Source organism: Chrysemys picta, chromosome 7 (assembly GCF_011386835.1).
Source record: "Chrysemys picta bellii isolate R12L10 chromosome 7, ASM1138683v2, whole genome shotgun sequence".
Classification (NCBI taxonomy): Eukaryota; Metazoa; Chordata; order Testudines; family Emydidae; genus Chrysemys; species Chrysemys picta.
This window is the reverse complement of record NC_088797.1, coordinates 87704671-87831216: the sequence shown is the minus strand read 5'-3', so window position 1 is coordinate 87831216 and position 126546 is coordinate 87704671. Positions and strand designations below refer to the sequence as shown.

The following is a 126546-nucleotide window of genomic DNA, read 5'->3' as shown; positions in this document are numbered from 1 at the left end:
ACAAAAACTATTAATATGAGACTTGAATTTAAATGTATAGCCATTACCGCTTCAGCCACATTTAGATTAATTGTTGACCAGTAAAGCTATTATTTGGTTATGGTGAAGCCAGCACTTTTGAGAGGAGAGTAGTTGGATGGTTCTCTTGGTAAAAACCAAATTATATACTGAACTCTGCAAAACACAAATCAATCAAAATACTTGCTGGGGTCCTGAGCTGGCAGGGAAAGCAGGAGCAGAGGTAGTCTTGGCACAATGGGTGGCAGCTCTCAAGATGGTTTCTATGATCCAACCCGTCACAAGGTCTCAAACTGGGGGTCGGGACCCTCAGGGGGTCGCGAGGTTATTACATGAGGGGATTGCAAGCTGTCAACCTTCACCCCAAACCCCGCTTTGCCTCCAGCATTTATAATGGCATTAAAGCTGAAGTTGCATATCTTAGGTCGATTCCTCCACCCAGTGTAGACCAGGCCTTATTCATCTCTTTTCCAAGATGAAAAGTTCCAGTCTTTAAGCATGGGCATACCAGGGATTTATATACTGTCTTACTATATACACCAGTAGATTGCTCTGCCGTCGACTCCTGTACTCCACCATGGCGAGTACAAGTACTATAGTGCAATCTCTTTATCGTGAAAGTTGCATTTACAAATGTAGAGTTATGTACAAAAAATAACTGCATTCAAAAATAAAATAATGTAAAACTTTAGAGCCTACAAGTCACTCAGTCCTACTTCTTGTTCAGCCAATTGCTCAGACAAACAAGTTTGTTTATGTTTGCAGGAGATAATGCTGCTCACTTCTTGTTTACAATGTCACCTGAAAGTGAGAACAGGTGTTCGCATGGCACGGTTGTAGCCGGTGTCGCAAGATATTTACATGCCAGATGTGTTAAAGATTCATATGTCCCTTCATGCTTCAACCACCATTCCAGAGGACCTGCGTCCATGCTGATGACAGGTTCTGCTCGATAACGATCCAAAGCACTGCAGACCAATACATGTTCATCTTCATCAGCTGAATCAGATGTCACCAGCAGAAGGCTGATTTTCTTTTATGTTGGTTTCGGTTCTGTAGTTTCCGGATCAGAGTGTTGCTCTTTTAAGACTTCTGAAAGCATGTGCCACACCTCGTCCCTCCAAGTTTTGGACGCCACTTCAGATTCTTAAACCTTGGGTCGAGTGCTGTAGCTATCTTTAGAAATCTCACATTGGCACCTTCTTTGTGTTTTGTCAAATCTGCAGTGAAAGTGTTCTTAAAACGAACAACATGTGCTGGGTCATCATCTGAGACTGCAATAACATGAAATATATGGCAGAATGCAGGTAAAACACAGAGCAGGAGACATAGAATTCTACCCCAAGAGATCAATCACAAATTTAATTAATGCATTATTTTTTTAATGAGCATCAGCATGGAAGCATGTCCTCTGGAATGGTGGCCAAAGCATGAAGGGGCATATGAATATTTAGCATATCTGGCACATAAATACCTTGCAATGCTGGCTACAGAAGTGCTATGCGAACGTTCATTCTCACTTTCAGGTGACATTGTAAATAAGAAGCGGGCAGCATTATCTTCTGTAAATGTAAACAAACTTGTTTCTCTTAGCGATTGGCTGAACAAGAAGTAGGACTGAGTGGACTTGTAGGCTCTAAAGTTTTATATCGTTTTGTTTTTGAGTGCAGTTATGTAAAAAAAATCTACATTTGTAAGTTGCGCTTTCACGATAAAGAGATTGCACTACAGTACTTGTATGAGGTGAATTGAAAAATACTATTCCTTTTATCATTTTTATAGTGCAAAAATTTGTATTAAAATCATATAAAGTGAGCACTGTACACTTTGTATTCTGTGTTGTCACTGAAATCAATATATTTGAAAATGTAGAAAAACATCAAAATATTTAATAAATTTCAATTGGTAATCTATTGTTGAACAGTGCGATTAAAACGGTGATTAATCGTGATTAATTTTTTTGAGTTAATCGAATATTCATGGCAACCCTTATGAATAGGATTATATCTTTTGTATTTATTTATTTGTTATAGATCTCTAATACATGAGACACCAGCTGAGGTGCACCAGCAGGACTGTAAGCCATTAGTGGGCCTCTGTTCTAGATGGATCTAGACATCACCTGTGCTGTAATCATATGGTGCCAGATTCCTGATGGGATATTTACAGTGAACATACATGATGAGTGAAGCCTCTTTTCTGTATTAGAATTTGTTGAAATCCTGTTTAACTTTAAGGGGAATATTTGTTCTGGCTTAGTCATGCAAAGATTTAATGGAAGTAATGCACTTACTACTTCTCTACGATCTCTGTTACGCTACTTCTTTCCCCTTCTTTTCCTACTTTCTCTTCTTGCCCAGAAGAGTTTGTGAATAAGCCATGAGAAAGCTAGGTCTGATTGTCTGATAGTTTCTGCTAGTTCATGGTGTTTATATTTCTAAGCTCTTTGTCCTTCTCATTCTTGTTTGACAAGGAATAGTGGAACTTTTTTTCCTATTTCTACCCACGCTAAACTGATAAGAATGACAATTTATGTTAAAGTTCTAATCACAAATTAAAGTTTATAAAGCAAAACAACAAAGCAAAAAGCTATCTCCGTAAATCTTATTCTTAAACAGCCACTGATGCATTGTAGGCAATTTATGCACCGATGTAGTTAGAAGCCATTCTGCTAGTGTCGTTTGTATTTCTCTTCTCTCATTTTTATCACTAGTGATAAAGTTAGGTATATGGGAACTGAGGTCCTTTTGATAACTTCCATTTCTGCTGCATACCTCTCACCTGAAGACAGAATTGTCCATTCAGTGGATGTGGAAATAATCAGATGAAAGATGTCTTATGGCTTCAGGTGGGGAATATGCAGCAGGAGGTGTAATTTGAAGAAACAAGATCCTAGTCTTATGCAAATGTCCCTAATAATAAAAAAGAGGGAATTATGAAAAATAAACACAACTGTTTCTAAACAAAATCTTTTTCAAAGTTTTTCCTGAGGCATAAGCTGCTCTTTAAGGGATTCAAATAATTTGGTTTGGCCTAGCCCATTGGGCTTATTTGATCAGGATCCACCTTTGGTCTGACACAATTTTGCCAGAATGGACTAATGTGCACAGACCAGTATCAAAATGAAATTAAATTGTAAATGATTTTAAAAGGCAGTTGTGAAGAATCACAATGATGGGGCTTCGACTTCTGTGTCTTTGTTTAGAGTGTTATGCATTCTTAGTGTGCGGCATTCTCTCTCTGCACCATATATGGAAATATATATCAATAATATTTGCATTTCTGCATCTCTTTTCATACAGGCTGAATCAAAAGCACTTCACAAAGTAAAGAGTTAGATGCTGGCAAAGCACCAACTGAATAGGCAAACAGATCAGTCCTTACGCACTTCACCTACATGCTTTTCTATTGCAATCCAAATGGTGCCAATGCTCACAAAGCTTCTGTGATATTTTTTTTTCTATAAAAGGCCCATTGAACTCAAGGGGGCTGCTCACATACTTAAAGTTAAGCATGTACTTAGGTGCATTGCTGTATCGGGACCTTAAATTTTGCTTTGCATTTTTCTAATTCTTTTATCAATTTTGCCATTTTTCTTTGGGTTCTCATTCAATTTTCAAGTATAATGTAATGATTAGTGCAAAAGGCACTTGCACCAATAGATGGTGCTATATCTTAGTGTTAAATTGTGTTATGTTGTTGTATTTGATTGTGTGTGTGTGTGTGTGGGGGAGAGGTTAGCAGGAAGTTCCATCCTCTCTGTGTGTGCTGGAGATGGTACTTGCAGTGTTTCAATAAATCGCTTTGATTGTATAAGCGAGTATTACACTATCATATCAGCAAAACTTTGTTTTGGCTAAAATGTGGACTGGCAACCATAGGAAAGAAAAAATACTTTTGTCCGAGGTGGGAGGTCTGTTTTGTGTTAAAGTGAGTGGGGGCCTGATTTCCAGAGCAGCTGTCCAATTAGTGGCCATTTAATGAAATCTGGCTTCCAGAACTCAGTGCATCAGATGAGGGATTTTCCTTGCTGGCCTCAGTGCATCCCTCTACAGAGCCTCCTGGCATAGAAGAAAAAAGGGAAACAGTTGCCATTGCCTAGCTTCAGTATAGATGAAGACCCAAAGTCAGGGTGGAAAACCAGAAGTAGCTCACCAGATCCACACCTTGAGCTTCCAGATGGACACCCCTTTTTCTCAATCCCTCATAGAATTATAGAAATTTAGGGCTGAAAGGGACCTTGAGAAGTCATTGAGTCCAACCTCCTGTGCTGAAGCAGGACCAAGTAAACCTAGATCATCCCTGACAGGTGTTTGTCCAACCGGTTCTTAAAATCCTCCAATGATGGGGATTCCACAACCGCCCTTGGAAACCTGTTCCAGAGCTTAACTATCCTTGTAGTTAGAAAGCTTTTCCTAATATTTAACCTCAATCTCCCTTGCTGCAGATTAAATCCATTACTTCTTGTCCTACCCTCAGTGGACATGAAGAACAATTGATCACCGTCCTATTTGTAACAGCCCTTAACAGATTTGAAGATTGTTATGAGGCTTCCCCTCAGTCTTCTTTTCTCAAGACTAAACTTGTCGAGTTTTTTTAACCTTTCTTCATAGGTCAGGTTTTCTAAAGTTTTTATCATTGCTTCTCTCCTCTGGATTGTCTCCAATTTGTCCACATCTTTCCTAAAATGTGGCACCCAGAATTGGACACAGTAATCTATCTGAGGCCTCACCAGTTCTCAATAGAGTGGGACAATAACCTCCCGTATCTTACCTGTGACACTGGTGTTAATACATCCTAAAATGACATTAGCCTTTTTGCAACTCCATCACATTATTGACTCACCACCTAGCCAATTATTACCCATTTTGTAGTTGTGCATTTGGTTTTTCTTTCCTAAGTGTAGCACTTTGCACTTGTCTTTATTGAATTTCATTTTGTTGATTTCTGTCCAATTTGTCAAGGTCATTTTAAATTCTAATCCTGTCTTCCAAAATGCTTGCAGTCCTTCCCAGTTTGGTGATATCTGTAAATTTTATAAGCATGCTCTTCACTCCCATTATCCAAGTCAGTAATGAAAACAGTACCAGATCCAGGACAGACCTCCGTGGAACCCACTAAAAATGCCCTCCCAATTTCACAGGGAACCATTGATAATTACTCCTAAATCGAGTATGGTCTTTCTTTCAGCCAGTTGCATAGGCTCCTTATAGCAATTTAATCTAGACCACATTTCCCTACTTTGCTTATGAGAATATTATGTGGGACTGGGTCCAAAGCATTACTAAAATCAAGATATATCATGTCTACTGCCTTCCCCATCTACTAGTCCAGTAAACCTGTCATGGGCTGGGGGTGCTTGTAGCTGCATAATAATGGTTGGCTAGCAGGATCTGAATGTCCCTGCCTGTACATCCGGTACTTATAATGGGCTCCAAGAATTACTGGGTACCATGGACTTTCCTTAGTCTGTAACAAAGCTGTAGGACTAGCACAGCATTTTCAGGTACACTGAGAAAGCCAGGGACCTGCCTCCCAGCCGCTTGTTTCTGCTGAAGACCTTGTACCTTTGGCTGCCCCAGTAACAGGGACCCACCAACAAGACCGCTGTTTCAGGGCTGCAAAATGCGGTCACAATCCATGTCGTGGAGCAGAGGGGCAGGTCTTCGCTCGCAAGAGAAGGAGAGCAGCAGCCTGCTAACAGCCCTAATGTGGGACTCCCCAAGGTCTCCATCTGCACTCTGCCTGCAAATGGCAGCTGTAGCAATGCTGAAAGCGCCACGTGCAAGGGACCTCCCCTCCGCGCCTGTCTGTGCCTCCCCCAGGAGAGGCCCTCGCTGCCCCCCCACCTCCCCAGGACTCCGCAGCCGGCCTGACACTCACACGCCGGCGTCACTGCGCGGACCCCCCAGCTGGCACCAGCGTTGCACCGAGCAGCGGCGGCGACGGCAGCAGCCTCCCGGGCTCCCTCCCAGGCAGCGTCTCCTCCCTCCTCCCCACTTTGCGTTGCCAGATGCATGGGGGCTTGTCCAACTTGTGCACAGTGCGGCGGGGACCAGCAGGACCGGCTCCTGCTCTGCGTGCGCCTCTGACAGTCTGCAGCACTCCAAGAGGAGGGCGCATTGCTGAGCTCACCAGATCCCGTTTCGCCGCCCGGCTTCCCGCAGGAAGCCGAGGGGAAGAAACTTCGTTCCATCTCCCTTTGGAGAGCTGCTCCCTTGTGCGCTTGTTTTCGGAGAGAGCCCCCAGAAAACGCTTCGCTAGCACCAAATGGATTATCTCTGTGTGATGCTGTCTTGCTTGTTTCCTCTCAACTACTGGTTCGCTACAGCGAGGGCAGCAAAACCCGAAGGTAGGAGAGTTCATGGATTGAGTTGCTTTTTCTTTTTAACCTAAAGCATTCAGACATCACTTAAATCAGTGAGATCGGAAAGAGAAAGGGAGATTCACAGGAGCAATGCCAACAGGGCTGCAAGGGGCGCTCACAGAAGGGAGTTGAACAGAGAGGAAAACTAGTGTAATATTAAGAGTTTAATTTCCTTTACTTTTCTCCTGGCTCCTGTGTGAATCTCTATCTCTCTGTGTTCATCCGTCCATCCATCCATCCATCTTCCCTTCCTTTTAACTGTTTTTAGGTTTTCAGTAATTTAAACTGGTGGGAATTTAGCATTTTTCCATATTGCCAGTCAGTGCAGAAAAATACTTTCTTAACATAACCCCCCACCCCTTACCTAAGTCTCATTTGCACTCTCACGATGGGATGGGGGCTGGGAGTGGAAATCAAAGGCTCAAACTGAAATCAGCACGCTTGGTAGTACAAGTGCCGGGCCTTCTGTCAGATTTGCAAAGTAATTTTAATTGGCATTTAAGTGTGCATGGGAAAAAACATAATTGCCTAAAAAGTTAGAGTGCGGGATTTGCATTCAGTCATCAGTCTCATTGAAAGCACAGGCTACCTTTCCAATGTCCCATGTTATTTTTGTCATGCTAAATTTACTTAGTGTGGGTGTGTGGTGTATCAAATCTGTGCAATAACATGCCAATTAAAAAGATACATTACTATATTTGACTTGAAAATGTTAGACTCATTGTATGCTTGTAATTTCTATTTGTCTGCATGTCTGGCTGGGTATTTTTTGCCTTCTCTGATTTAGGCAGTAGGAGTGTTTTAGGCTGTTTTGACAGGTGTATTTTTATATAACTGGCTGGAACTGTGCTGTGTTGATTGTGATAGGAAATTGCAATAAGGAGGTATGTATCCTACTGGGCGTCCATTGCAAACACTTCTAAATTGATGCTGATATAGCTTTATTTTAATGGGATCCCTTATTTTTGAGAAGTAATGTTAGATGGAAGTTGAACAATAAATAGTTTGCATGCTTGGTGTTAGTTGGGTATGCTAGAGGCATAACTGTATGTCAGGATGAGTTTATTCTGCTACATTTGATATGCCTGCTGATTTAAAAATACAAAGTAGACACAGAATAAACAGGAGTTTATAGGAGGGGGAGAAAGTTTATTGGCTTAAACATGTTTATTGGCTTAAACATGTTTATCTAATTTAACAAGAAAATGCAGTGTCGAAATGGCTACGAAATTCCTGATGCATGTGGAAAGTAACGTACAGTACTGTGGAGGAAACACTTTTCATAACACATTTACGAAGGATTGCTCTTTGGTTTGAATGTATTGAAGTCTTTCTATCTGTATTTATTTCCACTAGAGCACCTCCTGTCTGGAAAGCTAAGTGAGTATGGTGTGATTGTGCCCTTCAGTACAGATTGCCAGGGACGGTTCCTCTCACACATGGTATCTGGCTCAGTGGCGCCTGGAAGTGCTGAAGCCAGCCATCCTTCCACCCCACCCTCTGCTCGGCACAGGGTGGCCCGCAGCACCCTGGATGAGCCACTGCACCAAGGCAGAGCTGGAAATCGCTTGTTATACTTCAATGTCACGGTCTTTGGGAAAGAACTGCATCTCCGCCTGAAGCCCAACCGTCGACTTGTGCCACCTGGAGCCTCTGCCGAATGGCAGGAAGATTTTCAAGAGCTATTCCGAGAGCCGCTCCAGCAGGAGTGTCTCTTCACCGGGGACGTCTCAGGCATGCCGGGTGCCGCTGTGGCTATCAGCAACTGTGATGGACTGGTAAGCAGAAGGCAGATCACCCTTTTTCAGGACAAATGTTCCCCCTTTCTCTTCTGCCTAATTATTTAACCTTTGCTGTCTTTCTATGATTGGTTATTTAATTTTGGCTTTGTATCGAAGCAACTCGCATCAGAGCTTCCAGTACCTCTTTGCTGGCAACCCAAGGAATGAGCAGAGAGGCCTATGGCAAATTTGACGGGATTGGTTTGTTGCTAAAATTAAACCTTCCATCTAAAAGTATAACAGGAAGATGCTGGTTGCTTATTTGCAATTCCCTTCTCCTGCCCTGGAGATCCTGTCTGCTCCCAATGTGCCCTCAGTGCTCCTCCTGCTGCCAAAAATACATGACCAGGTCTATAATGTGAGGTTATTTCTAGTACAGAAGGAAACGTAAAAGCCAAGGAGACATTTTACCATGTACGTTAACCCCGCTTGTTCTTCTCTTCCAGCACACAGAAGTGCCAGGCTTTCCTAGAAACTTGCTCTCCACTTTAGAATGTTGAGGGCAGGAACCTTCTGGCCAACTCTGCGTGTCTCATTAGATTTTGAATTGTAGTGCCCTGTGTGTGGTACTCTTGAGAGATGAACTACAGATCCAATTAACTATGTTATCTGGTAGTAGGTTGTCCACCTGCAGCATGCAGCAGGTTGTCATTCATTGGCTCATTGCCACAGATTAGCTTTCCCTTAGTTGGCCTACAGTATATTGTCTATTATTTCCCTCAAAAGGGTTCTGCCCTGAGGATATCTATTTCCCCTGCCTTTCACCTTCATCTCTCACTGCCTAGGTCCTCTTATTTTTGTTTTCCTGCATCAGTCTTCTGGGCAAGGAGTGTAGGATTAGAGACTCTTTAGAACCAATCAGCATTGTTTAATTGGCTGACAGGTCAATGTTGGTGCAACGTGTCTCTTCTCCTATCTTATGCCCTGAAGCATGAGGTTTGTCAGAGAGCCTTTGTTATCATTGTCTTAGTCGGTGTAACAGCAGAGGCACCATTTTTGTTCATATAATTTTAGAATCTTACAAAGTTAATGTAATAATGATGTCTTACATTGAGATAATGTAAGTGTAAACCCCCATAGCGGTTTACAAAATATATATGTATACCTGTGTATTTAAACAATGTATAATCATCTCACCCACCACTAGTTTGCAACCAAGTTGGGAGTGGAGGAGTTTTGATATCTTGTATCAGGGAGTTTCACAACTTGATAGTAAATTGCACATGAAATATTTTCTTTGAGTTTTGTTTTCTTCTGTTAACTTTTAATTTTATTGAATGACCCCTTTCCTTTAATAATGAGAAAGGGCAAAAAGGACTACTTACAAAACATTCTCCACTACCCGGTATTTTCTATACCTCTATGATATTTCCTCATACTATTCTTTTCCCAAATGAAGTACTGCTAAATGTTTTGATAATTTCTTACTCTAAATCATCCATATGTCTCTAATAGTTTTAGTTGCTCTTCTCTATGGATGAGCATTAGCTTTGGCTAGGAAATCCACTCCAAACCCAGTGGCTGTCCCGGGGTATTTGCCTTGTAGGATTGCTGCTCCCCAACTCTGCTGCAGTTCTGGTTGACAGCATTCCTGGATGATTATAAGGAGATGCCTACTGCACGTTGTTAGTAAGAGGAGACTTCTATGAGCTTGGGGGCAGGAGAGTGTTCTGTGTTGCCCCAGTCTGCTCCTTCTGTGCTTCCAGGCCCGAGCTGTGGTCCCTTCTCCTTATGATGTGCAATGGAGGGGAAGCAGTCTTCCCTCAAAATGGTCTCAAAACTTGAGTAACCTTAATTGTGTTCATTTTGTTTATAGCAAACTCTGCCACCTCAAGATTCACCCGCTTGTCCAGATTGCTAATAAATGCTGTATATTGAACCATGCCAGTCTTGATTCTGATCCCAGGGGCAGCCTAGGAGTAATCACTTTCCACATTCAGAACGGGCTATTAATTTTACTCTAGTTTTTAATCCATAAGAGGACTTTTCACTTTTTTCCTGTGGTGATGGTGGTGATCACCACAAATGCTTTTTGTATTGCATCAACAGTATATGTTAGGCACTTTACAGACAGGTATAAAGACAAAGTCCCTGAGCTTTTAATAAGTAAAAGTAATACAATAATAAGGATTCAGGTCTGTAATGAGCTCTGTGCAGGCTCATGAGACCATCCACATGGAGCCCATTGTAGGATCAAGGCCTAGGTGGAGACTTCCCAGTCGAAGGGCTGAGCTCATGCTGGAGCATTTGTAATTCCCACTGAGCCCTAAATAGCTCCCAAGTTGCCTCAATAATCTTTTGTGAGGAGCTTCATTGACAAAAATGGGGAAGTGTAAATGCTTTGGATTCACTGGTTCCATTTTAAACGCTATTCTGTTAACTCCTTTGAAAAGGTCTAATGGGTGATAGCGGTGTGACTTGTTCTTTCAAAAGCTGTGCTGGTTCATATCAACTTATACTCATTTGGCTTTATGATTTTATTTCCAAGGCATTTCTCTGCTATGTTTCCTGCTACTGAAGTAAGGTTCAGTGATCTACAGAATTCCTGAGATCACACTAAGCACCTTTTGTGAATAAAACAAGTGTTATATTGCTGCCCTCCTTTTCTCTAGAAAAGATAGTAATTTTTTTCACTGATAACTTACATGTTTTTGTTAATAGCTCAGTTTTTCAAGACTTTAATTTCTTCAGAACTGGTAGGTGAACTACATCTAGTATTGCTAATTTATTGCTACAGTATTTAAGTTTTTGAGTTATTTCATCACTTCTCTGTACCCTGGGCATCCAACTGATATTCCCACAGGCTTCTTTTGATACACTTGGAAAATTTCTTATTATTTATTACATCTTTGGATATTTGCCCTTCAAATTTTGTCTGACTCCATTTATTCCTTATTCCACATCCAATATTTGTTATTTTGTCATAGTATCACTTGAGCTATATTAAGCAACCTCCCTTCTGAGTGAATGGATTTTAATTTTTTAACCTGACATTGAGTGCAACGATCTGATAAGATCCGATGAGGATGTCAAACAGTTATGTTATGGTTACTGCTTTTGGTGGCTCAGCCACACTCACTGCCACTCCTTAATCAATTCTTGTGTTTTATTCAGGCCCAAGTCAAGAGTAACGTGTGCTCCAAATGAGCTGCTCCAAGAAACAGTTGTTTATGGCACCAGGTCTTGATGGGATGTTCCATCAGTTTTCTCTTTGGGTACCTGAAGTCACTATTTATAGTTATTCTAGTGACTCTATCACACTGCTTCCTTGAGCTGCCTAATTTCACCATCACTGTTCTATCCCTTAGATTAGCTGAACTCCGCCTGGGTCACAAGAATGCAAATAGAAGATTCTATGATTTTCTGCAAGATTTCCTGTGTGCATAATGATGGATTCCACTAGAAATGGTAGAATCTTTCAAAACACTCACACATTTTTCTTCAGAAGTGCACATTTTTAAGGTTGCCCTTTGTGCCGTTTGATATCTGTATTCTCTTAGCCTGCGATTTGTATCCCTCTGTAATCGGGGATGCAGATCCTCTTTTCTTTACATTTTAATGAATTTTGTTCTTAAGTGAAGGATGCCCAGCTGACAGCTCTGGAGACTGAAATCCTCTGCTGCATAAAAAAGAATAAGCCTGGGCAGGTGGAGTTGAAACCAATATACCTCACCTCTGACCTGGAGAGTTTACCGCAGGAGATCACAAGTGTTCCCTCTCTCGGCCCATTCAGTCCTTAGGCTCCCTGCTCAGTCTAATGACAATAGCACCAATTGTGGAGGTAGCATGTGATGTGGATGCTCCTATACTTTGGGCTTGTCTACCCACAAAAATTGTACTGTTTGAACTATACTGGTATAGTTAAAGTAGTACAATCCCCCCTTGTCTGGATGTAGTTATACTGATATAAAGATGCTTTATACTGGGATAGCTGTTCCTGTATGGGAAAGGTAATAAACTAAACTAGTATAAGTTACCTTTATCATTCTGTATCTGCATCCAAACTAGGGCTTCTACTGGTATAACTATATTGGTAAAAAAACCCACACCTAACCAAAATAGTTAAATCAGTACAAAATCTGTGTATAGGCCAAGCATAAGAAATGGACTAAAATGACCTATTCATTTCACATTGGCAGGGGTTTGTGTATTGTGCTGGATTTTGCAACAAATTCAAAATTTCAGAGCAGCATGGAAAATCATTTTTGAATGGAAGTTTTTGTATTAAATTAAATATTAAAATACATTTCAAAAAAGGTCTTTGCTGCATTGAATTCAATAACAAATTGTTTGTGGATGTTTCCCCTTGCATTACAGTTTGCCGCAGAACTCAGTGCGTTGTAGAAGTTGGAGAGGTTTGACATAACGTTTAGGAAACAGTGGCTGGTGTGGTGATCAAAGCTCTGGTTGACCTGGAGGAAAGGAATGGTGGCTGGGAGGGTAGAATTAAGATTTTAAGAGGAGGACAGCTCTGCTTTGTTAATGGGGAGGTATGCAGAGACTCCCCGTTCCTGGCTCCTGGGAATGGAGATCGATGTCTCTTTCCTGTTTGACTTTCAGGAGTTTTTCTTCTGCCTCTTGTCATGGTCCACTGATAGTTATGCTCCTTCTTTTCCCCTTTACCCCTGTAACAGCTTCTTCTCTCATTCTTCACATAGTCAATAACCCAGGGAGTAAAACAATTCTCAGCCTTGTCAGAGGTCTATGAATGCCTCTTTCCATTGGCTAATTTACCACATATCACTAATTGGACCCCATGCTTTTGGTAGCCTAAAGAAATAACGAACTATCCAGAAATTTTCTTATAGTAGATGGAAAAAGGATTTCGTATCTTCAAACATACATTCAAAAATTTTCAGTAAACAGTGTTTCTGTAGGACCTGCTGATTTGCAGAGCAGGATTCATTGGGTTTTGCTGATTTGCAGAGCGAGATTAGTAGAATTGCAGTATGCTGTTTTTCAGAGCTTCGGTAACCATATACTCCCAACGGCTGCAACTCACTTTTTGGTCTCCCCTGTCATCCAAGCTAAATCAAAACAAGATGTTACATCTTTAAGAAAGTAAATACATTGACTTTTGGTATTTTATTTCTTTCTTTATAGCTCCAGTAGAATCATGGGGAAGAAAAAGGCTGCTAATTTTCCCGACATTGCATTTCCTGTTCTCCTGCTAAAACATAAGTAGCCTTTCCCCAAGCAGCAAGTTCCTTCCCATCATTAGTCCAAGTACTGGAATGGGAGTGGCATCTCCAAGTTGGGAGAGGAGGGGTCAGAAAGACAGGACCTAAGTGCAGACTGTGATTTCAGGGTGTCTGGGGCTATGACAATTTACACTAGCTGAGGATCTGGCCCCCATAGTGGGCCTATAAGGTTGAAGGGGAAGAAAAGCTCGGTTTTAGTAGATAAAATTCAGAAATTCAACAGTCATTCAGGGAACAGATATGGGCAGAATTTTTGAGGTAATATTTATAGTTGCTTTTCTGACCATAACCACACTTTATTTGCAGATGTGATTAAGCGTAGAAAAGGTGGGTGTGTTGATTTACAAGGTAGGCAGTAAGATAATTGGGAAATCTAGAAGAATATGTACATAATCACATAGCGGAGCTGTACAAACCTGCCCCTTTAATAGGGGAAAATCTGGCCAAAGGGGTGTTGCATTTCCCTTTGTTATGTACATGTCCTGTAATTGTTAACTTTACTAGCAGTTATCCACGAACTTCAAAAAGAGAATATAGCTCTTACGTTCCAGTATAGCTTGTGTGGGACACAAAGGATCTCTTGGTCACTAAGGGTACATCTACACTGCTGCAAAAAACCTGTGGCCATGAGACTCTGAGCCCAGATCAATTGTCTCTGGATCATGGGGTTCAGTCCATAGGACTGAAAATAGCAGTGTAGATGCTCGGGCTGGAGCCTGGGCATCCTCGCGAGATTTCAGAGCCGGGGCTCCAGCCTACACTGCAATTGTTAGCCCCACAGCCCGAGCCCCGCAAACCCAAGTCAGCTGACCCAGGCCAGCCATGGCCATTCTGTGTGCGTTTTATTGCAGTGTAGATGTACCACACAGTGTTGATAAAGTTAAGTGCTTCAAATGAAGAACATGTACAGATAAATTATGTTGTGTCAAAACTGGGAACTGGGACCATGAGTTTTTAGAAAGTGCTTAAAATTATTGTCCGAAATCCATATTTACACACGTAAATAGGTAGCCTGATTTTCAAAGGTGTTGAGCCCACAGCGTCTCCCATTTTTATGCCTAGCTATTGGCACCTGAGTTTGAAAATTTTGTCATGGGTAGCTCAGGTGCATTTGTAATAGGCTGTTGAGTCCTTGTCTTCCATATTAGTTCCAAAGGCAGCCCTGAGTTCAGAAACAGTAAGAGTGGAATAGCTATAATCTTTTGACTTGCCATCACGCTTTCCCCTCCAGACATAGTCCTCTGCAGGCTCCAGGGCCGGCTCCAGGCACCAGTTTACAAGCAGGTGCTTGGGCGGCCAAGAGAGAGGGGCGGCATGTGCGGCAATTCGGGGGTGGCAGGTCCCTCACTCCCTCTAGGAGCAAAGGACCTGCTGCCGAACTGCCGATCGCGGCTTTTTTTTTTTTTTTTTTGCTTGGGGCGGCAGAAATGCTGGAGCTGGCCCTGGCCGGCTCCTTAGTTTTCTTGGAAGCTAAGGAATCTCATTTTTTTGGCAGTGTTTTACTATATATACTATATATATATATATATATATATATATATACACACACACACACATGAAATTGAGCTAAGATTCCAAGTATTTTTATGGGAACAGTAATTAGAGCAATTGAGTGTTGCACAGACACAGATCAGCAGCAGAGCCCTTGACGTTTTTTTCTGCTTTTTCTGAATCTTGCTGTCACAGTGTTTTGTTAATTGCAGAGGTCATTTGCTGGTGGGGAGAGAACATATCCTGCTGTTATATGAGACACTGGATTCAGGTGTAAAGATGGACACCCATTTTGGGGAAAAATGATAAAATAATATACTTGACCACTAGTTAGTTTGATCAATGCCTGCGTTTTTCATAATTTTCTTTGCTAATTATCAAGGAGGATATTTTTTAGAAGCAAAGGTTTATTCTCCTTTAAATCACTTCTCTTTCTCCTTTTTGATGCAGCAGTAACAATATAATGCTGAATTTGTGACATCACAATCAATTCCAGGAGAACAGACTTGGGGTGAAATCCAGGCCGCATTGAAGGCAAAGGGAGTTTTGCCATTTTTTGACGTTTTGATGCTTTGAACACAAGATTGTGTCTTAACAGCAGGGACCAGCAGAAGAAGAATTTAGGTGGTTGTGGAAATGTATTCATTTATACATCAGTGAGTCTCATTCTCTGTTATCCTGCAACTAGTCATTTACTCTAGGGCAAAGTAAGTGTAAAATGCTACCACATCAGACTGCTAGCATTTTACAACAGAAAAGCAGGTCCCATTGTCTTTAAGAAGCAGCAACAAAGAAAGTGAAGGGATAAATAAATTGCTTTTTGAATCTTTTTTCCCCAGGGTTGTGCACTAGGTAAGTTCCTCCACAAGGGCTATTCCTGCTTTCATTGAATATAATGATTGTTTTGCCATGGATCTCAATAGGAGGAGGGTTGGACCCCAAAATGTAGATGTTGGTCTTTTAGGATTATGCTTGTAATTTCTGGAGCATGGTCTTAGTGTTAGGAGGGAGACAGGTCACTTGTTTAAAGGTTCATAGGAAGATGTATCTAATTGCTTACTATAGGCCTGATACCAATCTCATTGAGACTGATTTTACCAGGGTCTAACTCTATCACTTAAATGGAATTACTTCTAATTTGCAGTGGTGTAAGTGAGATCAAAATGAGGCCCTATTTTGGTTGAAGAGCTAATTAGTGGAGTGATTCTCTCCCCTTGACTTTCACCTCTGCAAGACCTAGATTCAAATTCCAACTTAGGGCACAAATAACAATGAGTTCAGAATAGTTCCTGTTCGTAGACATCACAAAACCACTGCTCATTTTGGCACACTTTTGCACTGTTGGCAATCTCTGGTAAGGAGAGGCCCATAACTAGAACAGGAAGGTTGTTGCAGGTCAGAATTGATGTGCATAGACAGGGTTGCATGGAAGCCCAGAACTAGAGCAGTAGGAGATGTTGAAGATCAAGACTGAGGTGTGCTGGCAAAGGTTTGCAGGAAAAACTTGCACAGTTCTTGCCTGTACTGTGCCAGGCTCAACCCAGTTCTGTTCTCTCATTTTTCCTGAGCATTAAATCTGCTAAAAAAAAATAGCTACCTAGCTTTCATGTGGTTGGTTGCAGAGTCATGGGTTTATTATATAGCCTGTTATTCTTTTTGGAAGATTGAGCAAGTCAAAGGAGGAAGCTGGGAATTTAGTCTGCACGGGAGTCACGTTTCTCAGACATAGTTGTGCACTAATTCTGTACATATGGGTCCCATTTCAATAATTCTCTTTGCATTTGAAGCTAATCTTTTTGATTCCTGATCATTCAGCTTCAATCCAAAGTGCTGTAAGACTAAATTTTACCCTCAGGATAAATGAGTGTCCCACTCCCATTGACTTTATTGGGAATGAGGCAAACATATTTGAGGGGAGAATTTAGCTCCCACTTTGAAGTCTGAAAGAAGAACATTTAGACACATCTCACATCGCCACTCAGCATGTTCCTGATTTTGTGACACAGGACCAACAGGGTAAATAGGGCAGATAAAGACCTCAATTCCCAGTAACTTCACCTAGCAGAACTGTGCTGGATCAAGCCCATATTCATTTGCAAAAAATGTACTGATCTAGAGTTATCCAAGTGGCTAAAAAGGCCTCTAATTTAGTTTCAGTATATTTGTTCCATACTTTGCTGTGTTTTATAAAATGTATTCCACATGTAACAATGTATAAAATATACGGGAAGCGTGTTACACTGCTGCCCAAATTATGACATATGGGATTTGTTTAAGGTGCAGAGTACTATGCCATAACATATTTCAAAAAGGCTATTAATTTTGTAATATTTTAAATATATTGTCTCATTTGAAACATACCATCTGTGCAATAAATTTTATTATTGAACAGAATTTGGTTTTGAATAGTGCCTTTCATATTTAGGAAATTGTATGCTGCTTTCCAGTGTGATGGGTCAGATACAGAGTTCTCTAGCTAAATGCCGCAGTTATCATGCACTCATGACAACAATTGTCAAACATCAGAACCTGTTTTATCAGAGGAGGGAATGTGGGTCAGGGTGACAGGTTGGTCCTTTACCCTTTTTAGGGCCAGATTCTGTTACCCCTTCTTTAATTGAATAGCACCATTGACTTCAGTCGGACTACTCCTGGAGTAAGGGGCTACCCAACATGAGTATAGATATCAGAATCTGGCCCTTAGAAATGTGTCAAGAGATCAGCTCCCCATGAGATAGACAGCTTCTGTGCTTATATACCAGTAATGTGGGCCAACGCAGTTGCCAACTTAACACAATGCTGACTTCTACTGCAATGGAATATAGTAGGGATGAACTCTTACTGATGGGTTTCCAGATAAGAGAGCTCAGTTTAATGTCTAAGCTGAAGGATGGCACCTCTGCTCAGGTATCACTTATTCCCAGTACTGTTTATCCAGATGAAATGATAATTTTATATTTTTGTGGGAGTTTGAGCCTCTTTTACCCACTGATTATAGAGGAAACATTAATGGGGGGAGAGATTTACCCTTAGCTTGGTGGGCCATCTCTGGGCCCAACTGTCTGACTTCTGTTTGGAAGGCTGGCATCTCTCCATCTCTGTGAATTCCACTGTCCCTCAGTGTACATTGACAATCAGTGAAGAACTAACACTCCTCCCATCCCCGCGCTCATGATCCTCCAACCTCCTTCCCCAGTACTCTTTGTAAAGGTTGAGCCTAGATAGAAATAAGTTTACTGTAATATTTTAAATATATTTACAAGTGTTTATGGTGGAATTCTGTCACAAAGACTGATTAAGGCAAGCCCTGCTTTGATAATTATCTTTGACTGAAAACTACAGCCAGCTCCATAAAACAGTAAGTCTCTTAAGTTAGCAACAATATTTCCATCTTGCCAAGACAGATTTAGTTCTAGTTAGTATTTAAAAAATGTACAAGTCAGGTCAATCAAGTTATAATTGGCTCTAATTAGCACCCCTGCAAGTTGTGCCATTTTTACCAGCAGCTGAGTGGCACTCAAAACAATGTGAAATTTTGTCCTACCTTTGAAAATAACAAAGGCAATAAAGGAAATGACTTGAAACTTGCTCCTAACGACCAATTGCCCGGCTGGTGAATGTGGGTCATATTTCTCCACATTACTTACATTGAGTAGTATCTTACTCAGTGAGTAATTGGGATTACTTGTGGAGTAAGGCACAAGTAAGTATGAGTATGGACGGCAGAATCTAACCTCTGAGTGATCTGCAAATACAACACCAATAGAAATAGATTTTGGAAAGTAATTTTGTATTCAGAGAGCTAAATGAGCTCTACAAGTCATGCTGAGTAAAATCAAATTGCACCATCCTGGAATGGAGCCCATTTAATAAAGCCCTGTCAGAGGAACATATTCCCTGGCTCACATGTGCACGCACACACAAAGACAGCGAAGCACTTTACAAGGCATAGATGCTGATAAGTAGGAACTGAGTCATGAACTCCTTACTTAGGCAAAACTCTCATTGACTACAATGAGATTTGTTTTAACACACACTTGAGGATTGGGCCCTTTGCGATAAAAAGGTTTTCATGCATTTATCATGGAACTACCTCATGATGCTCTAACCGTAGCGATAGTGAGGAGGCTTGTGTGCAGAGTGCCCATGTGAATCTAAGTATATGAGGAACAGAGAGAATAACAGATGACTGATGCTGACAAGCACCCTCATGCTGCATTTGCAGAGGGTGGGGGGCGGAGTGGAGCCCATGTTTTCTGACGTCCACTAGGGCAGGTGTGGTACTTAAAATGGTGTGTTACTATTGGCTCTCCTGATGTCAATGGATGGAGTAGAGATGTAGGGGCAAGCCCCAAAGTGGTAAACTCACTGCAACACTGATGACCCAATAAACCTCTTGTAAAGATTCAGGCTAAGTATTTTGAACAAGGGTTGTTGCATCTGAGAGCTTTTTGCTGTGTCACTTTAATTCTTACACAGCTGAAATATTTAAATAAAGCAATACTGGTTTTAGAATGGGCAAACTTGTACATTCCGAGCTCCTTCCTTCTCTTTCAAGAACCCGAAAGGCTGCTGTGGTTTGTGCTTTACTTTTTATTTATTAGAATACTTTGATTATAGATTAAGTGCGCACATTAGTCATTAGTGTTTCACTTGCCTTGCAGTGGGAATTCTGGACTTTCATAAATGGATTGGAAGTTTGCAGTCAGCATCATTGTAGACTTTACAAATGACTCTGTGTCCCCTGCTGATAAAAATGCTCTTTTGTAATTTCCTTAGGTAATACTCAATCTACTGCAACTTTTATCCCTGTGCCTCCCACAACAGCAGTATGCTAGGGGGACTATTTATTGTTTATTCCTCTTTTTTCCAGTGGTAGAAGAACACCAGTATTGCAAAAGGCTAATGGAATTTTTGTGCACTGAAACTGTTAGTGTTTCTACACTGATATGGGAAGCTCTGAAGTTTGTGATTTTTCAAATTTTTAATTAACAAAATCATCAGTATCTTAAGATGTAATCACCTCCCCCTCTTCACCCTAATTGTTGAAACTCTAACTTGTACCAGGCGTCTGGCAGTGGTCACAGGCAGCTGGCAGTGGTTGCAGACATTGGCAATGATTGCTGAAGCATTGCCTGCTGTCGTCTTGTCCTGGGGCTGCCAGGATTTTGTGCCAAGCAATCTCTCTTGGCTCTGAGCTACTCAAACTCTGGAGCCGCTCTGCAGAGAAGATTCCTGAGAGAAACACGTGATTTAGTTCACTGAAATGGTTGGTCCTGGGTCCGTCAGGAGAGGTAAAATTATGACATTAGGCTCCTGTTTTGGTTTGGTTTGGGATATGTCTCTAGCAGATGTACAGCTATGACTTTGTTCCAAAAGAAAATTCAAAATCACCCAGGTATATTCAGGCAATAGAATTGCTTGAATTGCTAAACACACCATTGTTTTTTTTCTGAAGGAAAGATGTTCCTGTATGCAACATGACTAACATTCAAGCTGCTCAGTGACTACTTGAGTATTCTGCCTCTGGTCTTGACTAAAGCTGGATATTTCAGAACAAGGCAAACTCCCCCACTATAATGCACTACTATAAATGTATGACACTATAGTGTATGAAGGAGGGGATTATTTATTCCTGTTGCCAGTTTATATCCTAAAACATGAGGATTTAAAGCCCTTGAAGTTTAATTGTTCTCTGTGTAAATTCACAGTGTATTCTCATATAGGACCCGATTTTCAAAAATGAAGCAGTCAAAATTTTTGCACTTGTCTAACATATACATGGCAATCTTCTATGCGCATACCATAATCATAATGCATGGGCAGCTAAGCATCACAAGCAGTTGATTTACACACGTGCATCAAAGATTTGCAAACGCAAATTAGGCAAGCGCAGTAATTTGGATTTGTCTGACTTTGAAAATCTGGCTCACAAGGTCTAATCCTCTTTTGAATTTTACTGAGTTGTTTGCCTCAATATTATTCCACAACAGTTAGCTTCACAAGAATGTAAAAAAGCACAGGCGAGTAATTTTTCTCCAAGGCCATCATGGATTTTGTATCTAATTGACAAGAAAGTATGACTTTTTTTCCGGACCATACATAATTAGCTGTGTGCACAATTCCAAAGTTGCACAATTCCAGAAACGCACTGGGAACCAGGTACTTCCATATTTTAATCCCAGCTCTGCCACTGATGAACTATGTGGCTTTGCTAAAGTCACTAAGGACAAGATTTTTAAAGAGACTTAGGGATTTAGGGTATGTGTACACTACAAAATGAGGTCGAATTTATAGAAGCCCCTTTTATAGAAATTGGTTTTATACAGTCGATTGTGTGTGTCCCCACATAAAATGCACTAAGTGCATTAAGTCAGCGTACTGCGTCCACAGTACCGAGGCTAGCATCGACTTCCGGAGCGTTGCACTATGGGTAGCTATCCCACAGTTCCCTCAGTCTCTGTTGCCCATTGGAATTCTGGGTTGAGATCCCAATGCCTGATGATGCAAAAACAGTGTCGCGGGGAGTTCTGGGTACATGTCGTCAGGCCCCTCCCCCTCCGTCAGAGCAACGGCAGACAATCGATTCGCACCTTTTTACCTGGGTTACCTGTGCAGACAACATACCACGGCAAGCATGGAGCCCGCTCAGCTCAGCTCAGCTCACCGTCACCATATGTCATCTGGGTGCCGGCAGACGTGGTACTGCATTGCTACACAGCAGCAGCTAATTGCCTTTTGGCAGTAGACGGTGCAGTATGACTGGTAGCCGTCATCGGCTATCTGGGTGCTGGCAGACGTGGGGCTGCATTGCTATACAGCAGCAGCTCCTTGCCTTTTGGCAGTGGATGGTGTATTACGATTGATATCCTCATCATCATATTCCTCAATGAGTTCGGTCAGAGGCACCTGGGCAGACATGTTTTGTCTCCTGGAGACTCAGTCCTGCCGGCAGTCCTATTGAACCATCTTGACGATGATGGCTAGCAGTCGTAATACAGCATTTTCTGCCGAGCATCCAGAAGATGCCAATGGCTATCATTCATGCTGCACCGTCTGCTGCCAGCTTAAGATGTAAAAAATAGATGGACCAGATTTGTTCTGTATTCATTTGCTTCCCCCTCCCTCCGTGAAATCAACGGCCTGCTAAACCCAGGATTTTGAGTTCAATCTTTGGGGGGGCCCATTCTGTGTGACAGTTGTTTGTGTTTCTCCCTGATGCACAGCCACCTTTGTTGATTTTAATTCCCTGTACCTGTAAGCCATGTCGTCACTCACTCCTCCCTCCCTCCATCAGACAATAGTTTCGCGCCTTTTTTCAGCCCAGACGCCCGCTCAGATCACCACAGCAATTATGAGCACTATGAACACCACGCGCATTGTCCTGGAGTATATGCAGAGCCAGAACATGCCAAAGAAAAACCAGGCGAGGAGGCGATTGCAGCGTGGCGACGAGAGTGATGAGGAAATTGACATGGATATAGACCTCTCACAAAGTACAGGCCCCAGCAATGTGCAAATCATGGTGTTACTCGGGCAGGTTCATGGCATGGAACGTCAATTCTGGGCCTGGGAAACAAGCACAGACTGGTGGGACCGCATCGTGTTGCAGGTGTGGGATGATTCCCAGTGGCTGCGAAACTATCACATGCGTAAGGGCACTTTCATGGAACTTTGTGACTTGCTTTCCCCTGCCCTGAAGCACCAGAATACCAGGATGAGAGCAGCCCTCACAGTTGAGAAGCGAGTGACGATAGCCCTGTGGAAGCTTGCAATGCCAGACAGCTACCGGTCAGTCAGGAATCAATTTGGAGTCGGCAAATCTACTGTGGGGGCTGCTGTGATCCAAGTAGCCAACACAATCAAAGACCTGCTGATATCAAGAGTAGTGACTCTGGGAAATGTGCAGGTCATAGTGGATGGCTTTGCTGCAATGGGATTCCCAAACTGTGGTGGGGCGATAGATGGAACCCATATCCCTATCTTGGCACCGGAGCACCAAGCCACCGAGTACATAAACCGCAAGGGGTACTTTTCAATGCTGCTGCAAGCCCTGGTGGATCACAAGGGACGTTTCACTAACATCAACGTGGGAAAGGTACATGATGCTCGCGTCTTCTGGAACTCTGGTCTGTTTCAAAAGCTGGCAGAAGGGACTTTCTTTCCGGACCAGAAAATAACCATTGGGGATGTTGAAATGCCTATAGTTATCCTTGGGGACCCAGCCTACCCCTTAATGCCATGGCTCACGAAGCCGTACACAGGCAGCCTGGACAGTAGTCAGGACCTGTTCAACTATAGGCTGAGCAAGTGCCGAATGATGGTGAAATGTGCATTTGGATGTTTAAAAGCGCGCTGGCGCAGTTTACTGACTCGGATAGACCTCAGCGAAGCCAATATTCCAATTGTTATTGCTGCTTGCTGTGCACTCCACAATATCTGTGAGAGTAAGGGGGAGACATTTATGGTGGGGTGGGAGGTTGAGGCAAATCGCCTGGCCGCTGATTACGTGCGGCCGGACACCAGGGCGGTTAGAAGAGTACAGCAGGGCATGGTGCGCATCAGAGAAGCTTTGAAAACGAGTTTTGTGACTGGCCAGGCTACGGTGTGAAACTTCTGTTTGTTTCTTCTTGATGAACCCTCCGCCCCCCCCCCCCCCCCGTTCACTCTACTTCCCTGTAAATTAACCACCCTCCCCTCCCCCCTTTGAGCACCGCTTGCAGAGGCAATAAAATCATTGTTACTTCACATTCATGCATTCTTTATTAATTCATCACACAACTAGGGGGATAACTGCCAAGGTAGCCCGGGAGGAGTGGGAGAAGAGGGAAGGAAAAGGACACACTGTGGTTTAAAACTTTCAAACTTTAACACTTATTGAAGGCCAGCCTTCTGATGCTCGGGCAATCATCTGGGGTGGAGTGACTGGGTGGCCAGAGGCCCCCCCCTCACCGCGTTCTTGGGTGTCTGGGTGAGGAGGCTATGGAACTTGGGGAGGAGGGCTGTTGGTTACACAGGGGCTGTGGCAGCGGTCTCTGCTCCTGCTGCCTTTCCTGCAGCTCAACCATACGCTGGAGCATATCAGTTTGATGCTCCAGCAGCCGGAGCATCGACTCTTGCCTTCTGTCAGCAAGCTGACGCCACCTATCCTCTTCAGCCTGCCACTTGCTCTCTTCAGCCTGCGATTCAGCCCGCCACCTCTCCTCTCGTTCATATTGTGCTTTTTTGCACTCTGACATTGACTGCCTCCACGCATTCTGCTGTGCTCTGTCAGCGTGGGAGGACATCTGGAGCTCCGAGAACATATCATCCCGAGTCTGCCATTTTCTCCTTCTAATCTTCACTAGCCTCTGTGAAGGAGAAACATTTGCAGCTGGTGGAGGAGAAGGGAGATGTGGTTAAAAAAGACACATTTTAGAGAACAATGGGTACACTCTTTCACGTTAAATTTTGCTGTTCACATTACACAGCACATGTGCTTTCGTTACAAGGTCGCATTTTTCCTCTTATATTGAGGGCCTGCTGGTTTGGTGTGAGAGATCACTCACGCAGTGCCAGGCAACAGATTTCGACTTGCAGGCAGCCATGGTAAGCCACAGACTTTTGGCTTTTTTAACCTTCTTAACATGTGGGAATGGTTTCAAACAGTAGCGCCTACATTTCCCATACCAAGCACCCGTTGGGTTGGCCATTTAAAATGGGTTTGCAATGTAAAAGGAGGGGCTGCTGTTTCTGGGTTAACATGCAGCACAAACCCAACTACCCCGCCCCACACCCAATTCTCTGGGATGATCACTTCACCCCAGCCCCCTACCACGTGGCTAACAGCGGGGAACATTTCCGTTCAGCCGAGCAGGAACGGGCACCTCTGAATGTCCCCTTAATAAAATCACCCCATTTCAACCAGGTGACCGTGAATGATATCATTCTCCTGAGGATAACAGAGAGAGATAAGGAATGGATGTTGTCTGCATGCCAGCAAACACCGGGACCATACGCTGCCATGCTTTGTTATGCAATGATTCCAGATTACGTGCTACTGGCCTGGCGTGGTAAAGTGTCCTACCATGGCGGACGGGATAAGGCAGCCCTCCCCAGAAACCTTTTGCAAAGGCTTTGGGAGTACATGAAGGAGAGCTTTCTGGAGATGTCCCTGGAGGATTTCCGCTCCATCCCCATACACGTTAACAGACTTTTCCAGTAGCTGTACTGGCCGCGATTGCCAGGGCAAATTAATCATTAATCATTAAACACGCTTGCTTTTAAACCTTGTGTAATATTTACAAAGGTGCACTCACCAGAGGTCCCTTGGGTGCCCTCAGGGTCTGGGAGCACGCCTTGGGTGAGTTTGGGGCTTACTGGTTCCAGGTCCAGGGTGATAAACATATCCTGGCTGTTGGGGAAACCGGTTTCTCCGCTTCCTTGCTGTGAGCTATCTTCATTTTCTTCATCATCATCTTCCTCGTACCCCGAACCCGCTTCCCTGTTGCGTGATTCTCCATTGATGGAGTCAAAGCACACGGTTGGAGTAGTGGTGGCTGCACCACCTAGCATGGCATGCAGCTCCGCGTAGAAGCGGCATGTTTGCGGCTCTGCCCCGGACCTTCCGTTTGCCTCTCTGACTTTGTGGTAGGCTTGCCTTAGCTCCTTAATTTTCACGCGCACTGCTGTGCGTCCCTGTTATGGCCTCTGTCCTTCATGGCCTTTGAGACTTTTTCTAATATTTTGCCATTTTGTTTACTGCTACGGAGTTCAGCTAGCACTGATTCGTCTCCCCATATGGCGAGCAGATCCCATACCTCCCGTTCTGTCCATGCTGGAGCTCTTTTGCGATCCTGGGACTCCATCATGGTTACCTGTGCTGATGAGCTCTGCGTGGTCACCTGTGCTCTCCACGCTGGGCAAACAGGAAATGAAATTCAAAAGTTCGCGGGGCTTTTCCTGTCTACCTGGTCAGTGCATCTGAGTTGAGAGTGCTGTCCAGAGCGGTCACAATGAAGCACTGTGGGATAGCTCCTGGAGGCCAATAACGTTGAATTCCGTCCACACTACCCCAAATCCGACCCGCAAAGGTCAATTTTAGCGCTAATCCCCTCATCGGAGGTGGAGTAAAGAAACTGGTTTAAAGGGCCCTTTAAGTCGAAAAAAAAGGGCTTCGTCGTGTGGACGTGTCCAGGCTTAATTCGATTTAACGCTGCTAAATTTGACCTAAACTCGTAGTGTAGACCAGGCCTTAGGCTCCTAACACTTAGATCCCTTTTGGAAATTTGACATCGGCTCCTAAATCAGGTAGGTGTTGCAATACTGAGCACAGCAATGCCTATATATCTTTAAAAATCTGTACCTAAATGCCTGATTCAGTGATTTTCTTAAGCACATGCTTAATGTAGTATTCCCATTGACTTCATGGAGTCTCACTGACATCAGTAGAACTACTCATGTGAGTTAAGTGAAGCATATGTGTAAGAGTTTGCAGGGTCAGGGCTCAAAACTCTGTGCTTTATTACCCCATCTTTAAAAAAGGGAAAATAATAAATATTTACCTTTTATGGATATTATAAATAGAATTGGTTCAAACACCAACAGCAATTTCACAGGGGTTTCTAAAACTTAAACAAAAAATCTTTTGTTTTGTTTTTGGAAACAAAACCAAAAAAAAAAAAAATTCAGTGGAATTTGTTTTGTTTTTCAAATCAGCAATTTTTTTAAATGGATTTTTTCTGTTTTTAAATTGAAAAACTTCAAAATCAAAATGATCTGTTTGGAAATGATTGCATTGTGTGGCTTATCAAAATTGGCAATGGAAAATAAACTTTAAAAAATAAACAAGTCAAACTGAAAATGTCAAATGAAAGTTGAAAAATGCCAAACAAAATATGATAACCACATCAGAGAATAATTAACGTTACACTTTTTGTCAAAAAAAAAAAAATCTCAGAAAAACTTTGAAAAAGGAAAACCCAAACTGGATTTTTGAAAGTTTTCAATTTTGAAAAACAGTCTATTATTATTATTTTTTTAAAAAATTTTGTTCAGAAAATTTCAACCAATTTATTTTGAGCATTATGAAGTTAATTAGCACTTTGTAAATATGAAAAAACACTACCGAAATGAGTATTATTATTTATTAATCAGCACTGTTATTAGTAAGTGGCTAAGGGAAGCAGAAAAGCATTTAGCAAAGCGATGGGTAGGACAGACAAAACATGCATTATTTTTGTCAATTTGTGGCATTTATAGGAAATGGAAACAGGAGGTTAATTTTAATTTGATAATCAACTCTGATACACCATTCAAGCAACATACCCAACCTTTTTAAGTACAGGTCCAGCGGGTAGTAAGGCCCAGATCTTCAAATTATTTAGATTCCCAACTTCCACTGATTTCAATAGGAGTTACCCTGTGACTATAATTGCCAACAGTCTCTTATTACAAGGGACGCCCCTTATTTTTCATCTCTGTACAACAAGATTGGGAGTAACTGAGTGCTCCAAAAAGAAGCAAGAACTACGCCAGTGAATGTAGGTGAGTACTGATTATTATTATTATTTATTAATAATATCGGGAGGAGGGGTGGGGCGAGGGTGCTAAGAAAACAGTCCCTTATTTTTGAAATGCAATGTTGGCAACCCCCCCGATGCTTTGTTCCCTGCTACTGAGCTTTCTCCATATCTTGAAGACTTGACAATGGTGGGAAAGGATCTTAATACAGTGAAAGAGACAGCTGTAGCTAAAATTCAGGGTATGCAATAGCACCTTGTTCAGCACATTCCATTTATAGTACAAAAGTGATTTCAATAGGAGTTAGGCACCTAACTACCTTTGGGGATCTGTGCTTAGGTAATTAAATGTCACTCGTTTGCACTAAGTTCATGGTTGTCCCAGGATGCTGATTCATAGGGTTTTTCCCAGGTGATGTGTTGCATAAAAGGTATTTTATCCATGTTACATTTGTTGCCTTTAAATGTCACCAAGTGTCTTCAAGTATTTTTCAAATGTGTAGAGTTTTTAAAAAGTATAACATCTGTGAGTGCATAATAATGTTGTTAGGAATCTGAAGGAAAAATGGAGTAGGATGGCTTTGCATTTTTTGACAGTGTAATCCTCTGGTGCCGTTGTAATTGGGTTTGTGAAGAGCTGAGATGGTGGGCATCAGCAGGACACACAAACTGATGCTGTAGTACTACCCAGAAATGTGGAAGGGCCTGTGAAGCTGAAGGTTGCATGATATCTGCAACATATTACATGGCTCTGCAGTTACCGCATAGTTATGCAACTATCCCTTGTGTATCCCTTTTACATACTGTGACGGGTTGCATCACAGAAACCCCCTTGGGAGCTGCCACCCTATGTGCAAAGACTACCCCTGCTTCTGTTTTCCCTGCCAGCTCAGGACTCCAGCACCCTGTCTTGCTGAGCCAGACACTCCCGTCTGGCTCCAGACACAGACCCAGGGTCTGAATCTCTTGTCCCAAAGCTGCAAGTTACCTGAAAACAGCGTACAGAAGTGCGCTTGTCTTTAGCACTCAGATGCTCAACTCCCAATGGGGTCTAAACCCAAATAAATCCGTTTTACCCTGTATAAAGCTTATGCAGGGCAAACTCATAAATTGTTCGCCCTCTATAACACTGATAGAGAGATATGCACAGTTGTTTGCTCCCCCAGGTATTAATACATACTCTGAGTAAATTACTAAATAAAAAGTGATTTTATTAAATACAGACAGTAGGATTTAAGTGGTTCAAAGTAGTAACAGACAGAACAAAGTAAGTCACCAAGCAAAATAAAATAAAATGCGCAAATCTATGCCTAATCAAACTAAATACAGATAATCTCACCCTCAGAGATGTTTCAGTAAGTTTTTCTCAGACTGGACACCTTCCAGGCCTGGGCACAATTCTTTCCCCTGGTACAGCTCTTGTTGCAGCTCAGGTGGTAGCTAGGGGATTCTTCATGATGGCTTCTCTTCCTCTCTCTTCTCTTCCCCCCTTTATATATCTTTTGCATAAGGCGGGAACTCTTTGTCTCTCTGGGTTTCCACCCCCCCTCACTGGAAAAGCACCAGGTTAAAGATGGATTCCAGTTCAGGTGACATGATCACATGTCACTGCAAGACTTCATTACTCACTTGCCAGCACACACATATACAGGAAGACTCACAGGTAAATACAGCCATCTGCAGACAATGGGAGTCATCAAGATTCCAAACCATCATTAATGGTCCACACTTTACACAATTACAATAGGCCCTCAGAGTTACATTTTATATTTCTAGTTTTAGATACAAGAGTGGTACATTTATACAAATCAGATGATCACACTCGGTAGATTATAAGCTTTGTAATGATACCTTACAAGAGACCTTTTGCATGAGGCATATCCCAGTTACTTACATTCACTTATTACCGTATTTTCTCTAAAACTATCTCAGTTACATTATATTGACTTATTATCAAGTTTTTATAAAACCATATAGACTGCACAACGTCACACATACGTGTATGTATATGGCCTAAATTTTGTAGGTAGCATACTCTTGGTAGACTTACTAGGTAGATCCTAGGTGGTGACCAGTGATTTTTGGCTGCTCAAGTGGACATCTTAAAGGGGTCTGGTTTTCAGAAAGTACTGAGCACACACCATCAGAAAATCAGGCCCCTTTAAGATGTCTCAGGTTGGCCACCCAGAAACTGAGGCACCCAGAATCACTAGTGACTTTTGAAAATTTAGGCCTAAATCTATAAAATAATAAAATTCGCCAGGGATATATCTTCCTTCAAAGAGTGGTACATTTGGGGGCCTAACTGGGTTGACTGTTCCCTTAATGAGTGGCTTCAGCACTCCTTGGCCAATAGGATGGTGAGTTCACACTATATGATCAAAGAGGAGGAGCTGGCTTGCAAAGGTGAGAAGCCCATCTCCAAACACAGCCTTTTTCAATAATAGTGTAGGGAGTACAGGAGACTATAGGGAAGGCAAAGATCTCTGTGTTAAATGTTCTATTTTTAAAGTAGTGAAGTAAGGAAAAGTCCAAGAAATGACATTTGTGTAACGTGGGCTTTGTCATTAAATCAATCCTATATAATGTTGAATGGTCAGTGGATGTTTCCATGAGAAAAGCACAATTTTCATAGCCAGGAAGAATATTTAAAGAGAAATGGTATTTTAGGCCATTGTTACGATCCTAGAACAACTAAATATACCTATTTTCCTGGAGAAAAACTTGTTTCCAAAAGCATTAAGCAGCTAATAAAACTGAAGTGGGGCAGGAAATTTGGTGGAGTACAAGCAAGCCAGGTTGGCTAATGCCACAATGAATACAACTGTACACAAATATGAAGGGAGTCAAATGACACAGTCAGCTTGGAAGGGCCCCAGATTTGCCTTTCCTGTCCCTTCTAAATATGTCTCCCAAGTCCAGTCATTTGTTTGTACTTCTTGTAAAACAGTGCTTTTCAATGCACTTAAAAAAAAATTCCAGTAGCGTAGAACTGATGTGTAATCCAGTATGTACAGCCCTAGCACTCATAGGCAATATTATAGAAACAAACCAGTATGCTCAGCCTGGTACTCACAGGCATTCATACAATAATAAGCCAGTGTGGACAGCCCATCATTCATGGGCAAGCCTGCAGGAACAAATTAGCATACATGTGCATGATGGAGGCCAACAACTTTCATAACATGACAGTGTTAAGTTTCAAACTCCTGAAGGAGCCTGTTGATTAATAACGAGGGGAAAAAAAATTTAAAACTGTGAAAGATATTTAGTCCTGCTGCTGAGTCTCCAAGGGCACTGTGATGTGTGTGTTGTGAAAGAACTTGTTTCTTGGTCACTGGATGAAGTAAAAGTGATATGATATAAGGACTTGGTGACCGCTAGACCATGGTACTTGTTTTTGCTAAAACTAAGTATCTCTCAGTGTGTGATTTCCTTTTGATTGCCTAAGGTCCTAGACAGCTGGAGTTTCAGTGCATAACTGATTTGGTCAATTTCAAGGTAAATTTAGTGGACACTTAATGCTAATTAAGAACATGTGGTAGCCAGAAAACATTTCTAATAACATTTGTTATTTCATAAATTTTTTCCTTGTCTGGGAGGTATTACTAGTCGTAATACTTTGTATTCATAAAGTGGTTTTAATCCAATGTTCTCAAAAGGCTTCATGGCCAAGGATGGTGATCCTCTTGTAGCTGTGAGTGGAGTTAATATGTTTGGTAGAATGGCTCATTTCCCTCTTTGTCCTCATCTTCTCTTCTTTGGGGAGGGCCCTGGAGGGTTGCTAGAATTTGAAAGCAGGAGTGCATGATAGATGATGGATCCCAGGGTGTGGATGAGTTAAATAGAAACACTTGTAACTGATCAAAAGAAAAGGGATTTTGTAACCACATAAGGAGCTTAGTTTGAAATTGTTTTTTTCATTCATTCCTTTTCCATCAAGAAGGAGAAGTTGAGGGACCTTTTATGACAGCCGGTGGTCAAGAGTCAAAGGAAATTAAACAGCTAAAAGATGCCCCACTCAGTCTGTCTTCTCTGATATATTGTCAATCAGTTTTGCAAAACAAATTTGATTTGAATAGATACCTCTCTTGAGTCTCCCAAGGAAAGTACTGCTACTTGGACTGATGGAAGGGTTGCAGATGAAGGCCCTTCATGGAGAGTGATGAATTGTTCCTATACACGTTACTGTAAGGGGAATAAAGGGGCATGGAAAACAAAGGGAAATTATTATTTGTATTGCAGTAGCACCTAAGGGCACCAGTTAAGGATTGGGGCTACCTTATACTAGGCACTCTACAGACGCATAGTAGGACAGTCCCTGCCCCAAAGAACTTGCGATTTAGGTTATGACAAGATGCAAAATGTGAATGATACAAAGATGCTGTCCAAGGCAAGACAGCAGTAAAGTGAGTACATCATTGCACAATAGGAACTAACCAGCTGTATTGTAGACATGACAGTAAAGGTATTTTTAAGGAGATATTTGAAGGAGATAAGGTGGAGGCTTTGTGGATCTTTTCAAGGAGTTTTTCCCACTCATAAGGAGTGGCATCAGAGGAAACATGGAGGTGTTTGAGAAAGCAACATACTGGCAGATGACAAAGGCTAGTATGTTGGTAAAGAACAGGTGGAAGTTGACATTATGGTAAAATGCATCAAATGGATAGGGCAGAGCTTAATTGTAAAGGGCTACAGATGGAGATAGCAAGCTTGCCCTTCATGTGGTGGAGAAGGGAGAGCCAATGGAGGATACAAGGAGGGGATATCTGCCCTATTGGGGCTGAAATGGGAATTTCTGCACAGTTTTGAGTGAACAACTCTAAATATTGGAAAGGCGTTTAAAATGGTTTTGAGAAGTATCTAAAGGATCTAAGGCAGTATCATAAGGATTATTCCAATCTTTAGGGGTTAGTATGTTTTTCTAAATTATCATGGAACATAAGACAGTGTTTTGGAGTAGAAACAACTGAATATGTCACTAAATTTCTCTCTTTGTTGATGTGCATTTTATTTTATTTTATTTTATTGCGCGCACAGGTGTACTAGCCTCTTCAGAGAAAATTCACGGAAGACAGGTCCCAGCTCTAAAGAGCTTATGCCATAAGGGACCAATACTGCCACACTCATGGTTGAGTAATACCTTTCTGTGCAAGTAGTCTCATCAGTTAATTTCCAAATTCCATGAATATTGGCAAAAATGTCTCTGGCAATAACGTGAGGTCTGAGAAGGGTAGGCTAACGAATGTGCAAGGGTGTACCTTTGAATTTAAGGTCATAAGTAAAATGAATTTGCTGACTTCAAATTATCTTGATTTCCATCACCAGCTGTCATTGTTGGTAGTTTATTAATTAAATACAGTATCCAAGTTTACTCTAGGAGTTGGCTGTTGCACATGAGACTTTTGCATTTTTTTCCTTTTTCTTTTTTTGCAGCGAGCAGTGATGCTCTAGTGTTAAAGAGTTTAATGCAAATTGCCTTGGTCCACACTATTATGGGGGTGGTCTTGTATTCTGGGGTTTCACTCCATGTCTGCATGTTCTCTTTAATGCACTCTTTTAGCAGTACCATGAATGTATATATATTTTCTTTCTTTCTTTCCTTTTCCCCTCTCTGTTTTGTGCATTCTAGGCTGGCCTGATTCGGACAGACAGTAGTGAATTTTTCATTGAGCCTTTGGAGAAGGGGCAGCAGGAGAAGGAAGAGAATGGGAGGGCACATGTGGTCTACCGCAGATCTGCCGTCAGACAGGAAAGAGCAGAATCACACAAGGATCTTCATAATGAAGGTAGGACTCTGTGTGTGTGTGTGTGTGTGTGTGCGCGCGCGCGTGTGTGTGACTGTTTACTACATGCTGCATGCACATGCTTCATTAGCTCTGGCTGAGCTGTGCTAGGGCACGAAATCTGATTGATAATGGGAGCTTTCAGCAACTTTTGTGTTTCTCTGATCCAGATGTATATTTGTCCATGGTGCTTCTTAGAGTACCTGGGCTGCTCTAGATTATGCTTGGCTACCCATAGCTCCCACGGAGCTTTCTGGTGGTTGACAATCACTGCTAGCCATGCTGTTTGCTCAGCCATGATACCTGTGCTGGGAAATGGGAGGAATCCTGGTGAAAATCCTTTGGAGCTCAGTTAAGCTTAATGGCCTCTTTATGCCCTAAAGCACCAGAGAATTTGGCAGCTAGAATCTCCTAAATCCAGTGAAAGTACCTTGGGATGAATCGGCTCCATAATTTTGTTCCAGTGAATGGAAATGATTTGTGTTTCATCTGTAGAAAAATAAAAATGCAGGTGACTGGGTGCAGAGAAAACCCCAAGTCTCCTCTCCTGGATAAACATTGAAATGGAGAAGTCTGCTGTCACTGAGTTCATTTATTCTCTTCAGTATGATAGGGCATGCTTTTGAATTCTGTACTGGTTTCAATGCAATTAAAGATCTGGTACTTGGCCATAATGCCGTAAGGATGCCTTTATTGGAAGACCAGTTTTAAGAAACCAGTAATGATAATAGTAATACTTTGCATTTCTATAATACCTTCCACCTGAAACTCTCAGGGTGCTTCATGAACAGTAACTGATTAAGCCTCACAGTACTCCTGTAAAGTAGATTTTGTTACCAAGACAGTTAAGTGACTTTCTCAAGGACACATGGGGTCATTGTCAGAGATGGGATTAGAAATTAGGTCTCCTGATTTCCAGTCCTTGTTCTAAGCACTACTCCCCCTGGATCCCTGTATCTCAGTGTGTCAATGGAGCTGGTGTCTGGGGATAACAAAGCTTATCTGGTTCATGGGTGTAATCAGTCTCATTTTCATTCAGTTATATTTGCAAAACTGGTGAGAGATCACTGTAACTGCCTGGAGCCCAGACTAGATCACGCTAGCCTCCAATATCTATAGATCACCATTTACCCTCAAACAGAACAGGAGTACTTGTGGCATCTTAGAGACTAACAAATTTATTTGAGCATAAGCTTTTGTGGGCTACAGCCCACTTCATCAGATACATAGAATGGAACATATAGTGAGGAGATATATATACATACAGAGAACATGAAAAGGTGGGAGTTCCCCTATCAACTCTAAGAGGCTAATTAATTAAGATGAGCTATTGTCAGCAGGAGAAAAAAAAACTTTTGTAGTGATAATTAAGATAGCCTATTTAAGACAGTTTGACAAGAAGGTGTGAGGATACTTAACATGGGGAAATAGATTCAATGTGTGTAATGGATCAGCCATTCCCAGTCTCTATTTAAACCTAAATTGATAGTATCTAGTTTGCATATTAATTCAAGTTCAGCAGTTTTTCGCTGGAGTCTGTTTTTGAAGCTTTTCTGTTGCAAAATTGCCACCTTTAAATCTATTACTGAGTGGCCAGAGAGGTTGAAGTGTTCTCCTACTGGTTTTTGAATGTTATGATTCCTGATGACAGATTTGTGTCCATTTATTTTTTGCATAGAGACTGTCCGCTTTGGCCAATGTACATGGCAGAGGGGCATTGCTGGCACATGATGGCATATATCACATTGGTAGATGTGTAGGTGAATGAGCCCCTGATGGCATGGCTGATGTGATTAGGTCCTATGATGGTGTCACTTGAATAGTTATGTGGACAGAGTTGGCATCGGGCTTTGTTGCAAAGATAGGTTCCTGGGATTCCTGGGTTCAGGAATCATAACAGTCAAAAACCAGTAGGCAACTATCTTCTTGGCAGATTTACATTCAGCATTGATTACTGTTAGGGGGTCCAATGAGAGTTAATGCCTTAGAGTTTGAAGTGAGGCTAAGGTACTAGTTAGGTTTAGTGTTTTCTGTAGGTTTTTCCTTTAAGTAAAATAATTGGATGGTTTGGTCTGTTGTCCAGAGAATCCATAATTGCAACATTTGGAACTGATTCAAATTTCAATTTTTTTCTCCCCCTTCCCCCCTAGCGGCAACAGGAAAAGGTGAGACTTATCTTTAAAATAAATTGATTTTGCTGTCAGCCACTTCTTCCCCTAGCACTGAGATAAAGAGACGAGGCCAAGAAGAATGGATAAAATAGACAATCTCACATCTTATGAGCTAAAGCACCAGGGTAAAATGGAGCTGGGATAAGGGTGAATTGAGGTTAGGATGGCTGGTTCTGTTTGTAATTTTGCAACTTTTTTGATTTGAAGACAGATGTGTAGATGCAGGTTTTTGTTTTAATTTAATATACTTAGTGAAATTAGGTGTTGATTTTTTCTGGATGTAAATAACAATCCCTAAATCTTCCTTTTCCTGAACTTTTGTCCTGTGTCTTGTCTTCTTTGTGTTTGTCTTTTCTTTTTTAGATTGTTAGGTCTTTTGGGCATGAGGCATGACTTATTTATAGCCCTGAGCCTGTAGACACTTAAGCATGTGCTTAACTTGACACACATGAATAGTCCTGCTGACTTCTTTACTTGCATGCATAAGGTTAAGTGTGTGCAGAAGTTTTTTTATAGGATCAGGACCAAAGTTTGTAAAGCACTGGCACTTTGTATGTGTTTGAGTAAGAATTAACATTCTTTAGCATTATCTCCTTCTTGTAACATCATACTCATTTCCACAGCTAAAAGTTGTGTTGTTATAAACACAGCATGGAATGGAGGCAGGAGCAAATACATCTTAACAAAGAAAAGATCCTATTAGCAACCCTATGTACTTCAGTAGTAAAGAAAGAGGTGAAGAAACACACCAAAAATGCAGCACATACCGGGAGGAGAATTACCTCTAAAAAGAATGGGATTTTAAAAGTCTTCCATGTGATGTCAGCTGCTCTTTAAGATTAAGTATATCTCATAACATTTTTTTGCAAAGAGTCATGAAGCAATAGGGGCAAAGAAAAGGTGATGAATGACTTATTGGGACTGTTGGTTGGAGATGGAGCCTTTCATGTTTGTTACTAGTTCTTGTTTAGAGGAGGCTGGAGGATTGGAATGCTCCAGAAATGTTGGTGATGTTGATGCCATCCAGAAATCACTCTTTCCTGTGTGGATTCAATCAGTCTGATTCCATTACCCTGCACCTTGTCTTATCATTTACACTACTGTAAAGTGGATGTAAATCACTACCCCATCAGAATGGGAATAAGTTACCCCCACTTTGCACTAGTAATAGCGCAGGGTGCAGAGGAAGGGGGAATCAGGCCCTGCAAATCACCATCACTTGTTGGCTATGTGGTGGGTAATCAAAGCTGCCAGTCAGACACCTTTCATGAGCACTAAATTCACTTTAAAAAGAAAGGCTTTACCATAGGAAGAGTGAGTACATTACCTGAGGCAAAGCCCACTGGCTGTGTTTACTTACTTGCGCTCTTGTTGGGTCTTTCCCATCTGTCTGCACATTCTATGCTGTAACCAGGCACCTGGCCAATGAGGACATCATGTAAGAGTGGATCGACAACTCTGGCGCAAATGTGTGATGTGTCTGTCAAAGCTTGCTCTGTAGAAAGGAGAGAGGATAAAAATAGAGAAGGAATTTCTTGAAACATTGTGACTGGATAAGTTATTTTAAAGGTGGTAGGATGGGGGTGTGGGGCCAAAGTCTGAGTTGTGGTGAGAGCTTAGCTTTTTGCTTTGCTATATTTAATGTTCTTGACCAATGTTAAATACAGTTTCACAGCTTGGGCCTCACAGTCTTCATCCATCTGCTTGAAAACGAACTCCTCATTGGCAAATACAAAAATTCCTGCAAGATGTGCTGTGCGGAGATCAGAGCTCTTACACCAGAAGAGAGAGATGCTTTATGTGACTCACTGTTTGGAGCAATGGAATTCTCTTAATGTCATCTAGCTTTATTTAGCTAGATGACGTTCCCAAATAGGGCACAAGTATCAAAGAATCACGTGGCTATCAAGAAGCTTGGGGGTGGAGAGCTTGCTCAGCTACTCCATAAGTTATTATTGTCTTCAGAGAACCCTTAAAACTCATTTTGGGGGCACTTACTCAGATTTTTGGCTTGAGTGGTGAATTTAGTGTTGAATTTAGTGAGGAGTGGGATTGATAATGGTCCTGCTTCCCATGATGTTAGTGTCCTTGGAAGTCATCTCCCTTTGATGTCTAGTCTTGTACCTTTCACCACCATGATAGTCACTTTTAAAATAAAACATGCTCCAAGTCCTTAACTCATCTTTTCTGGTTTTGGCAATGCCTGCTCTCAGTAGCCACTAAGAGGTGCTGCTTCCAGAAATGACATCTGATGGATTTTGGCTCAGCTCCTCAAAGGTATTTAGTTGCCTGTTTCCTATGCCTTTGGGGATCTGGGTCTTAACTTTCTGTTTCCTTTTGTCTCCCTTTGATCACTCTTCTCATCTCCTTTCGCTTTCCTGCATTCTCCTATATATATTGCCTGTCTATGGTCCTTCTTATGTGTATCGTACAACTCCTAGCACAATGGGGCCCCAATCCTGGATACAAACACTGAACAGTAATAGTGAAGGTGAAGATGCATTCTTATTTCTGTCATTAGAGATTTTAAGCAAGATAGTAGCCAAAAAATGTTCAGAATGTTGGACTTGCTGTTTTCCCATCAGGGAGATGATAACATGTCACTGCAGAAATAGAAAGCATCTGAAATAGCCACTTGTTCCAATGTTATTGGCAGAGGTGGGGAGAGAGTAGGCACAGTGTGGGGTCTCAAGGTGTATGCAGACATGGGGAGTGACATTCCTCTTGGCACCCAGGATGAGCAGTCCTTTGGGCTTGGAGAAGTCATGACTGCTAGAGAAAGCTGACATTAGAAATGGCTGGTTCTGGGCCTTGGAGCCAAAACTGCATTCCAGTTCCCCAGTGAATAAAAACTGGAGCACACATGCACCTTCTCCTTAAATGGAATAAAAGACCAGACACTGCAGCTTTGTTGCTAAACAGCCACCAGACACTTCTTTATTCCTCAGGCTGATAAAAACGTGTCTTTCCTCTCCCTCTCTATACCAGTTCATAAGCCGACCCCCTTCTCTGGTGCTTCCCTTTTTTACTACAAAAATTCAGCTTATGAATGAGTATATATGGTAACTATTAGAACCAGGAAACATTGCTAAAGCCACATTGTTCTGCATGAAGCAGCCTTGAAATCGCTCACCATTTCCTCTTTCCTCTCACCTTTCAGTTCCAAGCTTCAGTGTGGGTGAGCTCCCAAACTCACTGGACCTGATTGAAGACCGGCTCGGTGAAGTGGACAGGAAGAGACGCCACGCCAAGAAGGATGACTACAACATTGAGGTCTTGCTGGCAGTGGACGATACAGTTGTGCGGTTCCATGGGAAGGAACACGTCCAGAATTATGTCCTCACACTCATGAACATAGTGAGGTTTTCTTTTCTTTTGTTGTTTATAAAGCACTGGTCCTAAAAGGGATGTGGGAGGTTGCGGGGTTTGAGTGGATGCAAATAGAAATTGGTAGTGATAATTACTATTGAAAGCATTGCTTTGTTTACATACACAGTGTGTATGATTTCAAATAGTGGCAATTCTATAGCCAGTTTATTCACTAGCAGTTTGGCTGAGTTCTGAATATGAATAAGTCAACTAATCCAGGTATATTTCGGTGTGCCTTTGGAAGAGAGATGGATTTGCCTGATGAAGGCTGTTGGTTCTCCTTTCTGGACTTTGAAGAGGAATTTTCACACTGGGGTCAGACAGGAGACAGAAGGGGCCTGTGTACAAAAGTTTTATTTTTAGTGTAATTTTCCCCTCATTCTTGGATATTTGGATCAGAGTTCAGGGTGCCCTCCTAGCTGTAGGGTGTCCTGTAGTGAAGCCCTTATGCCCTGTTTTGCCATCACAGTCTTCTGACACAAAACTTATTGTGATGTCCCAAATCTATTGTTCTGAAAAACAAGCTTTGAGAAGGGTTGTCTTTGACACTTAACAAATGATGAAAAGTGGATATGCGGCAAAAATGGTTTTATACTCATCTCTGTGACTGTCTCAACCACTGCAAAATGGCATACTACTGGGGCATGGATCAGTGTTCACGTGGCACTCCCCGTCAGTACCCAGCCCAGGCCAGGGAAGCCATTGATTCAACCAGCAGACCAAACTCAGTGATGAATTCTGGTCACGTGCCAGCTGTGGCATGTTGCACATATGCTAAAAAGACTGTATAGTGTCCTCCATAATGTTACTAGTCTGTATTGATCAGTGGGTGTGGTTTTCTTAATTCACCGTAATCCAGTTGTGCTATTGCACCATCAAGCTGTATGTGCATTGTCACTGCAGCGTGTCTCAAAACTGCTTCCTAATCTGTGCCTCTTTTGTTCCTGGGAGTCCCAGGAAGGGGAAGTAGTAGGGTTACCATATCTAATAAATAAAAAAAAGAGGACCCTCCATGGGCCCTGGCCCCGCCCATTCCCCCACCCCTAGCCCTGCCCCAACTCTGCCCTAACTCCGCCCCCTCCTCCCTCCCACTCCCAGCCACGCGGAAAGGGCTGCCCGAGTGCTACCGGCTTCACGGTTTGCCGCGCAGCCCCCAGACCCTGTGCCCCCGGCCGGCGCTTCCCCAGCGCAGCTGGAGCCCGGGAGGGGAAGCGCCCAGCCGGGGACGCAGGGTCTGGAGGCTGCCCGGCAAACCGTGAAGCTGGTAGTGCTCGGGCTTTGGGCAGCCCCTATGCCTCCGGACCCTGCGCCCCCAGCCGGGCACTTCCCCTCCCGGGCTCCGGCGGCGCAGGGTCCGGAGGCACGGGGGCTGCCCGAAGCCAGTAGCACTCGGGCAGCCCGGCTCTTAAACAGAGCTGAAGAGTTGGGGAGGAGCAGAGCCACCGCGGCCGGAGGCTCTGCTCCTCCCCTGACTCTTCGGCTCTGTTTAAGAGCCGAGCTGCCCCAGCGCTACCGGCTTCGGGCAGCCCCCATGCCTCCGGACCCTGCGCCGCCGGAGCCTGGGAGGGGAAGTGCCCGGCCGGCGGCTGGGGTCCGGAGGCAAGGGGGCTGCCCGAAGCCAGTAGCGCTGGGGCAGCTCGGCTCTTAAACAGAGCCGAAGAGTCAGGGGAGGAGCAGAGCCGCCATTTTCCCGGACATGTTCGGCTTTTTGGCAATTCCCCCCGGACGTTTTATTATATGATGAACAACAAATACTACAAAAGTTGTGCCAATCAAGAAATGTCAACTAGTGATATTATTATGCATCAAGACTTACGGTATTACCTTTTCATCTTTGAGCCACTTCTTCTTTTGTATGGCTTTGGAAGTGAGCTCTGGACGGAATGGAACTCTGAAATGCTACCCTGAATTCGATGCACACGGTGATTCACAGTCTGTGATGAATGACCATAAGTTATATACAAGAATTAAAAATAAATAACAAAAAACTTTGAACGAGACACCTGAGCTTGTCTTGATGCGCAGAGTCATTTAACCCTGGGAGGAAATGTTATCAGTGCCACTCTGAGCTCTTGCTTCACTGACCTCAACTGCTCTCTTTGGTTGTTCTTGATGTAAGTCAGGCTTGAAAAATTTAACTTGCACAGGTTGAAAAGGGCAACAGAATGGAGATACTATGGTCAGAGATTACAGGATATTCTCCTCCCACCTTCAACCAGAAAGAGTCCCACGGCATATCGTGAAGCTTTATTTTCAAAATGTGATCCATCCTTAATTCAGCAAGCTGACCTTGAGCTGTTATTGTAACATTCTTAGCGCTTTGCATTGCAGAGGAACTGTAAGGATCTTGGACCAGTCAAAATCTTCTCTATTAATTGAAGGAAAATATTAACTGAATTTTAATTCCAGACTTTCCAAATGCTCAGAAACAACACTGACCAAAATATTGCCAGCAGGATCTGCTGCATTTGCCAAGGGGAACATTTCTATTGTTCCTTTTGCTACTTTTTCATGCCAGAGGGCTAACTTATACCTAAACCCATGCAGTTTATCCATGTTGGAGAGAAGATGCTCATTTCTACCTTGCATTTTCCTGTTCAGCTCATTGAGGTGGCAGAATGTATCAGACAGGTAGGCAAGCTTTGCACACCATGCCACATAAGCGATCAAGTCCGTGTACATTGATTTCTCCGAAGTTAGGACCATTATGATCTCCTCTCTCAGCTCAGACAAGCATGAGAGAACTTTTCCCTGGGAAAGCCAGTGTACTTCAGTGTAGAAAAGTAAACTCTGGTGCTCTGCTTCTGTTTCCTTACACAGCAAGGAGAAAATGCGTGATTTTAGGCCCGCGATTTTATAAAGTTAATTAGTTTTACTGCTCCATCTAACACTGAAGACATTTCTTCTGGCAGTGTTTTGGTGATGGGAACTTCATGGTGCAGGAAACAACGCATCATCAACACATCTGGGTTTTGTTCCCTGGCCTTGTTTACAAACCCCTTCACTTTGCCAGTCATGCAGGTTGCCCCATTGGCACAAACACTGATACAATTTTTCCAGTGAAGTTCTCCTTCCTCAAGGTAGGCTGTTGTCACACTGAATATATCCTCTCCAGTCACATGACCTGGCAGTTCTTTGCAAAATAAAAAAAATTCTTCGATACTATCTCCATCAACTTATCTTATGTTAGCCAAGAGTTGAGCATGGCCACTGATACCTGTTGATTCGTCAAGCTGAAATGCAAATTTTCCACTTGGTTTTAATTTTTCTTCGAGCACCATCTCAATATCACCTGACATCATCAATGCGGTGACTTATCTTGTTATCTGATAGGGGAACTCTTTCAATTTCCTTGATTGCATGTGCACCTAACATTACTCTCACGATTTCTTTGCATGCTGGTAAAATTAATGTCTCTCCGATTGTATGTGGCTTTTTTGCCTTTGCTACAAGTTCAGCAGCCATGTAGCTTGCTTCCAGTGCTTTGTCAGAAACAGTTGCACAGTGTATCACAAGTCATGCTTGCTTCTCATTCTGGTCCCTCAAATGTGTAAAACAAAGTGTGTCCTTCTTGGCAAGGGATGAATGTTTGCTTGTAAGGTGTTGTTTTAACTTATTTGGCCCCATGGCATTGTTTGAGAGATTCTCCCTGCACATAAGACAATATGGAAGAGTGCAAGATGTTTCCCCATATTGAGGATAGCTTTCACAGAAGTGTCGGTTCACCACTTCCACTTTCTTAGTTTTAGGTTCAGCTTCATCACTGCAAGCAGATGTGAAATTGCTAAAATCTTTTTTCTTTAAATATTTGTCCATTTTGGGGTCATAAATTCAAAATTCACCACTGTAACTTTTGAGATTTGTAAGATTTGAAAAACGCACTAACCACCACTTGACTCCCGTAACGTCAAGTTCATATAACCATAGTGTAATGTTGCATCTATCCTAGGCCACTCTTAATTTTGTCTCATGAATATTTATGAGCCAATCCAGAATGAGGCTAGTAGGGTTAAAATCAAAACAACCATGGCGGCTAATGTTAGATCGCGACCTGTCTTTTGTGCCAGAATTAACATTTTCAACAGTGGAAACTAACATTAAGGGGAGGGAGGGATAGCTCAGTGGTTTGAGCATTGGCCTGCTAAACCCAGGGTTATGAGTTCAATCCTTGAGGGGGCCACTTAGGGATCTGGGGCAAAATCAGTACTTGGTCCTGCTAGTGAAGACAGGGGGCTGGACTTGATGACCTTTCAAGGTCCCTTCCAGGTCTAGGAGATGGGATATCTCCATTAATTTAAATTTAAAGCTAAATGTAAGAACTCTGGACAAACGCATGCTCATTGGAGAAAGTGACCCACCCTTGAGAATAATATTTTGGGATGACAAGCAGTTAATAATTAATCATTTCTTCTCATTCCCAAAATAGTCTTCCCAAGTGTGTGTAACTTTCTCCGCCATTTTAAAATGCAATGTAATTAATTATCATGCAATCCCGGGTCTGGCTCATTCTGGCTTTTACCCCAAGTCAAATGTAAATATAAAACTTAGGCTTGACTTGTATGTTTTTTTATGTGCATCATCATCAAAGGCTCATTGCAGTGCATTGCATTCATCAGGGTACATCATCTTTGTTTACTGTTTATCCCTCTTAACCTCACTTTGGGGAATGGAACGTGATGCATGCATAATATTTGAAAGGGGCCTCGTCCCGCAGAGGAAAAGTACAGAATGCAATCTGGCTCTGACACTAATTAAAATAAAAGGGAAGGGATTTTTTTGTTCTCACATGTAGTTTTTCAGAAAATTCTGCTGCACACCTGTTTGGGTCTGATGGCACACTGGTTGGGAAACACTGCTCTACTGACACTGTCCTCATTGCAGGGAAATATTAGCAAGAATGGCATTGCTTTCTCTGCAAGTATATAAACAATTCATAGTTTTGCAGCACTCTTGACAGGCTGGAGCTGGGGGCTTATGACCTAAACAAAAAGCTCTGTATGAAAATCCCTATAGAGGCCTTGTGGATGATGGCTGCTGTCCAGAACACCTGTTTGACTGAGGGGCACTGAAGTTGGGTGGGTGGGTTGGGAGAAAGGGAGAGAGAACAAAAGTGTGGGGTTCATTCGCATTACCTTTTTCAGCAAAGACAGACCGAGAATGTCTTATTTGTTTTGGATGTTCCCAAGAGTGATGGAGAGAGAGAAATGTCAAATCCTTTTGCACCTCCCTGAAAACTGTCCCCCAAATCCCAGGAAATGCTGTGAAAGCTGTTCTTCCAGAATGAACAGAAAAGGGCCTATTGCATTTAGTTTTTTTAAATTATTGCTTCATGTTGACAAAGGATAAAATTTTCAGAGGCTCCTATGTGACTTAGGTGCTTTTGAAAATTGTGCTCAAAGAGCAGCTATTCATGATGAAAATCAGGAGCTTCTCCCTCATTTCGAAGCTCCTCTTTGGCAATCCTCAGCCCCTCTCCAGCAGTTCTGAGTAGCCTCTCCTGGTTTCCCCTGAACCCTACTCCAGAGCTTCCCTCCTACTGACCTGTAAGAATTTTCCTTTAACCATTTATTAACAAAAAAGAAAGCAAAATGTGCATATTCTGAAAGAGCTGGTTGACCTGGAAGACAGTATTTATTTTACTACTAATCGTTCAAAGTGTTTGCGCTGTTGAGCATTTGGCACCTAAATAGCTACAAATATGAGCAGTCTTCACAAAAGTCTTTCTCTCTCTCTCCCTCCTCCTCCCTCAGTCTTCACTTCCCTTCCTCATTCTCTCCCTGGCTGAATGTCTCATGCTAGGACAGAGTAGATGCAGTGTCTGTGCACCAGATGGGGCCTGAAGAGAAATTCCTCCTAACCCTGTTGTCTTTCCTGCTTTCTTGTTCGCTGCTTTGGTGTCTGGAAGCTAGAGACGTGTTCTGTGCTCAAAGCCCTATTTCTCATAACTGGGTGCCCAAGTGATGTCAGGTGGACCAGCTGAGATATGGAAACTGGAGAATGAAAACAGCTATTCTTCCTTTCATGCATTTTCCCTGCCTCCCTGTTTCAATTCTTTTCTGCAGGGTCATGGAAAGTGTTATGCAGGCATGACCAGTTCTGCAGTGACAAATCTATGAAGACTTTTTAAAATGTAGAAACCAAAACAGCATTAACTCGCATTGCAGCCGCTATGGTGCCAATCAGGCTGGGGGTAAATTATCAGTGTGAGATGTAAGGATTTACTTGTATGTCTCCCATTAATGTCAGTGTGAGTCAATCAGCTAGCTAAATTCCTAACACACCTGCTAGCTATTTACCTCCTGAAGTCTGAATTTTAAGGCATATCAATATAACAATAAAGAAATAGTAATGCTTCATGGTAATTCTTTTCTGTTAATTGCAATAAACATAGTTCTGACATGGCTAGATTACTGTGAACCTACAGTACTATGCAGTTCCTTAAGCATTCCTAATTGGCATTATCATCCTCCATTGCTATCTTGCATTATTATTTAACACTGTTGCCATCCCCAAATATACAAGTGGGCTTAAAATTACAGAGAGTTTTAAAACAAAGTATGTGAAATTTTTCATTCTTGTGCATTCACCTGATTTATTTATCAAGCACCAAGGGTTTGTTCAATGCTGCACAAGACACAAAGAAATATGAGGCTCCTGCCCCCAGCATTTAGAGCAGTGGGTCTCAAACTTTTTTACTGGTGACCCCTTTCACACAGCAAGCCTCTGAGTGGGACTCCCCCATATAAATTAAACTCACTTTCTAATATATTTACCACCATTATAAATGCTGGAGGCAAGCAGGGTTTGGGGTGGAGGCTGACAGCTCGTGACCCCCCATGCAATAATCTCGCGATCCCCTGAGAGGTCCCGACCCCCAGTTTGAGAACCCCTGGCTTAGAGGGTAAATAGACAAAGATAAAACTCAAAAATTCACTAAGAGCTCCTCAGCATGGTGGTACCTTAGGCCTTGATCCTGCAAACCCTTATGTACTTATTTAGCTTTATGCATGTTAATAATCCCATTGAATTCAGTTTAGACTAAGTTTAGACTACTTGCATATGCAAAGAATGTGGTAAATGTTTGCAGGATCATGGCCTTGGAGTGTTCACTATTATATCATGTTACTCTGTGTTAGTTTTTATTTCAGTAAAGGTTTGGGGCTGTGTTTTACAGGTATGGTTTATAGCATTATGAGCTTTATAGGGGAAATGAGTTTTTCAGAAAGAGACTTGAATAAAAAGAAGGCTAAGTATGAGGTGTACTGGACTAGAAAGAGTAGTCCAGGCATGTGGGGGAGGGGAACATGGAAGAAGGTGCGAAGATGAGAGCGAGAGAGAAGGAAACTAACAAAGCGGTGAAGCAGAGTGGTGAAAATCCAGTTCCTTCGTTACTTACCTGACAGAACCTGAGTTTGGGATTCCATTTCTCCCCAGTAGCAGTTGATGACAGAGCTGGGAATAGCTTGAGAAAGCTGGGTATCTGTATTGTCTTCAGCTGTTGCGGAAGAAATCTTGAATCTTGATCATGGAATTTGATAGATTCAGCATATGTGGGAAGATCCGATTTCCAGATAATTTATGTAAGGTGTAATTGCCCATTCAAAGATCCCGTAACTGATCAGGGACTTTACATTGCTTACTACACTTTTATGAGAGCTCTGCATTTCAACTTTAAGCTAATAACATCCAGGTTTGCCTGAAAGTCCACATGCTTCTCACTGGATTTAAAGTGAGGATTCTATAATGAGATCTTCTTAAGCAACCCCGAAAGAGACCAGCAGAAGATGTTTACTTGTTCTTTAACAAAAGGTCAGATGGCTTTTAACTACTGCAAACACTGGAGCTACTTTAAAGTGGTGTCTTGAGAGGTTTGCTTAGTGGAGGTGGAGTCCTCAGGGCAGCTTTCACGATTTTTTAAAATAACATTTTCAGTTCAAATGATCATTTTAGTTGGCTGAGTGCACGTCTCTTCCCAAAGAGACTAAAATATTTTTAATATTTCCCTGAAACCTTAAAAGCCAATTTATCAGGGGGCCCTTGACTTTGTCTCTGTTTGTGTGCTTAGTCATGGTAACAATTCGTTTGCTCTGTCACATCTGTAAAACACAGTTTGCCTGTGCAAATGGGTTTCATGTGCCTAAATCCTGTCATTTGCATGCACAAGAATTGAAAATGCAAGTAAGTTTCTTATCTGTTCAAGAACAGAGATTGGGGTGAGGCCCCTTAGAAAATTTGCCCCATTGATTTGTTTGTTAAATTGTTCTGAAATCAGGCGGGGAAGGGGTTACATGCTCTGACACCGGTCTCTCCCCACACTGCTGGTGTCACAGATGATGTCATTTTTTCAGCTTGGGGGACAGCATGGGAAGCTCAGAATTGTCAGTTTTAATCAAAAGCTTTATTTTCAAACACATTTCATGGTTTATACGCAGCGGGGAGTGCTTTTCACTGTGTGAATGTTCAGGATGCTATGCTGAGTGAAAGAGGGACAGCTGTCTTTTCAAATAAAGGGCCCGTTTGTGAGTTTAATGAGTTTGAAAGAAAAGATCAATAAAAGGGGAAAACATGACCCCATTGGGTAATATACAAAATGAATAGTTTACCAAAGCATTTCCCTTCAAGGAGGCCTTTTTCTTTCCTTTCTTGCTTCTGGCTCTGACGCATCTCTTGCACTCAGTGGGCGATACTCACAGTTTAATGGACTCACCCGCTGGTTATCCATCATTGTCTGGGACCCCTCTGAGCCTTCTCTTCAAGCCAGTTCCCCACCATGTCATGATGTCACAAAGGGCTACAGGATGTATATGGGGAGGAGGGGGGGAAGGTGTCTTGGTGTGGAGTTTTCCACATCACCCCCACTTCAGTTTGACAGCCTTGCTTCCATTTTACATACTGTTGTAGTAATTCCCTAAAGTACCGAATTCAGCAGAAAAAGGTTTTAAAATGCACTTGGTGAGCCAAAAGTGTGCCATGAGAATTACACAATATAGTCCTAGTGAGAAGACAGGTCATAGCAGTGACAAGACTGTCCTGGCACTGCAGAAGGAACACAAGAGTGTGCTGGACGGTAACATTCCTCTAGAATAGTTCTCTGTTTTTCCTTTTTTTAACTGAAAACATGTTAGTGGAATGTGCACTTCAGCCGCATAGTCTGTGCTTTGTGGTCTGGAGGACACAGGGGATAGGAGGATGCTTAGGGGTTCGTTGGGAAGGAGTGCACAAGAGGACGATGCCAGCGTCTATAAATCACAACCTGACCAAGACCACACAACTGAGTACTAATCCCATTAGTTCAAGGCAAGGCTAAAGAGGAGAGGCTTGGCTGGTATGCCATCAGGACTGTAACAAGGGAGGATTTAACAAGCTGGTAGCTCAGCCATGGCAAGGCTGGAGTGCGGTATGACTAACTAGAAAGAGTGAGGCAGGCTCAAATGAGAGCCAAAACTCCTGGAGTTTTAAAATCTAAATATATCCTAGATAAAGGGGTTAGATGAGCAATGAATTCAGAAGTTCATCAAGAAATGTTTGCAAAATTTAGAATCATCACAGCTCTTGGGAGGGCATAACCCCAAGAATCTCAACGTATTTTATGCCAGTGGAGGAGGGCTGGACTATTTATTCAGGGTGTTTTTTAGGGATTTCTACCCACTGGTGCTTTTAAACTGAGATGCAGGGGCTAACTTGCCACAAATATTTTGAAAAATCTATTGCCAGATGTCTACTCAACCCTTTTGTAAAGGAGGTGTAGTCAGACGTAAGACATCTTTAGTTTTTGCCCAGCTCCTGATTCTGAAAGTTCATAGCCTAAGAAGTACTTCTTATAACATATAAACAGAATTACATTTATTTATACCAGCAATTCCCAGCTCAGGATCAGGGCTCTTTCAGTGCTGCTTCAGCCCGGTGCAGGGTCAAAGGCCTCTCCACCACTGCTTTGCCCTTTCACAGTAGTTAGCTATTCTCAGTCACTGAAGAGCAACCCCCCACCACACTCCTCCCCTCTCTGCTTCTGTCCCTTATGCAGAGTCTTTGGGCGAGGGGCTTGATACTGTCTTGTTAACTGTGTTCATCTCCTTTACTGACGATGCTACCATGGCTGAATGCATCAGGGAACTACCACCCCAAACGCCATCATTCACAGATTGCTAATTTGTTGCCACTGATCTGTGACTCTGAGATAACATCCATGACCTCTGGGTGAGCTCAGTTCCATATTGCAACCTAGTCAGGTCTCTGAGGCACCAGTGGTCTGACCAACAAGAGAAATGTCCCTAAGACCTTTCCTGCCAGAGGTCACGCTTGGTTAACAACCTGCACTAAGAAGAAAGAGACGCTACCTTTTAAGACACTGTCAGAAGGCTAATTGAGCTGTTGCTCTGGCCAACTGAGTACTGTAAGAATGATGGGACGTCTGCCCTGAGGAGCTCACACTGAGGGAATTTGAGGTTTGTATCTGGATGCTGCAGTCAGGAGCATGCCGTGGGGGTTTCTGCAGGGCTTTGTGAGAGCTGTGTGGTTGTGTCCTTTTGTGGCAGTGCATCAGACGTATGTGTGGGGAGGGTGGAATTGCTAACATCTGTGGCTCTGCTTGGAAATGAAGGCAAATACTTTCTGTTTTCCAAGAACACTGTTGTACGAATGCTTGTTGAACTATAGTTTCATCTGGTGAACAAGTTGTTCATTGCTGTATATAAACACTGGTTTAACCCATTCCTCACCCATTTGGAAGTATGTTGAGCTGGCAAAGGTAAACAAAAATAATTTGTCAATATTCATATATATGCAGTTTGTTTTTAAATGTCAGGTGTCGTGTGCCTTCCCCTCCTGATCCCCTTTCCCCGCAAAAGCTGGTGGTTCATATTGTATGGACCACAGTAACTCCTCACTTAACATCGTCCCGGTTAACGTTGTTTCGTTGTTACGTTGCTGATCAATTAGAGAACATTGTCGTTTAAAGTTGTGCAATGCTCCCTTATAACATTGTTTGGCAGCTGCCTGCTTTGCCCACTGCTTGCAGGGAGAGCAGCCCATTGGAGCTAGCTGGTGGGGGCTTGGAACCAGGGTGGACCGGCAGCCCCCCTATCAGCTCCCCTAAGTTCCCTGTGCAGCAGCTGCCCAGCAGGCTATCAAGTGCTGGGTAGTTAAGGCATCTCTCCCCCAACTGCCATGTGCTGCTCCTGCCTGCTGCCTTGTGAAGTGGGTGGGGGGGAAGGGGGACAGACAGGGCTCAGGAAGGAGGGAGTTTGCTGTCAGCAGCTGCTGTCTCAACTTGTTGATCTACTTAAAAAGGCAATGTACTTAGAGTGGGGTCAGCATACTTAAAGGGGCAATGCGCGTCTCTCTCTCACACACGCGGTGTGTGTCTCTGTCTCTCCCTCTCCGTGTGTGTGTGTGTCTCTCTCTCTGGCATGCTGTGTCTTCTTCCTCCATTCGTGCTGCCTTGTAGAGTGTGAAGCTACATTAACAACAATGTGTTAACCCTTGAGGGCTCAGCCAAGTGCTAGTTCATCATTTAGCAGTAAGGCATTCCCCAGGAAATATCCCACCCTCTGACTTCACCACCTCAACCAAGTTTCACAATCATCATTATTGTGTACAGTATTAAATTGTTTGTTTAAAATGTATACTGTGTGTGTGTGTGTGACTATATATATATAGTCTTTTGTCCGGTGGAAAAAAAATTCGCTGGAATCTAATTTCCCCCCTCCCACACCCCTCAATTTACATTAATTCTTATGGGGAAATTGGATTCACTTAACATCGTTTAGCTTAAAGTAGCATTTTTCAGGAACATAACTACAACGTTAAGTGAGGAGTTACTGTACCTTTGCACGATTGGCTGTAATGATAATGGCACTTCACCAGTGCAAAATAGAAAGCCAACCAGGTTGCAGTAGTATGTCTAATGGTACTACCCCTGGTAAAAGAGTACAATAGAGGAAGCATAACACCAGCAGCCAGGCTGCACTGGGCCGTTAGCCCATCAGCTGTGTTAAGTAGAATGGAACTATATTTTTAGAGGAGGATGAAGGCAGGAAACTGCTGTGATTTGTCTTGTAACAGGTCCACAGTCCCCACAAGGCCGTGCACATGTCATTTTCTATCCAGCTTGGTTTGTCAGGGAACCTTTAGAAGTTTTGTTTTTAATGGATAGTCTCACATTGGCAATGTGAGCAGTGTCTCTTTAGGAAAACTGTTCCCAAATCCATTTTACTTCTGATTTGCAGTGTGCACCTTGGTTTCTCTACTCAAAAAATATCTTTCCTTGTCTTGTGCTGGGAGAGGGATGTGTGATATGTAAAGAGCCTCTCTGTAAGATAGAGGTGCATAAACATGCCAGTGCTTTATTCCTGGTGGCTTTACCAGCATGAGACTCTCTTCTTCAAACAGCTATTAATTCTGGAGGTTGTAATGGTGGTAAGGTGCCATTCTTCTTTCCTGTGATCAGGGCTGGCTCTAACTTTTTGCCTCCCCAGGCAAAAAAAAAGAGTGCCGCCCCGCTGTCACACCCCTCCCCCCCCCCCCCAGCGCCAGGCTGCGTCGTGCTGGGTCGCCGAAACCTCCGCCCCCCCGTCAGCGCTACGCCGGGGTGCCGAAACCCCCACCCAAACCCCGAGCACCGCGCTGTGCCGCCCAACCCCCCGCCCACTCCGAGCGCCGGGCCGCCCAAACCCCGAGCGCCGGGCCGCCCAAACCCCGAGCGCCACGCCAACCCCCGCACACACACCCCAGTGCCATGCTGCTGAAACAAAACCAACCAAACAAAAAACCTCAAGCGCCGCCCCACCAAACCAAAAAAAAAAACCAAAAAACCCCGAGAGTCCCCCACCACTCCAAGATTGGCCACGTCTTCCAAGGTGCCGCCCCAAGCATGTGCTTGGTTGGCTGGTGTCTGGAGCCGGCCCTGCCTGTGATGCACCCATTAGCAGTTACTGCTTGGAGCCTCATTGCTGAAGTGAGGGACATAATTTTAATGCAGGGCTTGTAGGTGTCAGTCTAAAAAGGGTTGGTGTCCTGATGCAGTACAAGCTTTTTGTGACAGTGATAGATATGTCCATTGCTGGTGCCTTCGTGTCCTATTGCTATAGTAAGGATGTTTCACCAAGAAGGAATCATATTAGAAGTTCCAAACACCATTTCAGCACAGGACACAGAAGCACATACCAAAGAAACAGTGAAAGTAGACAACTTTCCAATCCATATCTCAAAGTACCCAGAGGTCCTGTTTCAAGGCTGGTGAAGCTGTGATAATTATTCAGCAAGGAAAATTAAGATTAAACCATGATCTTGTGGCCAACTGGGGGGCCACTCTGGGCTGCTTTGAATTGCACCAGGCAGTCAACAGTCCAGGAGGGCCATTGCAGCCGCTGGGGATTGCTGGAGTACAGAGGCACCGTCTCATCCTGGCCACGCTCCCTTTTGGCCAGCCTATGCTGTGAGGGTGTAACCTAGTATCAGCTATGCTTTATGCCAACAGGGGTTTTCGTCAGGTCAGGGGAATCCTCAGCTGGCAGTTTAAGCTGGCTCCTGACCAGAGCAGTTTTGAGAATCAGGACCAGTATCTTCATCTCAGCCAGTATCAGCCAGACCTGAGAATCAGGCCCCATATATTTGCTATGACTCGTTGAATGAGTGTGTCATGCATTCCAAGACAAACAGGCTGGAGGCTCTGAAACTGCACTACAGAAATCCAAACAGAGGGAGAGAGAGAGAAGGCTCTGAGAACCTTCACCAAATAAACTCCCCAGCATTGGGCTTTCCAGACCTTGGGAAGAAAAGAGCTATTTTCCCACATGATCCTCTGCTTAAGGAATTTAGGCTACTCTCCGTGAGCCTGTTGGCTTTTCATTAGGAGGGCCCACTAGTTCCTGCCACCTTAATCTGATTAGAGGGGGAAAATCCTTCCCGTCAGATTCTCACACTGAGCCAGGTTCAATCTGTAACAGTTACCATTTGGCATTAACGAGGTGTCCTGATTACCCAGTGTCCCAAATGCTGGTTTTGGAAGTAAATGGAGCCATAAGAGGGAGGAGTTGGGAGATTGTCATGTATAGTACATAGGCTTTATTGTCAGCTTGGCATTTGCTGAGCTTAGTACAGCCCTGCTGCAGTTAAGGTTCTCTCATTGTCTCCTTTATCATGATCCAGTGGCCAACTGAGGGACACTTTAGGCAGCTCTAAATTGCACCAGGCATACCCTTTATTATGAATTCACTCCCAGATCAAACTTGCTGATAAATCGGTAGCCACTTGCTTATTTACTTTATTTAGTTGCAGATAATGGGGAAAAGTAGGGTGGCGGATTTTTGTTTGGCTTTGGGAGTTAGATGAAACACCTTACCTCCCCTGATTTGGTTGCCTCTTTGTGCTATTCTGATGGATTCCTCTTTGTGTGTGTGCGTGCGCATATTTATTAGGGGAGTGTGGATGATTTTCTTTTTAAACGGATGAGTTACTTAAATACTGAAAAGTTAAAAGTACCAGAGATGACCACCATTGAACATCTGTGGAAAATTTGGAAAACATAACATTTTAAGCTACAAATGGATTTTGAAAACTGATCTGTGGTGGAAGAAAAGTTGGACTTTTGAAATTTTGTGAAAAACAAAATTTGGAGGAACTCCAAAACCAGATGATTTGGAGGGAAAACATTGTTAATTTTTTTCTACCTGTTTGACACTGCACCAGGGACTCCATGGGAGCAAGTAGTAAATGAACAAGGAACAACTACTGACACTTAGAAATCCAGGATGTTTTGTAGTTCATGGAGAAATCAGGATAGACAGGAGGTCAGATCAGATGATCTAATGGTCCCTTCTGGCCTTAAACTCTATCAGACTGTGAAATAGTTATGAATATTGACTATGACCTCTGCTAATATTAACTCAGTCCTGGAAATTCCTCTTGCAACAGGAGCACAGATTTGTGAGACTGTTATAGATCATGTTCATCTTCCATGGGTCTGTACAGGAGTCAGTCATAGTTTCAAAAGAGCTCAGCGCCTCATGAATCCCATTGTTCTCAATGCTCCCATAATGTCCCTGAAACATTGTGCAGTGCTGAATATGAGGGGGAAAGTCCTTTTTGAGCCCCAAAGATGATTGACTAACTTACACGCAGAAGCTTGAGATTTGATCACCCTCAGTATCTTTGCCAGTACTGTATAGCTACAAATTTAAATTTTCCGTGCATGCACGTATTACACAATTAGAGCCAGATTTACAATAGAGCACCCAGCAGCTCCGTTGCTCGCTTATCTTATTGCATGATCCTTCAAGAATAATAGTGTGGAATATCTGGTAGTACATATCCCTCTTTCTCATCTTCATTCCATTTCCTTCTTCTCCCACAGTTGTCTTCCTCTTACCAGCCTCTTTTTAAAGCATTTTCTCCAACAAAGAACTTAGTATAAAGTTAATTATATAACTGAGATAAATTAGCTAAGTATAAATCCCTACATATGTCCAGAATGTTGTCATCTAGAGATAAATATTTGATTATCTGTATTGTTTTAAAGCTCCTACTTTGTAAAGTTTGTTGCCTGTGGGAAAAATAATATTAGAATTCCTGTTATTAAAACATTAGCATTTTCAGTGACTATACAGTTTGTGTGAGAGAGGCACTGTATGGGTGTGGGGTTCCTGGGAGTGGGAATTAAGACTATATCTAACACTGTTTGAGGGACAGAGGAGAGGAAATGTTTTGTATCCAGCTTTGCTTTTCAATCTGTTGTCATTCTGTTGAGCTCATGAAGAGGGAATTAACCAATTAAGACTGGGACTCTGAGATTCTAAAGCCGAGACATGGGAAACGTGATTTTAGGATTAAAGAATAATGCAAAGGAGTTGTTTCCTCCTTTTACCCCAGCATCACCATCCCATTCACTGTCTGCTGCTGCTACCGGGGTTCATATCATAGCAGTGGGATTTGGCCATCCCTCTAAATCCTTCTGAATTTCTGAAAGGTGGTGGGATGAGAATGGCCCATGCTGGGAGGTGAAAGGATGGAAGGTTGTCGGCTTTTTTCCCCTTCATACCCTTCCCCCAGTGGGACATCCTGTTCATTATATGAGGATTTTTTGTTGCATGTGTGCGTGCATCTTTAATCCCTTTAAGGAGATTTCATGGGGAACATTGTCACATAAAGGGTGTCATTTTGCTTTCTCCTCTGGAGTTCCCACCAGCATTTGTCCACTCACGCTTATATTTTTAATGATCAGGCTGGGCCCCACTCTGACAAAAGAAGAAAAGGGATTGCACTCAATACAGAAAATTGTTGGCTATGGCTCCATAAATGGATATTAGCATATATGGGCTGGAGCACGATTGCTTAATAAACTGCTCTTGAAGAAGCTTGAATAGCAAGGAATAGGAGTTGGGGGGAGGATTTGGGGTTTGCATTCAGGTTCTGATTTGGAGGGAAGGTTCAGGTACAACAAGAACCTACAGAGAAATTAAACAGATAAAACTATATTCTAAAAATACGACCTAACTCAAAGCAACCAGCCATGTTCAGGCAGAGGAGCCTAAGTGTTCTATGTGGCACAAGACCATAATCCATCCATAGGAGCAAATATTGGCAGCCGGGGAGCTACAGTAACTGCAGCCAAAGGGAATAGGAAAAATAAAGAGTAAGGAGTGTGAATTTATAACAGAGAAAACAGAGGGACATGGTAAAAAGCTTAATTCTGTTACTGTTTTGAACAAGGGTAGAGTAGGAGCCCTGTGGGACTCCCCAGCAGCAATCCCTGGTCTGTTATCAGATTTCAGACTCCTGTTCCCTTTTGATTGGCGCAAAGCATTATAAGGAACACAGCCAGAATCCTTCAGTGGAATTGGAATTTCCACTCTCCCCTAATCTGGGAGACGGTCCCATCTCGCCCAACAATCAGGCCACACTGGTTCCCTGTAAGTGCCCTTCAATTAGATTTTGCGGAGTCATCACTCAGTTTGGTTCTGATTTTGGAAGTTAAACACCCTTTTCATTTGCGTTCACTGCAGCATTTGATTTGACAGGTGTTTAGAGGTTTTACCCAGAGAGGAATCAATGATATTTCTCAACTCAGCACGGGAATGAATTGAAGATGAGGTGCAAAGTGATCAACTCAGGGGGTTGGATTTAGGTTTTATTCTAGATTCTGAAAGCTGCCTGCAGAGCTAATCCTAGGCATTCTTTCTCTCCCTGCAGAACCAATTCTGGACATGCTTTGTGCTCACAGAACTAATTCTGGGCATGTTATCCACCTGCAGAACTGACGCAGTAGGCAGAGTAGAACCAATATCATTAGATACAAAGATGGCGTAGCTATAACAGGAATTCTGCCTTCACTGAGTTGCTGGAAAAAGGGTTTTCATTTTCTGCTTCTGTGTAGTGGGGTGGGCAGGTAGACAAAGATTTCTTTCACTGGAACCAGACTGCAGCCTAGGAATTTTCCTATTGGTGTTTTCTCACCAATGCTCCGCATCTACCTATTAAGAAAACCTGGGTGATAAGATCTTTCCAATGAATTTGCTTGACAATACAAAGTTACTAAGTATTTTCCTATTGTTTTGGGTTGTTAACTCAGAGTTCTGCTAGAGGAGTGACTTACATCCTACCATTCTGTCAAGCATTTCATTGTTTGTAACTTCTCAGCAAAACAGAACTTTAGTGAAGCCTTATTTAGAGATTTTAGAAAACGCAAATTACTTTTAGGTGGAGATTATGTTCAAGAGAAAAGATTTTCCTCTGGAAGAATCTTGCTGGAGAAACAACTTCCTGTGGATTGCAGGTTTCTAACTCTGGAAAGGGGATTGCCACATTGGGGAAATTCTTTAGAACAACAGACTTGCACTTATCTTTTCATGTATTACAATTTTTCTTGACAGTCTTATCCAAGATATTGGTGTTTTACTGAGGAATGTTACGCTCCTCAGGCCATTTTTATTTTTTGCCTCGATCTTGCAGTCCAGTCACAATGATAGATTTCTGAGATCATAGTCGTTTCCATGATTGTAATATCAAAAGTCAAGTATTATCGTGAATACTTTGAAGGGCCAACTAGCTGAATGTGGTACTATATTGGGAGGGAGAAAGCTCTTATTCAAACACACATCTTCAGCCATGACAGGGTGAATACAGAATGTCAAAGCATTATGATTTAGGCATAACTGGTTGACAAATTTGCTTCAGCGTGAAAAGTCCCTTTTTAAAGCTGACATTGGGGCAAGAAGGGACAACTTGGTACAGTAACTAAGCACAGTGTCTGGGAGCCATCACTACAGTAGCCTTATTATTAGGAAGACTTGTTGCAAACAGCAGGGACAGTGTTAATCATAGTAGCACAACCAGCTGCATGTGAAGGGCTCGAAGGTATGAGCTACCATTTTTATTTCAAAGTTCATATATAGAGAAACTTGTCTTAAGTGGCCACCAAAAGGGACCAGCAAAATCATTTAGCCAGTTCTATGCCATGCGGGGAATTCATTTACATTAGGGGTATTCTGTGGTGGGCAAATCCAGCAGGGTTGCAGCCACTTGCAGTGTAAAGAGGTCCTAACATAACTTTCAACAGGCTTCTTTTGTATGTTGTAAAGTGGTTAACAGTGGGGGTTGCCGGTTTGAATATGAGGCTCTTCACACGTTTGTTGTTGTTTTGTTGAGGAGCCCTATTGTGTAGTGGGTAGAGATTGGTGCTAGAAGCTAGGAAGTCCTGACTTGCAGTGCAGTCGTGGACAAATTGTTCTGTGCCTCAGTTTCCCCATCTGTAAAATCTGGATAATAACACTTACCTAACTTACAGAAATGTTTGGAGAGCAACTTAGTTTGTGTGGCACCCAAAAATGTAAAGTGCTCTCTAGTATTAGCTATGAGTATACTTAGTATAGTAAGTAGTGCTTTTGCCCCCGCCTTTAAAGCTCCAGAACAGATTTTTCACAAGTCCATATTGGCATGGAAATTGGGGCAGAAGTTAGTTTGAGGTGAGCTTGCCAAGCTGAATCTGAGATCTGAGATTTAGAAATGTCAGTGATTTTGCTCATTTGGAAAATTCCATTTTTTTTGTCAAGTCATTGCTCAAAGACAGTGAAGTCTAGAAATTGCAAAATTGTTTTGTTGTCATGCAGACCTCTGGTGCCTCTTGCCATGATTACATATTAGTGATATGTGCTGTATTTGGGCAAGTACTCACTGTGAATTAGGAGCATCAGAATGCTCCCATGGTATGTGGCAGAATTGTAAGGTTCACCTCCAGAACTAGCCAGACTCAGAAAGGACCTGATGGAACAGGCAAGTTTATCAAGTGACTGACAGGAGAGATGGTATGCAGTATTTTAATGTTCACTTCCTTGTTTTACTGTACCAGCATCATCCACTGTGTCAGCACAGTCCTAGGAGCTTTGATGTTACCTACTGCTATACAGCCAGCCAGGGTCATACAGACTGATTTTTCTTGCTGTTGGGCACCTAAATCATAGGTAGACTCTAGGAATTAGCAATAATGTTGGTGATAAATTTGTTTATTAAATAGACATGTTGGTTTTGGAGGGTATTCCTCATCAGAGCATTATGAGGGCTGGGTATATAAACTATTCGATAAGTCTGATAATAAGAGTTTCACGCCAGCTGTTTTCATGTAGTCTGGTCCCTTTAACAGATCCATTTGCTGAGCAGGTATTTGCACAGAGGGATTTTCTTTTAAGACATTGACCAGCTAATGGTATCAGCAGAGGGCATGAAGAGTCATGCCATTCACTTAATGCTCCTCACATGGCAATGAAAATATTCTCTGGGGCTTGCTCCTAGAAACAAGTGCACAGAAGGTTTCCATCAGCAGTAGCTGCTCTGCTTTTCTACTCACTGCAGGCTTGAGTGTGTTCCAGGATATTCCAGTGTCTGTGTAACTGTATCTTTACCATTGATTAGAAAGAAAAGCGTATAACAGCATCTCCTGCAAAGGAAGAGTGGCCAAGGATTCCCTCCCTGCCCCCCTCCCCTTCTTGCCTCTTCAGCTTCAATCTAACTTGAAATCATAAGTGTATATGGCAAAGGATTAATCATCTTTGAGTTGTGGAGACAAGGGAAGGGATTTATTTCATGTGGTGGAGAGAAACAAACTGCTACCAATTGGCAGATTTAACCTAAAGTTTTTCATGATGTCGAGTTGCAGTTTCTCCCTTCTCTTCTCCACCTCCCCTCCCAAATTCTTGCTGCCCATCCTCTCTCCTTGCCCTCATTCTTACCTCCTCTCCACTCCAGCCAAGTCCAATCCAGTTGAGGGGGTGGCGTAAGCTGCCAAAATGCTTCTGAAGGCACTTCAGGTCAGAGCTGTCAGGTTCAGAAAGGAGCTGGCGTTTGGTGTGCTTTTGAAGCTCTGCCAGTTTTTCTCTAACTCAACAGGCACTTTAGCCCGAGGGCAGGAGGAGCTGGCCCCGTGCTGGCGTTCCTCCTAGAAACTCTTCCTGATTGGGGTCGGGCTCATCACACCAGAAAGCAGCGCACCCCTGTGCTTCTTGCCAGTGCAGAAACTTTTGATTTTGTTCAATCAATTATATAATCTGGATATAAAAAATATGCTGTGCAGTTTACCCCTTGGGCAATGCTCATCCACATGTGTTGTTTTTTTTTAAATTAACCTGTGAAAGTCATATTAGTTTCTATCAGATATGGATCCTTTAGTTTCCTACTAAAGTGTTGTAGAAACGACCCTGATCTCTATCTGGTGGTAGAGAATTAGATTTCTGCTTCAGCACCTATGTACATAAAAGGTAGGAGCTACTCTGTTGCTCTGTTAGAGTAACAGTCATCTGGGGGAGACTTCAGACTAAAGTTCTTTCTGCACATAACTGTCCAGGTGGGAGTTAAAGATCCCAAGACATTCCTTTAAAAAAAGAGTAGGGATGAAATTCCCTCTCTCAGTAAAATAGTTTCCAGTGTCCTACTTTTACATAATCTATTTTTGAGCCCTAATGGCTACAACCATTCCCATAAGTGTTGTGCTACTCTAGATCAAGTTTGAATTCATTGCTTTGTGAAACACATTTGATGTGTATGAACTTAGTATGAAAGGTGTCATACTAACTCCAGTTCTCTTCTACTTCTCAGTGCCAGAATATTTTTCTTGTCTGTAAGTAGCTAGTGCAGTTTTTGGATCACTGTGTTTCACATGGATGGATAGAACTGTTCTCAAAGAGACTCTCAGATCTTGGTGCTTAGATATTATGATGATGAATATGCTAGAAATTCCAAGATGGATAGATAACTACTTATGACTCAGAGAACCAAGCTTTCTTTTTTCAATAAGAAAGAATAAGCAAGTAATTACTAAAAATATTTCATTATTTTTACAAATTATACTTCAGAAGGCTTACTAACATGCTATGAAATATTATCACAGCTCCACTGAGCTACATTTGCTGAATACATTATCAGAGGACATTTTGTGATGTATTATCCTTGCTGTTTTGTTGGTCTTGTTTGCTTGCTTACTGCACTTGCTGAATAAGGGCCCACTTGTGCAAACTTTGCTTGCATGTGTGTAGTCAGTCTCACAGGAAACACTGAGACAAATCGTGTGAGTAAGGGCTGCAGGACCAGGCCCCAAATGTCTAAGGCTATTTGCAGTTTGATGCATGTGAGGAGACTGTATAAATGCACAGGAAGTCCCATTGACTTTAATTGTGTCTGCAGGATCAGTACTTAAATTACTCCTTTGCAAACATCAGTAATTCTTAGTAGCTGTATTAATCCCTAGAGAGATTTAGCAAGGTTGTACTGACTTACACTCCAACTTTTAATTACTGATGCCATTTCAAATACAAAATAAGTATATACATTCTAGGTTCCATACATTAAAAAGTATTAATGTAGTCTGGAAAACTGCAATTCTGGCTTCATATAACGTCTGTATGAATTTTTAAAGAATCCACAACTTTAGCCATCAAAACAGAAAAGTCCCATAAATCTGGATGACATATTTAAAATATTCTTATAGTCTGGAAATTTATGGAAGAGTAAAGGAAAAATATTTCTCTTTTGGATGAAATAAGGAAACTATTTAAGTTAACTTACCATTTTTACTAACATACTGTACATTTTTTTTTACTGACTGTAACTGACAGTTTTAAATATATTTCCTGATAGTTGGCAATCCAGTTCACCTTTTGGTTAAATCTGTGACGACTCCGACTTTTGTATTTCCAGTGGTTTAGTTGGGAGACTGAGGAACTAGCAAAAAACAACTCTGATAGCTTTGGAACCCTTCCTATCCTCACTCCAGCTGTGTGCCCCATAGCAGTGCTAACCTGATCAGCATTTGAAAAAGGCAAGTCTGATGTTATAAAAATCAAAATATTTTATAGACCAGTTTTTCTGCCAAATTCACATCTGTTTTGTGGGTGGTTGAGGGCCACAGATGTCTCTCTTGCTTTTGTATATATTTTGTCACTGGAGCTGCACGCACAGACTAGCTTTCTTGGCATCTGTGCAAGTGTTTTGCTTAGTGGCTGACTTCATTAACAAAACCATTTTAAAGAGCATTTTCAGTATTTCAAACTTTATTCTTTCCACTTTTCAGACAGCCCCCTTTGTGTTTCCACCAGGATAGTTGGTTTGAATGGACTACATCTCCCAAAAGCCGCTAGTGTGTTAAGGAAATTGTACTGGGATGGAAGTTATCACTGCTGGCAGATGTAGTTCATTAGTCTAAAATTTTATTTTGGGCATCTGTTTACTGTAGGACTCTACAATAGCTTCCAAAAGAAAGGACAGAGTAGGCTATTGAGGAGAATAGCAGTAGCAAGGTTTAAAAAAAAATCTTCAGACCCAGCCCTGTGAGGTCTGCAAGATTCGAGCTTCATGATCATTTTTGTTGGGCCAGATAATAAATTGATATTCTATCACGCAGAGATTATTTCATGAGATACATAGGCACAAAGAATACCTGCACATGTTAGTGCTCCTTTCTACTGCAATGACCTATTTCCTGTGCTCCTAAAGCTATCCCATAGCCTCTCGCTCAGTAAAATATTGCAAGAAAACCCTTTCTTGAATTATGGAAGGCAAGGACCAGTGGGAATAGCTGTAAGAATTCAGACCCTGGATTTGTCCCTCTTAAAGGTGACCTGCAAAGAATAAACCTTGGCTTTGTCCCTTTTCTCCATGATGTATAATGAAGGTTTGAGGGCCAAGATCTTTAAAAGTGACTAGTGATTTTTTGGTGCCCAACCTGAGACAATTTACAGGTGCCTGATTATCGGGGGGGGGGGGGGGGGGGAGGGCGGGAGGCACTGCTCAACACTTTCTGAATAGTGGGGTCTTTTAATGTGCCTCAAGTTGGGCACCCAAAAAATGAGATACCCCCAAATCACTCGAGACTCTTGAAAATGTTGGCTGATTTTTTAAATTATTTCATGCTTGTATTTACCTTAGAAATTCAAAGAATGTCAAGTCTTTCCCTCTCTGTTTTTGTTGGAGGTATCTGATATGTTTTAAGACTTTTATTAAACTTGAACTGTAAGGTGCTGGGTGTTAAATCTTAAGAAACAGATATTTTCTTCTGGCCATTTATAGTACATGATGCGTGAAACAGGTGTTAACAGAAAAAACAAACAAAACCTTTAAACAAATAGTTGTAAACAGTCTGAATAAAAATAACTTCCCCTCACTCAATCAGGTTTCACCTGCTTGTTATATGTGATGTCACGATCCTACTTGTTCTCAAGCTGTCCAGAGGGTCTTCTAGGAAAAGCAGGGTAGACAAGACCTGAATTTCTGCTTTTAAACATACGTTGAAGAAAAGTTTTTTTGAAGCTGATGGGAAAGACCCTTGCAGGCCTCCTTTATACATCCTTGAAAGGGGGAAGAAAACGGCACAAACCCATTTTTTTTCATTTGCAGGTTACCTTTAACTACAAATGTTGACACATCTTTTGTTCTTCCTGATGCCAGGTCCTGTCCTTTAAAAATGTATTGTCTTTTCCTTCGGATTCCTCCTTGGCATGTGAATTGGTAGGTCAGATTTAACAGGCTCTTATAGCTGATGTGGACTTTCAGGTGACTAATTCACTCAGCTTAATAAGATCTTGTATCTCTCTCTGAAATGCCATTTTTCTCCTTAAAATGCGAGGATATTAGGACATGAAACAGTTCCTTCCACTGGATGAGTTCAGACGCTCCGCTGGTAGTAACCACTCATTGCAGGATGATCTGAGGTTGATGCAATTGCCATGGGAAATTTAGCTGTTCTGGACTCAGTTGACGATAACGGGGATGTCATCATACAGCAAAGCGCCCAATCATTTGGAAATTTTGCTTTTTAAAAATGGATCATTTATTAAAAAAAGAAAGACACTAACTCTGCACTGGGCCATGCATGACTTTGTATATCAGAATCAGAGTGAGGAAAGGAGCAGGCGTGGGGCTAGGCAAGGCTTTGGGACAGTGTTTAAGTGTCACTATGGAGACTGTTCAAACAGACTATGTGTAGATGTGTGTGTGTGTGTGTGTGTGTGTGTGTGTTTTTAAATATTTATTTGGTGTTACATCTTTTGAAGAGAGTCTGTCTCTTGCCCTGTGTGGAGACAAACAGCCCACTATGTTCCAGAAATGAAAGGCGTTTTCATGTGGGTTATGTGATAGGCACCCCGGAAAGGAAGGATATTCTACCCTTGTCATCCTGCTGTCAGTTTTGCTTTACAGGGTTTTTCTTCTAATGAAGCAAGGGAAGATTATTTTAACCATTTCCTGCTCCCGTGAGGCATGTGAGTTAGGACTTCATAAGATGAATGCATAGCAAACATGAGAAAGGAAGGGAGGGGTGAAGAGCTGGGAGGAGAGAGAAGGTGAAGCGGTCTGGAGAGACCTCACAGAGCGAATCGGAACAGATTGAATGCAGTCTGCTTTGTTCAAGGACAGGGTGAGGAAAGGGCTTGTGTACTGAAGGGGGCGGTGAGAGAGAAGGGCGTTGAATCACATCTAGCAAGTTTCCTTTGTCTCTGTATTATCCTCTGGTGTCCCTGGGACATTTCTGTCAGCTGCCCCTCAAAAAGAACCTCTGATAGGATCTTTTGGCAGTGGCAGAAAGACAATTCTGCCAGCAAAACCCAAAACAGCATAGCTGGAAGAGAGACTCTGAAAGCTTTTTATTGGAGGCTTTTCCTGATCTTTTTTTTCCCCTTTTTGCTATGGGGGATGGGTGTGAAGTGCTTTTGGAGGGCTGGGGGTTGGCAGTGGCATAGCCAGGTTCTAAGTGCAGGGGGAGCAAACATAAAAAAGGCGCCCCCCCTTGGCTCCTCCTCTGGCCACGCCCCCCTTGGCTCCTCCTCCGGCCGCTCCGCGCCCCCCCCCCCCATGGCTGGCTCCTCCAGCCGTGCCACACTGCGCCCCCCCTTGGCTCCTGCGGCCATGCTGTGCCCCCCCTCTGAGGGGCTCAGTCCGGGGGGCCAGGCACGGGGAACGGGTGGCGGGCGGGCACTGCTTGCTTCTCCCGGGGGCTGGCGGGAGCGGAGTAGTGGGGCGGGCAGCAGCTGGCGAGATCCCCTCTCCCCGGCAGCTTCCTGCTTCCCTCAGCCCAGAGGAGTCATTGTGGGGGGCGGGCAGCAGGCGCGGCCGGAGGAGCGAAGGGGCCAGCTCCTCGGCCATCGCGCCCCACGCTCAGCATGGCCCCAGCATCGCTGCCGCGGCCACCTCCTGCGGCGGCTCAGGGCTCGGCGGCCGAGCACTCTGCAGCTGGCGGGCAGATCCCCTCTCCCCGGCAGCTTCCTGCTTCCCTTGGCCCGGGCAGCTCAGCATTAGCAAGGGGCGGGGTATTGCTGGACCAAACTCCAAAGAGAAACTGCTGAGCTCCAGTTCATTTGCAAATTTGACACCATCAGATCAGGATTAAACAAAGACTGTGAATGGCTATCCAACTACAGAAGCAGTTTCTCCTCCCTTGGTGTTCACACCTCAACTGCTAGCAGAGCACCTCAACCTCCCTGATTGAACTAACCTCGTTATCTCCATATTGATTTATACCTGCCTCTGGAAATTTCCATTACTTGCGTCTGATGAAGTGGGCATTCACCCACGAAAGCTTATGCTGCAATACTTCTGTTAGTCTTAAAGGTGCCACAGGACCCTCTGTTGTTTAGATCAATAGTCACGTGAAGAAAGCTAGCAGATACACTGTACTGTCATAGGATCTGGAGTCTTTGCTACTGTTATAGGCATGAGGACTTTTCAAAAGCCAGTTTTTTTTTTAAATAGTAGGGTTATTTTTAACTTTATTTTCTATTTTGTTTTTTTTTCTTAGGTGGATGAAATTTACCACGACGAGTCTTTGGGGGTTCACATTAACATTGTCCTGGTCAGAATGATCATGGTGGGCTACAGACAGGTAAATACAGGGCTGGAGTGAGCAGAAGATGCTATCTAGGGGAAGGGGACAGTCACAATATACAGCATGCTTCGGCTGAGGAATGCAATGAGCTTCCAGACTGGGTTATGTCTATAAAAACAACACCTTCAGCTAACTTCCCCGTTTGCACCCCCTGCTTTCAGATTGGTGTGTATGTCTGGGGAGATGACTTAGGATTCAGTCTAGTTATATATTAGTGTTTGCATTAAGAGAGCCTCTTCCTCACAGCCAAGCTTCTCCTTGAGCTAATCCTCTGTGCAGATGTATGTGGTATCAAAATCTGTTATGTAGAAATGATTGGGATCTCACAGGGTCAGCAATCAGCATTGTAACTTCAGCACAGGACCTGATAGAATGGAAAAACAAAGGAGCAAATGCTTTACTTTAAACGCAGATACAATTATTGTTGTTAAAAATAATGTATGCAGTTCAGTGTGGTAAATTTGCACAGGGCTTTACAAACAGTAGGGCAAGTTCCCTGCTCTGAAGAGCTATTTTTGATCTTTTGCTTAAGTGTGAAAGGCAAATAGATTTCTGTTTAAATATGAAATATTGGTTCCATTCCCTCTGTAAGCAGCTGTCACATGCTGTGGCTTTGCCAGACTGAATCGAAACGATCTTGAATCTCTCTGTTTCATGTGAGACTTGCTGAAATTCCTAGACTCCAAAGATTTTCCTTCTATAGAAGGCAGACATGAGGACATCTCTGCCTTACAGTACCCCTGTGTTTTTGATTGAGAACTCTTACCCTTCCCCCACTGCTGCTGCTGACTACAGCTCTGAGCTGGCTTGGGAAGGGGTAGGGCAGGAGGGTTAATCTCTCAGTAATTAACATCTTATTTGGTTAACTGAGGTTAATTTTTGGTTGCAGGGATTTTCTGTCACACCACAGTGCAGAGAAGAAGCTTTCTGGACTGGTTTTGTGGTGTTTGGTTTTTGTTTTGCTATAGCTGCACTCATTTTGAGCTCTTCACCAAGACAAAGAGCAAGGTGGAGGGTGCGTGTAGTACAAAGTAAGAGTCAAGGCACAATACTCCCCTGTCGCCCTTCAAAAGGGAATTAAGTGCACAGCAACAGTCTGGGTAGTGTCCACTAGCAGTAATAATTAGCACTTACATAAGCCCCAATGCAGGAAAATGTTGCTACTCAGGACAGGACTTACGCACATGCTCAAGTCCCATTGAATTCCAGTGAAGCATATGTTTAAGTACTATGGTGAATATGGATACACACTTAATTAAATGCTTTCCCAAATTGGGGCCTTCATGATTCACCTCTTCAAAGCAGAGGACAAGTGTTAACTAATCCTCACAACAGTCCCTCAGGTAACTATTTTAATTCCTATTTTACAAATGGAGAAACCAGAGCACAGAAAGGTTAGGTGAACTGCCGTAGGGGACAGAGTGAATCAGTGTCAGGGCCAGGATTGGAGTCAGGCTTAGTTTGCTGCTCAGTCCACTGGACAACATTTCCTCTCAGTGAGTCTCATGTGTTCAAATCCTGATTTTGTCACTTACTTGATGTGTGAGCTTAGACCACTCTGTGCCTATTTCCCTATCTGTAAATAGAATATTTAAATCACAGGGCTGGTCAGCTGATGTGGAACACTGAGATCCTCTCATTAAATGTGCTATAATGTTCAGCATAAGCCCAAAGTGTTGTGATGATGCTAACAAAATGGCATACAAAGCTTTCTCTGAGGTCTTGAACACCCTTAACACCTTTAAGGAGTCAAAGGATATGTCTGCCCTACCAGCATAGCTGTGCTGCCACAGCCCTGTAATGTAGACACAGCCTACACCGATGGAAGGGTTTTTCTGTCTGGTTACTGCTGAACTGAAGCAAATAGCCATTTTATGAGCTGCTGCAGATACAGAACACCAGCATTTCCTGGAAAATATCTGATTACAAGAGAAATATTCCTGGTGAGCAGAAACTGCGTGTATCCTGAAGGTGGTGATCATGGTTTCCCAGGTACATGAGGAAAAGATTTGAGGCAGCCCACATTGTGGCAAGCATCCCCAGGCAGGTGACAACAGAACATCATTTCCATCTGAGGAAGGAGATAGGGTTTCTGGCCTCTCAGCTAAGGTGTTAATGCCGGCATCTAATTGATGATGATATACTGAAGATGAAAACGAGGCAAAAGCAGAAGGTCTAAACATTGAGATGTGAACTAGAAGCCACAGGCTGCAATCCTGACAGGACCAACTCAGCCCTTCATCCTTCTACAGTACCTTGAGTTCCATGCAGTTTACTGTGTATGGGTTATCTGAACAATCAAGATCCTCTGTGCTGTGCTTGAAGATCTTACCTAGGTTTTCATAAGATTAGGCACTTACTTTGGGATCTTTGTCCAGCATTAGCCCTCCCCATACTGCTATTCCATTTACTGTGTGCCAGACATCCTCCATTTCTGGGGGTGCTGCATGTTTGTAATTTCTGGAGGAGGAGGGGCCAAGGAAGGATTTATTTTGCCCCAAATATATTCTGTTGTTGGGTTTTTTTTGTCTCCTTCCTCTGAAGCATCAGAGATGGCTGTGGCTGGAGATGGGACACTGGGAGGAGTGGGCCAGGTCTCTAAGGTGGCACAAAGCATTTTCTCTCTCTGCTTGGTTGGCTGGTTCTTGCTCACATGCTCAGGGTCTAACTGATCGCCGTACATGGAGTCGGGAAGGAGTGTTCCCCCAGATCAGATTGGCAGTGACCTGGGATTTTTTCCCCTTCTTCTGCAGCGTGGGATGCAGGTCACTTGCCAGGATCAACTGGATATATCTCAATCAGTTCCCTGCCATCAGATGGCCTTGGGCACTGGTGCACCTTGGCCCTCCTGTTCTCTCTCTGTGATACACAAGAGCTTAGTCTCCTGAGGGTTGTGATACATCTGTCTGATTTTGGCTGTTGGGTTTACTGTGCGGGGCTGGGTGGTGTTTAGTAGCCTCTGACATACAGGAGGTAAGACTAGATGATCTGGTGGTCCTCGCTGGCTTTAAGCTATGATTCTATGAAATTTAAAATACTATGTTTTCATTGTTAATGTCGTGGAAACTCTATCTGGGGATCTTCTGTACCCTGTACCTCAAAACTTGGGACAGGTTCATTGTCACCCAGTAATGCCCCCTCCTTTCTTTTCACCCCCCAGTCAGTCAGCCTAATAGAGCGGGGGAACCCATCTCGGAGCTTGGAGCAGGTCTGCCGCTGGGCCCATTCTCAGCAGCGCTCAGACCCAGACCATGCTGAATACCATGACCATGCCGTATTCCTCACCAGGCAAGATTTTGGTCCAGCAGGTATGCAAGGTACTGTATTCATCTCGATCATGTATGTGCAGTTTGCTGGGCTTGGGGGAAAGCCAGCAATTGGAAGGGATTTCCTGCTGACACAGTCTGTGTACTTACAGGCTGAGGTCCACAAAGGTCTTGGAAAAAGTTATAAAGATTAGAACTTAATAAAAGGAATGGAGAAAAGACAAAATTGAATCCCATGAGGGTTTTCTTCTCTTGACCTTTCCTTATGGTTCCTTACATTCTGTTAGTTTTTTTTTACTACCATTGTATATTGAGTAGATGTTTTCAGAGAACTATCCACAATGACTCCAAAATAAATTAGCTGTTGCCACTCAAGAAAGATAGACCTCATCATTTTGTATGTATAGTTGGGATTATGTTTTTGAATGTTCATTACTTTACATGTATCAACATTGAATTTCATCTGCCATTTTCTTGACCAGTCACTCAGTTTTGTTAGTTCCCTTTGTAACATTTTGCAGTGTGCTTTGACTTAACTATCTTGAGTAATTTTGTATCGACTGCAAACTTTGCCATGCCACTGTTTACTCCTTTTCCCAGATAATTTATGAATATATTGAACAGCACCGGTCCCAGTACTGATCCTTGAGGGACCCTGCTATTTATCTTTCTCCATTCTGAAAACTGACCATTTACTCCTACCCTTTGTTTCCTGTCTTTTAACCTAGGGTTACCATATCTAATAAATATAAAAAGAGGACCCTCCACAGGCCCTGGCCCCGCCCATTTCCCCACCCCCCAGCCCCGCCCCAACTCCGCCCTAACTCCGCCCCCTCCTCCCTCCCACTCCCAGCCACGCGGAAAGGGCTGCCCGAGCGCTACCGGCTTCATGGTTTGCCGGGCAGCCCCCAGACCCTGCGCCCCCGGCCGGCGCTTCCCCAGCGCAGCTGGAGCCTGGGAGGAAAAGCGCCCAGCCGGGGGCGCAGGGTCTGGAGGCTGCCCGGCAAACCGTGAAGCCGGTAGTGCTTGGGCTTCGGGCAGCCCCCTTGCCTCCGGACCCTGCGCCCCCAGCCGGGCACTTCCCCTCCCGGGCTCCGGCGGCGCAGGGTCCGGTGGTATGGGGGCTGCCCAAAGCCCGTAGCACTCGGCTCTTAAACAGAGTCGGGGAGGAGCAGAACCGCCGCGGCTGGAGGCTCTGCTCCTCCCCGACTCTTCGGCTCTGTTTAAGAGCCGAGCTGCCCCAGCGCTACCGGCTTCGGGCAGCCCCCATGCCTCCGGACCCTGCGCCGCTGGCCGGGCACTTCCCCTCCCGGGCTCCGGTGGCGCAGGGTCTGGAGGTATGGGGGCTGCCCAAAGCCCATAGCACTCGGGCAGCTCGGCTCTTAAACAGAGCCAAAGAGTCAGGGGAGGAGCAGAGCCGCCATTTTCCCGGACATGTTCGGCTTTTTGGCAATTCCCCCCGGACGGGGGTTTGAGTGCCGAAAAGCCGGACATGTCCGGGAAAAAGAGGACGTATGGTAACCCTATTTAACCAATTACTGATCTTGAGTTGAAATCCTCCATTATTACTGAGTTTTCTGTTTTTATAGCCTCTTTTAATCTCCTTGAGCATTTCACAGTCACCATCACCATCCTGGGCAAGAGGTTGGTACAGTAACTCCTCACTTAAAGTCGTCCCGGTTAACGTTGTTTCGTTGTTATGTTGCTGATCAATTAGGGAACATGCTCATTTAAAGTTGTGCAATGCTCCCTTCTAATGTCGTTTGGCAGCTGCCTGCTTTGTCCACTGCTTGCAGGAAGAGCAGCCCGTTGCAGCTAGCTGGTGGGGGCTTGGAACCAGGGTGGACCGACAGCCCCCTATCAGCTCTCCCTATCAGCTCCCCACTCCCCTAAGTTCCCTGTGCTGCAGCTGCCCAGCAGACTATCAATTGCTGGCAGTTCAGCTGTCCCTCCCCCCACTGCCATGTGCTGCTCCTGCGCTCTGCCTGGGAGCTGCTCCCAGAGACTCCTGCTTGCTGTGCCAGGGGGTGGAGGGAGACTAATGTCAGGATGTCCCCCTCCCCCCTGCTCCTGCACCCCACTTACCCCTTCTCCATATAGAGCAGGGTGGGGACACGGATGGAGAGAAACATAGAGAGCTTGGGGCAGCAGCTGCTGTCTCAACTTCCTGATCCACTTAAAAAGACAATGCACTTAAGAGTGGGTCAGCTTACTTAAAGAGGCAGTGTGCATCTCTCTCTCTCTCTCTCTCTCTCTCTCTCCCACACACAAGGTGTGTGTCTGTCTCTGTCTGCTATGCTATCTCCCTTCCCTTGTGTTTGTGCTGCCTTATGTGAGAGGCTACAATGACAACAACATGTTAACCCTTGAGGGCTCAGTCAAGTGTTAGTTCATCATTTAGCAGCAAGGCATTCCCTGGGAAATATCCCTCGCTCTTCCACCCTCTAACTTCATCTCCTCAACCAAGCTTCACAATCATCATAGCTGTGAACAGTATTAAATTGTTTGTTTAAAACGTATACTGTGTGTATATCTATATAATGTATAGTTTTTTTGTCTGGTGAAAAAAATTTCCCTGGAACCTAACCCCCCCCCCCATTTACATTAATTCTTATGGGGAAATTGGATGTGTTTAACATCGTTTCGCTTAAAGTCACATTTTTCAGGAACATAACTACAACGTTAAGCGAGGAGTTACTGTAGTATATTCCTACTCCTATACTCTTATTATTCAAGCATGGAATTTCAATCCATAGAGATTCTATAGGACAGTTTGATTCATTTAAGATTTTTACTATATTTGACTCTATGCTTTCTTTCACAAAAAGTGTCACTCCTCCACCAGCATGACTTACTCTGTCATTCCTGTATATTTTTTACCCTGATATTACTGTGTCTCATTGATTATTATGGTCCCACCAAGTTTCTGTGATGCCTATTATATCAATATCCTCATTTAATACCAGGTACTGAAGTTCACCCATCTTAGACTCCTAGCATTTGTATACAAGCAGTTATAAAATTTGTCAATATTTAGTTGTCCGCCTTCATGTGATGTAATTGAATGGTACTTTTTTTTTTCCATTTGACTGTTTTTCTTCAGCTCCTACCTCCTATTTTATCAACTTCTATTCTCTCTTCTTTACTAGAATATAGAGAATCCCTGTTAATAGATCCTCCCCTAAGGGATGTCCCTGTCCAAACCATGTGCTCCTCCTCATCTGTCAGCTTTCCCCAACCCTAGTTTAAAAACTGCTGTACAACATTTTTAACATGCCAGCAATCTGGTTCCATTTCAGTTTAGGTAGAGACAATCCTTCCTGTAAAGACTGTCTTTCCCAAAAGGTTCTCCAGTTCCTAATAAACTGAAACCTATCCTTTCGTACACCGCCATTTCATCTATGCATTGAGACCCTGCAATTCTGCCTGTTTAACTGGCCTGCGCATGGAACTGGAAGCATTTCAGAGAAAGCTGCTATGGAGGTCCTGGATTTTAATCTCTTACCTAGCAGCCTAAATTTGCCTTCCAGGACCTCTCTCCTACCTTTCCCTATGTCATCAGTACCTACATGTACCAGAACCACCAGCTCCTCCCCAGCACTGCACATAAATCTTGCTATGTGTCTCGAGAGAGCCGAAACCTTCACACTGGGCTGTCAGTTCATCATGTGGCTCTCCCCATCATCACAAACCCAACAATGACTGTGCTGGACGTTAGACACTTACATATCAATAATGTTCCAGGTACTGCAAAAAAACAAAACAAAAACCCAACAACGTAAAGAAAGCATAAAACTTCAGCTTTGCTCATTGTGCTCAGTGGGAGGACCTCTGCACACAAAATATTTTAAAATCTGATTTTAAAAGGGCCAGTTGCTTGGTCACCATAGAACTGAGAATGGGAACATTCCATGAACCCATAAAAGCCTTCTACCCTTGCAATTCCGATGCTCCTGTTGGCCCTCTGACCTTAGAGGCTGAGATTATATTGTGCATAGGAACTCAGAAGCTCAGATATCAGTGAATTTGATGAAGTGCCTTCTGGCATTTCGTTTTCATTTTGAAAAATGAATGTCTGTGGCCGGGCTTCTGTGGCCATATGAGGATTAATTCCTCTCTCTGTCTTAGCATGTTCCATTTTTTTTAATACCATCATCTTCACACGACTACTTCCAGACTTCCTTCTACTCATTCCCTCTGTGGTGACAATGTCTGAGATTTTTGATGAAGATAATGAAACACACCAGTAACTGGAACATTGCATAAAAACACATTCATTTTTGGCTTGAGTCATTCTTGTATGTGTGGGAAGGATGAGGGACAGGAAAAGAATCTTGAGCTAGCCTCTGTTAGCTCTTCCAAGAATCAGTCTTTAGCTGATAACAGGTCCACCCTTGCTCTTCATCCACATAAAAGACTGCAGAACCCGCAAGCCCATAGAACTCTGTTCCAAAGCAGAGTGCTTTAGTCTAGTACATAGTTCAAACTAACAAACAATAGGATCTGTGTGCTTAACTGACAGACTTCACATTGGAATAGCTCCTCTTAATTTCCTAGGACCAGTGAATTCAAAGATTAATTGCAGTAGACATCCGTAGATCATTCAGTTCTTCACATAGTATTTTTGAGTGAGCAGATGGGTGCCAGAATACAGCTTAGAGAATGCAGCAGCATGGATGGCTCAAATTGCAGGGAACAGCACTGAACCATTGACCTCAGAGTCTAGAACCATCGCATGGGGAAGTCCAACCCAATAAAACAAATTACAAGTATCTGAATTAGCTTAAATATATGGACTATGTGGCCATCCAATATCTTGACAGACGAAAGGAAATATGGCTCAGTCAGTCAGTCAATGGTGCTTAACAGTAATGTGGGAGAAGAGCCCATTGCGTGAGCGGCAGATCTTCCCACAGTGGCTACAGATCCATTCGCTGGTTGGAGCACACTCTACTTCCTGGCACGCCTGCAGGCTTCAGGCTGGGGTCTCTTATGGCTCTCCATGATGATTGCACCAGCCTTGACCTGGCTTCTCCAGACTGAGCAGGAGGCCGGGTTCTCCCAGTTGTCAGTGGGAATGCTGAATTTCTTGAGGCCTTGCTTGACCTTGTCGTTATATCAAAGTTTTGACCTTCCTCTGCATTGCGAGTGGTTCTTGAGTTGGCCATAGAGCACAGATTTTGGCAGATGATCTTGAGGCATACGTTCCTCGTGTCCCAGCCAGCGAAGGCTGTGAGTGTTCAGTGTAGTCTGCATAGACTGTAGGCCGGTTCTCTCAAGGATCTTGTTGTTAGTGATCCGTTGGTCCCAAGTGACTCCAAGGATTTTTCGGAGACAGCAAAGGTGGAAGCTGTTCAGTCTCTGCTCCTCTTCGGAGTATGTGACCCAGTTTTCACAGCCGTAAAGGAAGGTACTGAGGACACAACCCTGATAAACAGACAAGTTGTTCTTGCCTGTCTGTCAGGATGGTTATCATCTTTCGCTTTCAGGTTTGCAGTCTTTTTACAAATTGAACCAAGTGCCTCTTTGATTCCATCATAGGTACACAAAGGTCCCCTCTTTCTAAGCAGGTCTGAATCTTTTTGCACAGGTCTTGTTAATACTTCTGGGCACATTCTCTGGTGGCTTTCTGGACCGCAGTCTTAGCCTCTTTAAACATAAGAGTTCTGGACCTAGTTGGTAGTTGAAGTAAAGTTAAGTGATCTTGCTTCTTCTTTTCTATGAGTGGGAGCAGCAGATGTTCAGACCCTGTGAACCAGTCAGGTGTTTTTCCTTTGTTATTCCAAAGACATCCTTGGCAGTAGCTAGTGTCTTATTCTTGAAATTGTCCCACAAGGTGTCAGAATCAGGGGAATCAAGTTGATCATTTTCAGACACACACTCAAGCGCACATTGAAACTGAAGTATCAGGGGGTAGCCGTGTTAGTCTGTATCTACAAAAACAACTGAAACTGAAGAAAAAAATAATGTTTAAACTGAAACAAAATAAGATTCCCTCCCTCCCTCCCTCTGTAGCAGGTACACACTGAAGCCATTATAGTTAAGGTTGCAAACTGTGTCCATTATAGCATCCTGTTTTCCTATGCCCATAATTTTCCAAAACATTAATCTATTGGTTTGAAATTTTCCATGCCTGGTCTTTGTCTGAACATAGGAGTTATAATACTGGGTTAGACTAATAGTTCATCTAAGCTGGTAGCTTCCTCTGACAGTGACCAGCACCAGATGTGTCACAGGAAGGAGTAAACCCTCAATAATGGGCAATAATTTGATAACAGGCAGTTGGAGGAAGTTTCTTGCTAAATCCAGTTAGTGGTTAGCATGTGTCTGGAAACAGGATCATTTACGTTGCTGAATATTTTGTAATGCTAGCTGATATAACTTAGGACATTTTTATTATCCAGATAAATATCTCATCATATTTTGCATCCTACTGTGCTTTTTGCCTCAATAAAACCTTTTGTCAGTGAGGCTCACAGGCATTTTTTGAGTCTTTTTTTTTTTATCATTTTCAAATGGATTGTCCTTTTAATTCATTGGGTAGCCTCCTTCGTTAGTGGTCTTCTGTTTTGAGAGAGTAAATGGACCTTCCTTTCAATAAATGGACCTTCCATTCAGTATTGAACTCTAAAAAAAAATCTATTCAATCTCTCCTCATATAGAAAAACTTTCCATGGGTCTAATCATTTTTGTTGTCCCTCTTGGGACCATTTCTATATATTTATTTAAAAGGTTTGGCCAGAACTGAACCCAGTATTTAAGGTGTGGCCCATACAATGGGATTCTTGTACTTTCAACATTACTCTGTCTTTTTCTTGATTCAGCCTGTCACATCTTGCTTGCCATTTTGACCACCACCTCACCTAGAGCAGATGATTTCGTTAAGCTCTCAAAAATTGTGCATTGGTCTTTTTCTGAAGATAATATTTTTTGGTCTGAAAGTTTGAGTAAAAGTTTGAGTTTGAATAAAGTTCCTTTAGCCATTTGAGTTTGGAGAGGGTGAACATACATTTCCCATGTTAAAAAATTCTCACCATACTTGTTCAAAGAGAAGGCTACATTGTTAAGAACTTGACTTGGGTTGGTTTGAAAAAAAAAAGAAAATTGGTATTTTAAGAAACTTATGATCCTTTGAAAATTCCAGAGTAAGCAGGCTCTATAGAAAATATACATTCTGTTTCTAAGGACAATTGGCTGAATGTCAGAACAAATATTCAAACAATTTATTCACTTAAAATTGCTGGGTTTTTTAGCAAACAATTTAATTGATGAGTAGTATTACAGCGATTATTGAGCTGGTTGAATATCATTAAAAATTATTTGTTGAAAACCGACAAAATTGCCAAATAACATATTCACCAAATAGTTCTCAATCCAGTCTCTCAATAAACATACATAACATGGCACATACTCTGTGTGCGCATGCATCTCAGAAGGTGCACACTATTAAGCCAGAGTCAGAGGTAGCTACCAGAATTGGCCATAGGGTTTCTTCTGCAATTGCACCCTGAGGGCTCTTAAATAAGAGTGATTGAAAGTCAGGAGTAATCATTTGATAGACTGGTGCCTATTTGTATCATTGTTGAATTCTCCTTCTTAAGGAATGATTGGAAATCAGCTGTTTGGGAGACTGCTGCATATTCGCCAGCTATATGCCCCCCTTGTTGTCCTCCTGAAGTGTATTTGTGTTGTTTATGCGAGTCAAAGCCCCAGTAGCTCCTGTCCTGCTCCCCATCTTCCACTATCTGATTTCTCTTTAATGGCCTGGGGATTGTATTGCAGTAATTCTAGTGTGCCCAGCAGTGTGGTCATAAGTGGCTGTATCTGACCCAGAACAGCCCAATAAGATGGTCTCTTGTCGTTCCTCCGTCCTCTCCTCTTCCCTAGTCTCTTCTGGGCTCCATGTGGCTCAGTCTTTGAGCTGCCACTTTCAGACTATTTCAGGGAGGCTTCTTTTTTCCCTGTACCAAATCCCTGTTTAACAACGGTGGCTGCTAGGCTACCAACCATGGAGCACCTACAGGTGTATTACACCGTTGGCTCTCGCCCCAAATATGTAGCTTCTGTGACTCTCTCAACCTGCATTTCCAGAAGATCCCTGGAAGGGCCCTGCTTATTTACCTCCTTGAAATCCCTATTTACAAAAATGACTCTCATGGCCGGAACCCCAATCCATTGTCTCTGTAGGAGCCGAGAAGTCATGTCTTGTCCAGTTCCATGTTTGCCCAGTTAACTGCCTTACTTGTAACGGACCATTACTATGGGAATACTGGAACATAGTTGCTGGTCTTGGAAACTCCTTGTAGCATGAGGTAAACAGGCAGACACAGAGCACAAGTGTAAAGAATTACACAACGATTTAAATCAACTCCATTTTTCTTAACAACTGCCTTTAACGCAGACATTCAGTCCTATCATGGTGGCCATGGAGTCAACTACTGATGTCTTCAGGACCTTCATTTGGGAGAAGTGTTCAGGAAACTGTTCACTTTTGCTTATTATTTTATCATCCTGGGCCAGCTGTACAAAGTGCTGATCCACTCATTCATTCAGTTTATGAATTAGATTCACTTCCACTCACATCCTTCTGCCTCCACCTTGTTCCGGAGTAATTAATATTTGTTATTCCACCACCACTGGGTTTCTGGGGAACAAATGGCCTGGAAGATACATAGTACAGAGAAGTCACTGCAGTCACAAGCTTCCTGGAAAAGTGGCAGCATAGTGTCAATCTTCAAAATAGGGATACCAGCCAGGGGAGGGAGTCAGTCAGGCTGAAACAGTCGTTAGAGCACAGCGCCTATAGGAGGTCTGCTGCCTGTAGGAGGAGATGGGGTTAAATTGAACAATGGTGCCATTCTACACATGCAGTCTGGTTAGTCAAGATGCATTACCATTATGGAATGGAAAATATTAGGAATGTTTGGGTATGTTAGTGTAATATTAGCCTGTTCTTGGCACTGGCAGCCAAGATGATCTCACCGGAAACCATGTCCATGTCCCAGTGGGTACTGACCAGTTGAGGTATTTGGTAAACTCCTTGGCTTAAGTTTCTTTCTTGGTAGTGTTTGTTTTCCCCTCTTATCATCTACCTGACATGTTGCCCTCTTAGTTTTGCCTGCTGTGGCAGTGCTTCGGATACTGTCACTCACTGCTGAATAGCTAGTGCAAATTAAATCAACTTGTGAGAGGGACAGGGGAGAACTTCCCACTCATCCTTGATTAGTTCTCTCCATTTGCTCATTGCCCCAAAAGAGCCTGAAAGGCCAGGGAGCATTCCAGGGTCAGAGGGATTTTTTTTTTAAATTTAGTGCTGATGAAAGTTGCCACAGAGACTATCCCTTGTATAGCCATTGTGCTGACAGCTGCAGCCTACAGGCTGCTCCACACCACCCCTCTCCTTGACCTGGAAAAGCTGTGAAGGTAGATTGGCTTCCAGGCTGATTAAGTTTTTGTTTCATGAGATTGTCAATTGGTGTCCACCTCTCTACTATAAACTGGGCTGAGACTGCCAGTCCATTTCACATAGGCCAGTGGTTCTCAACTAGGGCTACACGTACCCCTGGGGGTATGCAGAGGTCTTCCAGGGGGTACATCAACTCATCTAGATATTTGCCTAGTTTTACAATAGGCTACATAAAATGTGCTAGTGAAGTCAGTACAAACTAAATGACTTGTTTATACTGCTCTATATACTATACACCAAAATGTAAGTACAATATTTATATTCCAATTGATTTATTTTATAATTATATGGTAAAAATGAGAAAGTACGCCATTTTTCAGTAATAGTGTGCTGTGACACGTCTGTATTTTTATGTCTGATTTTGTAAGCAAGTAGTTTTTAAGTGAGGTGAAACTTGGGGGTATACAAGACAAATCAGACTCCTGAAAGGGGTACAGTAGTCTGCAAAGGTTGAGAGCCACTGACATAGATTATCAAGCAGCCATCAAATGATTACAGTTTTCAGGAACTGTGGATTGGATTAGAGTCGAAACAGCAATCTAAGGGTGGAAGACTCTGTAACCCATGAGCAGTCCCTTCTGCCACCTAGTACAACAAGCTTCTGAGGAAAATTACAAGGAAACTACTATGAGATTAATCTAAGAAGGAGCTGGCAAGTCAGACATGCAGTCAGAGATGTGAATAGGTGCAGAAAGGGGCGAGGAGGCTGTCAAATATGTTTTCAATCCATCTGAACAGGTGGCCGTTGGATTACAGCAGTTGCTGGTGCATTTGTTTAAGATACGGACAATGTTCGCTGTTCCTTTAGTGTGAGAATGAGTCAGGAATGAATGCAACACAGTTATTGCAGGTGGCAAGGCAAGGTTCAAGCAGTGTGTAATTCTAATACCCTCCAAGCCCGTTTCCCTCCGTGAGCTATGAGCTGGTGGAACATATGATAGGCTTCATTTATATTCCCAGGCAGCTGTGGAGTCCGTGTCCCTCAGCAGGGAGCTGGGCATGAAATACATTTGGAATGGCTCTAGCTTGTGGTTTTTCCCTTCTCATGAACCGCCCCAGCTCCTTTCTCTTGCTTTGTCTTCTGTCTCGCTCCAGGTTATGCTCCCGTCACTGGTATGTGCCACCCTCTACGCAGTTGCACTCTCAACCATGAGGATGGATTCTCCTCAGCATTCGTGGTTGCCCACGAGACCGGCCATGTGTAAGTCATTGGAGGAGACAGTTGGACATTTTATCTTTTTTTTTTTTCATCATTGCACGGTGGCTCAGCAGGGTGTTTAGTCCCCCCAGGCTCAGCATTGCCATGTGCAGTGGACTTGCTGATGTATGAAAAGTTGTGATGTGATGAAATAATGGCCCTCCAAGTTACTAACATTGCTGCTAAAATGGGCAAATACAGGAGTGAATAAATCTCTTTGTAGTATAGTAAGTGCAGCAAGCAACTCAAAGGCAATCTCTGCCTTAGAGTTTACAGTCTACATATCTGCACATAGAATCATAGAATCATAGAATCATAGAATATCAGAGTTGGAAGGGACCTCAAGAGGTCATCTAGTCCAACCCCCTGCTCAAAGCAGGACCAATTCCCAGCTAAATCATCCCAGCCAGGGCTTTGTCAAGCCGGGCCTTAAAAACCTCCAAGGAAGGAGACTCCACCACCTCCCTAGGTAACGCATTCCAGTGTTTCACCACCCTCCTAGTGAAATAGTTTTTCCTGATATCCAACCTGGACCTCCCCCACCGCAACTTGAGACCATTGCTCCTTGTTCTGTCATCTGCCACCACTGAGAACAGCCGAGCTCCATCCTCGTTGGAACCCCCCTTCAGGTAGTTGAAGGCTGCTATCAAATCCCCCCTCATTCTTCTCTTCTGGAGACTAAACAATCCCAGTTCTCTCAGCCTCTCCTCATAAGTCATGTGCTCCAGACCCCTAATCATTTTTGTTGCCCTCCGCTGGACTCTTTCCAATTTTTCCACATCCTTCTTGTAGTGTGGGGCCCAAAACTGGACAGAGTATTCCAGATGAGGCCTCACCAATGTCGAATAAAGGGGAACGATCACGTTCCTCGATCTGCTGGCAATGCCCCTACTTATACAGCCCAAAATGCCGTTAGCCTTCTTGGCAACAAGAGCACACTGTTGACTCATATCCAGCTTCTCGTCCACTGTGACCCCTAGGTCCTTTTCAGCAGAACTGCTACCTAGCCATTCGGTCCCTAGTCTGTAGCAGTGCATGGGATTCTTCCGTCCTAAGTGCAGGACTCTGCACTTGTCCTTGTTGAACCTCATCAGGTTTTTTTCTGCCCAATCCTCTAACTTGTCTAGGTCCCTCTGTATCCGATCCCTACCCTCTAGTGTATCTACCACGCCTCCTAGTTTAGTGTCATCTGCAAACTTGCTGAGAGTGCAGTCCACACCATCCTCCAGATCATTAATAAAGATATTAAACAAAACCGGCCCCAGGACCGACCCTTGGGGCACTCCACTTGAAACCGGCTGCCAACTAGACATGGAGCCATTGATCACTACCCGTTGAGCCCGACGATCTAGCCAGCTTTCTATCCACCTTACAGTCCATTCATCCAGCCCATACTTCTTTAATTTGGTGACAAGAATACTGTGGGAGACAGTATCAAAAGCTTTGCTAAAGTCAAGAAATAACACATCCACTGCTTTCCCCTCATCCACAGAGCCAGTTATCTCATCATAGAAGGCAATTAGGTTAGTCAGGCACGACTTCCCCTTCGTGAATCCATGCTGACTGTTCCTGATCACTTTCCTTTCCTCTAAATGTTTCATAATTGATTCCTTGAGGACCTGCTCTATAATTTTTCCAGGGACTGAGGTGAGGCTGACTGGCCTGTAGTTCCCCGGATCCTCCTTCTTCCCTTTTTTAAAGATGGGCACTACATTAGCCTTTTTCCAGTCATCTGGGACCTCCCCCGATCGCCATGAGTTTTCAAAAATAATGGCTAATGGCTCTGCAATCTCACCCGCCAACTCCTTTAGCACCCTCGGATGCAGCGCATCCGGCCCCATGGACTTGTGCACGTCCAGTTTTTCTAAATAGTCCCGAACCACTTCTTTCTCCACAGAGGGCTGGTCACCTTCTCCCCATGCTGTACTGCCCAGTGCAGCAATCTGGGAGCTGACCTTGTGCGTGAAGACAGAGGCAAAAAAATCATTGAGTACATTAGCTTTTTCCACATCCTCGGTCACTAGGTTGCCTCCCTCATTCAGTAAGGGGCCCACACTTTCCTTGATTTTCTTCTTGTTGCTAACATACCTGAAGAAACCCTTCTTGTTACTCTTAACATCTCTTGCTAACTGCAACTCCAAGTGTGATTTGGCCTTCCTGATTTCACTCCTGCACGCCTGAGCAATATTTTTATACTCCTCCCTGGTCATTTGTCCAATCTTCCACTTCTTATAAGCCTCTTTTTTGCGTTTAAGATCAGCAAGGATTTCACTGTTTAGCCAAGCTGGTCGCCTGCCATATTTACTATTCTTTCTACACATCGGGATGGTTTGTTCCTGCAACCTCAATAAGGATTCTTTAAAATACAGCCAGCTCTCCTGGACCCCTTTGCCCTTCATGTTATTCTCCCAGGGGATCCTGCCCATCTGTTCCCTGAGGGAGTCAAAGTCTGCTTTTCTGAAGTCCAGGGTCCATATTCTGCTGCTCTCCTTTCTTCCTTGTGTCAGGATCCTGAACTCGACCATCTCATGGTCACTGCCTCCCAGGTTCCCATCCACTTTTGCTTCCCCTACTAGTTCTTCCCTGTTTGTGAGCAGCAGATCAAGAAAAGCTTTGCCCCTAGTCTTAGAATCTGTCACCTTTGTACCAGAATGAGTCTGGAAATTGGATGTCTTTGGATGTTGGGTTTTGTTTCTAAATATGAACTGTAGGTGGAGGTGCTGTAAAGTGGGCAGAAACATAAAATCTCACCTGCTACTCATGTATAGATGTAAATCATAACCTCCAAAGACCTTTAATTACCAGACACATTCTGGTATGTACAAGTGCTCCCAGGTTGTCTGACTGCTTCTCCTGTGGGTACAACAGCCTCTCAGTCGAGAACAGAGTGATTCAAGGGGCTGTAAGAGGGAATAATGGGATGGAATCAAGAATAGCAATATTTGGTGTCTACAGAAGGAAATATTTCCAAAAGTGAGAAACACTAGGCTCTGGACAAAGTGATAGAAAGCCCTATTGCTTGAATAATTTCAAACTAGACTGGACAAACATTCTGTAAAATATTGTAATGAACAATCTTGATATGAATAGACCTCTTCCATCTCATTTCTGTTCTTCTGTTCTTCTCAGGAATGCTAATGGGTGTATGAATATTTATTCAGTGGCAAAAAACAATCAACGTACATTAATGCAGAGTTACGGTTGCTTGGTGGTATGTCATCTTGCAGAATGCTGACTTGAGCAAAACTCAAACTTCTGAAAACCAGGAAATGCAGAGTCAAGGTTGCCTATGGAACCGTAACTCTTCCGTCTTTCAGCAATGCGCCAATGTGCCCCATTAACACACACATCTTTACTTTGCCAACCCCAGAAATGTACAACCTCTTCACCTCCTTTTATATATCCATTCAGTGTCTCTCACGGGATTCCATATAGCACTATTGGAGGATAAAATTAAAAAAAAAAAATCTGTGCCACTTACCCTCTGTTCCCCTGGACCTGGCAGTAGCCAATGGGAATTGTTTACATACACTCCAGCTGCAATCAGTGTGTTAAGTTTCATGGGCAATCTTAACTTTGCATTTTCTGGTTTTCAGACGGTTGAGTTTTTCTCAAGTCAGCATTCTGAAGTTCCTCTAAAGGAAAAATGCCCAGACTGAAGCCTACAGGCCAAATGTGACCAATAAAGTTCTGCCACAAGGTCTGTGTCTGTGCTCACGTTTAGAATTGGTGTGTAGCAGGCAGACAGTACATGTTCCATCAAAAAATGTTCCTTGTTTAACTCTGAAGGGGCTGTTAGGATCAAAATGGAGCATTATCTGCTAGGACCTGTAGTGTCTGCAATCCTTGAATTTCTAGCACATCACTACTCAGGATCTCAGCCGTGAAAAATTTAGAAGCCTCTTCTATAAGTTCCTGTCTTGGACAAAGACTTTTCTTGTGCCTCTGAGTTGAGCCTGAGCCATATCCTAGAGGCCGGTTCATAGTTCTAATAGCCATAGCTGGTAAGTTCAGTTCCTTGCATTTTATTCCTGCTCTGTCTCTGTGCAGACCTGCACTCTTACTGGTGCTGGAATTGCATGGAATGCTGGAAAAGGGACAACTATTGGTCCAACCAGTGGAAGAGACACAGTGAATATGCCTCCTTCCTCGTCCAGTTAAATAGAGGCTTTTAGAGGAAATGTCCTTATTCAAAATGCTACTGATAACTGTCTATCTGGCATGTCCCTTTGGAACACAACTCACAGGCTTTTTTAACAGGTTAGGTATGGAACATGATGGCCAGGGGAACCGGTGTGCAGATGAGACCAGCATGGGGAGCATTATGGCACCACTGGTGCAAGCTGCATTCCACCGTTACCATTGGTCCCGATGCAGCAAGCAGGAGTTGAACCGATACATACAGTAGGTCAATTTCAACAACTATGATTTAGACTAGCTAGTCTATGTTTTTATTGTACAAATGAATTATTGCATGCATTTGTATGAGCTGGCGTATGCATGGAAGAATGAGAGTGGAAGCATCGTATTGCAAAGATACATTTGAATAAGGAAATCAAAACCAAAAAGAATCTTGTGCAGCAGACACAATATAAACTTTGTCTTAGGGCCTTAACTCTGATTTCTGAACCCCGACCTTGAAAGATAGTGCTTGCTTTAGCTTCCCAGTTAATTCTCCCTTTCTTTTAGTGATATAATGAATTACACTGACAAGCCTCTGTTAATTTTGTGCTATGGACTGATGATCATTGCTGAATAGGCTCAGAACATACCATACTCAATACATGAAAAAACATATTGGAGGGAGAGCCCCTGGGCTTCTCCAAAGATCATGTTCATATCTTCATTGAAAAATGTTTATGTGAAAGTGACTTTTGGTGAAATGACCCTTATGATCACCTGGGATAGGTCTTGCCATTCAGAAACACACTAGAAAAATATGTGACCTTCTCCACGTGACCTGCCTTAACAAATCAGGTTCTTACTCAATGGACTGTGCAAATAGTAGCCTGAAAAAAGATGCAGATATCACTGAAGCTGAAGTTCACAAAAAATTACACACACACACACACACACACACACACTCTTCAAGTGAATCATTGCTATTTTGAGGAAACATCAAAGCTGATATTAAGTAATTTTGCAGTTTGAGTTGAGCAGTTCGCATGTTTCTATCTGCAATGCCCCTGCCTATCCTTTAGACTGGCCAGTGTTCTGCATCTTGCAGAGAGTGTAACACCCCAGTAAGTTGTGCATTTGTTTGAAGTAAAATTGAAAAAGAATTACCGGAGGGACAGATTTATAACCAGCTGAGTCTAGCCAGGATTTGGTTGCATTTCAACCTGTTTATTTTGGGCAGGAGAAGTAGCAATAAATCCTGGACTGGAATCTCCTGATCACCTTGAATGTGTTGTGACAACAGCACCTATTGCTAATGTAGAGTTTTTCCTTGACAGTGACAGTTAGGCACCTGGTAGTGAACTTGCTGGTTCTTCACTCCAAGGGAGGAGTTGTCAGCTAGTGATGATGAACACCAACAGAGCTGTTGTAGCGGAGACAATTTTTTTCTAGGAGGGTGCTGCTCCCAGCCTGTGAAGTGGCTTTGGTGGAGGCCATGCATCATCCTCTCCTAGCTGATGGAAAAATGCACATGGTGGTGGTGGCTAATGTAAGGGTTGTGGGGGATAGTCAAGAGAGTAAAGATATCTTAATGCAGGGGGGTCAGGGAAATAGGTAAAACCACAAAACAATAAAGAAGAAAGGTGTGGGGAAAGAGAGTAAATTTTGCAACATTCAACCCAACTTTGTCTTTACCTGATGTCACTCCAGTTCCTATGACTGCCTGCTAGACGATCCCTTTGAGCATGAATGGCCCAAGTTACCAGAGCTCCCGGGAATCAATTACTCTATGGATGAACAATGCCGCTTTGACTTTGGTGTGGGTTACAAAACATGCACAGCTGTGAGTATTGCTCCTATTAATAGGGTCTGGATTTTTTCTCTTTCTCTTGCTGTAGAATGAAAGGAAGTCCCCCTCAGTGATAGAGTGTGCTAAGGAGGCAGCGGGAGGGGAGTTGCGTAGTGATTCTGTGGGCCAAGTGTGAAATAGTCCTGGGTTTGGTAGCATCTTGCGATGTCTCTGGTCATTGTCTGGCGTGGTTTATTTAGCCACCAAGAGGATTTGGGAGGAGGGACTGGCTCCAGTCTTTTTCTTTCCCGCCCCTTCACCAGATTGGATCAGAAGTGATAGCACCCTGGAGGATGACTGCATCTTCTTTTTGCCCGGATGGAAGAGCTGCAACAAATTTCTGGACTGTTGGTTAGAAAAGTGACTTCAAAACGAAGGAGCTAGGATTGTCCACATTCAGACTGTAGGAGAGGGAAGGGGTCCAAGTGGGCTGAAAACAGTTGTTTGAAACAAGAGACGCTCTCAGCTCCACTTCAAAACTAATTTCATGAAGTTGCTTCTGCCCCCCTGGGTCCGAGTCTCTGCAATGGGAAAGGTTCAGAGTTCTTGACTCTACCTGCTCTCTCTCTCTTACATGCTCATAATTTCAGGTTGGGAGTGGATGAGGCTGTTAGACTATCTACCCGTTAAAATAACAGCAGGGCTCTTGTTTGCTTCACAGTTCAGAACCTTTGACCCTTGCAAGCAGCTGTGGTGCAGCCATCCAGATAACCCTTACTTCTGCAAAACCAAGAAAGGGCCCCCCTTGGATGGGACCGAATGTTCATCAGGCAAGGTACCTGTGGTAGTGGGCAGGATACAGACTGGATTCACTATTACTGGGAAATAGACATGACCCTCATCATAATGATACATTCAAAAATGTACATGCACATACATGCCAAAGCATGCAAATGCAGTGATACATGCACAGATATTTACTTACAAGTGCACACACTGACTCACACAGATCTAAGCACGTGCACACACTGAACGTACACCCTATGCTGTAAGAAAATTGTAAGTCATACTTAAATTACAGGCCTGGGGAAAAGAGGAACTATAGTCTCATGCATTTTGAAAAGCATATCTCTTTTTTACATCTGCTCTGTACCATATGTTTTATTCAGAAAGATTGGAATGGCCCATTCCTTTAGAGACAACAGTGAGCCTTTGAGAGAAGCGTCCATGCTAAGGATTACTGTATAATAACTCAGTCATAATCATTTCCACTTATGTGCATTCAACATTTTCCTCACTTAAAGAAGTACAGTTATTGTTGTTTTTTCCCTAATTATCCAATACATCTATGTTCAGACAAGGGCTTTTCTTCCTTACAGACCATCTGCTCCAGCTGCTCGGTTCTAAAGTGAAGCCGCACTGTTTGCTAACTTTGTGATGTTACAGTTAATGCCATGGCAACAGGCTATGATGTCATAAATTCATGATTATGACTTCATCACAGGATCTGTCTACTTCAGGGTTTCCTATAATGTTCGTTACCACAGTATGCAAGTGCCAATGAGTCAGAAAAGCAACTGGAGCGTGGGACTCAGACATAAGGTCCCAGAGGCAATGACAGCAGAAAACTTTGCATTTTGAAGATGCTGCCCCCAAAATAGATTTATTTGAAGGGGGTGGAGAGGGAGTCTGGATATAAAATGTTTAGATGTTGTAGGATGAAGCTTCCTATTCCACATCATACCAACATTTGAGAATGAAATCTTTTCACAATGGATGAACGTGTTTAAAATAATGAGCAATTTCTAATAACATTAAAATAAGTCACAATGATCTCACACAAGATATTGCCTTATTGAACGGCTTGTCCTTAAATGAGCCCTGTCTAGAACTTCTAAAATCAGGTTGTTAATGTGTCTGTGCACGTTACAAATAATGGTGCCGAAATTGAAACGCCTGGAGACTGAAATCCATGGTTTATTCACACAACGGGGATCGCATGGGTAGCAGTGGCATCATCCTGCCAGTGTTTCTCAACGCTGACCATGAGCTGTCGCTTCTAGAGGTGAAAGATAGTTTAGTCTCCAGACCCGTTCATTTCCCTTCCTCTCTCCTGTGGCTGCCAAAAAGGGTCTAGTTCAGGGGTAGGCAACCTATGGCTCTGCATTTTAATTTAATTTTAAATGAAGCTTCTTAAACATTTTAAAAACCTTAATTACTTTATATACAACAATAGTTTAGTTATATATTATAGACTTATAGAAAGAGACCTTCTAAAAATGTTAAAATGTATTACTGGCACGCGAAACCTTAAATTAGAGTGAATAAATGAAGACTCGGCACACCACTTCTGAAAGGTTGCCAACCCCTGGTTTGGTTAATGCGAGTTGTGGTGGTGGTGTGGGGCTATGAATCCTTGTCCGCTGGGATCTGGACTGAGACGACCAACCCATTTAAAAAAAGGCCCTTGTAGAGACAGCTCCATGTCCCTACCTGGGCTGGATTTGAATTGGGGGACTAGATGTGAAAGCCTGTGCACTGTATCAAATTATTTGTTATTATTACAGTAGCACCTACTGATCAGGGGTCCACTGTGCCCAGGCGCTGTACAGACACAGACTAAGAGACAGTCCTTGTCCGAGGAACTTAACAATCTAAATAGAGAGGAAAGACAAAGGATTGCAGAGGAAACTGAGATGAAGTGACTCACCTAAGGTCATACAACTGTCTAGTGGCAGAGCTAGGAATATAGCCAATCCTGCTAAAATGCTTATTTGTTTTATTATCCCTATTTTATTGCCTCCTAACATTCCTTTTCCTAGTGGTTGGGACCTTTTCAGTTTGGCAAATATTTTTGGACATGATTTGTCAAGAAGCAAGCCAACTTTTTTATAAGTTACCAAATGCCTTCAAGATAAGGCAAGTCATAGAATCATAGAAGATTAGGGTTGGAAGAGACCTCAGGAGATCATCTAGTACAATCCCCTGCTCAAAGCAGGACCAATCCCCAACTAAATCATCCCTGCCAGTCATTTTCTATTCAAAATAACATTTTCTCCTTAAAGGATCAGATCCTGAAATTCATACTTAGTTTTTACTGTAGCAAAATTCCCACTGATTTCAACAAGCGTTTTGCCTGCAGAAGGGCCAAGGAAGCGCTTTGGCTGAATATTCTTATTTGATATCCTAAAGAACTCAAAAGTAAAAATCCAGAAAATGTAGAAAGCTGCTGAATATTGAATGCAAACACAGTCATCCTGCCTCATATGCAGACTACAGCACTAATGACAGGGGTTATTGACATCATCAATGCAGTGCATGCTGGAGTTTCTGAACAGATAGAAAGTTAACAGTTGAGGGAAAGCCAAGCCACAAACCCAAAAAAACAGTTTACATAAAAAAGGATCTTAAAGGGCACCTCTCGCATATGAATCATCTAATGATGTGTGTTTGTGCATTCAACAGCTTCTAGCAAGGTTTGTGCATTCGCAGGTAACAAACTTGAACTTGTCCTCCTGCACTTTCTGCCTTTGTCTCTAGAGCAGTGGGGCAAACATAGGATATTGTCATGAATAAACAGTGGCCGTTGTATCAAGTATCAGGGGGTAGCCGTGTTAGTCTGTTCCTACAAAAACAACAAGGAGTCTGGTGGCACCTTAAAGACTAACAGATTTATTTGGGCATAAGCTTTCGTGGGTAAAAACCTCACTTCTTCAGATGCAACACAGTGGCCATTGTGTTTTTCAGTTTCTCAGATACAAAGAGACGATTTAAAACAAAACAAAACAAAACCCCAAAACAAACCAGATTCAAGACCCTCAGCTGGTGTAAATCATTATATTTCCTCCTTCAGTTGAATTATGCTGTTTTACTCCAGCTGAGGATCTGGCCCTATATATTTACCAACTAGAGGATATTCTTCATCAGTTTGTAGCAGTTCTAAGGAAAGTCAAATTTTGAGCCTCAACTGCTTGACAATGTTCCTCTAAAGCATTATAGACTATTAGTCCTGGCCGCAGAGTAATTCTATGCCCTTGTGGCAAAGCCACTGGATTTGGATTGCTTCACTGTCTGTTTAAATGCGAAGCTGAGGAACACGTGCCATTCACGCTGCTGGATCTATGGGATACACCCTGCGGTCAGCAATAATTAGATGCAGTGTATCAAGCCCAAAACCAAAGTCAACAAAACTATGGCTCAAGTCCTGAGGTGCTGTGCTGCTACTTCACTGTTGTAATCTGGGCACGTAGCTAGCACAACCAGCCCCAGGGTGCCAGCATAATGGGTGTGGCTGAGCGAAAGGAGGCATGGCTAGGACATCTCTATATTCCTCCAGTGCTCCTGGTGCTGTATGTGCCCCTTAGAACCATTGGCAACCGTAACTTAGAGCAGCCTTTGCACCCCTTTCTGAACTGAGCTATGTGCTCTCTGGCTGTAGCTGAGGTTCTGGACCTAGGCAATTTTCATGGAGACAAATCTCTGTTTTATGGGAGATTTTGTTATAACATTTGTTACTGAATTTTGTGTTTGTGAAAGTGAGAAGTTTGTTGCACATGTGAGAACCAAGCAGAATAGAGGCAAATGCTGTGCAAGCTCTGCCAATGCACCTCAGTCCTGATCTGTGATGTCCTTTGCTATATTGGTCCTGGCACACAGAGAGCTGTACCTGTGCAGTGAACCCTGCCAATCCATTCCTAGCTGTCTTCTGAGCAGAAGTTTTACCTAATGTGATATGAACAAATGGGAACTAGGATGAAACCACCAAACCCAGCTCACTTTCACTGGTGACCTATGTCAGGTTTTGAATTTGGCTCTCTGGAGGTGATAGGCTAGTTCATTAGTCCACTCCTCACCACAGGCCCCTGAGACCTTTCTTTATTACTTTAAGGTTTCATGACTTCACAGTCACCACTGTCTGTCATGTCCAGCTGACCAATAGGAGTGGGAGACCTAGATTCCAAACCATGTTGTTAAGCTGGGTGCCCCTGTGGCTATAGAATCTCTCTCCTCACTAACACTGGACAGTTATGAAGAGGCAGGTGTTCCGGTAACCCCTGTTTCTTCTCCTGTTCCAGTGGTGTTTCAAGGGTCACTGCATCTGGAAGACCTCAGAGCAGCCTTACAGCCAGGATGGCAGCTGGAGTTCCTGGTCCAAATTTGGCTCCTGCTCCAGGACATGTGGGGGTGGGGTGCGCTCCCGCAGCAGGAACTGCAACAACCCACCGTAAGTTTGGCCTTCTGTAATTCTCTTAGTCCTTGCCGTATTGAAAGTGGCAGAGAACAAGGGCCTCCTCCTTCTTCCTCCAGTAGGCCAGTCACAAGGAAGGTGAGAGTGTTGTTCTGGACAGTTGAGTGTAAGCTGGAGAGAGGAAGGGCCATGCCTAGGCACCATAGCACTGAGTGTCAGAGCATTAAAGGGAACTCTCCTTCTCAGAGCCTAGCAAACTTTAGGATATGCTTGTTCATCCTTTCTTCACTTTGGCTGCTATAAATCATGGGCATCTCTTATGGTCAGATATGTAAGATGGGATTGTCAAAGGAGCCTGAGGGAATTAGGCTCTTAACTCCCATAGGATTTGTTTATCCTACTCCCTTAGGCTCCTTTGAAAATCCCAGCTGTAATCCCTAAATTTAAACACTGAGCTACAATTCATTTAACTCCTTCTCTCCACATGCACCTAATAGGATTGAAGCTTGACGTAATCAAACTGAGCCGGTCACCTTCCTTTAACCCAGAGGAGCACTAACAACAAAGAAGCACTGTCAAGGCAGATGGGCTCCAAATCGATCAAACCCAGCTTCTTGGCTCAGTGACCTGGTGATAGCAGCTAGCAGTGATGGCAATACACGTGCACTTTGTACCACTTCATTGCTCTTATATGCTGGCAGGGGACAAGAATCCTAACCTGTGAGCCATGTGTGCTCACATGGACTGTCAAAGTAGCACAAAGTTGGTAGTGATAGGTATGGATTGTGGGCTCACCATCTTTCACTGTTACTTTGGTGCTTTAAATGACTAACCTAATATAAATGACAGGTTTCAGAGTAGCAGCCGTGTTAGTCTGTATCCGCAAAAAGAACAGGAGTACTTGTGGCACCTTAGAGACTAACAAATTTATTAGAGCATAAGTTTTCATGGACTACAGCCCACTTCTTCGGATGCATACATATGTTTGTCCTTTAACATGATGGTAGTCTGGACTGGATTGTGGGGAAAGTCAGTCAAGTGAAGAGAAAAAGGTATTTCACAGAGACCTGTGGACAGTGTTTCTAGAGTTAAAGTTTTCATGGGACCTCATGCCATTGTACTAGGACATCCAGGCTTCAGAGAGGCAGTCATGAAAGCCTCCCTCACACACAATCCCAAGTAGAACTGTGCTGCGTCAGGTCTGAGTACCCCTTTCTGAAATAGTTTCAAAAGTCTTTATCCCCCTATTTATTTTCTAGTCCGGCCTATGGTGGGCGCCATTGCCCAGGTGCCATTTATGAGTACCAGGTCTGCAATACTGAAGAGTGTCGTGGACCCTACGAAGATTTCCGTGCCCAGCAGTGTTCTAAGCGTAACTCTTATTATACCCACCAGAACGCCAAACACACCTGGCTTCCTTATGAGCACCATGATGGTGAGTGGAGACCGCCCATTCGGCCAGGCAGTGCTCGTGTAGTCATTGACTGGACTTCTGTTTGCTTTGTGGGCTGCATACGTTCCCTGGGGACCATTCAGAAGAGTTTGGATAGGCTACAGTATGGCAATGGGGATAGCTCTTTCTTTGGACAGTTCTGGGATTGGTCCTGAGTTACTTGTGACCTGTATATATTTTTTTCCTTGCTATTGGAATGACACTGCTGCCACTGTTTGCCTATTGTAGTGGCTCCTACAGGTGTACGTGATTATGCCTTTCACGTTGCAAGGACACTATCAAAGACCCCCCCACTGAGCTGTCATTTAAAGAGAAAAAATTGAATTGGGTTTTATGTGACATCTTTCACGCTTGTATGATCTCAGTGCTCTTTAAAGAGAAAAGCTCCATATTCCATCACCAGCCCTTCAGGTTCCCCCAAATCACTTTCCCTTACCTACAGAAGCCTATGCTGAGGGTTTCCATTGCGAGCACTAAGAACATCACCAGCACCTGAAATACAGCAGGAAAATGCTCTTTGTATTATATGTGATATTGTCAATAATTGCAGGGGAAATAAAACCTCTGCACCTAGATCTAGGCAAGAGGAGCAAAACTGATTTTCATGTGCCACTGGTATTGGTTAATGCGGCCCATAAGTTGCTCTGACCTACATCAGGGCCAGGGACAGTGAAGACAAACCAACAGAATCAGGGAGCCATAACCAGTGCTTTGATATCTCCCCCAAATGTCTTTCTCCATTAGGATTTTTGATGCAGGAGAGAATCTGCTGTTTGTTTTAAACATAAATTTATCTGTCTGCACTTTTTTAGGTTGGATTTTTGTCACTATTTTACAGTCTTTTCATAACGCTGAGTTGCTTTACACAGCTGGATGATATGTTGTATTTGTAGCTGTTGTGGGACAAATTCTGTCCTCAGATATGCACAACTTTCATTGAATTAAAGGAATCAAGTGATTCTGTAGTACCAGCTGACTCAATGTGTTTGTAGTTGTGAGGATGTCACAGGGACTTGCACGTGGATATCTGCAGGCAGAATTTGGTGTTTCACTACATAAACAATCATTTCAGATTTCAACAAAGTATGAAAACAACTTGCCCAATCATGTACTTAGATCATTTAATTTGCTCTGCCAGAGTCAAATCTTAATATGTTGTGGTTAACATCCACCTCCCTAAGTTTGTTGTAAGAGAATATGGAGTACCGAATGGCAAATGTAGGAGGGACTTAGAGACAAGAAGGGAATGGTTCTTGAGAATATTCTAATTCAAGATAGCAAGTTCCTCTTATTAGGATATTTTGTATTGACTCCATTGTGTTTCCAGGAACATGGGTTTTTCAATGTTTATTTTGCTGCAGATGCTCAGAAGTGTGAGCTGATTTGTCAGTCAGAGGAAACAGGAGATGTGGTGTTCATGAACCAGGTGGTTCATGATGGTACCAGATGCAGCTACAGAGACCAGTACAGCGCCTGTGTTCGGGGGGAGTGTGTGGTACGTATGTAACTAATCATTGGGTCTGGCAGTTTTTGCTTGTCCTCTATTCAAATGAGAGGAAGAGAGAGAGAACAAGCACGGACATTTCTGGACTCAGTGGAATCTTAAACATTTTACATTTTTCATTGACTTTTCCATAGGAATCTAAAATTCCTTTCTAAACCGGAGCACTGTGTGAAGAGTAAATAAAGGTTTAGGTAGACTGTTATTTACCCAGGCTTCCCTGGCACTCACAATGGTAGAGAAGAGGTGTGTGTATGTGTGTGTGTAGGAGGCAATTCATGTGCATTCAACTAGCAATGTGTGGAAGCCCGTTAAATACTTTCCTCCAAGTTCTGTTTTATTATGTCACACTGTTTTCATAAACAGAGAATCAAGGGTGCCAGTAGAGAAGTGGCTGATTATACTGGTGGATGGTCTAAGACTTCCATCCAAAGTTGGCATCCAAGGCTGCACAGTTCACCCCTATAGACTCTTTCTGAGGGATGTAGGGGGACTTGGAGCTACCAGGTGGTGGTCAATTGTAGCAGAGAATTGAAGCAGGACAACCCTGAAGGCTTACATCAGCCTAAAAGCTCCCTAGCACCATAAAGGAAGTAGGGCACATGATATCAGATCCATCTCCCCATTTGTCGTGGGGAGTGACTGCTAGTGAGAATGATTCACCAGCTGACAGACTTTTTTGTGAGGGTTTGTGCTGGAAAGTCACTACCATCCTCCCCTGCCATACACATCTGCACTGCTGTCATACTGCTGTAAGACTGGAGGGTGGCTAAAGCCCAGCACAAGCTACGAGGTGTGATGCCTGCCTTGCATTTTGAGGCTCTACATATGTGACCTTTTTAAAATCTCTTTCTCTCCCTCTTTGGTGACAGCATGTTGGATGTGACAAGGAAATTGGCTCTTTGAAGCAGGATGACAAATGTGGTGTTTGCGGGGGTGACAATTCCCACTGCCGGACGGTGAAAGGGACTTTCATCAAATCCCCAAAGCAGCCAGGTGAGAGTCTGGCCCGGGAGTAGGGGAAGAGTATTCATATGTTGGAAGTGATTGCTTTAATGCACCTTTGCACGTAACAAATATAATCCATCTGTGGGCTGAAACCTACTCTTAGTTCTGCTTGTGTAAACCTATTCTAGAGTATCTCTGTTGAAGTCCATTGGAATTACTACAGATTTACATAGGTATTGCTGAAATGAGAATTTGGCCCTACAGATATAAGTACAACTACATCTCATAGTTTATCAGTAGTAGTAGTAGTAGTAGTATTTATTTGTATTATTATAATGCCTAGGAGCCCTAGTAATTGACGAGGACCCCATTGTGAGAAGCACAGTACAAACACAGAACAGGAAGACCATTAGAGTGATATTGCTGCTGAAATGAAGGCCATGTCTTTCTAGCCAGCAGTGTATCCACAGGCTCAGAATGCTTGCTTATGTTGCCTCTGGCCAATTGCACAGTACTTAACAGGCTATTACATACAGGTTTTGCATTTTGAAATTAAAACAAAATACTGAGAAAGAAGACTAGACCTTTGCCTTACTCTGCAGACCTTTGGCAAACAAAACGAAAGCCCAGAAATTTGATGTCCAAGTGCTGGTTGTGTGCTCAGATATGATGGTCATCAGGTAGCGTATCTTTACTGACTTCATTGGTGCTCTGCTGGTTGATATTACCTAAGGATATGCCCTCTATAACTGCCAAAGTGATAGCTCCCAACTGTGCTTGGTCTTCTGTTGGTTGAGCAAGGACCCAATGATTTAGACAGTTAATTACAACAGCTTATTTGTGGTATCTATTTCTTTCTGCCTATCTATTATCTGGCTATTTATATGATTCAAGCTATTGCATCACCAGGCTAGACCAATGCAGTGCACTGTAGGAGAAGACTATCCACACAGTGGATTACCTGCTACACCACACAAACTGGCACAACTATATCACACCACTCCTTTTCCCTTTGTGCCAGGGGCCTGATCCAAAGCCCATTGAAATCAGGGGAAGAAGTCCCATTGACCTCTGTGGGGCTTGGATCAGGCCCTGGTTGCCTATTGAGTTCAAGGTTGTGGTCCTCATCTAAAAAGCCCTTGATGTGCTGGGGCCAGGCTATCTCAGCTACAGCTTCCCTGTCTGTGCCCACGTATGGCAGCTTCATTTAGCTGACAGAGTCCAGGGCGTACCTTGTGAAGGTTATGGAGCTTGCTTGTGTTGTAGATCAATCAGCCTGAGCCCCCAACCTTGCCAACTTCAGTGCATGTTGCAAGACATACATCCTCATGTAGGTGTTTTGCTAACAGATGGGTGGGATCACACTGATGCCACTTGGAGTCTGATCCCTCAAGACACTATGAAGGAAGTGAGAAAGGAGAGAGAGCTTTGCTGAGGGCAGCGCTTTGCATAAGAGTAGTCAAGATACTACAGTATCTTTAGCAATCCATGTGAAAATAATGTCTGTATATTTACCTAAACTCTCACAGGGGTTAGGAGTAGGACAAAGTAGTGGAAAGGCAAGAGCCTTTCTAGAGAAACGTGGTGTTGCAAGAAGGGAGAGATGTGATAGGAGCAAGGAAGAGTGCAGGGGGTAGCCACAGAATGCTGGGAACCTGACCAGGAGAGGAGAAGGATCATGCAATACTTTTGCATGGGTGGGATCATCAGAAAGAGAAAGATAGGAAGCTCGAAGGCTCTCATTGAAGTAAGATTTAGGGAGAAGAAGAGGAGCCAGGAGGCTCTTAGGCAAATCTTGGGGCAGTTTCAGGAGAGAAAACAGGGAGTTATGAGAGAACTGCAGAATGGGAGGGCAAACAACTCATATTCATATACATTCCAGATAAGAATCCACATTTTTGGATGATTATCTGAATTGAATCACTGGATCTTTTGAATTTGACCCATAGTTAATAAAAACACAGATTTCCTGTTAGCTCAGTAAACTGCCTTCTAGTGCTTCTAGTATTTAGTATCTGCATAATTGGATAGGGGCTGATCTTGCAAACACAGAGTTATATAAAACCAGTCTTTTACCATCAGCAAAAGCACAAGGTAAAAGCACCAACCAAAATGCTCTTCTCCATTTCCTTTCTCTCACTGAAGAATCCTGTGGTTTCAAACCCTAGTGGGAGTGTTCCACAGAATTTAAACTTGCCTGCTTTGCTGTCAGTTTTGAGAATGCTTTACTTTTGTTTAATTTTCAGTGGGTGTTCTGAAAATGTTTGAGATTCCGGCTGAGGCCAGATACATTCAGATAGAAGAGATGGAGCCGGCCTCCCATAGCATTGGTGAGTACTGAACAACCAGAGAGCGCAGACAGACTCAGAGATGGGTGTTAGCCAGTTTGGCCTAATGTTGTTAATCAAAGAAGTTTTCAGGCTTGGGTTATCTTAAATAGATATGGTAGTCACACGTTCAAAATGTGTATGGAAGTGCAAAAGGGCAGTTGCATGCACAAAATATTCAGGTGCATGGATAAAATGGGAAACCGAGTGCAAAAGGCTGATTTATCGCCCAGATCCCAGTGAAATGAGTAGCTCTCAGCCCACTTCCTTGCACAAAAGTTAGAGAAGACCAACGGTTGTTCTTATCACAGAACTACCAGACAATTTAGCCCAGTTCTGTGTGAATATCAGTTGCTGCTTAGGAGGAGCCTTGGAATGGAATAGCAGAGGGTGGTGAAGAAATGAACTGTTTTGGCAGAATTGGGTGTGTGTGCTCAGGAGTGGAATAGCAAGACGTGTTCCATATCAGAATTGAGGTATGTTGGCAGAGCTGGGAGCAGGAGGCCAAAGAATTTGTACAACATTTGCCTTTGCTCATGGCGGGTGCTAGCCAATAATTCCATTCCTTTACTTCCATGAGCACTAACAGTCAGCTGAAAAAAAAGAAAATGTAGAGTCCTGGGGCCAAATCCTTGGGACAGGGCCTTCTGTGCCTGGCACAGTTTCAGAAGGGGAAGGATGTTAAGAGGTAACCTTAAAACCCATCCTACCCCACCCAGTCCTGTGGCTGCTGGGTGCCAAGTCTGTCCTGAGGTGCATCTAAGAGCATCCTCCTGGGTGTTCTAAGCTGCACTGGCTGGTAATGGCTCCCAAGGGACCTTACAACAACTGGGGATTGGCTAGATAGAGCAGCTCCACAGCCACGCCTGCCTATACCAGGAGCATAGGGGACAGTGTAGGAGCTGCTGTGCTGGCCTAGGCCACTTGAGGATTTCTCCACACTGGGGGAAGCCCATGTAGCTGGGTAAGCTAGGTTTACAGCCCATTTGTGCTGCTAGAACAGGGCCAGGGAGGCACAGCGGGGCAACATCCTGGCCTTTAAAGTCTTCTATAGAGTGATCCTTCTGTTTCTCTTATTCCGCTCTGTTTAAAAGCACATTGGAGTGAGTGGGTATTTGTGTGGGTGCGTATGACTGAGAGAGAAAGTTACTTGAAAATGACCAAGGAGTTAAGTTGGAGTAGTTGTTCCCCAGCCTCTTGCATCTCAATTTGCAGCTCTCCTTTTCTGCTGCCTCCAAAATCCTTCTTAGTGAACCTTCCAGTGAAGCTAGCCACTCGAGCTCTGCCTGTGTGATCCTGTAGTGAGAACTCACACAATGCTCCTCTGTGTGAGGTATATTCTCAGAGGGCTGGGTCTTGAAGCCAAATCTCTTCAGACATAGGAAGGGTGTGTATGTGTCTGTGTGTTTTCTTTCTGCTCAGAAGACCATTAATTCAAAGGATGAGTTGGAATGTCAGGAATACGGTCAAACCAGACTGACTGTTTAGAGAAGATGAAGAGAGTTAATGTTAGGAAAGCAGGGGGACCCTGGAACAATTGGGAAGTGGGATGGAGGGAGTGTGATTCTCTTAAAGGTTGGGGAAATAAGAGTTTCATGCCGGAGAGGCATGGTGCGGAGTGTGGGGTCATTAGATTTTACACATTTAAAGGGTTATTCCCTGCCAAGGCCCCTTTCTTGATCACCAGCCCTATATGCACATGCCTGTTCATTCAATGGAATGTATTCATGCTCTTCCATGAGCAGCTGCTCACAGCCTTGTTCTCTGCACCGCGGACACAAGCCCCACAAAGATGTATTTTCTTTAGAAGGGCTGAAAAGGGACACTTTCATCTGCCTGTGTGTCCCCTCAAATTCTGGGCCTGAGGCCTCTGCCAGGGCCCCTCAGTTCCAACCGGCAGTACACCTTGCTATTCCAGTCCTCGGCCTTACACAGCTCTGCCAGTGCATCTCACTCTTGACCTACAGCACCTCTGCTATCTCTTTTTTGGTTCTCCCTGTAGGGGTGTTATCTTAAACGGTCGGTTTGTGCTGTGGGTAAACTCATTTCGCTTGCCATTTAAGCTACTATTTGAGCCGAGATGTTTTTCTGTTAAGATCTAGTGCGTTACCCATGGCACAGTCCAGGCCTGCAGTCTCGTCCATGAATAACGTTACTTTTACCTTTCTGGCAGATGATTAGATCACAATCGAAAGACTAATAGGACTTGGTTTGCTTACAGTCAATAGTATTCAATTGTTAATATATAGGGCCAGAGTTGCAGGTGCTATTTTGGCACCTAAACAAGAGCCAGATTTTCCCAATTGCTTAGCTCCCAGCTGCTCCCACTGTGATATTTATGGCCAGATTTTCAAAAGACCAACCAGCTGAGCCCGGATTCTGAGATCTTTTTTATGACTATCTGGTCTGTAATGAGGAATATTTTCACCATGAAGGTCTATCCATACAATTCCCATCCATAGGGATTTCTTCTGGTCAGTTAAATTCCCATACATTATGCTCACAATTCATTTTCTGTCCCTAAAGTTCTTTGACAGGGGAAAATTACTTTGTGAACTTCTTTTCCCAGCTGTTAAGAATCAAGCTACTGGAAACTTCATCCTTAATGTCAAAGCCAAGGAAGCCAAAAGCAAAACCTTCATTGAGATGGGCTTGGAGTGGGAATACACAATTGAGAACGGCAAGGAGAGCTTGAAAACCAGCGGCCCCCTGCATGAAGCAATCAGTGTGCTGGTGAGTCACACTGTCTTGTCCTCTGGAGATGTGATGGGCACAATCATTCACTGAAGCAGAGCACACAGTGAAATCACTGTTACAAATGCTAGAAGAGCCTGATATACAATGTAGAATGGAGTGGCGGAATTTCATAGGGGTAGGACATATGGTGTAAATCCTACAAAACTCTTAAAAGTTATTTTAAAAAGTGAAATTAACTAGCCATAAGCTAATAGTGATTAAGATACTTCAGGATGTGCAGAAATACACTACGAATGCACTTCTCAGAACTCTGAATGTTTTTGACCTTGTACCTGACAACGTATCAAGGCCCTACCATAGCCTACCTTACACACCCTGTTCTGGCTTATCCCAGCATTAACAGGATCTAGATTCCCCATGGCTCCGTGGAAGAAAAGCTCGTCCTCCCTGCCCCCCCCCAGTGTCTTGGAATACGTGTTCACTTATTGGTATAGAGTGTTACAAACAACGCTTCTATGCCTCCTTGTATGTCTAAAGTTATAGTACAGTTTCCTATTTATGCAGATAAGGTAGAAAGTTCTGCGTATGAAGTCTAGAGTTTGAGCATATATTTTGATATGTCATGGGCATTTCCTGCACATGTGCAGTGGTCCAATACAGAGTATGTTCTGTGAGTATTTTAGAATCCTTCCAGTCATTTTAGATTAGTTGAAATATTTTGAATGGATCAAGAGTTCTTCATGTTAACTAAAAGTTTTCTCTTTTCTACCTATGGTACTTGTTTAATTTCTTTCTTGTGACTTTCTTTTCTTCTACTTTTCATGTTATGTGTCTATATGCTACATTGTCATTGTTTGCGTCCTCTTTAATTCCTCTCCTCTTTCCCCTCTCACCCTTTCCCACAATTTCATTCTCTTTTTCTCTTCCTTGCTCCCTCTACACTGTCTTTGTTCTTCTCTGATCCCAGGTTATCCCACAGGAAGATGAGTCCAAGAGCAGCCTGATGTATAAGTACATTATCCATGAAGACCTGCTGCCGGTGATTGGAAACAATAATGTCCTTCTTGAAGAGATGGATTCCTATGAGTGGGCCCTCAAGAGCTGGTCTCAGTGCTCAAAGGCTTGCGGAGGAGGTCTGTTTCTCTTTTATATGTCTGTTAAGCTGTAATACACGGTCACATGTATGTCGTGGTCAGATTTCTTGGACCTGTATGGCAGTATGAATCAAAGTAGACCTCTGGGTTTTAAATATCCATATACCTTAATTACCTAATTCTCTATTCTTTAGCAATTCCAAGCCTTAAATTCCAGCATGCTTGGGGAGTCAATCTAACTTCCTTTGGCAGCACTCTGATATACTGCTTTATTTGGGAGTCTGGTTTGACGCATCATCTGATGCTCCCATTTGCTTAAGATTTCTGTGGCTTCTTAGAACCTGGGATTTCCGAGATGGTAATTTGAGTGTCACAGGGAGATTGGCCCCTTTAGGAGGTTTTGGGGTGGTCCAATGCACTTGTGACATGTCAGCTGCTTCCCAATTGGATTTTAAGAGATGGGACCTGGGCCATATAAGTGGGAGAGCCTAACAACAGACCGGGTCAGTCCGTGGATTGGAAGGTGAGAGCTGTCAGAGATCAGGAATCTGGAGGAGGTTTCCAGGGAAAGCTGAAAAGAGGGAGGGCTAGTTTGCTGACTTTCCTGAGCCAGAGAGCCAGTGCTGGGAGGCTGAAAAAGGCTGAGGGCCAGGAAGCCAATGGAAGAGGGGCTAGCCTGCTGACCTTCGTGGGCCAGAGAGTTTTCATCTTTGCTAGAAAAGGCTGGAAAGGGCTGAAGGCTGAGAGCAGCAGAGAGAGATACCTGCTGGCTCGCTGAGCCGGAGAGCTGAGCTGGAGAGCCAGGAGAGGACTAAAGACTGGGAGAGGCATGGTGAGAGACACTGGAGCCATACTAGAAAGGTGAGCCTGGTGAGAGATGTTGGAGCTGTACTTGGTGTGTTCATAGACTATTGGGACTTGGAGACTGACTGTACTATTTGGACTGTGCTGGGGAATTCTGGATGATGGTTATGGGACTGTTATTATGGTTTATGTGCACAGGGCTTTATTTGGTAATAAACTAACCCTGCAAAGGCTAGGTATCCTTGGAAAGTCTTTGTGGACTATTTCTGGGATGATCCACTGAAGGGGAAACAGGCATGTGCATGGGATGTGCTGCGCAAGATGCTGGAGGGCACCCTAAAGGGCTGCCCCAGGACAGTTCTAAAGACCCTGGCAATTATTGCAGAGCATTCTCTGATGCAGCTCCACTCCAAACGCACAATGTCATATTTTTCAACATTATTTTTAATTATACCTGCAGAAGTTTGAGTGGATATCTTTTGTGCACACAGCATAGGTAGTTGTGCATACAGGTGCCATTTTTTTATGTGCGAATGTTGGTTTTGCACAATCACAAGGTGCACTAGCAGTTTTTGTAATCTCAGTTAGGAGGATCTCTGAAAATGTAACCAGGGTTCTTTAAGTCAGGTGTCTGCAGCTTTGCTTAAAAGCACAGACCCAGGCTCTATACAAATGAGAATCATCTCACTGTTATTCTTACAGATTTGGGGAAGGGCCTAATCATAGCAACTTAGAGAAATGGAAAGACCTGTAAGACCCAGTAACACTTCCACCTGTCATTGCTGGTTTGTTCCTGCTGGTACCTGGGTCATTCCCTACACTGAGAGACAGGAAGTGTGTGTGCAGGTTCTGGGGTGCTTGTTACGCAAATTAATGGATAAGACGCCACAGTTACACAAGTTACAAATCCTTATAGCTCCTGTTTCAAGGCAGGTGAAATCATCCTAATTATGGAGCAAATAAATGTAAACTCTATCCAGAGCACTGAAATAAATCAGTTTTTAAAACTCAATGCAGATCTGGTGGCTCCACCTTGTTCTCATTTCCTTGTAACTGTGATTTTTTTAAAAATAAATATTGGCATTTGGGAAGGTTTAGGGACAGGCAGAGATGAAACTGAAGTCCTTGTTTTAGCTACAAGCTGCTGCAATATGACCTTCTCTTATACGTGCTCCACCAATTAACACAATCCTGACATGAAGGGATCACCCTCTAGAAGAGTGAATGGAAGCTCATGCTTCAGGCTAGCTTAGCCCAGACCTGGTCTTTTTCCAAGCAAATGTGACCAGTGTGCCAAATTCTAACAACATTTTGGGGCTCTCTTGTGATGTGGATTCTTTTCTTTTCCATCAGGGGAAGTAAGCTCCAAAGTAAGGCCCATCAAACTCTTTTCAATAGCCACAAAATGCACCAGAGCTCAGGGGCTCATCTGCTAAGTTCACTTTGTGATCCCTGAGGGACCTTATGGCAGTGGCCTGAATTAGAGCTACTCCCTAGTACACTCACCCTGTGTCTGAGCAGAACTTGGATGCAATCAGGATGCAGTCTGGAATCTGGTCCTAGTTTTGCAGAGGTGAAATGGCATTTCCCATTGGCTACATAGCAGCCAGCAACCATATGGGTCAGGCAGGAAGATGGGAATGACCGGGGTATTCCAGACTTGAGTAGCAATATCTCACCACCACCTCCTTGTTGACTGCAAATATATTTGGTGCCTTTGTGTGTTTGTGTGTGTACAGCCTAGAGGAAGTATTGTCTGGCTGCATTATGGCCCCTTGTATGACATGCTGAACTCCATAGTTGGAGTGCAAAGTCATAGCAGAAAAGCAAGACGAGCTAGTTAGGGGTATCCAGCTAATGGTCATCAAGGTGGAGTTCCAAACCAAGTTGTGTGTATACTGGTGATTCCTTTACTCCCTGTGTCTTTTTCTTTCTGTGGTTCCTTCAGGCATCCAGTACACCAAGTATGGCTGTCGGAGGAAAAGCGATAACCGGATGGTGCATCGGAACTTCTGTGATAATGGCAAGAAACCCAAGCCTATCCGGAGGCGATGTAACCCGCAGGAGTGCTCCCAGCCAGCGTGAGTTCTCCCCCCTACGATCATGACACTCTGCTGTGCCTGCATGAATGTGCTCAGGGTTAAGGCAGGAGGCTCTGGTCATTTTCATTATTGGCATTGGTGCAAGAGCTAGCATGAGGCAGCTTTTCTCCCCCCTCCCTCCCAAATCAAAGAGGTGGAGGGAGCCAAATATTGCAAAGGGTAAGTTGTTTTCTTTTAAATCCCCGCCCCCCCATCCCACCCCCATCCTGAAAAGGATAAAATCTTGGTGACCCAGTACTGTCCAAATAAGGCAGGGACACATGTGAGGGAACTGACAATGACTTAAGTTATGGAAGGCTAATGGGTTATGCAGGCTGTCATAGAGGGACCAAGACAAACTTGCCATTGTTTGGTCTACTGGAGTCCAACACATTAGATCAGCACAAAACCCAACTGTAAGGCTCAGAGAGACAGGTTCTCCGCTTCTGTAAATCAAGTAGCTCCACTGAGTTCAGTGGAGTTATCCTGGTTGACACCTGCTGAGGATTTGCTCCTTAATCTGAAGACTATGCTACAGCTAGGAATATGAGCTCCACATCTCTTCCAAGGACTCTCAATCTGTGATCTCAAAGCTCCAGAAAGATAAGCCAATCAGAATCTGAAAAAGTCCAAATATTCTCCCCCTCAACCTGTTGACAGTGCTGTATTTTAATGATTCAGCTGGATGGCAGAGGAATGGGGAGCCTGCAGCAAGTCCTGTGGCAAGCTAGGAGTTCAGATAAGGGTGGTGCAGTGTGTCCAGCACCTCCTGAATGGCACAAACCGGACGGTTCACACGAAATACTGCACAGGAGATCGACCGGACACACGCAGGCCCTGCAGCCGCTTGCCCTGTCCAGCCCAATGGAGGACAGGTGCCTGGTCCCAGGTGCGTGAGCCCAGGTTCTGCAATGCATACGATGTTGGGACATAGTAAAGCTTTTATTCCATAGATGTGCAGATCTTTAATTGGTTGCTACCTGATTCAAAAACTCCAGAAAGCATGATCATCATACATCTCGGGAGCCTGCTGGCTTGCAAAAGAACCTGCTTCACTACTATGGAAAACTCACCAATCTTGGGTGATCGGTGGCCAGTGGCCATGCTGAGTAGCTGGGGGTTAGCAATGAAACCTCCCTTATTCTGGTGGGAGCTGAGAGCGTTTTCTCAGTCAGGAGGATATTTTTATACAGCACACACAGTGTAACATTATCCGGAGATATATTTCACTCTAAGTGCCTGATCCTAAGTCCAGTGAAGTCAATGGAAAGATTTCCATTGAATTCCTTGGGCTTTAGATCAGGCCCTAGAGGACAAGGCCTGTGGGAGGAACACATTTGCTGTGGGTTAATGTAAATCACCTAGATAGCAAATGAATTCTATAATGAACTAGATAATGGCATAGACGGCTGGTGACATTATTGTTTGGGTTTGTAGGAAGACAAGAGAAAAGTAGCTTTCCATGTAGTCCTTTTAGAGGCAGACGGGTGTGTAAATGTGAGCATGGTAATGCCTCTGTCCAGCCCAGAAGAAAGCTAAGTCATCAGTAGCACAGTAAGGATAGGGGATTTGGGGGGGCGCTTATAATGGATGACCAGTGGTATTAAACCTAGGGGGAAATGCTTGGTATGTAATTCACTTCAGTGCATTTGAGAAGCCAAACCTTTCATCTCCAGAAGTACCTTTATGATATAGAGATGAAAGTCATTCTTAGTTGGAAGGTTCAGCAGTATCCAGCCAAGGGGACAAATTTCACCAAAGCCAGGGAGATCTCTATCCATTGGTCTGAATACTAATTTGTGTGTGTTTATATACATAGTCTTGCACATGTGCACACACACACACAGAGTTCTTTTTGAAGCCCCTTGTTTGTAGCATGAGGTGCATTTTGGTGTCTCCGTCCCTGCTTCTCCTCCCCGGCACTGATAGGTGTATTTTTTCCCCTCCTTGGTGATTTGACACAGTGCTCAGTTAGCTGTGGAGAAGGCATCCAGCAGCGCCAGGTGGTGTGCAAGGCCAGTGACAATAGCATTGGGCAATGTGAAGATGAGAAACCAGAGACTGTCCAAGTCTGCAAAATGGCAGCGTGCCCAGGTGAGAGGAGCTGAAATGTCACTGGAGCAGACTCTCCTAGAGTCAGTCATGGAATCAAACTGAGAAACGGTCAGTGATGTGGTACCAGTTGGACTCCTTTGCATGTAGATCTATTCTACTGATGTGTAAGGCTATGGAAGGTGATGTAGTTTACATGCCAAGGAGCAGAAGAAGGTGTTACAAGATATAAGTTAAGGATTCAGGTTGTTCCTGAAAATCCACTTCCCTAGATACAGGTATTCACATATTCCCATTCGCTTCAATTTAAAACAGCCGCTGTTACTGTCTTGGTAGAGTACCTGCGCTGTGCTGCTAACTGTACTAGTCAGTAACCCCTGATGTTCCATCAGCTTCAGGGGAATGCTAATGACACAATGGCAACACAGCTGAAGTGACCTTGAGGACCAGCAAGGAAAAACGTTAACAGACAAGACTGACATTACGGAAATGTACAGCACTCTTGGCCTTTCCAGTCTTCGTCCTTTCTTTAGGACCAGAGATCATGTAAAATTTTCTGATAGTGTTGCGATGTGTAAATAATTGATGATTAAGGTGAGGCCATCAAATTTATTTTAATCCTTGGCCAAGATTTTTAACAGTGGTTTTGGATGCCTCAGTTTTGGATGCCCAAACTAAGATTCCTTACAGGGGCCTAATTTTCAGAAAGCTGGGCACCTGCTCTCAGAAAATCAGGTCCCTTTTTAAGGTGGCTCAGGTTGCACACCCAAAAATTGAGGCACCCCAAAACCCTTGTTACTTTAAAAAATCTTGATGTGTGTCTCTAGAAGACAAGGGCTAGTGCAAGGAACCCTCCCCACCATACCTACTCTCAAATTCTTTTGGAAATGCCTCTGTTGGGCTAATCTTTATGCCTAAACCTTCTGGCCTTGATCTACCTACAGGAAAGCTACCAAGTATTGCAGCAAAGGCAGACACCAGTGATCATGTGACTCCGAAAGTACAGTGGGTACCCCAGGATGGGCCCAAAAATCCTGTTAACAAGATATCTTCAAGTAAGTTTCCCCTCTTCCTAAGTTTGTTTCTTGGAGCAGAAGTCTCTTTACCTGCACTATTCAGGAAGAGATTCTGCTATTAAATGTTTACAAGCCGCCCTCTTCTGTGACTGAAGTGGAAATAACTTAATGGAGGACACCATTTTTTGAAGGCTAGTGGAGACCTTTCTCAAAGGGAGATCAAAAGGTTAATGCCCCATAATGGACACCAGAGGAAAATACAAGCTTAGCTTGATTGCAATCTGAAGTTGTCAAATGCTACTGTGCTAAGATGGGTGTGCTGGGAAGTGCCCCACCACCTCCCTATTTCATGCTCAGTGAGATTGAAGTTAGACCACTAACACTGTTCTTTGTCCTTCCCTACAGTCAGCATTCAGCACTCACCTGAGCTGCCTGTTCAGAAACCAGACCTTTGCGGCACTCTGTTCAAGTGTTATAGGTTCCCTTCCCCATTTCTTCCCCTGCCACTCTCCCTGCTCCCTTCTGTGGGTTTTGCAGTTGGAGACCGACCCAAACTCTCTTCTGAGTCTTTCCCTTGACAATTAAACAAGTCTCTGTTTCACTTTTGTATCTAACCTTGAAATTAGGGTGCCATCTAGTGGCCCTTGATATACAGTTGCAAGGATTTTCCTAGTATCAGAGGGGTAGCCCTGTTAGTCTGTATCCACAAAAACAACGAGGAGTCTGGTGGCACCTTAAAGGATAAAAGATTTATTTGGGCATAAGCTTTCCTGGGTAAAGAACCCACTTCTTCAGATGCATGCAGTGAAAATTACAGATACAGGCATAAATATATATTGGCAGATGAAGAGAAGGGAGTTACCTTACACACACACACATGCACAAACCCCAATATTTTTTGGCCAGTGAATTCCCTTGTAAATATTGTCATTATTTTTTAATGTAATTATTTTTGTGGTGGTACAAAGAGCAGTGATACGTTGGGTCAGATGGCCTTTTCCTAATCTTAGAGTTCTTGTGTTGTGTTAGGAAACTGGATAGCTACATGGACAGGGAATTTGTAACTTTTAAGTCATTTCAAATCTGACATAGGGAGGTAGTGACAGGAAGTTGTTATCATTTGATGGCCTCTCTGGATTAAGCTGATAGTCCCATTCTATTAGTGGGCAAATGTCAACATCACAACATGATTCTAACAAATGACTTTCTTGTCATTTTTATCTGTTACTGCCAAAAGTATGCCAGATTCTTGTCTAGATGTGAAGAAGACAAATTCCCTGTCCCAGGCCCCAGTTCAGCAAGGCATTTTAACACATGCATACAGAGTAATTCCATTCAAGTCAATGGGATGTATGCTAAAAATTATGCATGTTCTTAGGTACCTTGCTGTATCAGAGCTCCAAAGAAGTAGACATGAGAAGGATTAAGGGTCTGATCCAAAGCCCTTGGAATGCCTTCCATTGATTTCACTGGGCTTTGCATCAGGCCCTAAATGAGCCTGGAGTCTTTAATTAGCGTCTCTTCCCTAAAGATGATTCTTCCTCAGCAGCATTGAGGCCTAATGGCATGAAGGCGCTTCCACTGCTGTTGATTTTACTTCTTCTGTCCTGTGGGTGGGTGGATGTCTCCTGCAGCAATGTGACTCCAGCTCCTACCACTCAACGCTAACATCATCTAGTAAAATTAAAACAATGGAGTCATTCGGTTATGTTGGTTTGTAGTGACAATTGTAGCAATGTTTATAAGGCTGCATCTGGAGTCTGTAAACTCCCTCTGAAATGCCTGCCTTATTTGAACTGGTCTCCTAAAGGTGAAAGGTCCTACATCCTTTTGCTAATCCCCTCAGCCAAACATTTCACCATTTTGGTTCATTTAAGAAAACATTTGTGAATCTTTGCACGTCTTGATTTTGTTAGGAAGTGGGAGTACCAAAATACTGCAGAGAAGCAAGCTGTACCTTTGGTATGCACAGTTTTTCTAATATTATTAATAATAATAATAATTAATAATATTTTGGTACTTCTGTTACACCTTTCCTCTGAGGAGCTGAGTGCTTCCAACATGCCTGAAACCAGAAAGTAAAGATGTACAGATCAGAGAGGGTCACAGGAGAGTTCACCGTTTTCAATGCTTACACCAAACCTTGAATTTGAAATTTGACCAATGCTAAACATGATGTAACACCAAGTGTAATATGGCATTTTACTCTGACAGCAGCTTTATGGGATAATTTTAAACCCATGTATGCAGTGATTTTGGATCGTATTTCATGCACATTATTATTGTACATCCTGGTTATACTCACTAGCTTCTTTATAAATGTTTTTGTCACAGAAGAGCCTTGCCTTGGGGACAAGTCCATATTCTGCCAGATGGAAGTTCTGGCTCGCTACTGCTCCATCCCTGGCTACAACAAACTCTGTTGTGAGTCCTGTGGCAAAAAGGTCTCCACCACCAGCGTGCCGCCCAGTGTAGACCAAGGTGCTTCAGAGACTGGAACTCACGAGGGTGCTTTCTTTCCCAGCCCAGTCACACCACTGCCCTTTCATCCCACTGCCCGGCACCGCCCACATAGGATACAAAGCACAGCTGCCAAAGAGACAGATGCATCCCAAGCTGGTCATGCCCAGCCGCCCAGCACGGAAGGTTCAGCTGCCCATGGAACCTCTTGGGCTAATGCTGCGACCCAGTCTCGGGGCACTCCAGTCGATGATACTTCAAAAGTTGACCCCTCAAGACCACTACCTCTTAGCCGGCAGGCTGCAGCAGGGCCGAGTTCTGGAGAACTCTGGGGCAGCACTGCCTTTCGATGGTTCTCTCCCGCCTTGAACAAACCTGCTGGTGCACACAGCGAAAGCAATTCCTCTGTCCCCTCCCAGGGCGTAGCACGACGGAGAAGGCATAGTACAGGATCCGAGCAGCTGGGGAATAGTCTCAGGGCCTCCTCCCCTGTTGTGACATGAAATGTTTTCCCAATGTCTCTCTTGTCGACGGTTTACATGGGCAGAGCAGCCAAGTTTCCGAGCCACTTTCGGAAACGGATGAGACACAGATTTAAAAACCAAACAGAAGGCTACCGAAAAAACGGCTTCATTTTTATGACTTTTCAGCAGTGTCACTTTTTAATTCTTTATTGGAATAACAAAAAAAAAAAGATCAAATCAAAGGAAGAAACAAAAGGAAGAAACAGCACTGGCCACTGGATTGCAAATGAACCCCAAACAGTGGCTGAGCGCGCACAGGTTGTGTAGACCACGCCTGGTTACCTCAGAGAGTGGCTTGAATCAATCGGGCATTTCCTTCCAAGGTGCTACAAAGAGATTTTTCAAGCAATAAAACAAAACTCAACAGAAAGGACCTTTGACCCTCAGCTCAGTCCTCACTCAACTGCTGCTGTTATCCATGTGGCAAGGATCACAGTGGATTCTGAAATCCTGTTGGAAATGGTGCTGCAAATAGATTTTCTATTCTTAACCTCAGCGAAGAGCAGAGCAAGGGGCAGGGGAACAGCAGGCCAGATGGACTTGTACTCTATACGTGTGGATGGGGAGACTCAGTTTCAAAAGCCGGGTCAGGAGTGGAGCTGTCAGTGTCCTGACCCAACTGGGAGAGGGATGGTACATGGCAGGGGTGTTTGGCTTCTTTCGGGGTGTGTGTGTGTGTGTGTGTGTGTGTGTCATTGAACTGCACTGTGCTCACAACCTGTCTCCAGCTGCGTAGGGTGTCCTTTCAAGGCTAGCAGCCGGTGTTTGTGTCTGGAGGCTCTATGTAGTGAGGCAATGACAAGGTCAGTCACCAGAGAAAGAGGCAGAAGTGGGGGAAGAAGTGTGGCATTAACTGCAGAGAAAATGAGGGAATTCAATACATAAATATGTTGCAAATTCCTGTGTTTGTGAAAGAAGTATGTTGCCCTGAAGGTCCTGAGAAGAGCAGTCCCTGCGTAGAACAGTTGGTTAGCAACATGTGGCTTGACAATGCATGTCTCTTCATTTGAAATTTTGGCTGTGGGGGTGTGTGCTTGTCCTCTAAAACTGTTCTGTAAGGTGCTGTTTTGATTCCTGCTGAGACCCCGTGAGTGGGGAGGGTCCCAGAGCCCAGGTTCCATCCCAAGCATAAACATCTACACTGCAGTTAAACAGTCCTGTGGCCTGAGCCCTGCGAGCCCCAGTCAGATGACATGGGCCAGCCACTGGTGTTTAATTGCAGTGTGGACATACCCATCTAGTCTGACTCTATTCCTGCTCCCACTGAAGTCAATGGCAAAACTCCCATGAGCAGGATTGAGCCCAGTCAAGCAAGGTGCTGAACATCTCCTGAAAGGGCTGACTTCAGTGGGAGTTGAGGGCTCTCAGAAGATTGCAGCTGGTGTTCGGTGCTTTGCAGGAGCCAGGCCTAATCTGGACAAGATGGACACAAATAAGACAAGACAACAGTTCGGGCAAAGGCAGGTGAGGGATCATTGCAAATGAGAATAAGGTAGGCAAAATTGCTGAAATAGTAGGTGGGTTTGAAAGCCAGGCCTGGCTTGGCAGACGGATGTTGAGTCATGAGTCCGGCTGCAAATCCGTTCTCAAAAATACATTTTTCTGACATTTGTGTTTATTGTGGGCTTGCTTTTGCTCCCACTGAAATCAGTGGCAAAATTCCCTGCTGTCTTCAGTGGGAGCAGGATTGTGCCCCTGTAGTTGTCACTGGTGCAGGAAAGAATGTGGGTCAGCTGATTTGCAGCATGCCCTCAGTATCTAGACTGCAAGCCTCATGGAGTTAAGGAGTGTTCAGAGCTCAGTAAGCGTCAGATCCACCTCATGCCTCGTGTGAAGGGCTGAGTCCAGACCTCGTCTTGACTTGGCTGCTGAGGAAGTCCAGCCCTTTATAGGAGGTGCCCAGCATCCTGAAGGGGTGGGTCCTAGATAATCTTCCTCTTGTGTCAGAGACGAGGACGCTCACTTGACTCAGATGGATAGTGTAAAGAGAAAGATATTGTTGCCCTTTTTTGACCCGAGCAGCTAGTCAAATTTCAGGGCCTTGGGATGTTCCAGCTGGAAGTAACAATCGATGGAGTCTGATATTTTCTTTGCTGCAATCTTGTTTATTTACAAGGAATGTGCAAAGCCCTGTTTCTCTGATTGCAGGAGGAATCCAGAGCAAAAGGAGCATTTCCTTAGCTTACTGCCCCAAGCCTCTTTAGCCAACAGGCCCAAAAGCTTTTTTCCCACTAGTTTTGTCCAGGGTCACACTGTGCTCACAGGCTATTGCTTGGCTTTCTTGCTTTTTGCCTGCCTCTCTGTTCTTGTCTGTCTTCAGTTTCTGGGTGTTCTCCCCCCCTCCACCTACACAATCCAAAACTCCTGGGTGGGCTCTGTTAGGCCTTGTTTTAAGTGTGGTCCCTTAAATGTCTCTCAGCTATTTTAAGTGGAAGTCACATTCGTATGTCAGTTTCAGTGAGGTTTTAACTCAACCCATAACAAGGTGTAATCCAGTCGATACGCATATATTGTTGGTTAGTGCTTTTAAGGCTTTAATTTTAAATTATGTGTTTGCAAGAAGAAGGGCTCTATAGTATGAATGAAGTGTATATATACCAAAGTGACAAAAGGGGTAGAAATGCTCAAAAAAAAACCCAATAATTTGTTAAACTAGTGAAATCCTTTGGGGCCTTTTGGCAGGAATGGGGAGTAGTGACAAATGGTTCGTTCTTTCTTTACTGCCTCTTACATTTTTCTGGTTTTTTACCTTCTGCATTGGAAGGCTTGCTGTGATATTTTAGCCAAGGGCAAAAAATGCTGAGTGTCTGGGTTGGTAGTGACTCTCTGCACCCTCACATGTGGCTGACAAGATGGGTAGGGAACTATCTCTCTGAATCTGAGACAGGGGAGGGATAGCTGGAGTGCCCACATGTTTTGGGCCTGCGTGAGGTCACTGGTAGGCATGGAACTCAGAGTCCCAGCTATATGCTTCTGAAGGCTACATTAAGTATTTAAAGGCCAGTGTAGTGCTGGAGATTTAGCCCAAGAAAAGGAAGCCATGGACAGAGTGCCTAGTTGGTACACTGTGCATGCTGTATCAATAATACCTGCCTGGTCTGTTGCAGCTGGTTAGTTTCTGTTGTAAGGAATTTGAAGCTGTTGGAGATCAGATCAACCAATCCCTGAATGCAAACTGCTTGTGACCCTATTGTCCCTCCGAGACACTTTCCCAACCCTGAGATATACTGGTGTATAAAACGGGTCTAGTGAAAGCAGAAACCTTAATCCAGGTAGCTAGTGCAATTTCATGTCAGACCATCGCAGACCCCTTACCAAAATGTAACAAACAAGCATTCTTAAAACTAACAACACATGTAAGGAAACGCAGTAACAGGATGTCTGTGATAGAGGCATGCAGGTTTCTGGAACCATCATGGACCCTTTCATAGGTTTGCTGCAGACCTTGGGCCCAATTCTGGCAAGAGCTTCACCAATGTAAATCTGGAGTAACCTCATTGATTTTAATGGAGTTACTCCAGACTTACATGGGTGTAACAAATCAGAATCTGGCCCTTAGACGACTTCTTACTGCAAACTGCACACAACATTAGTGGCTTGTTTCTCTGATTGAAATATCATTATGAACTTTTTAAGGGAGTGCTTGAGTGTCAGTGTTTATTTATTATGCCAAAGATAATGCTTCATTTTGTGTGTTGTTTACTCTTTAAAGAGCATTCTTTTCTAAGTCTCTCACCTGAAGCTTACAGCTCCCACCAAGGTACATTACCTTGATAGCAACACCCACTGGGAGGAATGGGTTAGGAAATACTGCAGCATCCTCCACAATTACTGTCTGTAGCCAGTGGTCATCCCTGATCAGTATTGTGAGCAGGTCTGAGTGCCAGAATACCAGCAGCTCCACTTCAGCCCCAGCCCCTGGAGAGTGTGGGGTGGGGTAGGAACCATTCTCCATCTCACCAACAACTACTCCCAGTGCACCAGCGTGGCTAAGGTCTGGAAACCTGTCACATGTGGAGTCAAACTGAGCCCTGATTTCAGGGGTCAGGTTTGACACATTATATAAACATAGCACATAATTAATATAAATTATGCACTAAAACATAGTACGTAATTGTGATGACTCACTGCATCAGCTCCAAAGTCGTAACGTGAACTAGTGACTTGTAGGCTACATCTGCTACGACATTTACTTTGAATCCACAGGGAAAAGCTGAGAGGAAGGAACTGTTGCCTGGTGGAGATGGTAACATGCATCTCTTCTGCTGGTTCTGTGGCAACTCAATGGGATTAAGATGGACATAGGCAGTTCTTCAGCTTTTTCCCCCTGAAGCAAATAAGCTTAGCAGCTACACCAGTACACCCATTTCTGCCGCCTATGTTCCACAGTGCAGTGTGTCAAATTGGGAAATTACTCCAAAGCCCTCACTCCCTGCAACTATAGGATGGTGCTTCAAGGATCCTGGAACCCACTGGTACAACCAGGGCCGACGAGAGGTGGGGGAAGTCGGTACAAATTACCGGGGCCCGGCAGTCAGGAAGGGGGCCCGGCTCCCCCCCCCCCTTGTTGGCCCTGTTTATCCGGTCCGCCCTTGCTGGGTGGCCTGAAAAAAATTTTTCACCGGGGCTCGAACCTGCTCTCGGCAGCCCTGGGTACAACAGTGGTTGTAAGATTGTGTGTGGATGTACCAAGAGAGTTCTGCAAAAGTATTAATGTTGCAAGGACAAGCAACACAACAAACCAGTTGATGCGATTGATGTCCCTAAAATGGTTTTCTTGCTCAGTGTAGACTGATCTATAGTGAGTTGGGCATTTGTTTGATGTTGGTGAAGTCCTAATACATACGTGTTTTGCAAACCAGAGAAAACACTAGTCACCACCAGAGCTGGGCACAACAGTGAGATTCAAATGTATATGAAGGAGGTGCAGTTTAAGGTCTTGCACAGGGATGTACCAGTGTCACACCAGCTAATGACACTATGTGTATGGGGCAAGTCACATCACCAATCTCTCCATCCCACAGTAGTGAAGATTTGTCTCCCCCCACCTCTGCCACTCCCACCCACAATAAGATCGTATGTTAGCCGATACCTAACAGGGTGAGTGGAGCTGGGACTTGGGGTGATTTCCTATCTCCTCCTTGGCCGATGAACATGTCAAATCATTCCTGTGATGTAACCTTATCCAGTGTTATGATGTATAAAGTTTTGTACATATAAGATTCAGAGCTTTTTAATATTTATTAATTTTGTTGTTGGGTTTTTTTTGAAACTCTTAATGTAAAAAATCCACTCAATGCCCTCACCTTTTTCTGTTGGTTTATTTTTGAGGGCAGTGGGGGAAATATACCATGTGAATAATGCAACCTGTGTGTGGTTATTGAGAAGTGGGTTGAGCAGTAGCAGGGGTCCTGGGCAGTAGTCCCAGATTGTGTATCTCTGCACGTTATGCAAGAGGGAAGGAATGGGCAGGCAGTAGATTTCATTCTGGGTTCAGGAAGAATGATACGGGGAGGAAGATTATAAAAGTGATGGGAAAAGTCCCATCATTAGACGGAGTAGAATGCCAAGTGCAGAGGCCCATTGCATTAGTTTGTAGAGCACTTTGAGGCCCTTGCATGGGCCTCATCTCCACTGCCTTGCACCTGTTTAAAGTGAGTACGCAGTACTACTGAGTCTGGATTAGTGGAGTGTAACAGCCAAAGCATGAGCTTTGTCCATATTTCTATCATTAGGGGACTGTGTTCAATAACCCTTTCCCCACCTCCAGTTCACCTCTCTGGCTGGGGTGTAAATCAGAGGCAGGATCAGTTAATTCAGGCTTTAAGAAGAACAGTATTTCATTTCTTTATTTAACTTCAACAAATCCCGGACAGACACACACCTGGCTGGGTCCCATGAAAGCTGAGAGACATTTTGGCAGTGTTTCTGTTCAGTAAATGAGAGTGGCCCAAGAAACACACAAACACATGCACTTATAAATTAGCAAGCACACTGAAACGGCTGCAATAACTACATTTCATAAAAACCAGACAAGCCTGCTTGGTTCATGCAGTCTGACCCACTATTGCAGTGTTTGGTTTTAATTATGTTTCATAGTTTCTGTGCAGTGAGACTTGCGGCCATCTGTTTGGTGAGCAAAATGGGGATGGATTCATTCAAACAAACATCCCATTTCTAAGAAGGCCATGCTAGTTAAAGGGCCAGAGAAATTGCTCCCAGTGGTTTTAAGCTACAAATTTGGAGTAGTAAGTATGGTTTATCCTAGTTATAAATGTGTAGCAATGCAACCACCAGGAAATCCCATCTCATGGACAGATCATGACCCCTACTCACAGATTAGAATGTTACTGGAATACCTGGATGGAATCCAAGTGTATTTGTAACTCACTGCAATTCCATTCCTGTTCTCTGTATAGTTTAATTGTCAGGGCTCTGCCTTGATGGACAAAAAGCGTGTTACCTCATTCAACTTTGCTTAACATGATTGGAGAGCCCCATCAAGACCTAGGCTCAAACATTTGAAGCCATGTTACCTGGCCCTGTTTTAACCTAGGCTACATCCTTGGTTACCGCATAGCCTGCTAACATGGCTTCAAATGCGTTAGCTTAATAAGACTGGAAAGCTCCATCAAGACACCGGCTAACATGTTTGAAAAACACACCCTTTCTGCCAATCAAGACAGGGCCTACGGCTCTGGGGACTGAAGCTTCTCTCTTTATATCTGGTACCATCAAATTAGAGAAAAATAAAAATCAGTTTAGACTTTCTAAAGAAAAGGTGACTGCGCAGTTCAAGCCAAAGAACACCACCCAAGTTTTCAATGTCAGATGAAACTGACAACAGACTAAAGCAGAGAAAGAAACTCTGCTTCATAAATGTCAAACAGAAGTCAATATGAAAAAGTATAAAATACCTTGTAGGTCCTCTGGTAGGAGGTGACATACCACTGGAGGGAGCCAGACACCATATTACTGTTCTTGTACAGGAAGTGGTGAGCTCACAGTTTGGGGTAATCCTTAGGCTCACTAGGCAAGTGCCTTGTCATTTGGGCTAATGTCGTGCTAATGAGCAGAGATTATTTCAATGACATCCACCCACTTCCGAACACAGCACAGCAGCCCACTAACTGAGCTCCTGTTAGTGTTACACGCTACCTGGAACGCAACTTGTATGTTGCTGGCTGCTGGGGTCACTGCCCAGTCCAGCTTTGGGCAAAAAAGTGGTGGAGAAAGACATAAGTAGAGAGAAGCCCAAACCATCCCTATAGGCCCTAGCCCTACAGTGGGTGCAGCCCATGCGCCGCAGCTGAACACCCTCCAAGCTTTGGGGTGTTTGACGCCAGGATCAGAATTTTGCTTTTCAGCTGATCTCCAGTTGTAATGCCGCCTTGGCTGTAGCAGCATTTAAGTAAACATGAAAGGCACAGGCCTAGCCCTTGTTTCCTGCATCCTCCTCCTCCTCCCTTTATGGCAGCCTTGTGCTATGAGAGAGTCTATCCTCCCAGAAGCTCAGGGTTGTGCTGTGGTGGAAAGGTGCTGGCGTAGGTGTCTGATAAAGTCCGCTTGAGACTGAGGTAGGACACGGTTGATAATGGACTTGGGGATCCATCCCTTAAAAAAACAAAACATCTTTAAATAAGCGGGTCTGAAGATGTCAGTGCAACGAATTTGACAGCCTCAGTTCAGTTTTGGAGAGGGGGCTCCATCCATGTAGGTGTAAATTCAGGAGTCTGGCAGCCTGGAGTCCCTCCTGGGGAATGCACCTGCAGTGTGGGGGTGGGGGGCATGTGGATCGGAGGGAGGGGGACACTTTGCAGGTGCAGAACTGGCTGTGTCAGCTTTGTGCCCCCACTGCAGTAGCCCTGGCATTGGGGGTCATACAAGGTTGGACTAGAGGAGACAAGGACAGAGACCTGAGGTTATCGTGTGGCTCAGCAATTAAAGCTAGTCTGAATAATGGCGGTGCAAGATGCCTCCTCTCGGTCCCTGCCCCAGTGTTAGCACAGGGGTGAATCTTGCCCACATGGCACATCCCTTACTCCTGAGGGCATTCTGTGCCAAAAAAAAATTAAAAATTCTGTGCACAGATTCCCCCCAGACACAGACACAGCAGTGAGGTTGCACCTGACCGTGACACAGTGCAAGGACCAGGCCTGCCCCAGAAACACCCCAGGGCCCTGCCCCTCTGTACCAGGTGTGTGCTGGCAGGCAGGCTAGCAAGGCAGGATCCAAGTGTGGAGGGGCTTAGTGTGGGGGGTCCAGGTATGGGTTGAGAGGGTTCTGTGTGGGGCAATCTGGGTGCAGGTGGCTCAGTGGGGAATCCAGGTGTGGGGGGGATCTGGATGCACAGGGGCTTGTTGCGGGGTTCTGGGCGCAATGATAATGGGACTCTGCAGGGGAGTCTAGGTGAAGGTGGTTGGGGCTCAGCGCGGGGGGTCTGGGTGTGGGGGAGATAGAGCTCAGCAGGAGGGTGTGGGGGACTCAATGGGGGGTCCAGATGCTGGGGAAGCGGGGCTCAGTGCGGGGGGGATCCAGGTGTAGTTAGTGGGGGCTCAGAAGGGTGGGGATCTGGGTATGGGTGGCTCATTGGGGTGGTCCAGGTGCAGGGGTGTGAAGCTCATCGGGGGGTCTGGATGCACAGGGATTGGGCGGATGGGGGAGCAGCTCCCTGTACAGTGAGCTCCCTCCGTCCTCCTGCACCTGAGGCACAATGGGTGCAGGAAGCGGAGGCGGGGGGGGGGAGTTTTCTACAGCTGGGGGAGAAATCTGGGGGTGGGTCTGACCCAGCCCTGGATGCTGTGCAGGGGAAGAAGTCCTGTCCTCCCCAGCCCAGCTGGGACTAGCAGCTGAGCCCGGTGCAGGGTAGGAGTCACCAGCCGGCTTTTCCACAGTCCTGCCTCCTACCCCACACCGATTTACCTCTTTGCCAGTTGCCCTGGGCACCTGAAGCATACTTCTGGGGAAGGTTGCATGAGTGCTCGTGGCTTTCCTTTGCTGGCCCACAGAAAAATGACTTTCTGACGGGGAAGCAAAGAAATCTGCAGGGAACATAAATTCTGCACATGCACAGTAGTGCAGAATTCCCCCAGGAGTACTATGTGTTCCTTCCCTGAAACAAAGGAAAAGAGAATGCACCCATCCCAGGGGCTCCTGAGAGTATAAACAGCCTGGCTAGCTACCAGTATTAATGTGATAACACACCATGCTAAGGAGCGTGAAGTTAGTGTCTCGCTATTATTTTACAGCAATCCATTCCCCAGCTCCCAGAAAGGATCATTGCCTTAGAGTCCTCCTCATACTGCAAGTCTGCCTCCCATAGGTGCCAGGAGCAAAGTGGTCATATATCCTAGCAAGGCAGCATGAACTTGCCTTGAGGTCCATGCTCAGGAGCCAGGTGAAGCGAGTCTGACGTTGGTCACCCCCCAGCGGTTGCAGAACAATGCAGCTCAACCCAGACTCAGCCCTGGCGGTTGTGGGAGAAAAAGGGAATTTAGCTTTTTTCCGATGAGAGACCAACTGAACCTTCTGACTTGGACTCTAAAGTAGTCCCAGCTACCTCAGGTTTGGATTAGCACATCTGCTCACATTGAAACCTGCTTACAAGCTCTCCATGACATCCCTTCTTATTGGACTGAGCCAATTGTGCATGAATTAAATACAAATAGATTAAAAGTACATTTATTAAGGTCTAATAATAATGCCACAGATGGGTAGTTCTTCCTGGGGGAAGAAGTTTGACTAACCATTGAACTATACAGGCATCACCTCACTAGTAACATTTCATTTTAGATTCCTTGGCCCGGTCCTTCCATGACATCTATGCAGGCAGACCCCTGCAGCTAATGTGTCTCTGCGTGGCCACATGGGCATTCCTGTGCAGATGTTATTGTAGGGTCAGGCCTGTACTTTGTAAGTGAATTTAGTGCTCATAAACATAATGGAGTGTACCAGCGATGCAGGCTAGAAACCAGGCATAGCACTCTATACAGCCCATCTAATGCATCTCAGGCCTAATCTGCATCAGACCCTACCATTCCAGTCCTGCCCCCTCTACCAAGGCATCACATTCCTGAGCTGCACCTTATTCTGTTTCAGATCTTCTCCTGATTAGAGACTGATATTGGTGTCCATCTGTGCACTTGATGGGCCCAAAAGAGGGCTGGGATCTTCACTTGTAATGATGCCTTGTTAAAAATAAAATGTAAACACTCAATTATTTAACGCCTTACCTGCCTTGCAGTTGCTACATTTTATTTTTAATATGTTCAGAAGAGTGGTTTCTATGTGGGCCTAGATGTGTGTTGTGCTGAACATATTTGTATTCCACTGAAATTGTGCATTCATGCTCTCTCTCTCTCTCACACACACACCAGCATCTATAGGGAAGATGTACCTCTTGATTGCACAACACACATGCTAAAATAATGCATGCACAGATTCCTGTTAACATTCAGAGCCTTCACCTGACTTGCCCCTTTTGCATGGGCATGAACTCTGAGTGGGTTGCAGTGCCAACCAGATACACAGTTGTCTCCTTCTTCCAGAAGTGCCGTAAGCTGACAAAGTCCCTTTGACCAATGAGGTTCCCAGGGCGCTGAGCAGTGATCTCATGAGTCAACAGAGTGTCCTTCCCAATTCTTTGGAGGATCTTTAGCAAGAACACAAACCAAAGAACTGAATAGAAACTACTGGATTAGAAACTGCAATAACCACAGTCTGGAAAACATGGTCCCCTTCCAAACAAGCATAGGGGGTGGCAACAGCCCTTGAACCAGCTGGCCATTTTGTTCCCTTAAAGGCACTAATGGTTTTGCGAAACAAATGGTTGTTCTCCTTGCTGGCACCTTTCCATAGCTGTGGAAACCCACCTTTAAATGTATTCTTGGTACATCTTTGAGTAGTAGAGGTGGAATGTTCTAACCATCCCCCCATCTTTTTCCAAAGCTGCTATGATCAAGGCATATATACAGTAGCAAAGGCTGGATTTCATGTCCCATTTAGAACTTGTTCCTTCCTTGCCTATATAGGCTTAATGATTGGGAAAGTATCAACCTGTCCTCAGAGTTGGCAGGGTTGGGGTTAACACTATCTTCCGCAGCAGAGGAAAGATCACAGCTGCAAGTGCTAAGTGCAGGGACTGGCAGGGTGGGAAAGTTTGACCAGCTGCGGATAATTAAGTAATCCTCCCAGCACAGTATAAGGGGGATGTGCTCCTAGGAACTTGAGTTAACCAATATTAGGAGTGATAGACTGTGAGGGCTGAAAGAAGTGGTTAGTCCTGTTGACCTAAGAAGAAATGTCATTAGCTAGCAAGAGTTTATGGGTTAGGTACTTCACTTCCTTTAAAGAGGTGGGGAGTGTTTCTAATACTAGGGTGGAAGCTAAGCTGAAAGAGACAGAATGTACTGATTAGGAAATACTGTGTGATTCCACTAGCCTGCGTGGGAGCTAGCCAGGGATGTGCCCTGAGCTATAATGCAGCAGAGGTAACATTGATCTCTGACTAGCAAGTTACTAAATTTAGGAGAGCAGGAATTAAGAGGCCAAATCAAAACAAAGCAGAGAAACTTAATTTTAAGCTGCAATGCACTGAAAATCCACTCCCAGTGCTGTGTTCCCCCCTGCAGTACAGCAGCATCACTAGCAGTCTTGGGTCCTGAGAAGATCAGAACATTTCTGGGAAAACATCCCAGGGTAGGAATGGTCAGATCTAGTCTGTTAGCCAATGGGAAAATGCTGCTTCTGCTCTGACTAGTTATTTCTTTACTTCTGATTAGGTACTTGACCTCCTATTAAGGCCCATCTCAGAACCCAACCCTCTGTTGGTTTTGGGGTGGGGAAAGGAGGTGTGTTTCTCTATTTTATTGCTGAAGACCCCTTCAAAGATCTTTGTAGAATCAGTTTAATTATCCAAGTAGCTGTCAGCATTCCAATAGGTTTCTGCTGTACATCTGACTTGTGAACTTTGTGATTTACATGGATTTCATTAAATGACTCAGCACATACATTCATTTCACTCAGTTAATTAGCATTATCTATGCATTAGTTCATGGTCCCTTAACTTGATGGTCTTATAAAGAAACTCTGCACACTGATGTCTGCATGGGGGCATAAAGGCAGCAGCTTGTTTCTGTATAAAAACTAAACTATTCCAGTTTACTGTTTGCTGTGACCCAATGCAAATATCTAACAGCTGATCACACAATGAGGGGATGACCCTCCCGTTCTGAGTTCCAACTTTGGTCTCATGAGCCAGTCACTAATATATTGGCAATGATCAATATATGTTTCCTACAATCAGGTGCCCAAGGGAGTTGTTTTACTTCTTCTTTCTTGATGAATATTGTATCCAAAACAAAAAGCCCCCCAGTGCTCACACTCTCAAGTAAATCTTAAAATATATGTTAGTGTATCACAACTCCCTGCCCCACTTTAACACCTGCTCTTTTACTGCATTTAGTTTCATGTCCGTGTTCTCAGCAAGGTGCAATAGTTGTATGTAATAGGCTCCACTTCTTCTAAATAGCCTGAGTCCTTCTGTGCAGTTTTGTCTGTGGGTTTATATCCTGCCCTTTCAGGGAATGGCATTGACATTCAACACATTTCTCTCTTCTAAGATCCTATATAGGTTCCTGTGATCCTAGATTTAGTTGGTAGGTGGAGAATCTTACCACAAGTATATTCTGTTGGAGCTCCACTATCAGTATTGGCTGTCTGTGAGTTTTTAAGTAAGGTTTGAAGTGTTGGTTTTGACCTACAAAGCCCTAAATGGCTTACGTCCTACCTATTGGAGAGACCACCTCTTTCCCTGAGACACACTGTCACAGCTGAGATCAGCAGAGGCCCTGGAGTTGAAGCCCCACTGGCATATACAATACACAAAGGGGCTGCTGGCAGGGTGTTCTTGACAATGTCCCAATGGCGTTAGAATTCACCCTTCCCCTGGGCCTGAAATTGCCCCAGCCTGCTGACCTTCAGGCCATGCTGCAAACTTCAGCTCTGTATCCAGGCATTGGAAATGGAGGGGAGTGGCGGTGGGAAGCTGTCATAAATGGGGAATTACTTAGAGGGAATTGAGGATTTGAGCTCCTGAGTTGCCTAGCTTGCTGCTGGAGGGTTATACTGAAGGACACAGCTGCACTTTAGCTATATTTGGGTATTTAATTTGGTTGTGTTTTCAGTTCTATCAAGGGTCCTGAGAGCATTTATATAAATGTAAATAAATAACTGCAGGAGGCTTTGGGAGAGATTTGTGAGCAGGCAAACCAGTAGCAGATGAGAAACTGGAGGCTGTAGAATATCCAGACCCATCTCTCCATTTACCTTGACTCGACTAAGGGTAGGATTCCACTCAGGCATTTGCTCCAGCTTCTCAAACAGCTCATAGTATAGCTGGTCCACTGGAACGTCCAGCACTGTCTCCATTCGGAAGACTTTGCCGAGCCTGGGAAGAACTGCACTCAGCACCAACTCTCCTTTTCCCTGGGATGAAAGAACACCTGGCAGGGTAATCCTGACCACAAGAATGTAGGTGTGCTGCCATCAGGACCCAGGCCTATGTCAGTTAGCCTGCCTGCACTCCCTGCCAGGTCATCCACTGCGGGGCACTGAATCATTCACTGATGTAATGGGCCTTTCTAATAGATGATTTTGGTCCTTTTTCATCACTATTTGTTTTATAGATGAAAGTCATTATATTTAAATCATGTCACTACTATTTATTTATAAAATATTCACCACCAGAGGTTCATTCTGTGCTTTCTGTTTCCTTTCTAGCTAAAGGAAACTATCCTAGTAAAGATCTTAATATATAAACACATAAATAACAAAAACCAGAACACAGCCATGAGCTGGTATCTGTTAATTCTGTAGCATAAACATTCTGAACTTTCTCTGGGACTATGATTGACTGTGTTTTCCCCTCAAAGCCTTTTCATCTTGTCTATTTGTTTAATATATTCGTGCGTGTGCTTAGCCAATTGTCTGTCAGAAGTTGCACCTGTTTCCTTTTACATTGACCATAATGTAGAATGGTTTCCTGTAAGCACTCTTATCTACCTTCTTTTCTGTATCTTCACACATACCATGTGCCGTGGCAGTCACACCCTCTAGCCTCTCACACTAATTCACCCATAGTCCTTTCCATGCACAGACAGGTGGAAATGTGATAGACATTTTGCTGTTGCTCTTTTGACACTGGCCTTTTAGTCTTGAAAGGAGCTCTACGGGGGAGGGCATTGCTAGAGATAGTTATTAACAATAATAAGAGGAAGTGATCGAGACTGATTCCATCTAGCCCTAGCCCTTCCCCATTCCCCGAGATTTTCTCATCATGAAAGCTTTTTTGGACCACTAGAGTAACAAAAGCAACAAGTGCAAGGACTGTACCTGGTAGGTTTCTGTCTGCCAGCCATCTTGCTGCTGCAGTATCCCTAAAGCCCTACGCAGGGTGGCTTCTCCTTGATTCACATAGGAAAGCTCCATGTTTGAAAACCAGCTGGAGTTAACTTCAGAGCCATGTTTTTCACCCGCAGCTACAGGAGCAAGCGCAAAGTACTTGTTCATGAATGTTCCAAAGCCTCCCTACTTTGCCTATATACTCTGGCCTTTCATAAGGATACATGACAGATCTGTTGTTTTATGAGTTGTGTGTGGAATTACAGTGTGCACTGATGGGCCTCTCAGCTCAGGCCCAGGCCTGTAAGAAGATAGATCTGAATCTTCTCTGACTTTGGAGAAGTCCAGACCTGAACTCTTTGCTGGGGGGGGGGGGGGGGGGGCATCTCCAATGTAACGTACAGAGCAACATCCCATTGCCAGCTAGCCACTTAAGTCAGTTTTCCCATCATAGATGTCAGAAGGCTATGAGTCCTGGTCATGACATCACAACTGCGGAATAAAATATCTTTAAAGTAGAAAACCATTTAAACAGGTGACTTTTTAAGCAATAGCATTAATATCCAAATAAACTATCGCCAATATGCTGATTGGCCCAGTCACTTCACTTAGCATTATTCCACCGACTATAACAAAATTTTCCTGAAATCAAACCACGTATATAAAACAAAATGAAAGGCCTCTTCTACAACAGCATCACTTGGACAATAGCTCTCAAAAGCCCAGTGTTGACATTTAGGCACCTGCATCTACATCACAGTTTTTACCATTATAAGAAACTGTTTTTAAGTGCAAGGTATAAAAACATTTTCAGTGACCATAGTTGTATTGGTCAGTAGAGATGGGGCTTGATAAAATCAAAACCATTCGCAGGAGGCAGTTACTAGCTATGTGCTGACTTGCTGAAAAGTATTTTCAAAAAATTGCACTTAAAACTAGTTCCCAACAGTAATGTGATAGAAACTGAATGCCGATGGGGACTATTTAGTAGCATTACATATACCACATTGCCTCTCCAACCAATGGTTCAAAAGAACAGGACAGGTAGCTCCCATCTGCAAATCTTTAGGTAATTATTAGATGGGCCTAAAAACACTGTCTAGATATAACAAAACACTGTTGACTGGACTCAACCTTTTCTACAAGTCTTTGGATTTCATTTTGTGATGAGTTCATTTTGTCTCTCTTACAAGTCTCAGGATGAATATACCATTGGTTATTACAAAACTCTGGCCTCTAGCCAATACTGAGATGGTTATGAATTATTCAAGGTATTGAGACCTCTCATGTGAAGAGAATAACATTAATTCTGTGCTCCCTGCAGTATAGCACTACCTCTGGTTATAGATCAGCCACATTCAGAACAGTCTTTTAATACACATCCATCCATCCATGGGTTTGCAGGTAGCACACAGAGGCTGTACCAGCTGCAGTAGGAACCACCTATGGGAGATTTCTTAGGACGTGCAACATCCAAGCATCTGTGATAAACAGAACTCTTACCAGGGTCCTTCCACATTATCCTCCGAATATAATCAGGAACTGTAGAAGACAGGCAGTAAGATCCTTTTGACATGAGTCCTCTTGTGTCATGCCCAATAGCTGAGAGAGCCATTCTCTTCAAACCTAGAGGGGGACAAACATAGACAGCTATTAAAATGTATCACATTCAGTACGGAGGCGTGTTGGCCTGGAGATTGAGGCAAAGGTCTGAGAGCAAAGATACCACTAATTAGAATCACTCATTCACTGGATGACTGTGGAGGGCTTTTGGGCAAGGCACTTCACTGCCTTATGCCGTAGTTTATTTTAGCTGGAAAATAAAATTAAAAAACCCTCGTGCCTCATGGCAGGTGTTTTTTCCAGCCATGGTAGAGTAGCAATCAACTGTTTGGAGAGGGAAGAATCTGGTGAACTGCCAGAAAATTGCCTGGAACTGTAGAGGTGACCAAAATGTTTCAATTTTTTTTACCTCACAGAAAAGTGATGAGTTTCAAAATTTTTCATGCAAACAGGGATAAAGTTTACAGAAACATTTTCACGAGAAATGTTCCTATTTTTCAATCTGATCTAGCAGGACTCCTCTTGGTAAGGTGTGTGTTGGCCTCATGAACTGTCAAGGCCAAGTTTGTGATAATGGCCCAAAATAAGGACCATGAACCAAATATTCATATAGGAAACTTCAGATGCTGTGGGATTGCTTCTGTCAGGGTAAATGGTCTTTTTATAACCTCATTACTTATTATACTTTAGTTTAATGTAAACAGTTTTCAACAATAAAGGTAAGGGGACATCAAATTTGTGTGGAATGTAGGTAATTTGGGGACTAAAATTAGTATCATCCCTCAAAATGAGGGACGCTTAAGTGGTATGGTGAAAATTTCTAATGACACCACACTGCTGGTAGCTTGCAGAAAAGAATCAGATGTATAGAGTCCTAGAATTTAAGACCATTATGATAATATAATCTGGCCTCCCGTGTAACACAGGCCTTAGAAACTCATCCAGTAATTCCTGCATCAAGCCCATAACTTCCATTTGACCTTGGCTGTCAAAAACATTCCAGTGGAGGAATGAGGGGAGTTTGCCGTTTTCAGTTTTTTCTAACATTTTCCTGTCCAAATCATAAATTAAAGAAAGCTACAGTATAAAATGTTTAGCACAGTTCACTTTTATCCCAGGATGTTACATCATATTTCACTGAGCTGCTGCACATCATTGTAGCCCTGTCTCACTGCAGTTCTGCACCTCTGCTATAAATCAGTAATATCTGCTTCAAAACATACCCTATCCCTGCATCCTACTGTAATACACTGCACTTGACTGCTGCAAAGAGGATCCCTGTATCATAGACCAGGGTGTCTCTGCAGAACAGTGCAGCAAGGAACATGCTGTGGGGAAATCTGATTCATGGGCATCACAATGAATTGTTCCCTGGCATCAAAAATTTGGTTTGGAAGGATTTGATTTTTGATGATAAATTTCCATGGATGCCAATGTTTATTTCCAAATACTTCTAAGTTGATTTTTTTGCACTAGCAGGAACTACCGTCCCTCTCCAGGATACTAATAATTGTTGTTTATTCTGAATGTAATAGATTCAGGAACCAAGTCATTATTTTT

General features: G+C 43.6%; 1 protein-coding gene across 2 annotated transcripts; it reads left to right on the top strand.

Annotated features, from left to right (window-relative positions):
- The first annotated feature begins 5820 nt into the window (after positions 1-5820).
- Positions 5821-114389, top strand: ADAMTS14 (ADAM metallopeptidase with thrombospondin type 1 motif 14). 2 transcript variants are annotated; one of them, XM_065551961.1, is made up of 22 exons: positions 5821-6370; positions 7742-8163; positions 32991-33147; positions 38476-38672; positions 64954-65037; positions 68201-68348; positions 78868-78973; positions 83231-83374; positions 84800-84932; positions 85600-85713; positions 89954-90102; positions 91326-91501; positions 92881-93014; positions 93893-94016; positions 96215-96298; positions 98865-99028; positions 99960-100125; positions 102839-102971; positions 103653-103860; positions 104936-105065; positions 105968-106078; positions 108374-114389. In XM_065551961.1, exons 1-22 carry the CDS (start codon positions 6289-6291, stop codon positions 109000-109002), a joined length of 3795 nt encoding a protein of 1264 aa, XP_065408033.1. In that variant the 5' UTR covers positions 5821-6288; the 3' UTR covers positions 109003-114389. The 2 variants fall into 2 exon arrangements, with proteins under 2 accessions (XP_065408033.1, XP_005281920.2); XM_005281863.4 differs by having other exon boundaries at positions 68201-68357.
- The last annotated feature ends 12157 nt before the right edge of the window (positions 114390-126546 follow it).

Bases quoted from the DNA above. Each gene is read 5' to 3' on its own strand.
- ADAMTS14 (XM_005281863.4), top strand. From the start codon at position 6,289: ATGGATTATCTCTGTGTGATGCTGTCTTGCTTGTTTCCTCTCAACTAC. The intron at 91,502-92,880 runs GTGAGTGGAGAC...ATTTTGCTGCAG, and splicing joins TCCTTATGAGCACCATGATG to ATGCTCAGAAGTGTGAGCTG. The intron at 100,126-102,838 runs GTCTGTTTCTCT...TGGTTCCTTCAG, and splicing joins CTCAAAGGCTTGCGGAGGAG to GCATCCAGTACACCAAGTAT.